We start from the raw sequence: 144179 nt of genomic DNA, 5'->3' as shown, positions 1-144179 counted from the left end.
ACTTTTTTAATATAATTTACTATGTTCTTACCTTAACTTAGACTAATAATACATACCCGTTCTTTTTTTCACTGCGTGTACTTTATCTTTGTACACGCGTCATGAATGTGTTAGCATTTAGCCTAGCCCCATTCATTACTTAAGATCCAAACAGGGATAAATTTAGAAGCCACCAAACACTTTCATGTTTTCCCTATTTAAAGACTGTTACATGAGTAGTAAGTATGGTGGCACAAAATAAAACATGGCGATTTTTTTAAGCGGATAAAAAATGAGAACTATATTGTATGGCGAAAGAGCATTTTGCAGCATTTCAAAGCACTTTAATGGTTATTTAATTCTTACTCTTTTAATTTATTCCGTGTGATTTCCATCTCACCGTCATCTTCCTCCAACTCTTGTAATCTGTAACAGGGATGCACGTCAGTATCGCAAGGTTTTGGATGTGTAGCGACATATGGGTCCAATATGGGTCAATAAACTGTAAATGAATTACTCTTGATCAACATCTTCAGGCTCTTCCACAATGGTCTGAATGCCAAGCCTGGCTTGTGCCAGCTCTCTGACCGCCATCTCTGCTGTCTGCCTGGCGACTTCCTCTGCCATGCGAGTCATCTCCAAACGTTCCTGCATCAACCTACACCAGACAACAGCACATTTACATTTATGCATTTGGCAGATGCTTTTATGCAAAGTGACTTACAGTGCAATATATTTTATTAGCTTGTGTGTTCCCTGAGGATAAAACCCATTACATACGCAAAATCTACAAATTAAGCAATAGAAGCACATACAGTACTAAATATGTACTAAATCTGTATTTAAGTTTTAGTATCACATCAGTAGAGAGATCAGAAGCAGAAAGATTGACCTCAGTCACCAATCACCTTCATTATATCTTTAAACTGTTAATGGTGACCGAGCCTGTCAGTCCATAATAACCAACATCTTTTGTAATCCATGAATGAAAAAGTAATGCGGTCTTATAATGACATAGGGGTACGTAAAATAAACAAAAATGTAAAAAATAATGTTAAAGTTGTTTGTATGTGGTTTCCTATCGTACCATTCCTCCATAATATGTATGGCTGTATCCTCTGCCTCTCTCTTGATACTCTCGATCATGGGCGTCCATCGTGCTGTTTGGGTCTCAGCATCTTCCAGCTCTGTCTGTGTTTGTGAGGGTGCTGTGACACTCAGTTGAAGGGATTGTTCTGGTGATACGGGTATCTGTGGTTGGCACCCAGCTTTTGGAAATGGAAGTAAATCAGCTGCTGTTTTTGCTGGCTGCTCAGAGAAAGCTTCCTTCGGTTGAGCCTCATCTTCAGAGTCAACCTCTTCAAGGATAAGGTCCGCAGGAACTGAATTTACACTACCTGCTAAACATATACAGTCATTTTACAGGCCTCATTTATTTAGATGTCACTATGATATGGTAAATGTTTAAATATTTGATTTTCATTTTTGTCTTTTTAAAAAGACATGCCATTAAAAAATATTTCAGCTTAAGGGTTTATATACCGTAAATAACATATATGTTTACAGAAGTGTACTTGCAATGAAAGTCTATGGAGCAACTCATATGTAGGCCTACTGCTTAACCCAACTGCATAACTATCAACATATCTCTGGTTTCCTGTCATTTTTACATTACAAATAAAGGAAAAAATAATTTTGTTACTTAAGTGTGCGCACAAAACGAAATCAAAAGTCATTTTTTTAGAGTAAAAATATTTGCATGTTTTTAAGAAGCCTGAAAACGTTTTGTACATAGAGGCATGACCCACTCCACATAAGTTCAAACATGAATTTTATTAATCCAACAGATTAAAATAAATAAAATATATTAAATATTAATATAATATGTCTAAAAGATTAAATAATAACAAATCAAAATATATGTTACATATCTTAAAGAGCACCTATCTTATTGCTTTAAAACAACGTTATTTTGTGTATTTGATATAATACAATGGGCCCTATCTTGCACCCAGCGCAATTGACTTTGTCAGTGACGCATGTATCATTCGTATTTTGCACCGGCGCACAGCGGGTTTTTCCCTCCACAAACGCACGTCGGCAAACTAGGGAATGAACTTGCGCTCCCTGGGCGGTTCAGCGCAAAAAAGGAGGCGTGTTCCGGCACAAACCATCCCTGATGCTATTTTCCAGTCTCAAAAAACAATTGCGCCACTGACCAAAACAAGCTAGTCTAAAGTCAGTGGCACGTTGCGCGTTGTTCATTATGCTATTTTAAGGGCGCATGCTTGACCATCATGTATAGCGTGCACACACGCACACACTTTGCTTATCTAATCTACACAGATGCAACAGTTATTTTTGTCCTCTGCTGGCGTCAGGTTCTGTGAAGAGGCAGATCCACGTCCCGTTACACGGCGTGCCCGATTTATGCTGGCAAGCTTGGGATTCCCCCGTCTCCTGACATCATTGTAGCGCTTGGCGCAACGTCCTGGGGATGCCAGCTGATGAGACAATTGTGGCTATTTCCTCTCACGCCTGTTTGACCGACGCTGATTTGGGCAGGTTTCTCCCATCCCCATACAAAACAACTTCTCTGTCTTTGACTGCTCTTACAAGAACGTGGGTCTCCTCGGCTGTGAACCGCTCCTGGCGTGCGCCTGGTAATTCCGTCATAATAATAGCAACCTGCCATGGAACTTGCGCCCTTGCGTTTAAAGGGAATGTTGGTTAGCGTTCTGATTGGTTTATTTGAGGTTACGCCCAAACCACACCTATGAATAATGAACCTACTTCAGACCAACCCATTATTGATTTGCGCCTGGCGCAAGAGTTATTTCTCCCGCCGGGAAAATAGCAACAGTGCCCAAGATCCGCCCACAAAGTCACTTGTGTTTTGTGCTTCACACTTGCGTTTCAGATTGTTAAAATAGGGCTCAATGTGTTTGTGTGGTTTATGGTTTAAAAAACACATTATTTTCCACATACTATACCGTTTTTAGCTCCAGATTTGAGTCTCTTCCTGTTACGCATGGATTTGAAAAGCGCTGTGTCCCTGATTGGTCAGCTAATCTGTACATTGTGATTAGCCTGAATACCTCTGACGTCAGCCGGAAATGTGACTCTCCTTACCATGTTTGAAAGATTTTGCGCACAACGCAATGCTAACAGGAGTTAACTTAAAGGCTGTGAGTAAAAGCTGTGCCTACAATCCGTGTGTTTCTTGTAGTCCAAGAAAAGAGTTTGACGTTGGAGACGATAACTCGCGTCATTGTTTACTTTGGGGTTTGTTCCGTTTGCATATCATTAACATGTACCCTACTAATATACACTTACAGCCCAAAGGAAATGTAAAAGTGTGAATCGGACAATAGGTGCTCTTTAAATTTGTGAGTTGAATGAAGGCAATACATATTTTTGCTTATATGTGACTCTGTCTGTACAGTCCTGTTTTAAATCTTATAATCTAATTATGAGATCAATAGCATCAATGTTTAATTTCACATTGATTTCAATTTTTTCCAAGACATTTCACAGTCAATATTAAAGATATCTTCACATATCTTTCACAGATCGTTCTTTATAGATTTATGTATAGAAAATCACAAAAATTACTTTAACATGCAGGGTCACATTTAAGTCTGAGTACCTGAGAAAACACACGGTAAAAACACAGTAATGCCAACTACTTGTCAGGAGGATCATAAATGCTTCAAGACATCTACAGCCATAAAGATCACTGCAGTATAAAAAAACATCCATAAGAGCTGCCAGCTATTCATATATATCAAGAGTCTTTAAATTAAACAACAATGTAAAAAATAATTTGTTGTTTAATTGTTATACATTAGTTTAGAGTACTTTCAATGGATTTGCATAGCTGCCTGGTCATTCAAGAGAGTTACAAAGTAACTTCTCTTTATCTTCCACTGTCCATTTGTCTGTGACTTTGTGTAATGCTGTTGTCTGTCTCTTTCTCTCTCTCTCCTTTTGTTTAAGGGGTTCTCAGTGTCCTCCCCCCTGTAACAAAAGGAGAAGATGGACTGAATTATGAGTTTGTCCTAAACTTACTGGCCCTAATGTTCATAAAGGCAACTGTCTGGTCTAGATTGGATCAATTTGTTATCCATGCAATGATCTTTGTGTCTTTTTCATAGTCAACTAAATAGTTTTTCTAGGAAACTGGGTTTGTTATGTAACATGGAATGTCTTGCTTACCATTTTGCACAATCTCCCTGTCCTCCTGATGGAAAGATATGGAGTCAGCCCGGACTCACAACTAAATGAAACTATGAAATCATAAGTATGAATGTAAAACAATCACTTCTCACTCACCATGTTACCCTCCTTGTTTTTTAGCACAGGCTGCGGCATCGAAAGGCCCAAACCTTGAACAATCCGACCCACCATACTGAGAACAAGATGAGTAGAAAAAAACACCAGAAATAAACATCTATACCATAAATATCTTTGGACTCCTGTAATTTTTTAAAATTAAACAAATTAAAAAATAATAATTTCATTTTGTAACAATAAAAGTGAAAATATGAGGAGAGACAGGCATGCAGGTATATTCAGTAGGCCTGCCATTACTAAATATAAATTTAATCTCACCTGGTAGTTTTCAAATCAACCTCTGTAACGCTGGTAATCGACTCTGGAGGAGGTGAAAAAACTGTTGGACCAACAAATATTTGAAAAGGTTAACCAAGAATGAAACTAGATGTAGCCAGTGTAGCTTTCGAAACACCTCGGGTACCTTTGTTGGAGCACTGTGATGATCTTGGTGAAGAATCGTTGGAGTTATTTGGGGGTCTGACAACATGTTGAGGCAGAGCGTTTTGAAAACCACTCTTTATCCAATTCATTATTCTATATACACAAAAAAAGAAATCGAAATTATTTACTAGCAGACTATACTGCCCTACAAAGCGAAAGCGCAGTAACTACACATTTGGTCAAAATTGAGTTAAGGGTTAAAATGGGCTTTGTGAGATCTGTTGTGTCTTGTGACAAAGTCTCCTAGTTAAATTTTGTCCCATTTCAGAGAAATGTGTGTGCCAAAATTGCAGTAACATGTTTGACTGGCTGGTGTAAAAAACTTTAAAGCCATTTTTCTCAGTTTCAGTGTTTGCGTAGATACTGCACTTAGCCTTTGGAGGGCAGTATATTTGGCTTTTCATAGTTCTTAGCTTTGTATGAAAATGTAAAAACTTGTGGGGAGAGTAAAACAGTGTTGGGGTGTGATATCATGTAATTATCCTATACCTAATTTTACTGCTTGTGTTTACTGTATGTCAGGTTACTCACTTTGGAGGGAACTGAGGAGTATCCGCCTCAGATGCTTCATCCTCCGACACCATCTCTACTACTGGGATGTGTGGCAAGGGCTCGTAATCTGGTGTAAGAGATACACAGCACATCCAATCTTTATTATTACTAAACCCACCACAAAGCTTTTACTCTTTCCTAAACTACAAATCTATACCCACCAGGAAGTTCCTTGACATCATAGACCTAAAATGTTCAAAAACAGATTATAAATGGTAGTTGTTACATAATATTTCATGTATATTTGAAGAGTTTCGTTGCAAAACAAGATTAATCAGTTTTTAACATAATGTTATCATGTTGTTTTATGGTGCTACTTAGCTGTATTTTTTAAGTTGTGAAATTTTAAATCAAAACAAACCAACTGCAGTTGAATTGATATTAATTGGAATGCATAACCAAAAAAACGAGATTTCTGAAAAATAAAAAAAAACAGAGTTATCTCGTTTTGCAACGAAACTTCATTTATATGTATATGTATATAATCATACTGTATAGTTTACAAACCTCTGTGACTTCTTGACATTCTGGAGTCTCTCCCTTTCTGTATTTCTCATCAGGCTGAGGGACGACCTTTCCAATTCCCTGGGAGATCCAATTTATAACACCAGTCCTGGCAAACAGAGAGCAAAGTGTCCTATGCGGTTAAAAACTTCTCATGCACAATGCACAGACTTTGTTCTTGCTCATGATTGTTGTTTACCTGTCTGCAGAACCTTCCTCATGCATTGACTGCAAGATAATAGAAAAATGAATTTCCAAATGTCTTATACTGTTATGTATACTAAATGGCTTCTCTTTAGAACTTTTGTTAGGGTAAAATTGTTAACTTCTAAGAAACATTTACTTCAGCATCAGAGTTGGCCCTGGAGAGAAGACGACTTCCTGCAGGTTGAGGCAATGCACTTGAGAAACCATTGGAGAGCCAGTTTATCATTCCATTTTGAACACTAAAACATAGAAGACAGAAGACAGAATTATTTAACATTTGCTATTAAATGACTGTAGATTTAAACATTTACTACATATAACTTTTTCCTACATTGTGCAAAAGAAACTTATTACCTGCCCTGTGACGTTTGAGATGTTTGATCTTCCTCCCTTATTGATTTGGATGACTTCAATTTGACTGCATTACATTGAGAGAGAGATAGGGGACATGTCAGTGTCTATTGATTGTACAGTACTGCTTACAATAAACCTAGCATTAAACACATAAACTTCTGGTTTCATAGACAAGGCTTAATGCAAGTCCTAGACTAAGTCACGTTTTAGGTTTCCCAAATGAAAATAACTTGCACTGACAGATCCTAAAATGTGCCAGTGCCATTGATTTGTCTTAATATACAAATCAGTAAGGTCATTAATCTTCTAAGGCATGCTCATTAAAGATGCTTAATTTAAACTAAGACCTGTCCTGTGAAACCAGGCCTACAACATGTTTTATCAGTTAATGTACCTCGATTTGATGCTTTCCCATTCTTTGGAGAAAAGCAAAGGGGATGACAGAAAGTGTATAAAAATGCATTACTACACCAAAAAACATCTATAGATCAGTAATACAGTATATTAGCCTCATTGTAATAGTTCTTTATTTACATGAAGGGAGTAAGACAAATTTATATGTTTTTATTTTTTGGTATTGTATAGTAAAGAAGGAAAACAAGAAATTATTGAGCAATGGGATGATGCGCATCAGATAAAGGCACTGCAGCTCAACATAACAACATAAGACCAGTGCACTTGTAGATCATAGATTAGTTTGAAATTAGTCATGGATATTTGTTGTACATAACAATGTTTTTACATTAACTGCTTTTAAGAGGAGTTTACCACAGTGGCTGGTGCTTCTTCAAGACTATCCTGTCCATCAGGGGGATGTGGCACTACCTTTACCACCCAGTTAAACATCCTGAGAGAAGAACAAAAGTGTATCAACTCTTTCATACATATACTGCATCTATTATGCTGACATTGAAGGTTGAGTTCTTGTTACAGAGCATTTACTCTCATTGGTTGAGTACACACAGGACTCTCAAAGATTTTTTTTAAACTTGCTCTTTACCCCAGAGTTAAATTTACTTAATTTGTAAGGCAACCAGTTTACTAAAAATTTTTAAGTAATGTGAACTAAAACAAGAGTGCATTTAATTTAATTTTTAGTAATTCCAACTAAATTTTGCAAGTTCAGTAAAATTAATTTTACATGGATTTAACTTTGTAGTTAACTTTCAGTAACTTGTAAAACCAATTGCTCTGTTCAACATCTCCACTTAGTTAAATGGGTTCTAAGAATTTATTTTTAATTAATTTTTATTACTTTTGGTTATAAATGGTATTGTAACACAAAATTCATGACAGTATCATGAAAAGAAAATGTGCTGAACAGGGTTCATAAGTAAACACTGATCACCTGAATGGTGACTTCACAAAATTATAATTTACCACAAAACAACATCAATACTAAGAGCTTAAACCTTTATTTTATTAACAAATATTTAAGTTAAAATTCATATTAGTTTTTTCTGTAATAAAGTATTAATAATCGAAATATTCAGACACAAATGGATTATGGGTATTTCTAACTTTTTAACTTCATTACACTTGCATGTTTTATTCATTAATTTTTTCATGTTTTTTTAATGAATTTTGTATGTTTAAATGTTAAATGAATTTGAATTTTTAAGTATAGGTTAAAACCCAAAATATTAAGTGTTGTTTACTTCATTGTTTAAGTAAAGACAATATCTAAGAGTTACGGGGACTTCATTGACCTCTTAGTTTTACTTAAGAGGAAAAATACAGATACAAATAGATTTGTTTCAAGGAAAATAATTTAAATCTTGGGAAAGTCCAATGACGTTTCAACTTCTATAACATTTTAATGTTCACAACCATCAGGGTTTGCTTCCCAAACTGTTTCAAAAACAGAATGATGTCAACTTTTTACCACATACTTTAACAATTAAAGGAGGTTTGATGCTTACTGGAGAACAATAACAATGTGTGCAGACCACATATAGGGAAGAATACATTCCTTAAACGGACGAAAGCCATTAAGATGATGTAAGGGACTCAATCTTATGGCAATTTGGACATATTACAAAGTGTCTATTCGTATGAATTCCTACGACCAAATTTGTGCATTTTTGTCTCTGATTTGCTTTCGCCCATAGTGTTGGTTTTGGGGCGAGGTGTATTGTAGACCTACACTATTCCAACAAATTCATACAAATTAGCCAACTCCAAAATAGGCTACAAAATCCTATGAGATCAGATTGGATGGACAATTCAGATGTAATGAGTCAGGCATTAAAACCATTAGTAGTTGGCAGCTAGGCAGTGCAATACGTGATCAACAAAAGCCTGTTAAAACAACATCCCTTTACAAGATATCTTGCTTTGTGTAATACAGAAATAAATAAAATTGTGGAGCCTTTTTTATCATCTATTATCTGTATATTTTATACATTTTACGTAGGCAAAAATACCTTGCAATTTGCAATTCATCTTGTTCACACTGACATTTAAATGCATCACCTACCGCTTTTATGCAAACTGTCCACTTGAACTCTTATTTAGATCACCATGTACCTTCATCATAGTCTACTACATTTGCTAAAAGCAAATTTCTTATTCTAATAAAATTTCTTACCTGGATTTTCAGCAAAGTTTAAGCATTTCCCGAGGATTGAGAACATCCAAAGCAGACTTCAGCAATCTGTGAGGATTAGGATTGAGGCAGGACTGGGCTAACTGGATTAAATCTTGAAGGACAGTGCTACCCCTCATTAGATTATGTCTATATTAGGGGCTAACGTGAAGCAAATGGGTTATATGCTAAACTTGCCAGCCTTCAGTCTGTGTATAATTTACATTTTTCGAAATCATAGTTCTGGATCATATTAGATTGCTTGGCAGTGGAGACCAAGAACAAACTGAAGACCAGAATAAAACCTCAATATACATTTTGCAATAAATAATATATTAATATATGCATTTAATCAAATTAGATTTTACTCACCAACACAATGCTCGTAACACAATGTGTGTTGTGCCGCTAAACTAGTAGAGCATTGCGTTATCAACGTAAAAGTCAAGGGTTTGATCCCAGAAAACACATAAATCGATAAATGTATAGTTTCATTGCACTTTAGATAAAAAAAGGTTTTTTTCCAACGCAGTTGCTACGCTGTTCCACACAGTGTAGTTGTTTTGGGTGGTTACTCACTGGCCAAAATCAAAAAGCCCAGCCTCAAATCTGGCCCCTGGATAACATCAACATTTGGCAATCCCATGGTTTGAAAGTCTTGCCTTGGAAAGTACCACTAATATTATATTATTGGATATCATTTCTCAAGGGTTATATAAACTGCACATGCAGTAGATGGGCTCCATACAGTGTTGTTGATGAAAGTGTGTGATACCAAACATAACTGCAGCTAGATGGGATTTAAACACAATGATGCACGTCATCAGTTCCCTTTCCTGAGATTATCCCTGGATATTTCCTCCAAGATAAGATACAGAAAAAAGTGATGACACGAAAAGAGAAACACGTCCTCACACCTAACCAGTAAGAATTGCGTGGCATGTATTTAACTAACCACAAGTAACATGAGAAATTAGAGAAGAGGAGCATGCAGATAGATGTTTTTCCATCTAATTATAGTTCTTTATGTCATGCAGCTAAAATTGATTTATTCAAGAATTTTAATACTTTACAGTGATTCCTTGACTTTTAAAGGAGATCCCATCTAACCTGTTGCTTTCAGAAGCCAGTAGATAAGCGTTGGTGATCCGATAATGAGATAAAGGCAAGAGAAGATCTGTATCAGCAAACGGCCGACACAACTGATCAAGGGCAAGCCACTCCCATACAAGTGCAAACTGTAAGCATTTTAAGCAATAATACACTGATCTCAGGTAAGCCCCTAAAGTGTATAACGTATCGGCACCCTAAGGCAGGTCTCATGACAGCGTCCCTGAATGTGATTGGACGAATTGCAAAAGTGTGTTAATCTTATCCTTTAACAGGATACTGGGGGAGAGAGTAAAATAGGGGGGTGCAGTGAGTGTATTTGAGGACTAAAATAAGAAAATACTTATTTTGTTAATATAATCAGAGACTTGGACTAAATGTAGTCTATGTGTAAATTCAACATACAAATACTTTAATGTTGTTATTAAATATTAAATGCACCATATGGATACAAAGCATCTTGCTTCATTGACTGTGATTCAGAGATACGATTATGATTTTTTTGAAAGCAACCTATAGACGGTTTCATCGGACACACCTGTGGTGGCGCGATGCGTGTCTGGTCCGAACTTTACTTCTGGTTTCTGTTTGTTTAATGGACTAGTTGCTAAACTGAACTCTTGAACAAATACCTCGCCGAAACTAACTAATTTTGGTTTCCTAGATAATCTATTTGTTGTTTATTTTGTTTGTAATATAAATAAACTACTTTAAAAGGACTTTGTTGTTATTTTTTCTTAGCGTAGTTTACTGGAAGTTACGTGTTGACCACGAAAGCCGTTATGTTGTTACTGCTGAAACCGTTTATGAAAGGTCCAATCTTTTGAAGGGTTAAACTGTCAGGGAAAAATTTCTTCATTTTACGTTTTCGATTAGGGGTTTGATAGTGTACACTATGCTTCTTTTGTGTCATCAACCAATCGGTAGTGACATGACATAATTTTCCTGCCCCTCCATTTTAATTTTGACTCAAGCAATTGGTTCAGAAACAATGAACACAAAACTGTGGGACAAAGCCTATGTGCAAAAGCCCATTTTAAACATCACATCTGAGGTTCCTGTGCCATCTAAGTGACTCTATAAGAGCATAAAGCATTCACCAATTCATGTAATGCTTCAATACTTTTCTGTCATTACTAAAAATGTATGTTGGCATCAATTACGCATTATTGCTTACAAGGAAATTAATTATGATGCATTATAATATCAATGCATGTAACATCTACACCATATGGCAAGAGTGCATTACACATCCACCCAACCATCATCTTCAGAATATATTAAAGGGGAAATTCCACAAGACGTCAAATAAATCTTTGATGTCCCCAGAGTAGGTATGCAAATTATTACCTCAAAATACCATATAGAAAATGTTAAAACTTTATAGGTGTGAGCAAAAATGTGTCATGTTTGGGTGTGTCCTTTTAAATGCAAATGAGCTGATTTCTGCACTAAATGTCAGTGCTGTGGTTGGATAGTGCAGATTAAGGGGCTGTATTACCCCTTCTGACATCACAAGGGGAGCCAAATTTCAATGACCTATTTTTTCACATGCTTGCAGAGTACGGTTTACCAAAACTTAGTTACTGGGTTGATCTTTTTCACATTTTCTATGTTGATACAAGCACTGGGGACCCAATATTAGCACTTAAATATGGAAAAAGTCAGATTTTCATGATATGTCCCCTTTAATAAATTCAGCACAATAACAGGAAAAGCCTGGTTTTTGTCACTACCTTAAGTGATATTGCTTAGAATAGATCCACAAGCTATGAATTAAAACTGTTATTGTTCTCAATCACAAAAGGAAGTGCAAATTCAGCAGAGGAAGTACAAAAAATAAAAGGGACAACTTACATCTGTATACGCATCTGTATTTTATTGAGCAAGCTACATACCAGATAATATTGGTGGACAAAAGCAATACATGCCCTGCATGATTTACTCAACTGTTAATATAAAATGTCTAAAATCAAATAAAACACAAAATTGTCATGTGAGAGTTTCTTAACTCCCAAGGGCTACATTAATAAAACACCTGAACTAGATAAAAAAACACATTCATATTGACAATACAAAAGACACAGGTTTGATACGTTAAAACAAATTAGTTCACCCAAAATCGAACTTGGCATTTTATCTTCTTTTCTTTCAAAACCTGACTATATTTCTTTTATGGAAAATGCAATAATGTTGATTTGAAATGACATGCAGAGTTAATAACAAAGGGTGAACTATCCCTTCAAAGGCAACTTGTAAAACTTCAGAAAAAAATTGTAAGCCAATTGTATCTGAACGTTTGTGGAACTGCAAGGTAATCCTTAGGCTCATGGTCAGTAAAAACAAAGCAGGGCATTTCCAAAACTGTTCAGCGGTGATAATCTGCACTATTAAGGCACAGATGGACAGAATCCCGAATCCTGGAATGACTCTCATAAACAAAGACTTTAGGGTTGGGGGAGATGTCTTGGAGCCGGGCGAAGAAACCCATAGTGGAGTCCCATAGGAAAAGAAACTTTTCTTTGAAGGGGGAGAAAGCATGAGGGGTAAACGAATGTAGGTCACGGTGACAGTAAAGTCACGCCTTCGTTTTATTCTCCTCCTCTTTCTCTTTGGCACGTTCAATGGAAATCAAGCAGAGGAAATGCTGGCTGGCTCAAGCCTCCATCCCCCTCTTATTCCTCCTTTACATAAAGTCCAAAATCAGCAACATCTGTGTAATGCAAGCCAGGCCGGGCTCCACGGGGAACAGATCATAAACCCTCTTAAATGTGTGCGAGGCAACTTATTAAACATCGCTTTCGTTTAACCCTCTGCTGTCTGCAAGACCTTGAAGCAGATTTTGTGGTTTCCTCCGTCATTTACAGAGGATAAGAAAAAAATTTCCTGATCTAAGCTTTTTATACATCCAAAAACGTCCGGGCTCAACAGGAAAACACACACAGAGAAGAACCACAACATGAAATGACCATAAAAAGTGCAAATTTTCAAAAGGTTTGATTGGACAAGCACCATAAAAGAACAAACAAAGTGTATCTCTTATAAAAAGCACATCTGCATACTTATCATCTATAGGGCAGTGAAAGTAGCTCTGTTTTAAAGACTAGTAAGTGACCTTGCTATATGCTGCCTTCATAGGGATCTACATTTAAGTTAGTTTAAGTCTAAACCAAGTGCTTTAGTTTTGGGCAAATAAATCTTTAAAAGCAACGTGGCATTTATATTTGCCGTCTCTATAGGCAGCTCACTACGTTCTGAAACAGAGCTAATGTGTGTTAGTCTATCAGACCCATTGCTGCAGGGACCTTTTGCAGTGAACAAACATTTTAGGTGTCTCTTTCTTCTGAAGCGTTGTGATGATGACATAGATAACTCCCAGAATGCAGAGCACCAGCACTAGCGGCACTGTCACCAAGATGAGCGTCATGATGTGCTCATCGGTCTCATTCACCCTCAGAACAACGTCTACCTTTTTCTCATCATCATCGTCACTTCCATCACGATCCTCAACAACATCCTCATTATTTTTGGAGTCATCTTGATCTTTGTTTGTAGTCTCTGGCTGCCTGTGGTCAGGCTTTACGTCTGTTTCTGGATCAAAGTGCACTCGGCAGCCCATGAAATCGTTCAAGATAGATCTGGGATATCCAGCATCTACTTTCATTCGCCTGTTGTCAAATCTCCAGTATTTAGTGTCTTTGTAGAAGTAAGTGAAGACTATGGGGAAAAGAGTTGGATATGATGTATGTTAGTAGTATTATAAGATGTTGGGCATTAAGAATTAATGTTAAATGTTAAAGGTTCCCCGTTTTTGTAAAATGTTACCGGTGTTGTTCAATATAACAAACAAATACACAAGTGAATAATCTGTCCTTCCAGAAAAACAAGTTTTTTGGTGATTGTTGCGGGCAAAAATCCTTGATCTTGCGGCACGTTTTCGTAAAAAATGCGATAGAATATGCGGGATATTTATGCAATTTTATGCGATGAAATTGCGCAAACTTGCAAAAACTGTGCAAACTTGCAAAAACTGCGCGACTGCGCATAAGCCGCGCGACCTTGCAAAAGCTTGCAAAAACTGCTCGACTGCGCAACCCTGCAAAAACTGCTCGACTGCGCAACCCTGCAAAACTGCTCGACTGCGCAACCCTGCAAAAACTGCTCGACTGCGCAACCCTGCAAAAACTGCTCGACTGCGCAACCCTGCAAAAACTGCTCGACTGCGGAACTTGCAAAAACTGCTCGACTGCGGAACTTGCAAAAACTGCTCGACTGCGGAACCCTGCAAAAACTGCTCGACTGCGCAACCCTGCAAAAACTGCTCGACTGCGGAACTTGCAAAAACTGCGCGAACTTGCAAAAAATGCGAACGCGCGAACTTGCAAAAAATGCGCAAACTTGGCTGATTATGTGTTAAATCATGCGATCGCATAATCACGTTTTTCTGAAGGGACTTAATACAACATAAACGTATCCCACTGATTCCAACCAAGTTAATGGATCTGGAAATTTCTGCATGTTGGAATCATCATCAAACATTTAGTTACAGGAGATTTTAGCCAATCAGCACATTTTCAGGTCAAATGTCTTGCTGCGCCCCAGTTTTTAAGCAATGAGGTCACATTTTCCCACTTAGCTCTAGATTAATGTATTTCTTCCCTCTTTTTTTTCGAATTTAGCCATGACATTTTTCTGGGCACCCGTCCCTTTAGCCTACAGTAACTCACCTCCATCATCGCTGAGAAAAACCCCCTTTGGGGAGCTAGGGACAGCCCCCCAAACGCTCACTGGTTTAGGGTACTCTTTATCCACGGCACGAGATTCTTCATTAAACCGCCAATATCTACAAAAGAAAGCAAAATTTGCTTTCACAAATCGGATATTTGAAAGAATCGTATACCAGAAAGTAAAATAAGATCTTGCATCGTATACAACGTGATGATGAATAGATTACATTTTTGTTTTTTTGGTGTACTATCCCCTCAACAGAAATGCAAACTCGAACTGAAAACCACAGAGTTTGCTACATTTTTATCACTACACACATCAGGCCTTTTCCCAAGGGTCAAACGTTTACCTGTCTCCTTTAAAGAAGTAGGTAAATCCAGATGGTTCCCACCACACAGCCGTGTCCACTCTGTCAGGCATTCCCTGACCATAACGAAACAAGTCCTGAGGGTATCCAGGCTCCACGTCCGCTTCTCTAAAAAGCCAGTATTTACTTCCTGCAAGAATGACACGAAACAAAGAAAGGATGAACAAAACCCACATTAACGGAGAAGCATAACAGGAGGGGTTGCATGACTTGGAGATGATATCATAGAGATTGCACAGAAGATTACATTGTGTGACATAAAAACAATGTTCAAAAATGAAATCGGGATTTTGAGCAACATGAAGTCTTGAAATGTTTTTTGGGCAGTCACACAATACACTGCCAATTTTCCAGGTTTCTTTTCTTAAAATGAAACTAGATCAGTAAGCATTTGGAGCTGATGCAATGCAGGCTGCGCAAGTCTTGCGTCGCCGCCAAATTCTCCTTCCCCCCTTTTCAAGTGACATAATTCGACTTCAAGATGTGGTTAGAGCAATGAAAGCAGATGTATATAAAGAAGACATAGATTGATATCTGGGAAATATTAAATGATTTTTGCCTTCTTGTTATTATGTCACACTCATGTTATTTGATTATAAGAAGATTTATATTTCTATGAACACTGCTGACAGTTCTGGAATTATTTTAGGCGCGGACCTTTAAAGAATACAAATTTCCCATCGTGACGTTCATATGCAGCATCTATGTCCTCAGGAAGCCCCATCCAGAAGAAGGAGATAGGCATTGGATAATTATCCAAAACGCGGTTTCTCCTAACCCTCCAGAACCACCGACCCTACAAAAGAAAAACAACTTTATCTAACTTTGTCACAAGAGGACCTTTGAGACGCATGATCCAAATGATTACCATAAACAAAGATGTACATGAAAACTAAGCAAATTAGGGACATTACAATTGGTAAGGATATTACAATAAAGTAAACTAAGGGGCGGCACAGTGCCTCAGTGGGTATCAATGTTGCCTAACAGCAAGAAGGCCCCGGCTAGGTCAGGTGGCCTTGTGGTGTTTGTGTGTTATTCCTGTGTCAGCGTTAGTTTACTCCGAATACGACGGTTTCCTCCCCAGGCCAAAAACATGTGGGTTAGGTGAATAATGCCAAATTGCCCCTCCTTCAACATGTGTGTGAATTGTAGTACACTTAACTATGTTTGCATGGTTTTTAAACGGCTTTTAAATAGCAAGCTCTAGCCAAAAGTCTTATATTTTGTTAATCTCTAGATATGGTGCTAATCCCTCTTTCAATGAAAGTCTATGAGGTTTTAATATTAAGTTTAATTTGAACATTAACATGCGCATTTTAAGGGTATCACTTACAACTGTAGCAGAAAGGCTTCAATATTATAATACTAACTAAGGATTACGAGTAATAGTTGCTTACCTTAGCAAAAACTAATAATAACCAAATAGCATTTACTAAAAATAACTCTCTCTCACCTTAAAGACAAACATCTCCCCTCTAAGCATGGTGACCGTGTCAAAGCCCCCCTCGCATATGTCAGGTGGATCCTGATCTGATTGCTGTGTCGGCCGGGGTCTGTAGGTCCTCCTGGTGGGATTAACCGGAGGCACCCAAGGTTTGGTGGGTCGCAGCGAAGGCCTGGTTGTTCTCGGATGGGCCACCGTGGTGGTGGGATCTGGATTAGGAGTGGTTGATGGCAGGACTGTGGTGGTCATTGCTTGAGTGGTGATTATCTCTGGAGGCCCTGAATATACAAAAACATTATATTTTTCACACTTACTGTAGCTAATAATTCATACATACACTGCAGATAGAGAGCATGTTAAAGTTTATCCATCCAACACCAGCTGTGGAATAAAGACCATGTGATTTATTTAGTGAATGATTCAGTCCAGCAGTGGACAACTTTTTTAAATGGAGAAAACAGATTCGAGTGTATGTGTCTTTGGTTAATTCATCCACTGGGGAAAAACTCAATACAAATGGACTGAAAACAAGTTCAATATAAGTAGCTACAGTGCATCATCTGTCAGCAACTCAACAAGTTTGTTGTTGCAAATCGATATGTGTGAATGCTCCTTAATTCTTATTGTATTAAGGCTACTGAAAATGATATTTTGTTTGTTTTCATAGTCATTAAATGCAATATTGACCTGACAATGATTTCAGCTTATCAACAGCTAAATTTGGATTGGATATAAAGCTACATGCAAAATTATCATTTAAAGTGAGCTCACCATAAATCTGGTGAATGCCTTTGATGTCATCCTCAGCCAATGAGAAGTGTTTAGTGTCCAACCACTGGTAGAACGGCGCCATAATGGCGGAGGGGTCATTGGAGTGCTCCAACCCCAGCGCGTGACCCAACTCATGAACCGCAACCAGAAACAAGTCAACTCCTAAAACCATAAGCAAAAAACAAATTACACAACCAGCAAAAAAAGTATATTTTGCTTGACTGAATAGCATTTTAAGATAAAAAGTCAATATTAACGTTACTAGATTCTTTGTGAGAAACTCAACAAATACCCACTTTGAATTAGGACACAAAGCCTCACTAATAGTTCACACCTGAGCCCTCCCGTTGGTTTAGGGTCCACGGTTCGTCTACGTCGAAATGTGTGTCTCCCCCCATTCCGGGACCGGGGAAAAAAGCATGTGCCAGAGAACCTCCTTCCCCATCGAATAGAGACATATCACCGTGATATCCAGAAGCGAACAGCAGTATTATGTCAGGACCTTCACTTCCATTTTTTATCTCGTGGTACGGGACCTCCTCAAACCGCAGAGGCGTAACCTCCTGCCAAACCTGAAAGGCTCTGCGAATAGCCTCGTACGTCTGCTCCTGGCCAACCTTTGGTGAGTGGTTCTGGATACTAAAAAGGCAAAGAGCAAACAAAAATACGTTTTCTAGTTGGCACAATTCATGATAATCTTTACGATCTATTATGTGTCAAGGTATAATTCACCTGTAGGTGAGCTTTTCCTGGTCCCACTTGTGACCAGTAACGGCAAAACGTTTGCGTCGTGAGACTCCTTCAGTTGACTCCTCAAAACGATCAGGCACCCCACACCGAGGTCTTCGCATGGCTCTGAAAAACAGGAAGTTACAATCAGGGAACTCTAAATGTTAAAAGCTTCTAAATGAGAAAACCAATTAACCAATGTTAATCTTACTGTTAACTCTAAATACAGTTATAAATCCAAACAACCTGAGCCCTTTTTGTTTTTAATAAAGAGGGTATCACAATAAAATCATACTTGAGAGTATCCATGTCCATCAGTCCGGTAACCTCCAAGCCATAGAAGCGTTGCATATCTTTAATAGCACTAGAAAGGATCTGCGCTGACTGCATGGTGGACATCTGTCGGCTCGCCTGGGACAGGTAGCCATAGGTCCTTAGCCAGGACTTAAAGAAACAGACACAACATTTTAAGAAACTCAAAGTAGGCAACGTTCTGAAACTGTGAGTAGTATAGAAAAGGGAGGACTTTTGGACACTTATATTGACTCTACTTTGCTATAGGCACTTTCTGTATCATACTATAGAATGCAAATAGCGTTTAGACATGTTATATCCAAAAATACTTTATAGACTGTTACACGTTTAAAGTATTTGGATTCAGGTTTTATAAACAGAAATCAGCAGAATATAGTTAGTTTGATGGTCAGCCTGTTAGTACAGTTTTTTATGCTGCATACGATGCTGTGATATGACACATGGATGTATTTACCAGATGTATAGGTAGACAATGGGAAAAATAAGGCACTCTTTGTGGTACACTAAATGTTCCCTTAAAGTAAAACACCACTGTTTTTCAATATTTTACTATGTTCTTACCTTAACTTAAATGAATGAATACATACATATCTTTTTTCAATGCGTGCACTTTTATTCTTTGTACAGCGCTTTGTGAATGTGTTAGCATTTAGCCTAGCCCCATTCATTCCTATGGCTCCAAACAAAAGTTTTATTTTGTGCCACCATTCTTACTCGTTTCCCTCATCATGTAAGTGTCTTTAAATAGGGAAAACATGGAAGTGTTTGGTGGCTTCTAAATTCATCCACCTGTCCCGGTGGTGTTTTCCTACTGGCCAGCACCTGGGAAAAGTAACAATTCATAATCTAATATAAACTGCCATTTAAAAGTTGTGTCAATTACTTGCTTATTTTTCACATTTAGGATAATAGTAAACCTATCAAAACTATGGAATAACACAAATGTCACTTGGGAAATTACCTTGTGACTAAAAAAATCTTATATTAAACATAGAATTTGCAAAAGTTTACTTTTGGCATTGTATCAAGCATCTCACCCCAACACTTATGAAGGAGATCTGTGCTGGGCTCCTAATGGCAATTTATTTATTATTTAGCCCAAGTCATATATGAAAAACATTCTTATTAAATCAATTTGTAATGAAAGAAACCATTATTTTGCAAAACTATATTGTGTTCTACTAAACTTAACATTAAGATAAAAATGACTGGGGCTCAAGAGAAACATTTAAGTCAAATAAAACATTTGAACAGCAGTATATTTATTATACATATTTTTTATTATACTTCATTACACTATACTTATTTACATCACTTTTTTTATTTACATACTTAAATTAATAATTCCTCGTAAAACCGTAAAAAATTACAAAAATACAAATTACCACTGCCACACTCTGACCCTAGCATAAAATTGTAGTAAAACAATGGTAATACAAATATGCTTAAGTTAGCTACATTTTATTATAATAAAATCATAACTGATTCTGCTAAGGGGTGTATTATAGATCATTCAAACCTCAGCGTTGAATTCATCATCTTCAGCAGCTGCTCCGGCAATGTTGACAAACAGCAGGAGAAAAATCGTCCTGAGTGACCGACAAGAGCTGCTGCTCCTGCGGGCTGACATCTCTCGCTCTCTGCGCCCGACCGGGACAACCGCACAACTTAGAAATACAGTACAGACACGCTTCTTCCACCAGAAATGTATGCTAAATCACAACCTGATATGTCAAAACACGATCATTTCCCTCCTCGGACCCACAAATTGACCAACTTGATTTCTCTTAATCAGTTACATAGTTACGCGTAAAATCACAGTTGTCCTCGACACTTTATAAATCCAGTCAAAGTGTGTCGCATTCAAAAACGCGATTGTTCACTTGAAATCGTCTCCAGTGGCTTGTACACTCCGTCGTTCAAAACTATACTGTATTGTTGGCCTGAACTGGCTATCTAAGCGCTATATTGTAGAAAAACAATACTTGATAGTTGGCTGCATCGTATTGATGTGTCACCCGGTTAAATCCATCTGGAAGTAGTGAGGACCAGAGTCGTATAATAACAGAGTTACGAAACGCTTTGATCTCGCCGCCGCGCGGTCACGTGATTTATGTAACGTTCTACAGTTCCAAACCAAGCAGGGCTGTCAATCTGTTTGCATAGGTTTTCAGCTATTTTAGGTAAATATTAGCTTGTAATGGGAATTGATCACTATACTTACTGTGTTTATAACGGTTTTTTTTACTAGGGAGTGATGGAAATACAGTAAATCAGTTAATAAAGATAAACAGTTAATTGTGACCCAAATATAACTGTGATTATCTATACCAACTACAGCAACACAGTTTATCTTTTATTTTTGTAGCAAAATATGGCTATATAAATAGGTATCAATCTGCTAAAAACTTAATTCCTACACTTTTACTATATTAAAATCACAAAAAAGATCGCCAACGCGGTTATTTGTAACAGTGAAGCATAACAGAAACACACTAAATTCATATTTTAAATTCACATTAAATGTTAATATAATCATACATGATTTTCGAGGATACATCACTCGTATTACTTACCAAACACAATGAAACGCATAGCAGCATTGTGAAGCAGTGTGACTTTCTTATAAGGCATTTAGCTTGTCGCTGTTGCCCCCTAGTGTTACTCGTAATATATAAATAAGAAAAGTATAAAGTAGATGGCCACCAGTAATAACATATTAAACCATTAAATCTATATTATTCACACATTATACACAACTCATTAAAATATAAAAAATTTACTAGTTATTATTAACGATAATCATTACCTACAGCAGAGTTCATAAAATATCACTGTTGACTATATTAATGAAATGTCCGAAAATGTAAAGAGAAACGCTAATTTCATCGATTTACCAGCAGGTGCCATTGAAATGAATGGGCTTCAGTGCTGCGTTTGGAACTATGCGTCACTACCGGTCGCTACATGAAACGCTGTTACTTCCGCATTCCATTCTTACAACGGACGTCTATGTGAGTGTCGTAACTCTATTATTATACGACTCTGGTGAGGACCAGGCCGGCGTGTACCCGATTAAAGAGATATGGTCCTCAATATTTTGCAGGACACCAAATATGAGCATGAGACCTCATGAGGGTCTCGTGCTGATCTGCAGCACGCGGCCGCACCCGCTAACCTGACCACTATTATTATTACTACTGTACATGACACATATCATTTTATAAAATTAGCACTAATACAAGTTACTTAAAACGAGTCAAAAAGAGAATTGCATTGAAATAGGTTTATTTACAGAAGCAAAACAGTTTATAAGCAAAATGTTGTTACAGTTTTAGAGCTCACTGCCACCTGTTGTTTACATTGAGTACTGTAGACAGTAGTATTTATGTTTCTGCTTGATAGATCAATCTCAGGACACCACTTTCAAGTTGATTTGTAAATTAAATTTGCTTATTTAAACACATACAGTGCTCATTTAGGGCCGTTCATTGAGCCCTCCAACATGGTGAGGTGAGCTTGACTTGCTTGCTTATATTGTACCCAAACCACTATGTGTTGGGGGGAAACAGGGTAAATATTTTAACTATTTGTCATGTGTCGCCTGTTTCCAGCTTTAGCAATGCTGATCAAGATGAGAAGGAAGATGCCCAAAACCCAGATCAGACCCAATGGAACAAGCAATGGCAGGAGATCTAAAGATGAATTAATGCACGGAGTTAAAACATGAATTGGAGAGAAACAGACAGACTTGCACGCCATTATAAAACTTACTTGTGGTAGGTCTGTCTGGTACCTCCCGTTTGATTGGTCCATATGATAGAAGGCCTTCCGGTTGTTCATCCATGACAACCTCTCTTTTGGCTATAGATTTACACTCCTAAACAACAGTGATCACGTTAACAAAACATCAAAACTAGCAAAAAAAATCAAATAGGATGCATAGGCAACCGGTGGGTAATATGCTTACAGGAATACAAGATGCTCCATCTTCTTGTGTACAGAGGTGCACAGTGCAGTGCAGGTAGAAACTGTGGGGCTCGTTCACAAAACGAAACATATCAAAGAAGAAGCGGACAACTGATCCCTCACCGTTTTTCCCTGCAAAGTAGTCTGTGCGATTTACAAATGATGTCGTTTTGTCATTTGCACACCTTGGAGATGTTAAAAGCAAAAAAGTCAAATATTTGAAAATGCAAATGTTTCATTAAATATTTGATAAAATTTTACAGAAATTAAAAGTTCACTTTAAATTGAAAATTCTGTCATCATTTACTCCTCCTCATGTTGTTCTAAACCTGTATGAATTTCTTTTTTCTGATATACACAAAAGATATTTTGAGAAATGATGGTAAACACACAGCAGTAAGTGACCATAGACTTCCATAGTAGGAATAAAACAATATGATGGAATTTAATGGATACCGTCAACTGTGTGCTTAATATCATTTATCAAAAATATTTTCTTCATTTATCACAATACTTCCAAAATATCTTTTCCCTACTGTGGAAGTCTATGGTCACTTACTGCCGTGTGTGTTTACCATCATTTCTCAAAATATCTTATTTTGTGTTCATCAGAAAAAAGAAATTCATACAGGTTTACAACAACATGAAGATGAGTAAATGACAGAATTTTCATTTTAAAGTGAACGATCCCTTTAAAGCAATCAACTCACCCATTTATTAGCAGTGTATGGGTAAAGCCTGACCTATTATTAGGCTGAGCAGACTGAGTGGCCCAGCAGTCATTCACTTTCAGATTGAAGAAATCTTCTGGATCGGTGACTTTAATCTGGATGAAGACCTGATCCCCAAGCTTAATAGTAGGTGCGCTGGCGAAGGACTCTTTAAATGTGTGATCTTTGAACAAACTCATCTCCACTTTGGCATCAACCTCATCGACTTTAAACATTTTCTCACTTAAAACCAACAGATAAAACATACAATGTAGCAAGTGTTTGAAGTTGTTTTTTAAGAGAAATGTCCAGAAAGTCATCCCATAAGCATACCTATTAAACAGAAACCGATAGTATACTTTTGTTTTACTATAGTAAACTGTAGTAAAACTCCAAGATTCTATTGCATTTAAACATGTACATTAAAAGTGTAGCAATTAATATAATATACTACAGTTTACTATTGTAAATATTAACATTTTTACATTTTTAATGTGAGAAAACAAGCAAATGTTTTAGCATCAATCGCCATATCTGTTCGCAACAAATTATTTTTTCTTTTTTTATTGCAAAGAACGTTCGCAACATAAAATTGCAGATTATCTTCACGTGTTGACGTCAAACAGACGTTTCCCGCGAAATCATACATGCGGCGCAGCGAGAAAAAAATACATGCGGCGCAGCAAGAACTGACAGCTGAATGACGTCAAAGTACCGCGAGAGCGATTCGAGAAATCATACAGAGAACTCTACTTATAAATCTCTCTCGCGGAACTTTGACGTCATCCCGCCGTCGGTTCTTGCGGACCGAGATGAAGTCGAACAAGCCTATTATAAGCTTACTATTGAGAATCGGAACAAGATGGGATCTTTGACAAATTTTTAAGCGTATTTAATACCGGATTAATTTTTAACAAAAAGTTGCGCAGACACTTTTCTTCAGCTTCAACATCGCGGTTACCTGGAAAAATGAAAAACGGGAAATGCCAGGCTGAGTCTACGGATGTACGGATAGACACACTTGTACTCGATCTTTACAACTGGATCTCTCACAATTTTCCCGTAAGTAGGTGGTTCAGACATCAGGGTTAATGAGTATGCAACGTGAGTTATATTCTTCTGTTAGGAGAGAAAACCAAGATTTATCTTATCGGACAGGTATGCTTGAAGAGAAAATAATAAAGATGGGACATAGTCACGCTCACCTCCAGAGGTTTGCCTCCACATGCAGTGTACTGATCCATTGGTGTACGCACTATAAAGTAAGCTGATCCAGAGATGACCTCTCTATGTGCACGGCAGCTGCTGTTAGGTAAGTGAACACAATCTACTCCCACATTATAGTACTTGAAGAACTCTTCATCCACAAGTATGGTCATGTGTTCTTTCTCACACGTTACATTTACTGTTGCGACTTAAAAAAAAGAAGATTTTCAGCGTTTAAACAAAAGTTATATTAGAGAGATAATTAGTACTAGATTCTGCATTACCCTGTTCACAGAAATCTCCAAAGTAGCCAAATGCACATTTGCATTTTCCATGCGACAAAACGCAGGTATTCGGGTCTGTACATCGCGAGACATCACATTCACCTGTTTGAAGTTAGCAAAACTGTAGCAAAAATGTTTTAGTTAACGTTAGTTGACTGAAATAACACATCCTTACCAGAAACCCATCCAAAAGCGACCAGTAAAGTTAGAAGAAGCAGAAACGCCTGTGTGGGAGTAAAATAGCTTATTTTAAAATATAAAATCGTATTGTCTGTGTTTAATCCATAGTAATGTTAGGGTTCACACCTTTGAATTGTGATAGTGTGCCATTTGTGTTGTCATGGCCTTTTTGCGGACACTTAGTTATTTATTCTAATTTCAGTCAGTAGAAAACTGCAAACGTTAGTGTATGTTATATGCAGCCTTCGCGTGAAAGGATTAAGGAGTAAGTAAATATTGATTAAATACTTCAGTGGGGAGAGGCTAAATTAATTTGATTAGTGACACCTGCTGACAGAAAACAAGCCTTTACAACCAACCAACATTTCTGGGAGTGAAATAATTTCAAGTACTTAATTATATTTTATTTTTTTCCACAGATGTCACTTCACTAATTATATTTCGTTGTTCTCCTGTAGTTATGGTGAATTTAAATGAATGAGACGCTGCGCAGACTGATTGGCCTATAGCAGTAAAGTACCGCGAGAGCACAAGACTTTGTTCAGTAATGCTTTCGCATCTCGCGATACTTAGGTGTCATAGGTCAATCAGTCTGCGCATGGCCTTATGAAGTCGAACACACCGCCTTTTCTTCTTCTTTTTTTTTTTTTTTTGAAAAACATGTGACTCGGATGACGCGATCAAAACAAATCCATTGATAGGCGCTCGATTTTCCAGGCATACACTGATGTTTGTAGGAAGTCATGTGAGCCGGGGACATATGGCGGCTTCAACCCATTACTTTCGTTAAAAACACTGCTATGTGGTAGTGTCATCATTCTGGAGGAAATATCGCGACTAATATTGCTATCTTCTGATGTCATCTCGTTTCACTGGATCGTTTACTTTGAGTGATTTAATTACAGAGACGTGTTGAACTAAGGAGTGTTATTTTACATTGCCTCTCATCCACTGACATCGCTGTCTCAGTTTAATATCGCAAACAAGCAGGTCCAGTTATTTTATAAGTGATGCATATCATGAAAGTCCGGCGTTTATGTTGATGTCGAAAAAGATTTAGTATCGCCGTCTCGTCTGTTATAAACAAAACGAGTGAATGATGATCCAAAACTCGCGGATGAAAAATTGATACATTTATTCTTCGATACATTAGTAAGTAAGTGTCATCTAATAATTAAACTGTTCCTCTTCATTGGAAAATTCGCTTATTAGTTTTCAAAGACCATCTTTAGTTATTGATTTACTGATCTATGCGTGATAGTTAGAAAAATGAATACAGAAAAGGATTTTTCTCCCTTGACTCCAAACATTGTGCGAGCCCTCAACGACAAGCTGTACGAGAAGAGGAAGGTGGCAGCACTTGAAATCGAAAAGTGAGTCATTATCCATTATTATTTAGGGCAAATATCAATGATCATGTATTTTTAAACCACACAAATATAATATTGAGAGTTGTATTAAGTTGCTGTCACACTAATTTGGTCCCATCCCACATTTAAAAATATTGTATTATTTATTAGTAAACGGTAGTCAAATTCCTTGATGCTATATTGTTTATGAACTTTACAGTAGTAAACAATAAAGTATACCAAAGTATTTTTTGTTTTGGGATGTTATGCCACTGACAGGCATTTGTATACAATTGATAATTTAACACATTTAATAAGTTATTAGGGATAGGGTTTGGTATTTGTTACTTTACTGTAAAGGCTGGCAGATCATCTGACAGGCCATGTGATCTCCTTATTCAATTTATGATCAACAGTCCATAGTTCAGTGATCTCCAAACATCACTTAAATCTATTACATGCATATAAGTGCATTAATTAAATATAAAATATTATACTTTTATGCTTATTTACTTATATAGCTGTAAAATTTCTCTCTCACTGTTTCACCAGGCTTGTACGGGAATTTGTAGCCCAGAACAACTCTGCTCAGATCCGACATGTCATTCAGATTTTGGCCGCAGAGTTCGCGCTTTCCCAGCACCCTCACAGCAGGAAAGGGGGTCTCATTGGTTTGGCCGCATGCTCTATTGCCTTGGGAAAAGTATGGGAACTTTATATTCGATATGTGCAGATTTTAAGGTCCTTGATTCAATGGTGCCCTTTGTGAGAGCTATCTTGTTTGTTTATCTTATCTTTCATGTTGTGTTTTTTAGGATTCTGGATTGTACCTAAAGGAACTCATTGATCCGGTTCTTACGTGTTTCAATGACTCTGACAGCCGTCTCCGGTACTACGCCTGTGAGGCACTGTACAATATAGTGAAGGTTGCAAGGGGGGCGGTGCTGCCCCACTTTAATGTGCTGTTTGATGGACTTAGCAAGGTAAACATCATTCGTTTGCTTATGTAATGAAAGTGACCATTAAAATGTCTGTATGTGAGTGTATTGATATTTTGTAGATCAGCTCTTTTCCATCACCATTCGTTTAAAATTCCTTTATAAAGGGACCCAAATGCTCTTCAATTTAATATTCATACTGCTCTCTACAGCTTGCTGCCGATCCAGACCCGAATGTAAAGAGTGGGTCAGAGCTCCTGGACCGGCTTCTTAAGGCGAGTATAAAATGTTGCATACGTTCCAGGCTAAGCAATTCTTATAGGTACATGACATGATGATAACAAAAATACGTCTACTTAGTATTTGCTTGTCTTTGTTTTATTTTCAGGACATTGTAACTGAAAGCAACAAATTTGACCTTGTGGCTTTTGTCCCACTGTTGCGTGAAAGGATTTACTCAAACAACCAATATGCCCGCCAATTCATTATCTCATGGGTAAATTGAGCACCCTAACACGTTGCCTGCCATAATCACAAGTAATTTTTAAGAACAAATGCAACTTAATGCAATGTTTGTTTGAATCAGATCCATGTGTTGGAGTCTGTTCCCGATATCAACCTTTTGGACTATTTGCCAGAAATCCTAGACGGACTCTTTCAGATCCTTGGAGACAGCAGCAAAGAGATCCGGCGAATGTATGTCTCATATTTTCAATCATTTCTGCATCTTCCCCCTTTCCTGTGTTTGTTCCTTTTTCGTTTAATAAAATATTAACAAAGGCCGTTCATTAGGTGCGAGGTGGTTTTGGGAGAATTCCTGAAAGAAATTAAGAAGAATCCATCCAGTGTCAAGTTTGCAGAAATGGCCAACATCTTAGTTATCCACTGTCAAGTGTCTGATGAAACAAAATCCAGTAAGTCAAATGTTATCACTTTTAGGCTAACTAGAACCTATACTAATATTTGTTTTTAATTCTGACTTTTTCCAGCTAATGATCTCATCCAGTTGACGGCTATGACATGGATGAGAGAATTTATCCAGCTTGCAGGAAGAGTAGTTTTGCCTTATTCCTCTGGAATACTGACAGCCGTGTTGCCCTGCCTTTCCTATGATGATCGGAAAAAGAGTATGATTCATGTTATATACCTGATATTTATGCGTTGAGGCTAAAATGGTTCAATTATATATGTTAAATGTGATATTTTCCTTAATATGCCAGGTACAAAAGAGGTCGCCAGTGCATGTAATCATAGCTTGATGAAGCTTGTGACGCCTGAGGATGATGAAGATGATGAAGAATCACAGACCAAATCTTCCCCTCCTAGTGATGATGTGTCATCTAAAAAAGAGGGAGATCTAAATGGTAAGTTTTTATTGTTTATTCGTTTTATAAAAATTAGAGTTTTATGCTTTGTGGTGGTGGTTATTATATAAGCTTGTGAGAAGAATGAAAAGTTTGGATGCATTGGCCGGGAATCGAACCCGGGCCTCCCGCGTGGCAGGCGAGAATTCTACCACTGAACCACCAATGCTTTCCTGTTATATGCATGTCGCCCCCTGGCTTTCAATGAAGAAAGAAAAAAAAACTGGGTGGGCCATAAATGTGTTTTTATTTTGGACACCAGGGGGCGATGGTTAGCTTTCAGAAAAAGCTCAGAAATCTCCCTCCTAGTGATGTCAGACGGTAAGTGCACCATACGAAGCCAGGGGGCGATGATAAGTATTCGGGAAAGCATTGGTGGTTCAGTGGTAGAATTCTCGCCTGCCACGCGGGAGGCCCGGGTTCGATTCCCGGCCAATGCATCCACATTTTTCTTTTTGCACAACTACTCATTCTCAATTTTTAATGTGTAATATGTTTAAATTTAAGCAAACTAAATAAAAAATTATTTTATTTAGCGCATTTTATTAAATGCTAATTACTGTCTATTTTAGATTCCCTGAATGAGTCTCAGGAGTCTGGGGGCTTCAGCAACATCTCTTTCTTCACACCAGCAAGGTATGCATTGACAATTACAGATTTGTTTTGTAATTAAAGACGCAAATAATAATTAAAACAAATTAAAGGCGGGGTGCGTGATTTTTGTAAAACACACTTGTAGCCAATCATTGCCTGGGTTGCGTATGTGTGGGGCGCGTCTATCACAAGAAGGTCCAGATTCTATCGGGTAAATGCGTGTTTGTTCAGGTGATTTCAGATGTCAACATTGGCTTTCAGAGGTCATGTACCCCGCCTTTAACTAAATGTAAATATTTGGAAAAACATTTAGAGTAAATGTAACAGATTGTCCATTTATAAAATGATGATTATTTTGATCAGATGCATTTAACATACATTTTTAAAGTTCTGACAGGTCTGCAGTAACTCTGGATTTGGATGGCATAGTTCAGGTACTGGACAGACATTTGCACGATTCGTCCACTGGGATGATGACTCGCATTGCTGTGTTGAAGTGGCTTTACCATCTTTACATCAAGACCCCTCGCAAGGTAATCCGGATGTATTACTTTAAAAATATTTTCAGAAAACACACCTGTTCGTGTGATGCTCATTTGAACGTGTCTCCCCAACAGATGTTCAAGCACACAGATAGTTTGTTCCCCATGTTACTAAAGACTCTCTCAGATGAGTCGGATGAAGTAAGTAGTTGGCATTAAATGTGATCAGTCTCTGTGCTAATAAAACAGGCAAAATATAAAGATCCATATAAACTCTTACAGGTGATATTAAAAGACTTGGAGGTTTTAGCCGAGATTGCATCATCACCAGCTGGACAGACGGACCCCTCTGGATCATGTGACACCTCGGATAGCAAATCAGAGCTTCATATTCCAGAAGGGGTCAGAGATCCGATGGTGGTCGGTGAGTATGATTTCTATTTTCTACATAAAATCATCCTAAATATTATAAAGAACATTCTGTATAAATATAATCTCGATATCTTTAATATTAACTTTGATGCTCCTAATCCCATAAATAGAAACTGGATTTTAAAGCAGGATCACATCTCATAAACGCTTTATTTGACAGGTGCTAAGATGGCAGACTTATCTCCATCGACCCCGAGCATGAATTCATACTTCTACAAGTTCATGATTAATTTGCTCAAACGCTTCAGTATAGAAAGGAAACTTCTAGAAATGAGGGGGGTCTTCATTATCAGGTAAACCGCCCTATAAAATTCCCACAAAAATTGTAATCACTGTAATTTTGAGCATGCAACTCATTTACTAAACAAGCGCTGATAAGATTTGTCTCTTACAGGCAGTTATGTCTCCTCCTCCATGCGGAAAACATATTTCACTCCATGGCGGACATCTTGCTAAAGGAGGAAGACCTAAAGTTCGCCTCCACCATGGTGCAGACACTTAACACTATTCTGCTTACTTCTGCTGAACTTTTTCAGCTTAGGAACCAGCTCAAAGACCTGCGCACACAGGTAACACAACGTTTGAAGGATGCTTGCCAGAAAAGACCTAGTCGAAAAGTTGATCTAAACTGTAACTATTGTTTCCTCCTTCAGGAAAGCTGTGAGCTCTTTTGTTGCCTGTATCGCTCTTGGTGTCACAATCCGGTGGCCACTGTGTCCCTCTGCTTTCTCACGCAGAATTATCACCATGCCTATGACCTCATCCAAAAATTGTATCCTTTGTCTGCAAATGTATTATTGTTGCATATGGACTAAAATATTGGACTCTGTTTGCTAGTCTTAAGCAATGAAATTTGGCAAGAGTTTCACAGTAAACCCCTTGACCTGAACGGATCAGCGGAGATCTTGAGGTGACTGTGGATTTCCTCATGGAGGTGGATAAACTTGTGCAGTTAATTGAAAGCCCCATATTCACCTGTAAGTCCTGGGGCCGTATTCACAAAGAATTTTAAGGCTAAAAGTAGCTCCTAACTGGCGAATTTAGAAGCAACTCCTAAAAATAATAGGCGTGTCACTCCTAAATTTAGGACTCCTAATTTTTTCACTAAGAGTAATTCACAAAGCATTTTAGCCCTAAAAGTAGCACCTAAGTCTGGGACAGCTTAAAAGAAGTCGAGAGGACTCCTAACTCACTAAGATCTATTCACAAAGGATCTTAAAATGTCTTAGGTGCTGATCCTCCTTAACATGGACAGTTTCACCAACTCAAAAGCATTGCACATACTTAAAAGCACACTTTAATGTAAGCATATTGTTTATGACATTTGTTTCATAATTCATTACATTCATGACAAGCAGGAAGTTTTTTAGAATTACATGAAACAATAATGATATTAAATATTTAATATTATAGGCATACCTGTTGCCATGCTAGTCTGTTTAAAGGCTGCAATCTCAACCCTCTACTGCGATTGTAATGCATACGCATATACCACCGCCTCTCGCATTCGTCCGGGGTCCGCGACATAAGCGGGAATGTTGCATTGATCTGCAACAAATCCTCTCCCCAGTGATGCGCGGGTTGATCGGAAATGAGCGGATGCATGTGGTCACCCGCGGTCACGAGTCATCCAAAAATATTTTTTATGATATTCGGGTCGCGTTCGGTCGGGTCGTTTGAAATAAAGATGGCAATTAACTATTAAACAATTACTACTTAAAAAAAATGCTGGCCAGGGAGCGGGTCGGGTACACTATTTATTTTTTATTTTTTGCGGTCCGAGTTGCGGGCGGGTTAGTTGAAAACGTTGGTCGGGTGCCAGTTGTTTTGTACATTGACCCGCGCATCACTTTCTCGCATGTCTCACGCTTAGTTTTGCTTGATATCTCAGTGCCGAATTTCCCTTTTATTACGTTTCTTTTTTCCAGCACCAACTGGGCCAGCAGCAGTAACTGATCCTGCATCCATTTGGGCTTTCTTTTGGCGAGTTCCACCATCATTTATTTATTACATTAGGCAGGCTTCTTTAATATGGGCAACATTTCCTTGCTTTAAGTAGTCTACTTAGACTAATAGGATGTACATTAATCAAGCAAGTAATGCAAAGTCGTTTTATTATTAGGCAATTGGCGGTTTTCATTTGTATTAGGCTTGATTTAATTTAATTTAATTCATGACTTTTCTTTAATATATGCATTTTGATGGCATTACTATTATTATTTTGTATAGGACACAGACATATTTCGATATTGTAATTCCATGATTTGGTGCGTCTGTGTTATGTTACGCATGACAGCCCTGTCATCTAACAACCAATCACCGTGGTCATTGCGAGGCAGCTCGTGCATGAGAATTGACGTCATCCGTAGCAACGAAGACTCACTCTTAGTTTAGGAGTTATCATTTTTCCTTACTAAAAGTAGGTCTGAAAGGCGTTGTGAATAACTTTTAAGAGAAAACTCCTAGCTAAAATCTTTTAGTGCGATTTAGGAGTACTCTTAGTGATAAGATAAAATGCTTTGTGAATACGGCCCCAGATCATTAAACCAAAGTAAAACATTTCTGATATTAAGCATCACACTTACACTCGTACCTTTACAGACCTCCGTCTTCAGTTACTTGACGTAGAGCACAACCCCTATCTGATCAAAGCTCTGTATGGACTGCTAATGCTGCTTCCTCAGAGTCAGGCATTTCAGCTGCTGTCGCATCGGCTTAGCTGCGTGCCAAACCCTGAACTTATGAGGACCGTGTAAGTACCAGCATCCCACTGACAAACTAGACAATCTCCATAGTTCTTACCATTACCAAAATCTAGAAGGGGGCGTCCACATACAGTATTTGTATAAAGATGCACTGTGTCATAGCATCACTTTTATTTTACAGAGAAGATAAAAAGGTACCTGTCAAAGAGAAACGACCAGCTCAGCCTCATATAGACTACAGTGATCTGCTCCAACACTTTGACCGAGTCCAAAGCAAACACTTGGAAGCGAGACATCAGAGGACGGGCCGATCTGAGCACCCTGACAGGAAGCTGATGCTGTAAGGCTTGCAGGCACGAGAAAGCTACGTTGGCTTTGTCCACCGTACAGACAAAGAGAGCTGGTGCATCTTAAAGAACCTGTAGTGGGCATACATAAAATTGTTGAATATATTCAAACTAGTGTAGGCATGAGAGACTTTATTGTGTCTTATTTTTGATACATAAAGTGCTTTATGTTCAAGTGCTGTGGAGCTGATTTAGTTCATGCGCTCACTTGAACACGATTACAAATTGTGTATCGGATGTTATATCATTCCTAGTTGACTGATTTAATTTAATCTAGTCTGGATTATTTGTACAGAACATCTTGCATGTGCCCCTAGATGTTCAGTAGGAGCATCTAAATCTGCATATAACATTTACTGTAAAAAGTCAGTTGGATGAATTTGTCTTTTTGTATTGCAGTCTACTCATTGATTTTTTTTCAGCATTCATGTGTGTGTGCTTATGTTTTTAGCATTTTCATCAGAATTTGATTTTCTACATCATCCTAAATTTACCCTTGGCCTTACTGTGTATGCAAACCTTGGTAATTTCTCTGTAGTGTTGAGACAAAGTTATAATAAAGTGGACCATGTATAATGTTTTTCCTACGATATCTTTATTATGAGAACTCAATTATTTTCTTAAACACTACAGCAGATGGCGCAAGTGTTTTACTTTCGTGAAGAATAATAGCTCAACATTAGACCGTGGGGAAACTCGCAGTTTGAATGTAAAGTAAATATTTTTTTAAGCAATCTTTGATTGACAGATAAATATTATAACATCTAAAATCTGAATTTGTAAGGCCAAAAATAGAAACCATCAGATTAGTTGCGGGTAAATATCGCACGATATTTAACCGCGCCACGATGTAAGCATCCCCACTCCTCGTTAGTATAGTGGTGAGTATCCCCGCCTGTCACGCGGGAGACCGGGGTTCGATTCCCCGACGGGGAGAAAATAATTTTTCCCTCACTTTTTCTGCCCCCCCCCCAAAATGTATTTGTCTATACATAAACACAAATAATTCAAGTTTACATGTAAATGTGTTATTTTTATGCCCCAATTTTGTACCTGATATACAAAGAATTAGTATTTAGTACTTCTTACTTCAATAAACTAAAGAACATCTAACGTTAACTGTACTCCGCTATGCTATTTTTAAATACCATTTATTTTAATATACTAAAAATCTGTTTAAGGATTATTGAAATGTAGGGGTTCGCTGTAATGTTAAATCTGAGGGGTGTGAAACAAAGTAGGCATGGGTTTCGTTAATGTCTGATTTATTGAAGACTGTTTGGGTATGCATATGTGTGTGTGGTTTTTGAAATTAATTAAATAATAAACTTAGTGAGATAAATATAAAAATGTTTCATAATAAACATTAAAACTAAATAACACACAATATAAACATAACAAAAACATTAATAAAGCATGGGTGCTTATGCTCGAATGCTCGCAAGAGGGCGACACAAATCCGTGAATACGACATGAAGTCAACTTAACATGTCTGGACATATACTAAATGCATGATTCCAACGTGCAATAAGACTCATCGCACCCGTCATAATAAATACTAAATTGCAATAATATCAATGTACAATATATAATTTCTGAATATCTTACAACAATGACATCATCCGTGAATACACTGAATCGAGCAGGTAGAACACAGAGTGATATGCATAAAATAACTAATAATCACTTAACGAATCAAATATATATAAGTACATATATAAAACGATCACCACTTACTGCATATGTAAGCACATTGTAACCCAGAATAACTCTAATTCGATGTCTTGCAACACTTTAACTAAATAAATAAAGATGCTGAACTCTCAATCTTCTCACGTGCACTGTCCCTCTTCCCGATCTGCGACTTAGCTCCTCCTTCCGTGGTGAGCTTGAACACTCAACTGAGGATTTTGTGCAATTATTGGTATTTAGTATATTTTTTTTAAACTACTATTAGAACAACCCTTTTAATTAGTATATTTGTAGTGTATAACTTTTATACTTTTATTTAGCTCAAAATAACCATGTACTACAAATTTACTGGTAACACTTTACAAAAAGGTTCATTAGTTAACATTAGTTAATGTATTAACTAACTTGAACAAACCATGAGCAATACATTTGTTACATTATTTATTCATCTTTGTTATTGTTAATTAATAAAAATGTAAGCTTTAATTGTTTGTTCATGTTAGTTCAGAGTGCATTAACTAATCCAATTGATCCATATATATAAATATATATATATATACCAGAGAAATTTACCTGGGAAATTACTTTTACTTAAATAGTTTAATATATATATTTATGTATAGGCTACACTAAAATCATTAAGGCTAAATTTAATTTATCTCTGATGGACCAAAAAGGTCTAGAATAGAGAATAAATGAAAAAAGGAAGGGAAATTTAGCTTAACTTTCTCAGCTGGACGTAGGTTCGATTCACAATGATGAAAGGTTTATTTTCAACTATGAAAGGTTTTGTTTTCAACTGTGTAATGCTCTGAAAATAAATAAATAAATAACACAATTCCACTGATCTACATCTGCATACTTCTTGGTTTCATGGGACGCACTCGCGTGCTGCGGTGACGCGATTGGACGAAAATTTACTTCCGGTCTGTGCTTGTTTAACGTTATCGGTCTGGCTAGTGATTAAAATGACCTCTGGAACAAATACCTTGTGGAAAATAAAAATGTTTCAGTAAGGATGGATCAACAGTGTGCTGAGAGATTTGGCAGTCAGGTAAGAATTTAATAGCTAACACCATACATTAATTTTACACAGTTACGTTACCTCAGTGTAACTTATAGTTGATACGCTTTAGCAATGAATTGAACTATAGTAATTTACTGTTTATTCATTTTACTTGTTATCAAAAACAATCTACTCTAAACTTCACACAGTTGTTTACATTTACGCATTAAGCGATTTACCAATAGGCACGTGTGCTCGCTAGGATCGAACCAATGCCATCGCGATCAAAACTAAAACAACTAGGTTTTCAAATGAATGCATGCTTGCACTAGCAGCATGATATTGTGAACGACGAACTGGCCTGTTTGTCTGAAGTGGACATGAAGATCCAGCCCATCTGCTTTTGAAACTGTTCCTCACATCTCGTTCCTTTGATCAGTGATTCTTTTGAGCGCCCCCCCCCCCCCCCCTCCACACAAAACATCAAACCTTACCATTAAACATGACACTTGTTCTTACAGATCTGTCAGGAACACTGTTAGACTGAAAGATCCACACAATTGTAAAAATAAGATACAGTATTTCCCTACAGAGCTATCATAATTTTATCCGTTACCGTCTGTCTATATGACACCTAACTTAGATCAAATATAATTTCATGTAAAACACAAACAGACTTCTATCCTCTATGAAGGTTTCCAATGAAATTCAAAAGATGTTTTCAAGTCCAAAGTTATAAGCTGCATACAACATTTAATCACACCTAATGTTTCATTTTTTTGCTTTTTACTTTGTATTCAACCCCCCCCCCCCAAAAAAAAAACCTTTTGATGTTTAAATGACTTGATGGATGCACATGAACACATATTATGCTGTATTAAAGAGTTTCAATCTCATAAAAAAACTTATAAGAAGAACTTGGACATACCGTCCAGGTCTCATGATTTGTAGACCGCATAAACACCTCAAGGGCACGTAGGCCATATTGCTTTCTTCAGGCTTTCAGGGGTCATTAAATTGTCCCTATGCTGTAACTATGTGACATAAAACAAGGTCAGCTTTTCTACGAGCTTCACTATATTCTACTCAGATGTGTTGAAAGGTAAAAGTAAGAAAAAAACTGTACTTCACTCACTGTCACATGTCTTTAACAGATCATACGATTATATATACATTATATATAATATTTGTTTAATTTCCTCAGATATTTTGACTTAAATTTTTTTTTGCTCAGTCTAGACAGCGTTTGTAAATAGTAAAAAGTGCTGCACTAGTGAGATTAAAAGTGTAAATTATTTGATAAATCATTCATAAGTTTACTAAGGTCCCGCACATGTAAAATGTTACACATGCTGTTATGTTTTTGACTCTGTAAAGTCTAATTGGCTTACCAGGGGTTCCACTCGAACCTAATTCTCTCTAAAACATTGTATGAAATGAATAATAGATAACAGGCCAGAGATGGTCTTTCATACGCCGGGTGCAACTGTTCTTTGTGTGTCCCTTTGCTCGGTTCAGATTGCCTCAGAGGGTTGTTGTTCAAGCTGTGCAGAAAACTTTTGATATTCATCATTTCCCATTCCAAAGTCTGGCCTCATGTTGTCAGAGACATGTTGTTGAGTTTTTGCAACCCTCTGCACAGATTGCATTTAATTGAATCTGCTTGTTTAAAGACTGCACTATAGAGGATGAATGGTGCATTTATCTACCCAGCTTTTCTTAACTCTTTCCCCACCATTGACGTGTTATCTTATCAATTAAGAGAAAACATTTGCATAAAAACGTGTTCCTGATGAATTTTATGTTAATATGGAATACCGCGATTATCCACTAGATGGCACTTACCCAATTTATAAAAAAAATTAAATTAAATTTTATTTATATAGCGCTTTTCACAATTGGTAATTGCTTCACAGCAGCTTTACATTAATAGAGGCAGTGAAAAGCACAGAAAATCGACAGATAGCATAACATAATACAGATAGCATAAGCAGCTAAATTTGCTGCGGCTATGAATCAACATTATAAGCAAACGTATTACTAATGTAACGTAAAGAAGAGGGTGCTAAGTTAAGCCAATGAAGGCTCCCTCCCCGGGTGGAAAAACCCCCTAGGAGAAAATACCCCCGGACCTTTTAGCCGGGGAAAAAAGTCCTAGGAGGAAAAAAACCATTGGGAGATATATATGCCGGTGGTCGTTGGTCAGGTATCAGCTGGGTATCATGTTGAAGGACGGCCAGTAGATCAGAAGTGTGCCGACCTTCAAATTTACCGGAACTGGGTCTGTTTGTCTCATTGTCCTCTGGGTCGAGGACGAGACAGGGAGAGAGAAACAAAATCCTATTAGTGTAGGGGTCGTTCACATGTAATGCAAGTGTCACACAGTGATGTGGTTTAAATTAGCTTGGTCACAGACAGGCTAACTATTGTGGCATAAGTATGTTACACACAGTTGAGGATTTAGCAAATTGGGGGCCCAAGGCGAAGGTCTCTATGGGTCCCCATCCGATCTTTAAAAGAAAATGAAACATGCCGACCCGTTTGACTAAGGCCAGAAGCCCCACTGTCGTTGTTAATGCAGGTTCAGTGGCAAACGGGTCTGTATGGCATCCACAAGAATACGCCAAAATCGCAACCCGACCATACGTGCCAACGTATGAAACCAATGAAACCAAAAAGTTATTTACTAATTTTAAACTCTGTGTATGTTTTGATAATCATTCTGAATCTGATTTCTAGCAAAATTCCTTCACAAAAATGCAATTATTCCTGATTTTTGCTAAAAAAAATACTTTTAAAGGAAAATAATAATATTTATAAGCAGAGAAAAACTATAGATAAGATGAAAAGTTTTTTCCCGTTTTGTTTGTTTGTTTATTGTTTGTGTAAAAGCAGAGTGTCTGTTCTTTCATTTGATATATTTGTATGTTTATATATTTTTAGAAATGTTTTTTCCTGGAAGGCATTTTGTGAAACTTTTTTGAAAATCACAAAAAATGCTGGCGGGCAACTTTTCAAAAAATGGCTGGCAGGGAATGAGTTAAAAGAATAGCACAGGAATGAAAACTAACAAAATAAAAGTTTTATAGAGAGTCTTCTGAAGTCATATTGTGATATAAACTGACTTAAAAGTATTTTATTCATCCATTAGTTAAATAGTATCTTAATAGTAAGAGTAAAAAAAACTAAATTTTCATGTTACCTATTCTTAAAAACGTTATGAACCTGTTCCTTAAAGCTTAGTGTCTCCCTCATACAAGCTCATAGGTTCTTGAGGTGAAATTGTTCAGCTATAAAATGAGTGCAGGAAGTCATGACCCACTTCCTCTTTGGCCCATAAAGAAGCTGATGATAGGAGACATGCTCAGAGGTAGGCCACTGTTCTCTGTCCAAGCTTTCAATGATTTATAGTCGGCGGTCTCCAGCTTTGTGTGAATGTGATTCGGTCTAAATTGGTTTCCCGGATGCTCTCTCTGTAAGTCTCTCACATATATATTTGTGTGTCTCAGTCTGAAGGTCCTCTGGGTGCTTTGCTGAAAGATGACGAATGACCCGGTGGCCAGATCCCAATTTCCTTGCTATACTCTGAGGCAAGTGGTTTGCTTTTTTGGAGTTATGCAATGTCTGTTGAAGTGCACTACAATACTATCTATATAGTGCTATATATATATATCTATCTATCTATCTATCTATCTATATATATATATATATATATATATATATATATATATATATATATATATATATATATATATATATATATATATATATATATATATGTGTGTGTATATGTTCAAATGATCAATAAATAGTTATTTGCATAGATGCCGGTAAATACATTCGCTGCAAATCTGCAGATGGATCTATCGGTTCTTGACATTCCCAACAGGAGTATCTAAGAATTCATGATCGTGGTTTGGAAAACGTCTCTTTCCAAAATGTTCCCCTCGCAGTGGTGGGCACTCTGTTATTTTCAACAAACACATTGTCATTTGTTTGGCTTGCAATCTTAAGTTTGCTTTCAGTGGAGACAAATGATTGTGTTCTTTCTTCTGACAAGGAGTCAATACCTCATTTCATTACATTTACAGGAGCTCCACTAGGATGTGCAAGCTCTGCAGTGTTTTGCCTTAAATCTTATACATTAATTCCATATAGTCATCATTTATAAAGGCTGAGGGTTTTTTGAAATATAAAATGTCTCAGACTAGCATGGCCAAACAAAGATTAGATGTAGACCCCTGAAGCGCTCTTGCATGTTGCATGTTTAATGAAGTTAGACAACATTCTGGCATCGTTTATCCCCATATGTCATCCCAAACCTGTTTGACTTTTATTTGCGGAAGTACTGTAGATTTTTAATGAATTTTCCTTTAAAGTTATCTTTGATTTTTTGAGGATATATTGGTATATTTTTTTATAAATTATTTATCTTTTATATATTATTTATCACTTCATTATTATTATTATTATTATTATTTTCATTTTGTATCGTGCATCCCTAATATAAAAAATAAAAAGTAACCAAGGATTCAAGATTCAGGTCTTCACAGTCTTTCTATGATCACATAAGAGCTGCGCCTGGCCTCTGTGACACCAGACTGAAATACAAAACTCTGAGCCCCATACTGTGACAGTCGGTGGATTTCTGGGAGTTTCATTTCCACATACAAGCAATTCAACCCTGTAACCACATTCAATCCCCACAATGCTGTGTTCTCTACAGAGAGATGTAAATAGGAATAGTGACATAAGTCCCTGGTGCAGATGCATTAGATAATGAAATGGAGAAAATGCCCTTGAAAACAGATTATAAAGAAAACAAAAACCTTTTGTTCCCGTATTCAGGTGAGTCTTGTCTATGTTGCTGGAGGAAATAGTATTCGTATATCTTTGCGGGCACAACTACATTTCTAGGCTTGATTAAATTAGAAATCTCATCATGACAGTAACTTATCTGTATGTAAACTATTGCTTGAAGGTTAAAAAGAGATTTTAAAGTCATTTTGCAAGGAATGGTAACGTAAAGGTGCATTGTGTAACTTTTCGAAGGATCTCTTGACTGAAATGCAATATAAAATACATTACTTTATTATCAATGGTGTATGAAGACCTTGCATAATGGACTGTATTGTTTTTATTACCTTAGAATGAGTCGTTTTTATACACCGCGGGTCCCCCACATGAAAGTCGCCGTCAAGTTTCTACAGTAGCCCTAAATGGACAAACTGTTCAACAGAACACGTTTTGTCTCTACGTTGTCTTAGACGATGACATGTTTGTCCTGTGGTGGCTACCGTAGCTTCACTTTGCATTTCAAAAGGGAGGGGTGAGCTGTGGACTGAGCCGTTGTTTGGAAGTCTCATCACTAAATGCAGCTAAAAATCTACACACTGGACCTTTAAAGGAATTGCTCACCCAAAAAATGAAAATTAACCCTTTATTGGAAGTGTATATGACTTCCTTTCTTCATCTGAGCACATTCAGAGTTATATTAAATTAGCGTTGTGATGGCATTGGATAGTGGCTGCTTGTTTTAAAGCCCATAGTAATCAATATGTCAGTGGCCGGTGACTTCTTTTTTCTAGGGCGCTCGATGCGAAGTTCGTCACAACATGTACTGTTGTAGCCCTTCATGTGTGTGCTTCGTAATTTCAAAATATGTGTTCGGTGTGTCAAGTGATCCTGTGTGCATCACGTGTCTTGTCAAAATAAGTGCCTGCTGCAGACGCGTCAAAATGATTTATGATAAAAAGACGCTCGCGTTTGTCAGATACTCGCATAATGTCATGCGTAATCAGAGTTTACTGTTAAGGGAGTGTCTTGCGTTTATTTTGTGAACGTGAGCGTCTTTTTTATCATTAACGGTTTTGACGCATGTGCAGCAGGCGCTTATTTTGACAAAACACGTGATGCACATGGTTCACATGACGCAACAAACACATATTTTGAAAACGAGAGCGACACACATGACACTCCGAACACTTATTTTGAATTTGCGCCCCTCGGGAGAGCAGTTACAAGCTGCCACTGCGATATATCACCTTTGATTGTAAACACATCTAGATCTAAAATGGCGACATTATGTTATTTAATATAACTCTAAATGTGTTTAGCTGAAAAAAAAAAACGAAGTCATACTGTACACCTAGGATGATTAAATTATAGGCAACTTTTTATTTTGGGGTGAATTATTCCTTTAAGACATAAATTATATTTAAATTCTCCATGAACAGTATTTTGCAATCAAATTTACTATGGTATTGTGGCATATTTCTGAGTGAAATGAGAAAAATAGCATGTGTGGCTTGTGTTTACTATTGATATAAGCTGTGTCCCAATTCGAAGGCTGGATCCGAAGGCTTTGAGGACCCTGTCTTCAAAGGACGCAGCCTCCAAAGTCCACAAACTGAAAAACTGATATGAAGAACAAAGAACTAAAATTATACAGCCTATCCTATGGAGGATCCGTATAATATGTGTGTCACCTCCTGCTCCCCCCACCGTGCCATTATTGGGCCACATCAGAGATGTCTCTGACTAAAATAAATCTGGAACCAGATATAAAATATTTAAAAAATTCTTCCAGAATCTGCACAGAAAATCATTTGCTTACTATCGTTCTATGACAAATATTCCCTTTATCTTCTATCTGAATTCAATCTTAGGTGTTTCTTCCAGGTTGCAAACATGCACCTGCAGTAAAGTAAAGGACCATGTTTGTTCTGTATAAACAGACATGTTTTTCCTCGGTGGCAAGTTAAGAGGATAACTGGGGCTTGCTGAAAGTCAAACAGAAAAGTTTCTAGGAAAACACTTTGGCTGTGAATCAACCAGGTGCATTAAAGTGTGAGAGAGCAGCCCCCTTGTCTCAGCTTTCCTGTCATATGAGTCAGCAATGAAATCGCAAAAACAGAAACCCTCTTAAAGAAAAGTAATGAACACTATTACTGTGTTCCAACTTAGTGAACTTGGCTATTGATATAATACGCTAAGCTTTAAATGAAACGCAAAGTGGGGGGTCAAGGAGAGAAAAATGTTGTTTATAGATATATATTTAAATCAATACAGCATAAGTCAGATAGTCTGAAATCATTATTTGTTTTATTGCTGTCAAGTTTTGGAACAGATCCCAACATCATTTCAATTTTACCATGTACCCACTGCAACAGGAATAATGGATTACAGTAGTAACAACATCTAGTAACTGTTTCATCATGGTGCATTTTTGATAAGTGATTATTTGAATTTTTGGGTACTAATATCAAACCGAATTCTTAGTCTGATTTATTTAATGCAAATTACATTCGCAGTGTATTGCAAGTTATAAAAACTTGGTGGGTTTGCACATTTTTTGACTTGATACTGTCTTCAGTCTCCTCCAAAAATTTTATTACTTTAAATGAGGCATAAACGAAAGGTTATGAATTCGAAATTTTCACCCTATCAGAAAGATGAGCTCTGATGTGATGTTTCTATCTTAAAACAGAAATTGGATTTTAGAGCAGCCCTGACCTCAAACGGAGAATTATTTAATGCATTACTTTACTTTCTATACATCTGTCATTCATGCACCCCTACGCATTAGTAGCACTGACAAGCTCAGCTGAAAATGCTACCTTAGCTTTACCGGTGTTATGCAGATCTAACCGTTTCAGGTCTATGTTTACTTAAGCTACACATTCTGAACCAAACACACAAGCTGTTTATCTTCATTAAGGAAGTGAATTAAGGGAAATTGACTTGTCAAAAATGATTTAGTGCACAGGCACTTCATTTCATTGCATTTTGGCACAACAACAAGGGCAAAACAGAGAAGCCACAATACAAAAGTATATATATTTTAATTCTAATCATTCATGACATATTTATCAGTTCGGTTGTAGGAACATACACTAGACTTATTTAAACCTATTACACCAAATAAGACGGCAAGAGAAATTTAAACCATGCATGCACTTTATATAAGAGGTACTTACCCTTTTAAATTGTACATTAGATACTTTTAAACTAAAGAGAGAATAAACCTCATTATTTACACAGTGGCACCTGAAAGCCTGTTTTTAAAACAATCAAAGGTATTGATGCAAACAATTTTGAAATGCATCAACCTGATTTTACTGGAAATCATACTTGATTTGGATAATTAGAACAAAAGGGAATCTAATGTATGGTGATTAGGTAAAAACAATGATTCCCCATCCCTAAACCTTATGTCACAGGGGCAAAAGCGTATCGTACAAAAACGTACACAGTTGGTTATACAAATGTATATGTACGTACAAATTACCATGAGATTGTGTTGAATATATTCACCTTGAAATTTAAAGTCACCCTGTAGTTGATAATTTTATCATGCTTTAAATGGCTTGAATGTAACTCTACACCCTTGCCTCATTTGGTATACGCAGATCTATGAATATGCAAATTAATCCCCACCTTTACTGAATCGCAGCATCTTGGACTATAGATAAGAATATGTGAATTAGTCCCCGCCTCCACTCTGTCGCTCCAGCTCAGATCACAAAAATACATGTACGTAGATGCTACATTCTGCAGTCCAGACCGGTTGTGCCTCGTACATTTGAAAAGTGAAGCCGCTGGCTCTTTGATCACCCCCTGGTGGCTGGCTCCAGTGCAAGTCATAAACCCCGCCCTCTCCATGCAAACAAACATGACTCGGCTCTAAATAAAATAATCATTACCGCAACGTGATATTACATTAAATATATGCATTTACAAACTCATGTTTCGGTAATGAGAAATAAAAAGTTGTCTATGTACTACTATGAACTGCTTACCTGGTAGTCATCTTGAGGGTCAAAGTCAATTATGTCCCTTCCAACTATTTGTTTTTTTTTAAATGTTAGTTCCTTGAGGGCTTAAACAATAATTGAAAGGATGAGAAAATTGGTCTTGGACACATTTATAGTCCTTATTATTATACCAAATATGTTTCTTTATTGTTTATAATTTAACATGCACTGAAGCTTTTTAATTTGTTTTAGTTTTTTTTTATTATAAAAATTTCCATGTCAAAGAACCCAAATCCAATCATGGACACGTTGCGGTAATAAAAATGTTTACCCTTAAATGTAGAAAAAACAACAAAATTGGTTTGTATGATGTCATTTGAAATCATCTGCAAAATAGTACATGAAGATATGTTTCTAACTGTATGCTTCTTATTTTGATACTCTTACTTCGCATTTACTTTTTTCAAAATGTTTCATGACACCTCATGAGTTTAATTTTGCAAGAATCACCCATATAAACATAATGGCGGCTTGATTTTCACCACAGGGAGATTTTAAGCGTGAAATTATTTATTGGAAAACATGTAGGTTACTTTATGGTTTCATCATACTGAATATGTCAAAATAAGAAACTCTTATTATTAAATTAATTATTTCTAATTTTTTAAAACATGCAGAATCCTTTTTATCTGGCAAGTATATGAGGCTGACATCTACATATGAACACACAAACAGGGCTAATTTTTTCCAGGCTGTTGTTTGCCTCTGGCTATTTCTCGCTCGTTAAATCAGTTATGTTCTCTTTAAACCAATGAAATCACTCATGCATAGCTACATAATGAATATTTGACAGAGAAAAACAGTGGCAGTGTAAGTTAAGTGGCATTTACCACACAGAGATAAGTAATAATGTATACTGGAATAACATATTGATTATAGAAATAACTGTGTATCTTTCTTAAAGGAGACATATCATGCTAAATCTACTTTCTTAGCTCTTAAATGCATTTTGTTGTATATTTGAAGTGTTTAGAAGTACATAAAAGTTGAAATTAGTCTCTTCAGGTGCTTTGTTGATATCTTTATATTCTGTTTTGGTCATATTTTCCAACCTGTTCTGATTTTTCTATGATCTATTACGTTTTTTGAACAATTACGTCACAGCATTTGCAGCGGAACTGCCAAATAAGGACATCGACTTCCAGCCCAACACTACGAGCAATCCGCCATTTTCAATTTCTCGCTGCGATATTGTAGTCCAAGCTCAAGGATGCAGAAGTTACGAGAGAGTAAATCAAAATGTTCGGTTGTTGAACCTGTGCCTGGTTGAGTTTTATTTTTCACAGAAATGTCATTTTTTAGTGCGCGAAGCACTTCAAGGATAACTATTTCACCAACCTCCACCAGTATAAAGTAGGATTTGCCGATAGACTTCGTCTGATTGAGGGGTCAATTACTTCTATCTTTGGAGACGACGAGCAGAGCACTTCGGTAAGCTGGAAATAACTTTAAAAACAGTAAAGTACACGGTTGTCATGGTTTAGCAGTGCTGTTTCTCAATCCGAAGGCTGCAGCCTGCGGATGTCGCATTTGGTCATCAACCCGGGATTAAGTTATAGCATATTACAACAACTTACAATTAACTAAGAATGATAGTCAACTATATAATTGTTAATATTCTGAAATAAGACAGCCGGCATTAACACACCATTGCGATACCTCCATATGAAGACGTTGTTCTGCAGGTTCGTCGTCTTCATTTTCATCTCGCTCCATTTCCGACTATGGCGCGAACATATAAGGCTGGATGGACAAGTCTTCCGTTGTTGACATTTTGTGAATAACGAGTGAATAAAAAGTTTCTGTGCCGCTAGATAATCGTATATCTGCTATAAAACTACAAAAATGGCCGAACGGGGTGGAGTTTAACCGAGTGTCACCTCTGCAACCTGGAGAGGGGGTAGGGTATGACGTGCATTTAAAAAGACAGTACCAAAACGAGTTGCTGTCAGATGCACATCAGAAAAGGGGTAGAAAGGGGGCCTGTGGAGCTATAATAATGAGGAATTCAGACCCAAGCATTGCAGTTTCGCTTTATATAGACCACAAATAGATGATTTATATGTAAAAAGGACAGATTTAAAAGCATGATATGTCTGCTTTAATAAATCCGTCAATAACAGCAAAGGGTTAAGCAACTGAACTAATGTTAAAGCTAAGTATTCCTTCAGCAATAGCATCACAAATACCAATTTCACAAATAATGGATGTTTATAAACACCACATTGAAGAAAACATGGAGTCCCGGCCCAATGTTACTGCATTGGGCTGTGTGTTGGACAGCGTTCTGCTTACTGAATGTTAATAACTTGTCCGTGACCCTCATGCCACTCAGACTGTGACCTTAGTGACTGCAAACTAATGAGTTTGGTGTGCTACCAATTTCTGAATGTGATTTAGCAACTGGGCTAAACTTCAAGACATATCAAGGGCTTCTTCTTTGCTAGAAACAGTGTTGACGTCTTGTGATTAATGCTCATTTCATTTGCATCCCGGGCCATGTGTCTCAAACAATATTTCGCTGCATATTTCTTGTGTGAATATAAAGCATCACAAAAAGAATAATGGAATATTAAATGCGAAACGCTCATGAATAATATGTATAGTCTGCATCTCTATGCAGTACTAGGTAATAATCAGGCCCTGGGCATCCAATAGAGAAAGCCAAATTTATTTCTCTGCTCTCTCATTTGCACACAAGAGTTATCTGGAAAGGGTTTGGAGTCCTGGTGACATTTGTGACCCAGGACACTATGATCTTTTGATCTGACCCTGTGCAGGGCATTTTCGATTGTAATTTATAATTCACAATGATCTTGATTTCTCAAATAGTTTAATAGCGCAACTCTAAATGACAAGATTGTTCATCATCTGGTCTTTTTCCCAGTTTTTCCCCTTTTTTGTTTAAATCCATTCATCCCCTCCCTGGGGACTGAGAAAACAGAATGATTCACACTGGTTTGATGTGTGGCACAGTAACAGACCTTAAATAAATATGAAACTGTGATGCATTGGCAGCCATTAAACTGCATCAAATGAGGAAAGCATTGCGCTCAGGATGATGGGGGCAGAATGCGAAACCCCCAAATACATCAGAATAGTTTAATAACATTGCCTTATGCAGAGAAATTCTTCAGACAATTTGTCACAATTCTTCACTTTCATATAAAGATTTGTATTACTGCAAGAGACACTAGATACATTGCCAAGCGGTTGCTATGCTGTCTTAGAGGAATAGTCCATTTTCTTAAAAGAAAAATCCAGATAATTTACTCACCACCATGCCATCCAAAATGTTGATGTCTTTCTTTGTTCAGTCGAGAAGAAATTATGTGCGTTATACGATCACGAAAAAATGCGGACATTCGTGATAATATAGCCTAACGAAAAAAGAATAAAAAAATGTACGTGACTATATAACGAACCTAGCACATTTTGTAGCACATACGCAACCCAGGCAACGATGTCGGTTAGTAGACACGCCTCTTACTGCTGATTGGCTACAAGTGTGTTTCGGTACTCGGTTGACTCCCTTTTCCACAGCGTTTTTAAAAAATTGTGCACCTCGCCTTTAAACGACTTTAAAGTTTTAAAACTAAGGTGACTTTGCTTAAGAACTAATAGCATTGTTACCTGAATTTATTGGCTATCATAATGAATTAGACAAGCTTTCTGAACATATTTCTGCATTCTCATAAGCCTAATATATCACTTTGTCAGTCTTTCTCTTTTATTCGCTCTATCTATGGGATGTTGATCACCTCTCTCCGTAAACATACAGCAATCATTATCCATCATAAGCATCAAAAGCTGTCAGGACTCAGCAAGCTGCATTACACAGAGAGAGAGAGAAAGAGAGAGAGAGTGTGTGTGCAGATGATTTGTTGGTACTCCCTCTGTGCCAGGTATTGGTAAAAACAGCAGCAAATCACAAACAATAAGCATCATTTTTCAAATTGTCTTATTACATGAAACTTTAATATGTAGTTTCATCTTTCCGAGGTGGCGGTATAGATTCGAAAGTTATGAATTGCAGCCTTAGGGACTGCGCAAACCATCATTTTGGCGTTAAATAACAACTGTCGGGATATACTAAAGCTGTGCATTGAATAATTAGCGCTGGAAAGGTTTAGTTATTTTTGCGACTGACCTTATTGCATACAGTATGTATGAGCAGTCACGAGCCGCCACTGCTTGCGACCCTGAACTAGTTGCGCTGCTCTTAGTAGATTGCATTGGTCATTATGGAAATCAGCTTTTGCGCCTGTGTTATTTCTTTTGCGCATTTTTAGTAAATAACCTGCAGATATTACGACTCGCATTTGTAATTTTTTTTTTCGCATTTACAATTTCGCTAATTTGCCCGTTTTCAAGCTATTTTTTGGTTAAAAACATAAACATAAGTACAAAACTTTACATGTTAAAAGGGGTTATTATAGTGCGTACGTCCTACAGCGTAGCCATGACGGCGTAGGCTATGCACCAGTGTTCATTCTCCTGCGTCGTTGCAGTTTGAGTTAAATCACTCCTCACGTTTGCCCATTTTACCATTGCAAACGGAAATACCTGTTAGGGCTGGGTATTGATTCAGATGTTCCAGATCGATTCGATTTCGATTCACAAAATATCAAATCGATTCGATTTCGATTCACAAAATATCGAATCGATTCAATTTCGATTCTCGGTTCGATTTATGATTCCGATTCTCTTGGCGGTTTTTATGCACGATTCTCGATTCAACTCAATGAATATAGATTTAATACAAATACTATATTTATAAAAAAGAACAGTGAACATAAGTTTACAAGTGGGTAATTAATCAAGAGAAATTAATAGCCACAAACCTGTATATTAAACTCTTTTATTTTATGTACACTTGGGTACATCTCTAATTTTTAAATGCATACAATTATGTTAAATACAAAACAATTTTGATGCAAGATGAAAAATGTATGCTGAAAAAAGTCAGAACAGTCGCATTCCTTGATCAAACAGGGTCAGGTTATTAAATTTTTTTTTTTAAATCGATTCGTGGTCTTTGAGAATTGATATTGAATCGACCACATTAAAAAACAACGATTAATCTGAAAAATTATTTTTTTGCCCAGCCCTTATACCTATGACGCAGTTTTTTTTATCTGTTGGGAGGGGTTCTAGTTGACCAATCAGAGCACTCTTTTACACTGTCTCAATATTTTCTTGTGCATACGCTGTTGTACACGTACTATTCGCTTGGTCTCACATTTTGGGCTTCATGCGGACGGTCCTGATGACGATGATGATCATGAAAAATGCAATGGACCTCATAATTATTAAGTAGCACAACCTCTATCACCACCAGAATAGACAGAATAGAGTATTTGTGCCATTCACCATGGTTGTCATCTTTAAAAACTGAAAGCCCAGGTTTAGGAGGTAAATGTATAATGGCCGTTTCACACGGTACGCGGTAAGCGGCAAAATCGCCGCGCGGCTTCAGCTTTTCTCTTGAATTGGAAGCATTTTGTGCAGCATTTAGTGCAAATTTGTTTATCTTCAATGGCGCCTGTCATGAAGTACCATGTCCGGAGAAGGAATAGGATTTTGGGTGCACGAGCAAGGCGTGTGGACCAACTCCGCTTCACCTCTGTAACCGCCCCCGTTTTGCCGCTTTCCGCACGTCTCCTATTGAAGAAGAACTAAACACTCGCGGTTGCCGCGTACCGTGTGAAACGGCCTTAATTGTGAATCTCACAGTAAAATGAAAATGTATTATACTGCAAATACCTTAAAATAATAATTAAACTAAATCTACTTTAACCCAAAAATGTAATTAAAAAAACCCAGAAAGGTATGCATATACAACAGCAGCATAAAAGTGTCTTAATATAGTATGGCTGTGTGACAATATGCTTTATTTCTATTTATAAAACAGTTCCAGTCCTTGATTCTGATTGGTCAATACAGTAGTTGTACTTTACTTTACTTTGCGTTGTGCCTAATACAGCCTCTCGTACCTTACTGCTTACTTGGATATCTTTGTTTTACACATTATTAGTATCAGGGGGTCCCTTCTCCATGCCTTTCTCATCTAAGGGGTCCCTGCCCCGAAAAACGTTGAAGAACCCAGTGTTAATGGATGACGTAATGAAATACTTTTTAACCATTGCGTTATAATGTAAGTCGACAGATTAGCTTGCTATTTTACGAGGTGGCCAATTCATTCACGTGATTTCATACAATTAATTTTGTACGTTTTTGTACAATTTCTTTTCACCCCAGTAACATTGGTTTAGGGGCGTGGTTAGGGATAGAGAATCGGTTTCTTTCTAAAAATGTAACTTTTTCTGTGTTTGCGGGTGGTCGGTCACACACTTACATTGATTGAAGTACAGAAGAGAGGCTCTCCACATGCATTCAATCAAACTGCAATACAGCAAAAGTGCCTTTGAGGACAATTAATCAACTTACTGTGAAAGGACATATGGAGGATACAGGGTGACATATGTCTTTATTCACTTTTCATTTTCAACAATAAATGTGTCATGGCCACCACTCAGAAAGAGGAAAAAAGCGTGTTGTTCTGTTGTTTACATGTGCAATGTATAGCTGTGTGTAAGTGTGGGTTTGGAGACAGCTTTTCCTCTCCCCGGGTCTCTGAAATAGTCCTCAAGTTCTCGAGGCGCCTAATGATTTGAATTTACAGCCCATTGCCTCCCATTTCGGCGTGCAGCACATAATCTCTTTGTAGAGATGATAATTATGGCTTCATAGAGCTTAGAGCTCCTTTCTTAAGCAGTGCCTTGCTGTCTCATATAGGGGTAATGAGAGAGGCAGAACTGAGTTAATCTGTCCTGAGGACTTGTTGCCCTCTGTTTTGTGTATTGCGGTCACTGGCAGCTGTGAAATCAGGTAATAAGATACAAAACACAAAATCTTAATCTCCATTGCTTCTTTTATTATACGTGATGAAATTCGAATGGCCACAGGGATCAGTCTAATCACTAAAAACATAAGTAAATAATACAAATGACAACCATAACTGGAAGTGAATCTGATAAGGGGTAAAGAATAGATTTGTCATGCTCATTTTGAATAATCTAATCTATATACTATATCGTATATCTTTCTATATGTTGAAATATTTAAAGGAAAACGCCACAGTTTTTATATTTTACTATGTTCTTACCTCAACTTAGATGAATTAATACATGCCTATCTTTTTTCAATACGTGCACTTTTAATCTTTGTACAGCGCTTATTGAATGTGTTAGCATTTAGCCTAGCCCCATTCATTCCTATGGCTCCAAACTAAAGTTTTATTTTGTGCCACCATATTGGCTCGTGTAACTACTCATGTAAGAGTCTTTAAATAGGAAAAACATGGAAGTGTTTGGTGGATTCTAAATTCATCCCTGTTTGGAGCCATAGGAATGAATGGGGTTAGGCTAAATGCTAACACATTCACAAGGTGCTGTACAAAGATTAAAAGGGTGGATTTTTTATTGTAGGGTGGTTGTTAGAGGTCTTTAGAGAAGACCCGAACTCTTTTGTGTGTGTGCGTCAATGTCCTTTTCAAACCTCTCATCTGTTTGCCAAGAGTGCTTGCGACATTGTGTGGCTGGCGGTATGTTAATTTTCGTTAAAAAAAAAACCATGTCAGTCAATTTTAAATGTACATTTTAGCGCTTACCTTGGTGTAGTCGTCAGATAACAAAGTAAAACAAATGGAGCAGCTCGCCGAATTTTGGTTGCGAGGCCACCAGAGTTTCTTTCGGTCTGACTATTGCGCGTGGGTCTGCACGTCAGTGCTGTTTGCTCTCGGGTCCAGTCGGGTTAAATAAATTTGCCACTAGTTCGGGTCGGACTCGGGTCTAATTTTCTTGGGTTTGTATCAGGTGGGTTCTTGCTTTAAAAAAAAGTTATTTATGCACGTCGGGTTTGGGTATAAAGTGATTCGGGTCATTTCGGGTGGGGTACATTTCTTGGGACTCGAGAAGACCTCTAATGGTTGTGTTTAAAGAGCACCAATTATGCTAATAAATTGGCACGTTAGCACGTTATTGTAATATCCCATAGTACATACATGTTATTAAAACTTGAACTAATGCACTGTGAGTCTTATAAATTGCTTACATACCTCACCGATTTCTGCATGTCTGGAAGACGCTCGGATTTAGTTCCTGTCTCCGCCTCCCAAAATGTCTAGTGTATTCGGATTGGTCAGATGACTACTCAACTGTTATTGGTCAACTGGGTTCGGCGTGTGTTTGAAAGGTTACGCCCCTGACTACGCGTGGGTTTTCCGGTTCTGACTGAGAGTCACAGGCAACGTAAACAAGCGCTATATTTCTCTATAAACGATGGTGTCTGTACTGCCTTACCACTTCAAGCTCGATCCAGAGAGTTCAGACGGCCGTTACGATATAAACGATCTCCGTCAATGAACGCGATTGGATTTAACTTTTTTAGGTGTCCTTAGCTCTGCCAGAATGCTAAACGAAGACGAAAATGTGTTGCAAAGACATCCAAAAGGTAATTATAACGTACTACATTACTTTGCAAACTATATGGAAACACCACATGTAGCACATAGAAAGTATTTTTTGAAATGATTATAAAACTATTTCACTTATTAACATTATTTTACTATAGTAAACTTTATTATAAAAGCCTGCTTACATACTATATTACTGTGCAAACTATATGGAAACACCAAATGTAGCACATAGAAAGTATTTGTTGAAATGATTATAAAACTATTTCATTTGTTAACATTATTTTACTATAGTAAACTTTATTATAAAAGACTGTTACATACTATATCACTGTGCAAACTATATGGAAACACCAAATGTAGCACATAGAAAGTATTTTTTGAAATGATTATAAAACTATTTCACTTATTAACATTATTTTACTATAGTAAACTTTATTATAAAAGCCTGCTTACATACTATATTACTGTGCAAACTATATGGAAACACCAAATGTAGCACATAGAAAGTATTTGTTGAAATGATTATAAAACTATTTCATTTGTTAACATTATTTTACTATAGTAAACTTTATTATAAAAGCCTGCTTACATACTATATTACTGTGCAAACTATATGGAAACACCAAATGTAGCACATAGAAAGTATTTGTTGAAATGATTATAAAACTATTTCATTTGTTAACATTATTTTACTATAGTAAACTTTATTATAAAAGACTGTTACATACTATATCACTGTGCAAACTATATGGAAACACCAAATGTAGCACATAGAAAGTATTTTTTGAAATGATTATAAAACTATTTCACTTATTAACATTATTTTACTATAGTAAACTTTATTATAAAAGCCTGCTTACATACTATATTACTGTGCAAACTATATGGAAACACCAAATGTAGCACATAGAAAGTATTTGTTGAAATGATTATAAAACTATTTCATTTGTTAACATTATTTTACTATAGTAAACTTTATTATAAAAGCCTGCTTACATACTATATTACTGTGCAAACTATATGGAAACACCAAATGTAGCACATAGAAAGTATTTGTTGAAATGATTATAAAACTATTTCATTTGTTAACATTATTTTACTATAGTAAACTTTATTATAAAAGCCTGCTTACATACTATATCACTGTGCAAACTATATGGAAACACCAAATGTAGCACAAAGAAAGTATTAATTGAAATGAATGTTCTACATTATTTCACTATGGTAAACTTTTTTTATGAAAGACTGCTTACTTATAAGTGCTATGTTTTTACTTATTAGGTTTTAAGGAGAATGCAACAGGTTCCAGGGCCTCTTACCTGCGTGATTCATCATCCAGGTTTTGCACAAATTGTCTAAATCCCTACACACAGAACATTTATTGTACCGACTATAAGCCTTTGAGGTGCAGGACTAGAGTAAGTTTTATTACATTTTTAAACCAATAACACTAAAGTATCATTATAGTAACAAAGTACCCAAAAGAACAAAAGATGCAACTTTAAAGAAAATATAATAGTCAGTCAAAAGTTTTTTTTTATTTATTACAAATATATATTTAAATGTTAAACAATATACAAATAAACATACTTTAGTAACCATATTGTGCTCTTGTTTCAAAAATTGTTCAATTCATTTCTTACAGCTATCTATTCAGATAAATGGCATATCAAAGCTTTGTCAGCTGGTGCTATTTAAGACGACACTATAAGGTTATCATCCTGTCGTGTGTTGTTCTCCAGATACGCTTGGAGCTTCCTGATCAGATCGGTCACAATTTTGGCTTTCGACGACCCCTGCACTGAAGATGGCATGCAATCACGTCCTCCTTTGAAGGTCTCTCAAACTGTGATGCCAGGTCCATTGGAATCGGGGTTTCCTTCAGCTTATCTTCAAATACCTCAGCAAACACAAGCCTGATCACATCATCCACATAACTGTAGAAATATTGCGGTCAATAAATCTTTTGTTTTGATCATTTATTTCCCTGCTTCATACATTAAGTTTTTAATTATGAATGTATTTGAAATAAAACATTACTGCTTACGGTATGTCACTTGTGTGTTTTGGGAACATAGCCTTGTACTTTTCCTCTCCTGCTTTTGTTACGGCTTGGTGACATTGTAATGGATGGCTGCAAGGTACAAATACCTGTAAAATATAAACAAGCAATTAATTTATTGTAAAAGTAAATACTACTTTATTTAACACAGTTACTAAAATACTTAAATACCTGCACAGCATTCCAATAAATGAGAAAATCAAATTTTTTTTGCTGCAAATCTGAAATCTCAGGCTACGGACGGCAAAGGCATCCACTGATGATGGTGATGGAAACATTGTGAAAAGATGCTACTGCCTGGGTTCCTATTATTATGCAGAGAAAAAAAACTTTGTCATCATCAGTTATACATTTAAGACTGGTAGTGGTTTCACTAGCTAAATACATAATATGTGTTAAACACCTTTGCTCCTCATATGCCAGTCTGACTCCTTGTACTGTGTGTAATGATGTTGCATGTTTGCATACAGTGTAGAAGGATGTGTACAGCTGCGAATCTAAGATATAGACAAATAAAACAAACATGTATTCAGTCAAAAAGACATATTATAACAATAGAGTACAACGACTATAAATCGTTAGACTATTCATTAAAACGTTAATGTATTACATATTACATGACCCAACATTAGCAACACACATTACGTGTTTACTTCGTTTCAAAATCTAAGAAAGCTTCAAGTAAATACAACAGTAAAATACATATAACTTTAAACAAATCATCTGTACTTAGAGTTTCTTGAGTTTGATCATGAGAACAAATTTTACTGGTAACAGTTTAGCTGGTAACTTAGCAAGTTTGTAAACATGTCTAAATCAACATCGATAAAAAAAACGATAGTCTGCATAATTCAACATACACGTGTGTAAATATGGTACGTTGTTTATGAAATACAGTATTACAACACATTATGTTAATCTCCGGTTACCGGTTACGTAACGTACAGTAAAAGGCAAATAATAAACGTGAATACTTACAGTCTGTGATCCAGAAGTGCACAGTAATCCAACTTTCAAGAGGAGACGTCGTGCAAATCCAGCTTCGGTTCATGAGAAGCAGTTATTGTGAAAACTCCGTGAACAACTTCTGACTGGATTTTTCCGGAACCGTATTAAACATGATGTCCTCTGTGGAAGTCCATAAAGTGCTATTTTGCCCTCGCATCTAAAGAGACAGCGTCTACTCGAGAGATTTAATCGCTTAAACAATGAAACAAGAGTTTGCAAACAGAGTCAAAGCAGGGACTCACAACCTCCGCCATTTTAGCTCTCTTCTGACTCGGCGCTCCCCACCCTCGTCTTTGAGGGCGTACCCAAGCAAAGCAGAGAGGGCTGAACTATGATAATGTTGGTCTTATCTACGTCACTAATCCCAGGAAGTAAACTGTTGCCTACAATCCGTGTTTTTTGTAGTCCTCGAACGTTAGAGACGATAACTCGCTTCATCGTTTTCTTTGAGGTATGTACTTTTTGAATATCGCTAGCATGTACTAATGCACACTTACACACAAAAGGATGTTTAAAAACGTGTATCCCATAATAGGTGCTCTTTAAAACCCCTTGTGAAAGTGGATTTTACATAATATGTGCCCTTTAACAACAAAAACATTACCATGTTGGGTAACTTCAACATCAGGCACAACACAGATATCTGCTAGTGCAGCACATAATGTAACTGCAACTATTGCAATAACAAGGCGACTACAGGTGCAGGAAACCAAAGTCTGTCATGCTCACTGACTCTCAAAGCAGATTACCAAGATTATGAATTCCTTTTGTGACTCTGTAAAATTGCTTTGTGGTTCGGCAGAATATTTTTTCTCCATTATGGATGAATTTGTCTAGAAAAGGCTTACGACATCAAAACATAGTAAAATGCCAAATAGAGCTTGTAGCAAGGAAATTGATATTTTTCTTGCTCTCATTAGAACTGACATATTTTGCCAACCCTGTTGTTTTAAAACTTCTACAATTTATGAAAAACGGTACTGGCTTACTTTTTACATTTACATTTGCTTGAAAAACATGATTTGAAACTGTTAAAATGTGATTTTAAATAGGTTTTTGAAACTCTTCCAAAATAAGTTTGAATTATTTTCTCTCTGTCTCGCTCTCTCTCTAACACACAAACACACGCACGAACACATGCACACTAAAACCAGATGCTGAACAATTATGACACATGGCCCTGCGACACATTATGAAGTGATGCGCTGAAAGGATTCAATAAAGTCTTCCAGCTGGCACTGAGCGTGATGCAAAATGGCTTCTGAATTTTTTATTAAGTGGCGATGTGGCTTTTAAAGTGCATGTGTTGAGTGGATCCACCTGGACTTATGTATTTTAAAGTTAGGGGCTTTGAAATACAGTATGTGTCCATAATTAGCATACAGCACACTGAATTGTCATCATTACTGTGATGATAGATTATTGCAATATTTTATATACTGTAAATTAGATACAGTAAATATACAGTACAAACCACTGAGATAGGGAATAGGAATCTCTTTGGTAATCTTTGTAATCAAATTGAATTTTAATATATTTAAAGATTCTGAATATGGTTGGTAAACTGTTTAAAAGAATGCTTTCAGAGGATATGAATGAATTATGACAAGAAATAGCTGTTGCCTTACTGTATCTGTAGCAGAATTATCTTCAGTATACGTGTGCATGTTAAACATTTTTTAAGAGAATTTGGGATAAATAACATTTAGGGGTGGTTTCCTGGACAGGGATTAGCTTAAGCCAGGACTAGGCCTAGGAAATATAAGTAGTTTTAACAAACATGCCTTACTAAAACCATTACTTTTGTGCATTTTGAGGCAAAACAAATGGCATCGATGTATTTTAAGATATGTCAGTGCAAGATGTTTTCAGTTTGAGCTCTTACATTTATTTTAGTCTAGGACTAGTCTGATCCCTGTCTGGGAAACCACCCATAGTTTTTAACATTTTAAAATTGGCTACTAAAGCTGCCTTTCACTTTCTGAATTATAATATATGACAGAAAAAGGCATATGAATCAAGCAAACTTTAAATATTGCAAGTGAAGCGAGAGCTGCCCTTTCACTAAAGATTAGTGACGCATGGTTTAATATAGAAAAAGCCTTCAAATAATTCAATTTGTTTTTATCGGATTCACTTATTCATACTGAATGTGCCAGAACATAATTTTTGCAAGCTACAATTTTACTCGTTTTTATTTAAATTTTAACCCACTACCCTCTCTTGTTAAAGGCATTAGTTATTCTGTACACTTACTGTGTGGTAAATTGTCATGACGTAGATGGTGAGTTTCTTATCCAAAGAAAGAACAATATCTGTTGAATACCAATATTTAGGCTTTGGACCAAATTAACTTGTAAAAAATGCATTTACTTCAATACATTTTGGGCAAACCCAATAAGCAAATAAAAGAAAAGGACTATCAATCTACAGCGGTGTCTCCCAACCATTTTTTGGAGACAAGGTTGCCAGTTTTGTGAAAATATGTGGTAAACCTAAGCAGAGATTATTATTATTATTATATAATAACAGCTCTGTACATGGTAATGGCAAATCATGAGCCACAAACAGGATTGTTTCCTCCTTCTTATGTAAACCCTGTGCATGCAAAAGACACGCCAACCTCAACATAACACCGAGATGTGCCACCCAACATTAAATTACACATTAAGTCATTGTTGTTACAGTGCTTAAAACAAAGTTGTCACGACTGATGTGGCGCTATATGCTAGTTAATGCTATATGTGTTTAGGATGAAGTTTTACTATTGACATTACAGTTATGTTTTGCAGGTCCATACTGAAAATAAACCCACAAAGATACCAATCAGAAACGTCCATTAACAACCTCCAAACAATTGATTATTCATCAAATTATCTATCTTTGTCTGATACAGGCTAAAACACAAGGTTAGTTTACACACACAGAGCTACTGAAAGGAGCTGCTATGTGAAACAGCCAATTAGAGCAGAGCTCAACATTTTTATTCATGACCCTTTCAAATAAGGTAATAATAGAGCATTTGATTCTTAAGGCAAATCATAGGGTTGTAAATGGACAAAACCGTATTTGGATCATTTTTGCACTTAACTCTTTCGCCGCCAGCATTTTTCATAATTTTCACAAAAGTTTAATGCCTTCCAGAAAATGCTCCTTTTTAAATATATAAACATACAATATATGAAATAAAAGAACAGACCCTCTGCTTTCAAAAAAAATCTGTTTCATCCTACCTTCATGTGATCTGTTTTTATCACCTCTCAAATATGTGTAGGTTTCATCAAAAACACCAAATTTTGAGCAAAACGCTGAGATAATTCCATTTTTGTGAAGGACTTTTGATAGAGATCAGATGCAGAGCGATCTTTAAAACATACACGGACATACAGCTGTTTGCCCTAGGGCAATACTTCCGGGTTTTATAAATTGCGGAAGAGCGCCACCTGGTGGATAATAGCGATATTGCAGATTGACGAGATAACTTGTCAATGGCAGGGAAAGAGTTAATAAAGCACATACCTTGATATCAGAGAACAATTTAACATATTATTTCAATGCATTCTTTGGCACCTTTAACATTATTACATTGAATAACATATTCAGCAAGGAGTTATTTCTTTTTGTTTAAATTGCGGATATCTCAGATAACCGGTGGTGTACCTCAAGGTTCAGTCTTGGGCCCTATTTTGTTTATCATGTATTTATTGCCTTTGGGTCTAAATAGCGCAAAGACTAAAAGTGGTACTAAAGCAAAACTGCGTAATTGTGAAAGCAATTACTATTGATAACTCTTTTATTTTTCCTTCTTCTCAAATAAGAGTCTGGGTTTCGTCCTTGATAGTACTCTGTCCTTTTAGATACCGTATCCAGTTCAAGATTTTACTTTTTACCTATAAGGCTTCTTATGATCTAGCACCTTCATATTTGAGTGAACTTCTTCATGTGCATGTACCTTCCTGATCTCTCAGGTCTTCTGCTTCAGTGAGTCTTGCAGTACCAGCTGTGTGTTTGACTACGATGGGAGGTAGAGCCTTTAGTTGTATTGCTCCGACGATTTGGAATATTTTACCACAAGATATACGTAATAGTTTTAGTCTCTCAATTTTTAAATCACGCCTTAAAACTCACTTTTTTTAGACGTGCCTATCCTGATTGATTTAGTATTGTTAGTGGGTATTGATTTTATTGATTTCATGAATTTACTGTTTCTTGTGTTGTTGGTTTTTCCATTGTTTATTTATGTATTTTATTATTGTAAGGTGTCATTGAGTGTCCTGAAAGGCGCCAACAAATAAAATGAATTATTATTATTTTTATTTAACAAGTTGCCTGAGCTTGATCTTGGCCACTATCAAGCTTTTCCAACACATGTCCCCAATAGTTTCTCAATGCTGCCGCACACTTTGTTTACCCAGACTTGCTGCCAACATCCGCTAGATTCAATTTAAACCCTGGATTAGACCCTCCTCAACCTCCAGACCTTCATCAATTTCACAGCTCTCCTGGGTTAATATAACAAACCTCTTTTGGTCACCCACCTCCCTTATTTCTCCATATAAAGTATAGTGGCTGGGCTTTTTCAGGTCCAGAAGTTTCCCCATCCTCACTCTTGATTGGTGGAATAGTCTCCCAGTAACAGACGATTCTCCAGGCAGCATGCAAAAACGCATCTAGTATTTCATGCCTTGCAACATTAGATAATTGCCTGGATATAGTTTTGCAGTTTTCCACTTTTACTTTGAAGAAACTGCTAGGAAGATAAAAAAATACATTTAGGCAAGGGTTGGGGTACAAATGTCTGTAATCTTTAGTCCTTTGTATGCTTTCAGAGTAGAGCTATTACAGTAATTGTGTAGACGAATTCAGAATTGTTAGAGAAAGAGTCACAATGCATCTGTAAATCATATTTCCTTACATAATCAGTGGCATTTTCAGCTATCAAGTGCTCTAGCCACACAATAGCATACCTTCAAGTTTCTCCTTGCAGACTGTCCCTGAATGGTGCATTGGTACCATTTTTCTTAGGGAAGATGCAGTTATATAGAAAGGCTGATGAGAGTCTGTCTCCTGACAACATAATCAGAGTGTTTGAATGATGGTGAAAACCGGACCCTCCGTGTTAAATGGATTCTGAGGAAATGCGATTCTCTCAGGCAAGAACTTCTGACATTTCCTTATCTTAAAGCTGGCAGGAACATGCAAACCAGGCACTCTGGTTTTTATATCAGATAATTCTCAAGACAAAGCTTCTTTTGACATTCATGAAATTATGAGATCATAATTGAGGTTAACTGTTGTAACTGCTATAGTATATGGGCAATGTTGTAGCTGCCATAGTATATGGGCAGTGGTTCTCAAACTGGGGGACGAGAGACCAGGTGCCAGGGGGTCCCAGTTTTATGACATTTTATAAAATACATTAATACTTTGTGAAGTCTCTTCTATTCAGACCTTTAAAACTGCTCTCAAAACACATTTATTCAATTTATTTTTGTTAATAGATTGTCTGTCTTTTCCAGCTCTATGCTTGTTTTTGTAAGTTTGATATAGATTTCTTTGTCTGTTCCATCTGGTTGATTACATGTTGTATACTGACTGTATACTTATGTGTTCATGTTATATGGCAACTTCATGTAAAGCTTCATTAAGATCTTGAAAGGCGCGAAATAAATAAAACATTATTATTATTATTATTATTTATTATTATTACTTATTTTATTATTATTATTATTATTATATATTTTTTAATAATAATAATTTATCATAAATGCTGTGTAATTAAGCCTCAATGTAATTAATGAAACTACCAAACAGCAATACATAGTATCATTTAATATGTTTTGTTTAGTTCAAATTTTAAGTTTAAGATTGTTTTATGTCTTGAATTGTCATGGGGGGGGTGCGTACACTATCTGGCACCCCAGTAATCACTGGTATATGGTATTTCTGTCAAAATACCATCATTATTTCTTGGAAATGATATACAAAAATACTTTAGGTGATTTATATAAATACCATATCTTGTCTTCCCTGAAACAGAGCATCAGTTTCTATTGTTATCTGAGTATAGACAATCTCTCATGGTGAAATTAATCCAGTTGCCTTTTGAATTGATCTGACCACATGCTAATTCTGTAAAAAATGCCCCACTATTATTATCCTCCATTGATTTTGTGATTTGAAGAAAACATTGATATCTACAGTAAGCCACATACACACCAAGTTTCTAATAACCGTTGGTTTCCTACCCAAATAAATCACCTCTTAATCTTCTGCATGTAATGTTTTTATTCAATAATAACATCTGTTCATATATACATATGTGAAGTTTCAAAATAGCATATCGATAATTTATTACAGCATGTTAAAATTGCCACTTTGTAAGCGTGTGCCGGGTGTGTCCTTTAAAATGCAAATGAGCTGATGAAATGCAAACACTGATTGCAATGATGGTGGTTTGTTGAAATTGAAACTCTATTGTGCTGTCAATTTCTCTCTCCATCTAACTCTCTTTCTCTCTGTCTGTCTGTTTGCACTAAATGGCAGTGCCATGGTTGGATACTGCAGATTAAGGGGGAGTATATCAGATGATCCCCTTATGACATCACAAGGGGAGCCACATTTCAATGACCTAATTTTTCACATGCTTGCAGTAAATGGTTTACCAGAAGTCACCGAGTTGTTCTTTTTTACATTTTCTAGGATGATAGAAGCAATGGGAACCCAATTGTAGCACTTAAACATGAAAAAAGGCAGATTGTCATGATATGTCCCATTTAAACAAAGATTTTTAAACAAACAACCAGTAAACAGCTAGTGGATTTATATTACCATAATCCACTCCACCAAGTAGGTCAACTACATACTCATCATTCCATGTTAGATTGTCATGAAAAGCAATCAGATTAATGCACCATCTGACAAACGTCTGACACGATGCATTAGAATCCAGGTATTCTGATTAAGTAAATTTCACATAGCTCTGTTGGCTAGATCCCCATTGCTATTGATATTCCATGCAGTCTCTCTCCTTCTGTTACATAGCCGATATAACCTAGACCTCTCAGTTTAAATTACAGCCCAATAATATCTCACTGCAGTAAAGGCTGTTAAAGATAGAACCGAGTGTGTTCTGTATCATTGATCTTATGCATATAGCTTAGTCATATGGTCCATATGAATGCTACATGCTCATTATTGATGTTTTTATGTGTTGCTTAAAATTGGGTAACTCAATCTGTTTCAAAGTAATATTTGTGAAGATGTTTTAAATAAGCAGATTTGTTAGGAATGATGACATTTTTGTTTACATTTGTAAGATTTTGGAATACCACTGGTTTGCACTACAATATTTTAAACTAGTTCATTTATCTCTTCTTTATGAAATCAACCATGTACCGAGTGTAATGTTTTGTGCTTTCCTCAGAAATCACAGTCCTTCATTCACAAGTCTTAACCTTTTAATCGTGACTTCATTAAATTTAAAACAAACTCTGACATTTTCTCTTTTAAGATCACTCATTCATAGACCTTTAGGTTGGATCCCCCAAATTTTAATTTCCCCAAAAATAATTGCAGATCTTTTAATATTTCAGCATCCCATCAAAATTCATCCATCATTTCACACTGCCGTGGCTCGTATGGGTCTCTGTGTACATTTTGGACTAATCAGGTAAAGGAGTGAATTAAAGAAATGCCAAGTCAAAGATAAAGATCAAAGCCAATGCCTCTGGGTAGTTTTCTCTCGATTCCAGCTGTTAACAGGATGTTTATCTGATGTGTTTTCTCTTGGCTTGATCTCCCTGAAAGCTTTTAATAAAGCAGAAAGGGTGATGAATCATCTGTTAAACTGTTTCGACTCCGTGCTTATACACTTGAGTTACAACCTGACCCTTTAAGATCATACAGAAAGTGAATTAAGCTTTCCATCCATCCATCCATCCATTAACAAACATTAACGGTTATGTTTTATTGTAGTTCATGTAACCTGCAGTAATGCACTTTTTATGTTAAAATTCATTACTAATGTTAATGAGTGAGATATTATTGTTAAGTGTACTATTATATTATAGTAATGACTACAATTTGTTAATCTATACTGTAATACTCTGCAGTATAGCCTATAAACTATAGTCAATTGATAAACTAGCAAATACTGTAGTATACTTTATTGTAGGTTTAAAACATTCAAAAGTGTCTAGGAATTTTATTCCAGTTTACTTTAATAAATTGCCATTTTTTTATCTAGGCTATTATAAAAATTGAATAACATAAATGACATTGGTCGTATGGCACTGCATTTTAAGGTATTTCTGCGAGGAAACTTCATTGGCTGTCACAGCCGCGCGCGTGGCAGTATGCTGCTCGTGTCTTTCCAGCTCTATGACGCCGTCAATCCGTGCGCGCGTGTGGAGCTGCGTTGCCATACAAACCCGCTCTCCAACAGTGCGGGCAGGCGCGAGTGACTTGATGCGCGTTTACCGTGACCGCACCGATCCGTTTTGACATTTTAACAGCCGCAGCTGTTGCTGTTATAAGATGTGTTGGCGACGCAAAGGCGAAACGTAAAGCGACCGCTATATGGAAAAATCACCAAACGCGTACAAGATTTGCGTCTGTTTCTGCCCGCGTCCCGCACGTGGGGATGTCGCGATGGCGTGCGCGAGGAGAACCAAAACTTTGGTCTCCACGTGCGTGATTTTAAGCGGCATGACCAACGTTTTGTGTCTGCTGTACGTCGGGTGGATCACCAATTATGTGTCTGATAACGGGAACGTGAAAGTTGCGGAGAGGACGGGCGAGAAAAAGTTTGACGAGGAGAACAGAGGCGAAACGTTACGGATTATTGAGAGACTTGACAGGTTGGAGAGTGTTGTTAACCAGCACATTCAAGGTATGCTGTTTTATTATGGCAACGTGTGTGTAACAGTTGGTCATACTTCTTGCTTCCCTTGGGATATTCACCCGTCTTTTATTATAGTAAATTTGAAGTAACCATGAGTTTTGCCATTGATTACCATTTGTATTAGTTAATTTTTAATACATATGATATGATGTTTAAACGTTCATGTAGTGTGCCTACAGTGGTTACACTGCAAATTAAAGTAAACAACTAAGGTTACTCGTTAAACCATGGTTCGTTTTACTAAGGGTTTACATTTACAGGACTGCTGTTTATAGACCTGCAGAAGACATGAAGATCAGTGAGAGTTTAAAGGGGCTTTGATATAGATGTTAATAAGATCACTGAAGCATGTTATTACAGTTTTTCTCAGTCGCTTTGGAGCATTTCTTGAATCATTCTTAAAATTGGCAAAATAATGTGTGCATTTCTCATATTTTTTTTTTTAAATTGCACAACATCATGGATTTCCTGCAAAAGCATGTAGCTTGTTCAAAATCCTTAGTTCATATCTCAAAAGTACATTTTATTGTCAAGTAATGTGTCAGTCTTTTCAAAATGGCATATCAGTGTGTCCAGGAGCATGTTTAGCCATGTTGTTAAAATACTAAAATCACTACAGGTGCAACTAGAAACTAGAAAATGACAGTCAGAATGTATAAATAAACTGAACCACAGATTGGGGGGGGAGGTGTGATCCACCATCATTTCAGATGCCGTCATTCATCCAAATCATCTTCCGTGCAAATAGAGGACTTTGCTGAAAAATCGATGTGCTGTTTAGCGAATATGTTATTTAACTGTGATTTTAAAGCGACACTCCAATTTTTTTGAAAATAGGCTCATTTTCCAGCTCCCCTAGAGTTAAACATTTGATTTCTACCATTTTGGAATTCATTTATCCAATTTCCGGGTTTTTAGCATTGCTTAGCATTATCCATTGAATCCGATTAGACCATTAGCATCATGCTTAAATTATATTTACGCAGTGCCTGAAAATAGAAAGAAACCAAGGGACCTATTTTCGGGCGCTGCGTAATATCATTGCGCCTGCAGCCATGGTACGGCAGCAAAGTCCTTGATTATTACGCCAGAATGAGAGTATAGTTCCTAGCCATAGCGGCCTTAAAAATCGCAACTTTTAATTTTCTGTCGGCCTTAGTACACGATGTAACTACAGAGTCAAGTTTTAAATAGGAAAAAATTGAAACTCTTTTGTTATTTTTGAGGGCGATGCTAATGGTCTAATCAGATTCTATGGATTGTGCTAAGCTATGCTAAAAGTGGTACCGCCAGACTCGGAGATCAGCTGAATGGTTTCCAAAACGGTAAGAATCAAATGTTTAACTCTGCGAGAGTTGGAAAATGAGCATATTTTCCCAAAAAGTGGATTGTCCCTTTAAAGTATCATCATATCACATATCGAAAGTGTCCTCAAAACCCTATCTGGTCTCAATATTGTAAAGCTCTACCACCTAGTGGTTCGACTTTCCTAAAGGGACTTTGATTTATTCTGGGACCAGGTTTACACCCTGTCTGGAAAATCATCCCATAGAGTATTTCTGTTTTTTATGTCTTGTGGAGCTTCACAGAACGACTGTTGTATCAGCAACAGTTACATAACAACATTTCTACTTTTGGGAAATAAAATATAAGCATACAGACGTGAGGGAAAGTAAATAATGTCATAATTTTGGGTGAACTGTCCCTTTAACATGGATTTCTGTGAGATTCATCGAGCTGATGCAGTCAGTGTAAACCCAGGTTTATTGCAATTAGAGAAGGACATAAATTTAACACTTGGCAATGCGCGAACATCAGTCTCATGTATGGTGCCAAGTTACTCTGTTGGACTCAGACAGCATCCCATTTGTACACCTGGGAATGATGATAACCTGCAAGAGTTTGATCAGCTTTTCTCATCCTGCACCATTAATCACCATTGTGTGCTGTTGTAAACTCTTGATGTAAATCCTGTTGATTAATGTCAAACGAAATGGTCTTGGAATAAAGTTGGAGGCATCGCCTTCAAAACAAACTCCCATTTGTGCTCTAACAGGTTTTATGTGAGATAGTTTAAGTGAGAAATCGTATTTAGACCCATTTCGGTACATTATTAATGCATGCATTAATCTTGTTGAAAAACCTGATCTGTACTATTCGTACATCTCCACTGCTGACTTCAAGGTCTTGAAACTTGCTTCTCATCCAGAAGAGTCGTAAAGAAGCTGTAAATGTCAATCAAAAAATACACGGCACACCTACACTGTCAGGCAGTTACAGAGATTGACCGTGTTGTGCCTAAAACACCTTATACACTATATTTTAAGACACTTTTTGTGTTCTTTATCTCACTTATCATTCAGTGCATTTTTATTTAAACCCAGCATATATAAATTACTTCACTGCACTTTCAGAGCAGAAATCACTTTTATACAGCACAACTGGATTTTAGGTTTGAGTGTGAATGTGTCCCTTTTAATTGTGTGATTAAATTTGGGTTGATGTATGTTGTATAAATGAAACCACAAAACATTAACATATTATTGACATGCAGATATTCTTTGTGATCGGAATAAAACAACACAAAAATGTAGCCAGCCACCTAATGTGACATTTTTTATGTTTGCACCTTGATGTTACTATCCAGAATTTCTCACGTGATATCAATATATCATAATATACACCTATCAGCCATAACATTATGACCGCCTGCCCAGGCCCGGTACTAGGCTTGCTGGACTGGGGGGGCAGTCAGGATTTTTGGGTGGGCAGCCATTTCTCGACTAAAATGATTCATACACTAAAATTATGGATGTTTCAATCCAGTATTATTTTGCATATGTCTTATAATAAAAGGCCATTTATATGTCATTTTGCACATTCAAATTTTAAAAGTAGATGCAATTAGATTAATGATTTATAATGTTATAATGATTACACTAGTTTGACACATTTAGTCACAATTAATGAAATCAGGCAAGCAGGTGATATGAATACAAAGCTGTACATATAGCTATATTTTATTAATGTTTACACTGCATTTAATCTATTATTTCACTTATAGATAAATTAAAGCCATTCTTATACCTACCCTACCCAACATATGCCTTTATTCTAAATAAACACTTGTTAGGAACTTTATTTCCACTTCTCAAACATTTTCTTCATTTAAAATAATGTATTTTCAATGTGATATATGTGATAAGCTGTATTGTCATTAATTCCTGACCCTATCATACATGCTGCTGCAGCAACCTCAAATATCACAACAAAGCACAACGCTTTAAATAATATATTTTGAAACATCATGCAATTTGACATGCATGACAAATTCGTCAAAGGTTATCCTGTTTGCCTATAACAGCACCAGACAAAAGCACAAGCCCTAAAATACTGTAAGTGTGATTCGCGACGAGACCAAAGATAAATCACACTGCTTTGTTTATAACACAGCAAATTAGATATTATAATACAACGCAACATTATAAAATACAACGTTTTACCTTACGATGACCTTGCGGAGTGAAAGCTCCTCTTGAACTTAAAAGTCTGTAGATTTTTGCGTGTGAAGTTTTCCTCAAACGCGAGCTGAATGAGCTGATGAATGACGATGAGAAAACCGCTAAAATTTGAATTTAAAACTGCACGCGATGCTCAGCTGTTACAATACTGTATATTTACTGTATAACCATCTTATATCATTTATATCTACTATATAGTATGCCACAACCAAACTGCATATTCTAATTTTAATAAACAGAACTACGTCTAAAACAAACACATTAAATGCTGCTGGAGACTTGCCATTGGCTGTTGTATTTGAATGAATAAATAATGAGGTGAGTCCAAGAAAGGATAAGGGGATATTTTGGGCATGTTTTACTGTTTTAAGTTTTAAATTAATATGTGTTGGGTTATTACGTTTATGTAATACTAAATTGCATTGTTTCTGATATATATTTTATAGATGTGTTTTTTTTTAGTTACCGTCATAGAGAACAGTAGTGCTTTTCCTGTGACTTAAATACTGCTGAAAAGACTGCAAAAGTTTGAATATGATAATTAGATGAGGGTGGGCGGGAGCTGTAAACGCTAGCGCTTGGCTAAAGATGACATTTTTGTTTAAAGACACTCCGTTATTTTAAGGTTGGCTGGACATTTTAGGGGGGGCAGAAGGAAAATCTGTGGGGGCAATGCCCCCCCCAGCCCCCCCGTAGACCCGGCCCTGCGCCTGCCTTATATTGTGTAGGTCTCCTATTTGCCACCAAAACAGCCCTGACCCGTCGAGGCATGGACTATTTCTATGAGAACCACCATTCACCTTTTCATATATTTCAGCTGGCTCGTCTGTTGGTTCGGACCACACAGGCCAGCCTTGGCTCCCCATGTGCATCAGCCTTGGCTGCCCATGACCAACTTTGATCAAGTGTAGTTGATGTGTTAGAAGCAGGAACTGACATGATTGACATGACAGCTTAATATTCATGACATTACACGTTTAACGAACATGAAGGAGATTTTATGCACCTTTATGACAACTGTCATTAAGTGTCATTTGTTCAATTATTTCATATTTATAATGCAAAGATGACATTGTTTGAGATGTCTTTGTTATGACAACTTGACATAAAACAATACATCATAACTTTTCATAAAGTTGTCATAAACATGACATAGCAGAATAATTATCAAACTTAAGAAACTACCTAGCTTTATGGGTTAATATTACACTAAACTGTCATTTAAATGTCATTAAAGGGACACTTCACCTATTTGCATAAAGCTTTATATAGTTAGAACCCCAGTCATGTTTTTGAATGGTCATGCATAATTTCCTCAGTTGCCGCTGAGACAGAAGAAATACAGATTTCAGTGTTGCACTTCCTTCTTTCAATGATGTAAAAATCATCATTTTGCATCATTGAAAGAAGGAAGTGCAATATCTTTGTTGAGGGGGTGAGACTACAAACACCCCTTTTCTCGGTCAAATAGGCACCAAATTCTAAATGTATGTTACATTTCGACTACAAATATGACACACTTTCAATAAAGGTCAATGTTTCTACAGGTGAAATGCCCCTTTAAGTGTTAATACTCTGTCAAATTGTTTTATAACACATCATGAATATTTTTCTTGACCTCAACTACAGTATTAAAAAGTTAACTTGTCATTAAAATGTCAATACATTTTAATGTTATTTCAAATAATTTTAAATACCTTAACAAAATGCAAAAGACATGTCAAAAGATTATACTTGATTTTTATTTTTACATATACACAATACATAATTTTTTTTACTTATTATTGTAATTAACTGTTTTTGCTGGGGGGGTTTTGTGCAAACTTTTTAAGGGATATGGACCCAATGCTGCATGGCTTAACCCATTATTGTACGGTTTTCATTTAATTTTGGGTGAATCGGTCTCTAAATGCAATAAAATACAATTTTGTCAATTTTAATTATTATTATTGGATTAGCTATTGATTTTATTTTTCTTACACCTGGAGGAAACGTAAAAAATCTTCATGACGCTGTTATAAAACAATTTGACAGAGTATTAACACTTAATGACATTTTAATGACTAATTTATTTGTATGACTAATAAAAACTGGTCAGTTATGTTGTCTTGGTTTATGTCAATTTGTCATAACAAAGACATCTCCAACAATGTTATCTTTGGATTAAAAATTACATAATTGAACAAATGACACTTAATGACAGTTGTCAAAAACGTAATGTTCATGGCATATGTCATGTCATGATTATAAAGGTGTCATGTTAGTCTTATGAACACCCCTTCAAGTAAAGTGTTACTAAAATGGGCAAGCATAAGGATCTGAGGGACTTTGACAAGGGCCAAAATACAGAGATGTATAAAGTACTAGCGACCCAGACTTGAGTAAAAGTACAAGTGCTCTATCAAAAAAGTGACTTGAGTAGAAGTTGAAGTGCTCTTTAAGCACAGCACTTAAGTGGAAGTACTAAAGTATTAAACATGCTTTGTACTTAAGTATTGCAAGTAGTTTATTTTAAAATATACTACTCAAGTACTGAAAGTAAAAGTACAAGTATTGTGTAATGTAGTTATTAAAGGAAACAGTCAACAGTTTGAATATAATATTGTTTATATTATTTCAAATGTTTAAGCTAAAGGACACTTACAATTCCTTTGGCTGTAGCAGGAGTACAAGGACATGAATGTTCAGATAATTCAGATTAATTTAACTGATATGGCGATAGAGAATTCAGAATTAATGAAATATTAGTCGATAAAATGGTAATAGGTAAAGGTACAAGGTGTTTCATTGAATTTAGGTTTCCTTCTTTCGCGCACACTCGCCCTTTCTTGCGCATTCTCTCTCTCTCTCTGTCTGGCTACGTTCATACTGCAGTCTGAAACGACCCAATTCCGATTTTTTTGCCCCTATGCGACCTGTATCTGATCTTTTCATGACAGTCTGAACGACACAGATCCGATCTTTTCAAATGTGACCCAGGCCACTTGGGTATGTGGTCCTGAATCCGATACGTATCCGATCTTTTGAAATGCGACCTTCGTCTGAACGGCCAGGCCACATGGATCCGACCCGTACGTCACTGATACGCTACAAACGTCATAATTCTGCATTGAAGTAGGCAAGAACGATAAGATAAACAACAACCATGGGCGACACTGCTCCACATCATTAAATTTTGGCCGTATGGGTGCACACGTTATATGATTTCACATATAACAGCGTTCTCCAAATATATTAATATAGCATATTATTATAATGCTGCGAATAATATGTGAAGTAGCAGCTTTCAATAAATATTTTTAAAATGCGTTTATAAATCCAACAACCCCTGTGACCGGTCGACACGTCCATAAGAGGTTTCTATGTTTATAAACCATTGCCTCTTTGTTTCTACATTTAAAAGACAAAGCTGGCAATTCTGGCTATACTTTCGTTCTTTTAATAATTTCTTTATTTTATTTATAAATCACTCTGGGTTATTTGATTTATCTATTTGGCTTGTGTTTTGTTTCCGTGCACTTGAGGCATTTTGCACATTTGTTCTGCACTTTGTTACTTCTAACCTTATTTTATAAAAAAATTGTATTTATAGTAAACGTAAATTCTGATCTAATTTAAGTCTGTAAATTTTGGATTGCGTTTCGTTGTACTGTATCGATGTTGCGCTATTGCGTGCTGGCCATGCTTGCGCATGCAATTTAGCCGAACGTGCTAGGTGCTCTTCGTCTCATATTTAGGAGTTCATCAAACTAAACATTAAAAAACGGATGTTTTTCGACGGGTATAAGTTTTTAAAATGTATTTAAAACAAACTGGTTATTTTGTCAAAAGTTAAACTACAAAACAGGTAAGCCGTTTATTTAAATTTCGGTGCTGAAACGGAAAATATCTGCACCAAACCTATATTTATGCCTGACACGACTGTCTTCGTGTGTTCACTTTCAAATGATAGCAAAGAGATTCCTGAAATAAATAATTTCATCAGGTCTTTCTGTATCTAAAGTGAATACAGAGATGATCAAAGTCAAAGCAAGCAGGTATTTCTATGCTAAATAATAACGCGTAGTGTCTATAAAATCATTAATTTCAGTGTTTTTCTTGTTATAAATTAACGTTTAATGAATTGTATGTATATAAAGCTTAGTTTTTATCATTTACAGTAACAAACACAAATTATTTTTCATTTCTCATTGTCGTTTTTTTTGTCATGACTGCTTTGACGCGCTAAATCTCCAAATTATATAAAAACACTGAATTGTAGCCGGAGTTTCCAAGGCAGGATCTCCTTTATTTTTTTTAGGTGTAGTTATCAAAATGTTTTTTGTGTGATGTTCTGTAGATCGTGGCTTTAAAATGATACGAGGAATAATTAAACAAATGTTACCTTACATTTTACATAAAAAAACAGAAGATTGTAATTGTGCTGGCTCCGTTGGGAAAATAACTTTAATATTGCAAAAAGAGCTCCACTGTTGACTACACCGTTGTTGACATCCATGTTTAACGTTAGCTTACAAGTGATGTCCTTGACCGTGGAGTACTCTTATGCGCATGCGGGTCACTTCTGGGTCATTTCACGTTCACACAGGAGATCACAAAAGGTCGCATTTTATTGGAAATGTGAACGGCCTTGCAAAAAAATCTAATTTTTTCAAAAAATCGGAATTGAGCATTAAGCCCTGCAGTATGAACGAAGCCTCTTTCTCGCGCACTTTGGTTCTCTCTTCGCTTCACATTTGTCAACAACCCTGGCTCATATTTGTGAGTGAGAGGTTGGGAGGGGTCGCGCTTTACTATCTCCAATTGGTTCAGACCACCATGTGACCATGATTCGTAACATTTGAGAGTAACGAGTAACTATGCAGCACATAAAAAATGTATTGGAGTAAAAGTATTAAACTCAAAGAAAAAATGTACTGAAGTAAAAGTGGAAGTAGGAGAAAAAAATAATACTTCAGTAGAGTACAGATACTGTCTTTTAGTACTTAAGTACAGTAGTGAAGTAGTTCTACTTCGTTACTATACATCTCTGCCAAAATATGATGGCTAGATGACTGGGTCAGATCATCTCCAAAACAGCAGCTTTTGTGGGGTGTTCCTGTTCTGCAGTGGTCAGAACCTATCAAAAGTGGTCAAAGGAAGGAAAAGCGGTGAACTGGCGACAGGGTCATGGGTGGCCAAGGCTTATTGATGCTACTGTAGCTGAAATTGCTGAAAAAGTGAATGCTGGTGCTTATAGAAAGGTCTAGTGGAGTCCATGCCTCGGCTGGTCAGGGCTGTTTTGGTTGCAAAAGGGGGACCTGCACAATATTATGCAGGTGGATATAAAGTTATGGTTGATTGGCTGAAGTTATGGTGATAAATTAATATATAATCAGGAAACCTATTTACTTACATAAGCACCTATGATAATTCCACCTAAGGTTTGCTTTCAATCTCAGCCAGTTTTACATTAACAGAGTCAGTGGCTCCTGCCTGAGTCTTATTTCCCAGAGATCTATTAAAAGTAAAGTGTCCGGTTTTCACCCCCATGTGAACCATTTGATTGTATTGTCATTGGATGAAACTAACACCGGACCTCCAGTTAGAATTGGCAATTTGGAAGCCAGTTATTCTCCTGTAACAGTTTCAATTTAGCAAATATAAACTATGGTTAGTAGAAGGTCATTTTGGAAATGGCATGGCTATCGTGCATTGCTTATTGAGTGATGTGATCTGGTGTTGTGGCATTTGAAATGCAGATTGTGCAAGGTGAAGGTATTTCTAAACACTAGAGAAAGCATTTTGTAAGGGTAGAAATCTGTTTACCCAGTGACAGACGGGCAGAGTTTGGGCAGTCTGTTTGAAGACTGTTATTATCGTTGTAATCTTATTCTTGGATACAATTTCTGCAGTCTGTTTGCTTAATGTCTTATGCGTGTAACAACACACAAATTGGAAATGCTGTTATTCTAGTATGCACTAACCTGATTGGCTGACTTTCTGGAACTTCGGCTAGAAACGTGTTTATTTAATACAGTATATACACAATACTACGCAGTCTAAAGTCTTTTTTTTTGTGATTCATTGTTTTTACATAAAATCATCCTATGTAATGTACCTAAAGAACATTCTGTAAAGACAACCTTGATATTTTTCATATTGACCGAGTAAGGTCAAGTCAAAGATTGAAACTAAAGTGAAATCGATGAGTGAAATAAAACTTTATTGCTCCTCAGAATTAGATTATGATACTTAAGCCTGGATTTTACAGACAGGGTCACATATCAGCTATCATTTCAATGTGTCTTTAATGCTGTGATTGACCATTCTTCCTGTATAAAGGTACAGATACATGACAACAGTGTATAAAAAAAATTCTCTTTTGCTTTTTTGAGAAGTTTTGTATTTTTGAAAAGCGTTTTTGTATTTTACATAGTTAAATGATCATGTTGTGATTTTCGAAAAACGTTATTTCATATAATATATTAAAAATATTTTTTGTTTGTTTTTCTTTAAATAAAATGAACATAAATAAATAAATAAATAAATGAACATTTAAAGATTATTATCTACTAGGGAAGTTTAACGATTAATCGCGATTCATCTATAGCAGAATAAAAGTTTTTGTTTATATCATATATGTGTGTGAACTGTGTATAATAACTTTGTATAAATAAATGCACACACATTCATGTATATATTTAAGAAATGTTTACATGTGTATATACATTTGTATATTTATGTATAATTTATATTATATATAAATTAGGGATGCTAAACAATTAATCGTGATTAATCGTTAGCAGAATAAAAGTTTTTGTTTACATCACATATGTGTGTAAACTGTGTATAATAAATATGTATATATATAAATATGAACACATTCATGTATAGTTTTAAGAAAAAAAATGTATATATTAAGTATTTATATTTATAAATAATATAAATTATACATAAATATACAAATGTTTATACACATGTAACATTTCTAAAACATATACATGAATGTGTGTACATTTATTTATACAAAGTTATTATACACAGTTCACACACACATATGATGTAAACAAAAACTTTTATTCTGCTATAGATTAATCGCGATTAAGATTAATCGTTAAGCATCCCTATTATCTACACATTGTCTACAGCTGAAATTTTTGCACCTTTAAAAACAAGAAAGTGTGGGTTAAGTGTGCATTAATGCACCATGTCAGTTTTAAGACCTGGGACAGTTTTGCGCACTATACTTCCTGTCATGTGCACGCGCTCTTCAGTGGCCAAGATCGCAAGTGCGGGTATTTGGACTAGGTTTGGTCCGATCCGATAGTCTGTGTCGATATTAATCCGATATTGGAGCGAATGGCCAGATTGAATATTGTAGAAATGAGGGAGTACAATCCGATCCGATACCAACACGGTCCTTTACTGTCATGGCAACTTGGCGTAAAACGCCACTTGCTGAGAAACATGAATTTGAACAAAGTTGCACTTTAAATTGTCCAAAGTTACACCTTAAATATAATTTAAAATTTTTGTGCTGACTAACTAAAACTTTTGCTACTATTCTTTTTGAAACATTTAAATAAAAATGAAGCAGCAGTATTGCACAATGTATCATTGAGTCTTGAATTTGTCATTTATTACACAGTCCCTCCAGAAAACGCGATTATGCGATAGCATGATTTAACGCATTATCAGCCAAAGTCTGCATAGTTATGCGGGGGACGCATTTTTCAAATATGGCGCACTTTTGCAGCATAAATTGCAGATTTCCATGCGCAAAATATGCAGGGCTTGCATGATTTTATAATCCCCGCATTTTCGTAGCAAAACTCACAAATATCTTAGCAGAAAGTTGAAAAATGCTGCATTTACCTCACACAAGCGCAGCCATGTCCCCTGTTGCCATGGGAACATTATGAAGTGACGTGATTTTATGATGTAAACATCACTGAAAAGCTGCAAAAGCTGAAAACAGTTTTTGCAAGTTACTGCAGTGTTTGCAACATGGTATTGGATCGGTATTGACAGATACTCAAGGTTGGGGCATCGGTATCAGACATAAAAAAGTGGTATCGGCCCAGCCCTAATTTGGACTCAGCCTAAGACAACGTAGTGACAAAACACGCCCTATAGAGCAGCATGGCTACTCTAGAAACATGACAGCAACTTCCATGTAAGGCAGGGGTCACCAAACTTTTTTCTCTGGGGGCCACATTATCGTTCCTGACTGTGATGGGGGGCCGGGTCAGCTATATAACATAGAATTGTATGGCCCAGACCAAAAGTGCACTCATCCAAAAATTATGAAGCACCAAAACTACGATGTATAAGTTAATAGATATATTTTATTAAAAATTAAACACCACAACTGGGCTTTACACATCCTTTGGTCAGGATTTGAAATTTGGTCCTTTTTTGCTTAGATTCCTTAAAATCGCTTAAAATGTGTGGATTCTGCCACCAACGCCGTTTTACCTGTAACCTCCGCTTCAAAGTATTTACAGTAAACACAGTAACATCGAGCCATTTTCGTAGCAGAGCCACTCGCAATCTTTAAGCCACTCTCTCCGAAAGGTTAAACGTTAAGCCTTATTTTCCCGTGGTGAAGCTGCATTTAAATCCGGACCGTCGTTATGAATTAATACAGTAGTAACATTGGCTGTAGTCGGCTCGTTCTCTTCATGTTTGCGGACGCGGTTTGTCACATTTTCGCGCTTTACGCACCAATGACAACATAGCACAGCAACAAGGAATGATTGACATTCATATTAGCCAATCTGCGGTCTTCATTAAACGCAAGAACATAATGGTGAAATGTGATTGGTTATGTAATGTTGGAGAGAACACTGAACCTGGAACAGCACACAGCATACACAATCTAAATCAAGTCACACCACAACAAAATAGGCAGTCGCAAAAATGCTCCCAAATATATTTTAAGGTCGCACAGATTAAATTTCGGTCACATATGCGACCAAAACTGTCGCAATTTCGAGCCCTGCTCAAAGGGCCGGTTCAAGTAGTGGGGGACAGAGAGGCTGGGGGGCCAGTCAAAGGGGGGTGGCGGGCCTGAGTCGGCCCGCGGGCCTTAGTTTGGTGACCCATGATGTAAGGGGACCCAGTGGTGTATGTAGATAAAAACAGCTCATTCTAAAGTAATAAACAAATTTTTTAAGGTCTTTATGCACCACTGATAATATAGTTATGTATCTTATATTGCATTTATGTAAAGAGATCCTTCTTAAAGTTACACAGTAGACCTTTAATGGCCAAAACACATAAAAATGTTATGTTTTTAGTGCAAACACCTCTAAGATGGATGGTTCTTGGCCACTTTATACTGCAAAAGCACCAGACCTTTTGCCGCAGTCAAGATATGCATTACAAGAGATAATTGCTGCAGTTTCATTTGATGGAGAAATTACACATTTTAATGTTTCTATAATGTAGCTTATATCAAAAGAAATTGCAGAATCACACCAGCTCTGGAAATGCTATACCTTCTGAAACTATAGCTGTACTCTGATTTTATGCCCCTGTTTAATTAAACTACCCTCTTTGAAGCTTTTGTAGGTGTAATCTGCTGATGTTTTAACAAGATCCAGTGTACGGAAAGTGCAGCAGAGCCTTTGATTCATGGGCTCATTGAACAGTGGTGTAGAAACAGCTGCTGTTTTGCTCTGTGTCCAGCAGTGATGTACCGAGCGAGGATAACTTATTCAATCTCTTCTCATTTTCTTGCAGCTCTGCACTTGAGATCAGCTGGGTGCCTGTGTGGTATAACAATTCCATTTTTCTTTTCTCTCCCATTCACAAGTTCATAAGTGCACAAGTCACACTTTCGAGCAGAGCGTCACCCCCTAATTTATTTCAGGCCATTTCATTACAGGCACCTTCATGACAATTCGTTCGGGAAGTTTTGTGCACACCTCTCTCGGGCATGAGTTGTCATCTCGAGCCATTACTGTTAAAGGCCACCTGAGATTTTTATCATTATCCAAGGCGTTTTTGTCAGCTGTTCTCTCATTATAAGATAGGACATACAAAGGTTCTTGTTTTACCGTCGCGCTTTGCTTGCTGATGGAAGTGGAGGTAAATGAGCAGAGTTTACTGTAAAACATGGGTCACAACGCAACAAAAATCTTCTTCACACTCTGCGAACGTCTTCATTGGCTCTTTTAAATGAGTTGTAGTTAATTAAAAGTGGGTAATTGCAAGATACCCATCAGATTTTGCTAATCAAATGAGTTCTCTCTGTGAGCGCTCAGTCTAGACGACAAAATTGAATTAATCTGAAGCTTTGCTATGAAGAAGGAGACACATTTTACTTGTTTTTGTGTGATGAATGATTATAGACCCACAGAAGTGTCTTGAAATTCAAAGCTGGGGCAAAATTTCCACTGAGATGGTACATACTGGTGGCATGGGATGAGGGGACATCCTCCCCCTTTTAAAATAACCAAAAGTTCCTTTCACACATACAGTCTTCCTGGTAATTTACTGGTAAACTGCAGTTAACAGGTCATGTGTGAACAGAACCTTTCCGGTAAATCAGTGCCGCCAATTTACCGGTAAGAGAGGTTGTAAGATTACCAGTAATTTATCGGTAAGCCTTATGTGTAAACAAAAAATATAGATTACCGGCATTTAAAATGGACAACGTCAGACCGTGCTGACAGCTTCGGGCCAATCATAAAGTTTTAATACAGATGACGCATTTACTTCTGCACTGTTTACGGACGTTTCCACACATACGCTGCTCAAAAGTCGAGCACACCTCAAGTTAAAGTCCACATTTCTTCACCAAAGTTGTTTAAAACAGCTTACCATCTATTTGCCAGATCGCAGACATCCTTAGCACACCCTAGGTGAAGCCTTATGTGCAAACAGTAACACTGAAAAAAATTATTCATTTGAATTTAATACATTTTTTTAAGGTAAGTGGTTGCAATCAATTTATTTAAGCTACATTTAAACAAAAGTTTTATATTTTATTTTACTAATCTTTTGTGTTTAAATTTAGCTTAAATAAATTGATTGCAACCACTTACCTTTTGTTTGACGTCACCTAATGCAATGTTGTTTGGTCACGAGCAACTTCGCAACCGTCAGTGTTAACCACAGACGTGAAAACAACAAAATACGGACCTTGGATAAATTAATTCTGGTAAATTCCTGGTAATTTACCGGAATTACTGTGTGAAAGAGGCTAATAACATTTAGCTCACATCCTGGAACGTGATTAGAACCTGAAGTGCAGAATGATGTCATAAAAGGGTCAGATTAAAACAATTTGGCAAGATAAGAAATTCATAAATCTTTTTAAAAAACTTGTTTTAAAAGCATGCATTAGGTTTATTTCAATGCACATAGTGTATTTATGTTTATTTTGTGCAATAAAAAATACATTTGCACTATTTTTTATAAAAGTTTAGATTGAATGGACCTGAACATATCAAATGGTATAACCGCCAATTGCGCCAAAGAATGAGAAATATTAAATATTTTATCCACCTTGACGGCATGTAAGCATAATCATAAAATGATAATAATAATAATAATAATAATTTTTAAATATAATTTTATTAGTTATTTCTACACTTAAATTTAATGTGTTTTTTGTAATAGTTATCCTGACATATACGGAAAACAGCAATTTTTTCTAAATAATCTTTGACAAATGATGTAAAAATGTATGTTAAAAAAATCATATTACACTAAACTAGATGATTATATTTTATTCCACAATTTTTTAAGAATATATTTATATTTTTATATAAAAAAATACTAGTTACACCAATTGACACAGACCGGTTACACCACATTGACAATTTTGCAATTATCCCCCAAATATTCTTTCAAAACGAGATATGATGTAGTTCACCTAACTCAATTTACTGAGTTATGTCAACTTACACCAAAAAGTTGAACCAACTTAAACTGATTAGGTAATAAGCAAATTTCTATGTTTACTCAACTAGTGACTAAGTTGGGTAAAGAGTAATTTAGCATATCCAAATTTAACTATGTTTTGGACTGTTGGAGTGTACACAGAAAGGTCTCATAAACAAAGTCTTTGTCTGACTTAAACCAGATACGTTTTTGCTGTGAGGCAACAATGATGCGCGATAACTCATTGTGCTGTCCTCTACACTGAACACACACTTCTCAATCATGGTAACAATGAAAAAACATAATTCTTTAAAAATTACTCTAATTACAACATATAACTAACATTAACAACATAACAACATAAAAAAATCCAGCAAACATTAAAACAGTCATCTTTTTTAGTAAATATTAACTTAAAGAAGTGAACATGTCGCAATGCATGCTGGGTACCATTCCGACCATTGTTTTTTTTTAAATTGCTTGTTCAGATTACTCAGTTTGGCAAGTTTGGTGAACGAATTGGACAAAAACGTATACATCGAAGTCCAGTCAACAAAATAATATTTGTTAGCTGAATGTTTATGCTCTTTTCATTCAGTTAACACAAAATAATCAACTGACGCCCTTCAACAAAGAAATCTTTGTTCAAGTTACTTAATGTTCTTTGTTGAATGAACATTTTAAAGTTGGATTTTTTACAGTGTATATCAAGGCTAACATAATTCCTACAAAAGATCAAGTTTGATTTCATGTGGAATTTAAAGTTAAGCATGCGGCTGCATGTGAGCTACTTTTTTAAGGTCTTGCGTGTCATGAAGTCAGCCGCTGATAAACACTTTTCTCCCTCTGTCGGTGGATTTCATTTAGATTGCATTCCGATTCACTGATTTGTCAGTCTGACAGATGTCTGATGTCCGGAGAGCAGCCTGTAATCAAGCAGGAGTCTCTGTAATCACATGAGGACCGGCTTTAATGAAGGCCAAATGATTTCTGAACTTTATCGTCCAATCAAAAAGTAGTAAGGTTTGTATCATGCTTGATACAATTGTGATATGATGTACAGTATTTGCATAATTTCTGACCAATTCAATCCATGTTTCAGACCACTGACTTCTTGATCATTTGATTTTTACAAGTTTGTCAAGTATGCAATGCATACTCAAAATATAACCTTTGAATTTAACTGATCCCAGTGAGTAGTGAACACATACACTTCAAGTCAGCTGGCAGCTCGTAGTCGTACACAATCGAGCAAGACCTAATATTGTGACGTCTGTTTGAATGAGCGGCTTTGAATGTCCCAGGAAACTTTTGAGCATGTCAAAAATAAAGGTACAAAGCTGTCACTGGGGCAGTACCCTTTAAAAAAGGTTCTAATATGTTCCATTTAGGTACAATTTTTTTTTTTTGAAGTAATAATATGACAACTTTTATACCTTTATTTCTAAGGGCCCTATTTTAACGATCTGAAACGCAAGTGCAACGCGCAACGCGCAAGGGAGTTTGTGGGCGGATCTTGGGCGCTGTTGCTATTTTCCCGGCGTGAAAAATAACTCTTGCGCTGGGCGCAAATCAATAAGGGGTTGGTCTGAAGTAGGTTTGGTGGTTTGGGCGTAACGTCAAATAAACCAATCAGAACGCTATCCAACATTCCCTTTAAACGCAAGGGCGCAAGTTCCATGGCGGGTTGCTATTATTATGACGGATTTACCAGGCGCACGCCAGGAGCGGTTCACAGCCGAGGAGACCGACGTCCTTGTACGGGGGAATCCCACGCTTGCCAGCATAAATCGGGCACGCCGTGTAACGGGAGGTGGATCTGCCTCAGGACTTGACGCCAGCAGAGGACATCGCTGCGTCCACCCTCACCGCTGAAAGGGTTTGGGGGCTTTGAAATCGGACCCAAGAAACGCAAGCAAGGTCCAACCCCAAAGTACTCTTACAAATCAAGTTCATATACATTAAGGTTTCTTATTAAAACATTTTAATTATTAGTTACATAAAATAAACGTAATACAGCCACACAACAAAGTTATGAAAATATTTTAATCGTTATTTGCATGAGAATAAATAAAAACTATCACCACAATGCTCACCACTATGATTCCCCTTATCTCGTGTATTAATATTTTTAAGTGTAACAATTTATGATTTGCAAAAATAACTGTTGCATCTGTGTAGATTAGATAAGCAAAGTGTATGCGCGTTGTGCACCCTATACATTATGGTCAAGCATGCGCCCTTAAAATAGCATAATGAACAACGCGCCACTGACTTTAAACTTTTTTTTTCTGGTCAGTGGCGCAATTGTTTTTTGAAACTGCAAAATAGCATCAGGGATGGTTTGCGCCGGAACACGCCTCTTTTTTTGCGCTGAACCACCCAGGGAGCGCAAGTTCATTCCCTAGTTTGCCGACGTGCTTCTGTGACGGGAAAAACCCGCTGTGCGCCGGGGCAAAATACGAATGATACATGCGTCACGGACAAAGTCAATTGCGCTGGGTGCAAGATAGAGCCCTAAGAGCGTATAGGCTAAAACAAAACATAAAATTAAACCATGCACACATCTCGCTGTGACAGTTTTGTTTGTTGTAAGAAACTAAGTGGATTATCCGAACTACCTTCATATGAGATATTGTGTCATTAACATATCCATTGAGTTTTAATACATTTTTATTGTATAGTTCCTCCCAGCAAACTTTGTTTTAGTACAGTCTCTCTAAAATAAGCTTGCCATTGGCATTTCTCTCTCAAATTGCATTTTTATTCTGTCTATATTCAGCTTCGCTAACAGAACCTGAGAGAATTGATTGGCTTGATTATGTTTTTTACCAGCACCACTGTCAATCAAACAGACAGAATATCAATGCTAATTGTGCTTTACATTGATAACCTTTATATGTGCTATTGTATAAATCCCCATAGAGGCTGATTTGTGACCCTGTCTGTGAAAACCAGGCTTAAGAATCAAAATGAAATTTTTGATAAGCTTTAAAGTTTGATTTCAGCTCATTTCATTATGATTTCAATCTTTAACATGACTTTACTCATTCAATATTAAAGAGATCAAGGTTATATTTTCACAGAATGTTCTTTACATTATGTAGCATAATTTTATGTAGAAAACAGTGAATCACAAAAAAATGACTTTAGCTGGGATTTTTTCGTGTCAGGGTCACATTTATGCACTTAAAAAGGAGTTTCACATCAAATAGATATAAATACAGCCATGCATATTTTTTGTAAATGTATTTAAAGGTGTCATGTGTCATTACTTGGCATAGGTAGCACAGAGCACATTTAAACCCCACCATATACACTAACCTAAAGGATTATTAGGAACACCTGTTCAATTTCTCAATAATGCAATTATCTAATCAACCAATCACATGGCAGTTGCTTCAATGCATTTAGGGGTGTGGTCCTGGTCAAGACAATCTCCTGAACTCCAAACTGAATGTCAGATTGGGAAAAAAAGGTGATTTAAGCTACTTTGAGCGTGGCATGGTTGTTGGTGCCAGACGTGCCGGTCTAAGTATTTCACAATCTGCTCAGTTACTGGGATTTTCACGCACAACCATTTCCAGGGTTTACAAAGAATGGTGTAAAAAGGGAAAAACATCCAGTAAGCGGCAGTCCTGTAGGCGAAAATGCCTTGTTGATGCTAGAAGACAGAGGAGAATGGACCGACTGATTCAAGCTGATAGAAGAGCAACTTTGAATGAAATAATCACTTATCACAACCGATACGATTTTGCATATGCAGCAAAGCATTTGTGAAGCCACAACACGCACAACCTTAAAGCCGAAAGTATACTAGGGACGTCCGCGTATGCGCGCCGTCCACATGACGTCATTTTCGTCATTGAGAGGGTCCGCGGCCGGCCGCGCGGACCGTCCGCGTGCAGCCCAAAATTTGAGACCGCGCGGACAGTGCGCGTACAGTCCGCGTACAACAGCGCATGCGCGTGAAAATATTTAGACAGTGCATTCCACTATAAACAATTATACAAAGGAAACAGACAGCATTTGCGCACACACTATGGTTTTTCTTCTTTAACTTTTACTTCTTCAAAGAACAGAAAGCTCTGGAGCATGTTTGTTTGATTCCTGTTCTTTGTTGTCTTGTTGTTTGTTCTAAACTGTGTTTGCAATGGTGAATGAGTTACTTTTCTTCTCCTATCCTAATGTTTTAATGTACTGTAAATGTTGCCAAATCAGTGCTGCCCTGACAGCCTGTTAGACTAATAATTTGAATAAGAAATCATTTGTATTGCGTATAGTGTCGAACGCGGCCATGCGCGTGTAGCCGCGGGGAGTATACTCGAAAAGCTGCGCGGACGCGTGCGCGCGCGAGCCGGACGCGGACGCGGAAAAAAAGTATACCGCGGCCTTAAGACGGATGGGCTACAACAGCAGAAGACCCCACCGGGTACCACTCATCTCCACTAAAAATAGGAAAAAGAGGCTACAATTTGCATGAGCTCACCAAAGTTGGACAGTTGAAGACTGGAAAAATGTTGTCTGGTCTGATGAGTCTCGATTTCTGTTGAGACTTTCAGATGGTAGAGTCAGAATTTGACGTAAACAGAATGAGAACATGGATACATCATGCCTTGTTATCACTGTGCAGGCTGCTGGTGGTGGTGGTGTAATGGTGTGGGGGATGTTTTCTTCGCACACTTTAGGCCCCTTAGTGCCAATTGAACATCGTTTAAATGCCATGGCCTACCTGAGCATTGTTTCTGACCATGTCCATCCCTTTATGACCACCACGTACTCATCCTCTGATGGCTACTTCCAGAAGGATAATGCACCATGTCACAAAGCTTGAATAATTTTAAATTGGTTTCTTGAACATGATAATGAGTTCACTGTACTAAAATGGCTCCCACAGTCACCAGATCTCAACCCAATAGAGCATTTTTGGGATGTGGTGGAATGGGAGCTTCGTGCCCTGGATGTGCATCCCACAAATCTCCATCAACTGCAAGATGCTATCCTATAAATATGGGCCAACCTTTCTAAAGAATGCTTTCAGCACGTTGTTAAATCAATGCCACATAGGATTAAGGCAGTTCTGAAGGCGAAAGGGAGTCAAACACAGTATTAGTATGGTGTTCCTAATAATCCTTTAAGTGAGTATCAATAATGTAAAGCACTAGTGATCGAAAATGTGCTGGAGAAAACATTACTACTCTTGCTTTTCAACACTGACAAACATAACAACCATGGAGAAAAGCATCAAAATAATCAACAATTGTAGCCAGTTATTTTATCGTAAGCACAACACCTCACTGTTCTGATGTGACCAGCATGCGACCCCCTCAAATTAGTTTTAGTCACATTTGGAACTCTTGTGTTGTGTGACATTATATAAGTCAGTTTTTTGTTCAAATAATGAAGAGCACAAGAGAATCACAGATGGTGAAGTCATAACTTGTTTTTCAATGCGTGTAAGAGGGAGCTGAAAAGCGGCATCACACCTGACATTCTCTGCGTTAGCCCACCTGTTAATGAACCGGGTGAGAAAGAGAGAGAGAGAGACAGAGAGAGCGTGTACACAAGATGCAATACATTTACATTGTCATTGACTAGCTACTTATGACCAAGTGTTTCTCTGAGGGGTATTTGATTTATCTTCTCTTTGATTTTGAGTGCACTTGGTGTTTGCACGTCCTTATTTGCGAGGTCACTGATGCAGTGGAGTCTAGAAGTCCTTGACTGATTTCAATAGCGTTTCTTTTCTCAGCCGAATAAGGCCGTAATTATCATCTGTTCTCCAGGATTGTGTTTTGCATGCAGAAATTAAAAGCAATGAGCTGTAACGTTTGATTTATGCAGTCAAAGGAAATCAACAGGAGTCTGTTTTAGAGGCAGTAAGAAAACATGATCTTTCCTTGATGCAACGGCTGTTATATCACGGTTCGGATAAAGATTTAAGATTTCGAGACTACGTATTAATGCATCTTATCACCTGAAGGACACTTGCTACCATGTTTTATGGTGCTCTTAAAATTAATATGGGAATCCATGGCTGCTCATGCATTTATATTCACATAAACATTTTGTGGTCTGGAACATTGAGGTGACTTCTAGTTCACCTAATAATTCAATAACCAGCATAGCTCACGGCTGTCTAAAGGACATGAATTAAGTAGTTTGAGTTCAAGGCTAGACTTTCTGCATATTTTACGTTGTTAATCCTTTAATTTTATAAGACGTCTAATACCATCCGGAAAATGTTATCAGTGTGTCAAAAAGTCATATAAAACTTAAAGGAATATTCCATTTTCTTAAAAGAAAAATCCAGATAATTTACTCACCACCATGTCATCTGAAATGTTGATGTCTTTCTTTGTTCAGTCGAGAAGAAATTATGTTTTTTGAGGAAAACATTGCAGGATTTTTCTCATTTTAATGGACTTTAATAGAGCCCACCACTTAACACTTAACTCAACACATAACAGTTTTTTTCAACGGAGTTTCAAAGGACTCTAAATGATCCCAAACGAGGCATAAGGGTCTTATCTAGCAAAACGATTGTCATTTTTGACAAGAAAAATAACAAATATACACTTTTAAAGCACAACTTCTCGTTTAAATCCGGTCGTGACGCGCCAACGTGACCCCACGCAATACGTCATGACGTCAAGAGGTCACAGAGGACGAACGCGAAACTCCGCCCCAGTGTTTACAAGTGTGTTGAAAGAGGGCCGTTCCTACGTTGTTGTATGTCAACTGATACTAATTAATGTCTTTGTGTCAGTTTATTGTTTACAATGGTCCGCAAATGTGCATTTTATATATGTAACACGTGACCTCCCCACGTCACTACGCATTTACGTTAGGTCGCGCTGGACCGGATTTAGACGAGAAGTTGTGGTTTAAAAGTGTATATTTGTTATTTTTCTTGTCTAAAATGACAATCGTTTTGCTAGATAAGACCCTTATGCCTCGTTTGGGATCATTTATAGTCTTTTGAAACTCCGTTGAAAAAAAACTGTTAAGTGTTGAGTTAAGTGTTAAGTGGTGGGCTCTATTAAAGTCCATTAAAATGAGAAAAATCCTCAAAAAACATAATTTCTTCTCGACTGAACAAAGAAAGACATCAACATTTTGGATGACATGGTGGTGAGTAAATTATCTGGATTTTTCTTTTAAGAAAATTGAATATTCCTTTAAAAGTGAGCTTTTGTTGCCAGAGATATGAGATGCAGTAAATTCACCGTGCTTGTGACAGCACATTTCCGTGTGGGCTCCCAAGCCCTCCAGGGTCTCAATTAGTATGGCCATAGAGGTCTATGCAAGAAATCCTATTTTTATTTGCTGTTTGGATGAGGCACAAACTAATTACTTTGTGCACGTATTTCAGGTTTGTTTTATATTCGAAAGTCCTGTTATTTCACTGATAATTAAATTTTTTTCTTCTCTCTGATTTAGTGAGAAAATGTTTTCATGGATAGTAATTTAGCTCTATGTGGTGCACATAATGGCCTTACGTTTCAAGCTATATTTCACACGGCAACAAAATCCTCATTAACTTCAAGAGAAGGAAAGCATTTCACGTATGTATGATTATGTAGTGTAAGCTAGCAGCACTTCACTTGAAGCTCATTTGACAAAGTGAGAGTCAAATTGAAGTCTCACCAGTGGCTCAAATGACTCACACTGTTTCAATTGCCCAGAATAACTGATAATTGTGAGACGTGCCTTCATTTCACACTCGGCGGGTTGCGTGGATCTCCAGCGGCGAGTCATTTGGCATTTGTCAGCTTGACGCTGAAAGACCGGCAGCATGCCATAGTCATAGAGACTAATGGACATTACAACATGTACTTGTGCTTTACACATACCATGTTATATTTTATACAGTAGGTATGACTGATGTTTTGGTCCAAATAGTTTTTAATATGATGTTTTTGTTTTATTTACAGTTCCTTACAAATGGTATCACTTACATTTCTTAGGCTTTCTGAAAAAGTGGAGTTATTTTTAATGGTGTTGATTTTTAAAGGGGACATATCATGAAAATCTGACTTTTTTCATGTTTAAGTGAACGAACACCACAAACCACTCGGTGAGTAGCACAGTTTTGAAAATGAACGTTAAGTGTTGTTTTAATGACATGTTTGTGCATGGTCATGACTTCCATTCTAAAGCAGTCAAGAGACGCTTCTAAACGAGTCAAAAACTCAAGACACGACCCATTGTCAAAATTTCTGTGTCCATCACTGTAGTTCATCCAAAACAAACCAGAAATGAGACTCAAAGTGTTAAATACCGGAATTATCCTTTAAAGGTCGTCGCTGTCTTAACTTTTTGCTCTACCAGTTGACGTAACACGCAACAACCAATAAGGTAGGAGAAACATCATGACATAGCTGATAAGTTAACATTCGCAACGCTTAAAATGTGTTTAGATGGTTACATTGCATAAGAATGCATATAGACAAACGGCCACAGGCAGAAAATATATTTTAGTGACTGAGGGCGAAGCACTGGCCTGATCGGGCAAGTGATAATATGGTTTACTGGCCCAAATGGCTCTCACACTGGCCCCGGGCCACCGGGCAGTCCTTTATGTTGAGCCCTGTCATTGATACAAATGTTATTTGCCTTAGCGCTTCACTGTCCCTTTAAATGAAGCAACAGGATCCATCAAGTTGAATGCGCTTCTGCTGGTGTCATGGTGTCCATGGGACATTTTAACCCAGCAGATGCTTACATAACAGTTTCTAATGAGAAAAGCAGCCAAGATAAAATGCATCACTTAGCTGCTTGGTCATTTCCTATGTTGTGAATATAACACCTCTCAGCTGTTAGGAGTGACCCGAGTCGAGTTGACATTTAGAGTGATAGACATTTGGATTGAATTAATTAAAGGGATGGGATGGTGTCTCTATACTGAATGCTTCAAATGGGGTCATGTTAACGCACAACTTTTTGCTTTCTCTCCTTTACGTTTGTGAAAGACTTCTTTTAGAGTTTGCATTATTTAAGCTGTAATGGACATTTATAATTAATAATTTTGATGTATATTTTAGAGCACCTTCAAGCTATTTATGTGGACTCGATTGGGATTCGGTTTGTTTGCTTGGTGAGAAAGTGTTTCTGAACTAAGTGCAGACAAGCACACCAATAAAAATTGTTGTCTGTTCTCATTCCTTTAAAAGCAGGCAAACTATTCTTTTTTTTGTTGGTAACATAAATCCAACAAAAAATGATTTGGCTTTAATGATACTCAAAAAAAAAACTTAATTTTCACATGTAATTTAACATTTTTAAAAAAATGCGGCCGTATTTATCATAGTACAGTATGATGCATTTCTCATAACTGCTTGTATCTAAATATATATTGGAGAGCAGCTTGCTTTCTTCACATCTCTTGCGATGCACCTGCGTCAGACAAATGCAAGTGCCGTTCTGCGTGCTTAAAGATTTGGTGTAAATCCAACACAGTAAATCCGACCTCTTTTCCACACAAGTACCTATTTGTCTACAAGGGTAAACAGCTGCCAGAGGTCCTCATAGTGGTACTTAAATTAATGAAGCAAACACACTGTGGTTCAGACTCCACTTAAAACAGACAAACAGAGATTTGCAGATTGAATCGAAGTCTGGTTCGGACCACACAATGAAAGTAAACGGATACTAACATTCTGCTTAATATATCTTTTGGTTTTAATGTGGGTTTGGAAGAACTACCGAGCGTGTGAGGTGACAAAATTTGTGAACTATCCCTTCAAACTTCAGAATGGCTTACATCAACCTTTATTTTCTCTGGCAGGGTACTAAAAAGTGGCCTATTTTCTGTCTCTCTTGCGGTTAAACAGATGGCCAGTCTGGGCGGCCGATCACGCTCCATCCCATGTACCAACTCTTGACTTCAGGCTAAGCCCCAAATCGGCAAATATAGCCTTACTTTCTCTTTTGTCATCATCCCTGGAGGGTCTTAGAAAGTGGATCAAATATATTTCCTAAGTTTGCCAGCAAGCTGTCGTTTCCCATAAGCTACTCCGAGCAAGATGTGTGAGCAAATGGAGCGTTCGGATGGGCAGGACACGCACCTTCTGTCACTGTAGCTTCGGGTTGCCCAGCTTCAGGTCACAATATTGTTTAATTACTGTGGTTTGAAAATAAGCACTGCTGGGTTCATTGGAAAGCTGAACAAGCTTAAATTTCCCTCACAAACAAAAAAACACACTTTTCTGGTGATGTTGATTTCGAGTGAGCTTTTGGTTGGTGTGTGCGTGCCCTATTCTGGGTGAAGTGCCCATATAAGGACTTCCACTGTACTTCCGGCACTGAATTTGCCCATAAAAGAAATAAGTATGAATCTTTCATGTTCAAAAAAAGCTTTTCAAAACTTGTTCGAACCCTTCAAAATGCATTCGCCTTTTTGACACTTTGCCTATGTTTAGCATGAGGAATCCAACTCTTAAACAGTGTTAATAAGTCAAAGGGGCTGTTTACACTTGGTATTAAGATGTGTTTTTATCGATCGGATCAGAAGTGGACGAGAGAGACACATTACGTTTACACCTGGTATTTAAATCCGTCTTTTTTGTCCACTTTCGACCACTTCTGTGCTGAATACTGTGAGGGGTTGGTCTGTGAGACGGTGAGCGAGTCTCTTTGCTGTCATTCAAACGCGAGCGGGAGTAATGATGAGTTTATATGCACGCAAACTAATATTATGTCGGAGTCCACTGCTTGTTTAGCAAGTAAACATGCAGAGTTTTTTTACATGTGCATGTAAGAGCTTTCTCAGAATTTTCAGCGCAATTGATGAAACAGGATCGCGCAACTTTCACACGCTTTCAAAACAAAACTACGGAGATCAGCCGCTTTAGATTTATCAATGAAAGGCTAAAAATAGCGCTGTTCACCGTATGTTCATGCCAGAAGTCAAAAAAAGACATAAAACTTGTGTTTAATACCTCAGATTAGATAAATGGGCGGAGAGAAGGCGGTCGCGTGTGGCTGTTCGAACACATTCAACCACATGTGCGTTACACAGCTCCAAAGCGATCCGATCGAAAGTGGTTTCGACTACCTTTGGATGTGGATGTGTGAAAGTGGTCGAAAGTGGACGAGCTCAAAACGTTTTGAACACCGTTTACACCTGGCATTAACGTTGTCCACTTGTGATCCGATCGACAAAAACGCATGTTAATGCCAAGTGTAAACAGCCTCAAAATGCATGAAAAGCTTTAGACCCCTCTTTTAACTCTTTCCCTGCCAGCATTTCTTTTTTAAAGTTGCCAGCCAGAGCCAGCATTTTTCATGATTTTCTCAAAAGTTGAATGCCTTCCAGAATTTTTTTTTTTAAATATATAAACATACAATATATTAAATAAAGAACAAACAAAACAAAAAAATGTTTCATCCTATCTTGATTAGTTCTCTTTTTTTACAGCTGTTTGCCCTAGGACGATACTTTCATTGCAGAAGCATGCCACCTGTTGGATAATAGTGGTATTATGGATTGCCGGAAATACTCGTCATTGGCAGAGAAGCGTTTTGTCTTAATTGACGAGTTAACTCATCAATGGCGGGGAAAGATTTAACTGTTTGGACGAAAGTAACAAATAAGCATCTTTCTCTGACACTTTAAAATGCTTTCACACTGCCAAACATGTGTTGTATTTATAAAGCAAGTGTGCCTCTCACTTTGCGCTGGTTGCTATTTGATCACATCATCACAAATTAACAAGTTTATTAAATGTATTCAGGGTTTTTTTACTTATTCGACCGAACACCAATAAAGCCTTTTTGACTAGCCGAATAGTTTTGGTTGCCAAATATTCGGTGCATCCTTTATGGCAACATTCACTCAAAGACAATGCCTACAAAGTTGCTATCCAAGCTACAAAAATTAGTTTTTTATAGATTTAAATTTCTAGTTTTTGTGTAGCCCAACAGCTGCAATCTATAATGCAAAATATACAAACTACTTTCAATGCAGAGTTGTTTTCCAAACATGATTGCTGGATGATTTTGTTCTAGTTTCCATGATCTTGCGTGCATTTTTAAGACCAGTGAATATTTAATTTACTCTTTAACTTTTCTTCTGGCGACTCAAGAATTTCAGTTGACCTGCGACACTGCTGCATTTGCCGGTGTATTATTAGATTTTATTGCTTTTGCACATACAGAGAGGACACATTTTTCAATGACCGTTATGTTTCCAGCTTAAGAAATCACCAATTAAATCTTATTTGCCGTTGCTATGGAAAAGGCACAAGTTATTACAAATGCATCTGAATCATAAACTAGCTTTGAATTAAACTGTGCAAGTCCCTGAATATACAGAAGATGAAATCTGTAGGACACTTCAGGTTGAAAGACTTTGCAATCAATCATGTTTGCTAAGAGGCATTCCATTAAAAAAATTCCCTCATTGATTTACTATGATTGTGTGGTATTTTATTTCTTTCACGAGCGTAATCTGTTTCTATTTGCTGACATTAAGGCTTGTTTGAACTACTAACTTCAGAGGAATGACTAATATTTGATATGTGATTTTAGTAAGTGCTATGGGAATAAGATTGGCCTGGCCTATATCAGTATAATTAGTCTACTTTGAAAACTGTAATAAAAAAGCAGAGAAGATAACAAAAGTTGTAGGTAATGTGAATGCCCAGAATGAATCTGCAGTTTTAACCCACATAATAAATGCACTTAAACACGATAACTGTGTTACAAGAGCTGCTCGCTATTTCTAGGTAAAAGCATAATTAAATTAGTTGCAATATTTAGTAAACAAACATGCAAGAGCTAGTGCAAATTGTTCGGTGCAGATTTATTGTAAGCCTACCTGTTTGTGTGCACACATTAGCAGCAATAAAGTAAAAAAGCTTATGAATATAATGGCTTGCATTATAAGGTCACGGCCCTTTCTGTTCTGAAAACATTGGGCATCTCTCTGTTTACAACATGGCTTTATTTTATTTAAAGGAATATTCCATTTTCTTAAAAGAAAAATCCATATAATTTACTCACCATGTCATCCAAAATGTTGATGTCTTTCTTTGTTCAGTCGAGAAGAAATTATGTTTTTTGATGAAAACATTGCAGGATTTTTCTCATTTTAATGGACTTTAATAGAGCCCAACATTTAATACTTAACTCAACACTTAACAGTTTTTTTCAACGGAGTTTCAAAGGACTCTAAACGATCCCAAACGAGGCATAAGGGTCTTATCTAGCAAAACGATTGTCATTTTAGACAAAAAAAAATGCACTTTTAAACCACAACTTTTCGTCTAGGTCCGGTCCAGCGCGACCTAACGTAAATGCGTAGTGACGTAGGGAGGTCACGTGTTACATGTATAAAACGCACATTTGCGGACCATTGTAAACAATAAACTGACACAAAGACATTAATTAGTATCATTCCACATACAACAACGTAGGAACGGTCCTCTTTCAACAGACTTGTAAACACTGGGGCGGAGTTTCGCGTTCGTCCTCTGTGACCTCTTGATGTCATGACGTATTGTGTGGGGTCACGCTGGCGCATCACGACTGGACCTAGACGAGAAGTTGTGGTTTAAAAGTGCATTTTTTTTTTTCTTGTCAAAAATGACAATCATTTTGCTAGATAAGACCCTTATGCCTTGTTTGGGATCGTTTATATTCCTTTGAAACTCTGTTGAAAAAAACTGTTATGTTTTGAGTTAAGTATTAAATGTTGGGCTCTATTAAAGTCCATTAAAATGAGAAAAATCCTGCAATGTTTTCCTCAAAAAACATAATTTCTTCTCGACTGAACAAAGAAAGACATCAACATTTTGGATGACATGGTGGTGAGTAAATTATCTGGATTTTTCTTTTAAGAAAATGGACTATTCCTTTAAAGGGGCCATTTCACAAGACTTTTTTAAGATGTAAACTAAATCCTTGGTGTCCCCAGAGCACATATGTGAAGTTTTAGCTCAAAATACCATAGAGATAATGAATTAAAGCATCTTAAAATTGCCACTTTGTAGGCGTGTGCAAAATGTGCCATTTTGAGTGGGTCTTTTAATATGCAAATGAGCGGATGAAGTTCAAACACTAATGATGGTGGTTTGATGCAATTCAAACTTAATTGTGCTGTCAATTTTTTTTCTCTCTTTCTGTCTCTCTGCACTAAATGGCTGTGCTGTGGTTGGATAGTGCAGATTATGAGGTGGTATTATTATTAGTGATGCACCGAAATGAAAATTCTTGGCCGAAACCGAAAACCGAAAAAAGGAAACCAAGGCCGAAAAACCGAAACCGAAACACCGAAATAAATTATTATGCCAATTTTTAGTACAATTGCATTTAACCCATTACTGGGTGTGTGACGAAAAAAAAACCTCACAGTTCGGATCACATTACAGTTTTTGAGGCACAGATCAGATTATTTTTCGGATCAGCAAAAAGCAGGTGGGAAAAATCTAATAAAAAATAAAGACATTGCAAACATTTATAAAAGAGAACAATGTTGTACATTAATAAGGTCTGAAATTAGCATTAGGTACAGAAATCAAATTAAATGAATCATAACACAATCAATTAAATATATAATTATTTTTTAGAGCTATTTGTCTCTTTGTCATGGGTTGTTTGATTAACATTAATGACACAGACTTAAGTAGGTTAATCTGACTGTAATCTATACATACTCTTAAGACATAAACAAATGTTTTTATTAGAAAAAGAATACTGTGGAGAGAATTTTGTTTATATGTGCCCTGTCAATAACAGCGAGATTTTATGTTTGCTTGTTTTTTTTTAAACGCGTTTCTCTCGTATGTGCACTACCGAGGGCACTTAAACGCATGCACATACAGAGACCGAGGGTGAATCCCAAACAGCGCAACAGTCGCTCCACATAAAAACGTTACGTTGTGTTTCATTGCTTTATTCGCCAAATGTATGTTAATGGATTACAGTATGAGACACATTAGCGCGACTCTCTCTAAAGTTTACACATCAAGACATGCTTAATCTTTGCAGACGCGTGCAAACAGCTCGACCGTGAGTGAAACCTGCTTGAGCACGAAGGGGAGGAGTGGGAGACGACTGATCACCGTGAGTGAAACCCAAGCGCTAGCGCACAGATGGGAGGGGTGCGGTTCACATTCATTTTCGGTTTACATTTTCGGCTGGATTTTTTATTTCGGCCCGAAACCGATAATGCCATTTTCGGCCGAAATTTTTGGCGGCCGAAATTTCGGTGCACTCCTAATTATTATAATCAGAGCTCCTTATGACATCATAAGGAGAGCCTAATTTCAATGACCTATTTTTCTCATGCATGAAAATGGATTACTATAACTAAGTTATTGAGTTGATCTTTTTCACATTTTCTAGGTTGATAGAAGCACTGGGGACCAAATTATAGCACTTAAACATGGAAAAAGTCAGTTTTCATGCCATGGCCCCTTTAAAGTAGAGATCGACCAATACTCATTTTTTTAAACCGATGCCGATAACAAATATTTGGATGCTTATGTGCCCGATAACCAATATGCTGAACCGATTTTTACTTACTGTTATACTTTTGTCTTTGACATAATTACTACAACATGACTGAACTGAACAAACCCTTATAATAATCATCATCATCACAATCACTCCCTCTTTGCATACAAAGTCATAAACAGAGGGGTCTGAAAGAGTGAAGAATAATATTAATTTAATGAATAATGTAGAAACTATATTACCAATACATGGACTATTCCAAACACCCCTATCATTTCGTCAGAAATGGACTGATCCAAAGTTCGCGCTCCGGTTGCCAGGTTACGGAGCGGGAGAGAGAGAAAAGCAGAGTCGTATAATAATAGAGTTACGACACTCACATAGACGTCCGTTGTAAGAATGGAATGCGGAAGTAACAGCGTTTCATGTAGTGACCGGTAGTGACGCATAGTTCCAAACGCAGCACTGAAGCCCATTCATTTCAATGGCACCTGCTGGTAAATCGATGAAATTACCGTTTCTCTTTACATTTTCGGACATTTCATTAATATAGTCAACAGTGATATTTTATGAACTCTGCTGTAGGTAATGATTATCGTTAATAATAACTAGTAAAAATTTTATATTTTAATGAGTTGTGTATAATGTGTGAATAATATAGATTTAATGGTTTAATATTTTATTACTGGTGGCCATCTACTTTATACTTATCTCTTTTTATATATTACGAGTAACACTAGGGGGCAACAGCGACAAGCTAAATGCCTTATAAGAAAGTCACACTGCTTCACAATGCTGCTATGTGTTTCATTGTGTTTGGTAAGTAATACAAGTGATGTATCCTCGAAAATCATGTATGATTATATTAACATTTAATGTGAATTTAAAATATGAATTTAGTATGTTTCTGTTATGCTTCACTGTTACAAATAACCGCGTTTGCGATCTTTTTTGTGATTTTAATATATTAAAAGTGTAGGAATTATGTTTTTAGCAGATTGATAGCCATTTATATAGCCATATTTTGCTACAAAAATAAAAGATCAACTGTGTTGTTGTAGTTGGTATAGATAACCACAGTTATATTTGGATCACAATTAACTGTTTATCTTTATTAACTGATTTACTGTATTTCCATCACTCCCTAGTAAAAAAAAACGTTATAAACACAGTAAGTATAGTGATCAATTCCCATTACAAGCTAATATTTACCTAAAATAGCTGAAAACCTATGCAAACAGATTGACAGCCCTGCTTGGTTTGGAACTGTAGAACGTTACATGAATCACGTGACCGCGCGGCGGCGAGATCAAAGCGTTTCGTAACTCTGTTATTATACGACTCTGGAGAAAAGTATAGCGGAGTTGGCTGCTTATTAAACATAGTTTATAGAGTAAAACAGGTGGATTAAGTGCCTTTTTTGGGATATAATATCGTTGTTTTGACAAGCAAACTGTAGCCTTCAGCAGTCCAACAAGTAGTTAGCAAAGAGATTTTACAAATAATATCACTGACTGCAATACTACATTCAGGAAAGTAACAATCAAAACGGCTTATATATCACTGAATTTCTTAACTGGTAATGTTATTTGATGTCAGAATAATGAATATTTTGTTGTTATAGCTTATGAAATGGCTGTTGAAAGCGCTGTTTATCTATGCATTTACTCACGCATTAACTGTATCAAACTGTGACCTCTTGCGGAGGTAATAAATAATTAATTAATATCCACAGACATTTATTTATACATTTTAGCAAAATAATGTCTATCTGGGAAATGTTAATATAACTTAGGGTAAATCTTGTTAAAAAATGTGGCTGTGCTTTAGCCTTCAACCCCGGTACCTGAACAGCAATATGAACGTGATTTTACGATGCTAATGATAAGCATAAATAACAGAAAAACGAATTTAATTTAGCGTTTTTAATTCCACAAAGCATTAATTCATGGCTGTTTTATTCATGCAAAGCTACGTCGTTATTGGGACCGGATTTATGGATCAGCCAGCGTGACTCTGTGAGTTCGTCTCTATTCTTGGACAAGCTGCATACATTGCTTTTAATAAATCCACTTATTTAACATAAAATACATTAATGCACAAATAAGATGTGTTATAAATGCCTGCAAATATGCGAAGTAAGTTTACTCAAAGACCCTTTAATGAAGTCGCGTCACTCTGCCTTCATATTTTCTGTGCACGCTGCTGCTGCTGTGAGCTCCTCTCCTCAGATGCGTCCAGCGCGCAATTCTCAATTCTCTCGTTTATCGGTCAATCCGATATTACAAAACCGATATCCGGTCATCGGAAAATGCTCAAATATCGGGGAAAATATCGGAAAACAGATATATTGGTCGATCTCTACTTTAAAGGTACAGTATGGTATTTTTGGTCACATCTAGTGGTGAGATTGTGGATTGCAACAACCTCAATTTCGAAATGCAATGAGAAGCTACGGAAGCTGGCACAGGGCAAACACGCTGTTGTCTGAGACAACGTAGGGATGAAACGCATTTTGTAGAACAGTTTGTCCATTTAAGGCTACTGTAGAAACATGATGGCAACTTCCATGTAAAAAGACCTGTGGTGTATATAGATAAAAACGATAATGTAAACAATACAGTTTATTATTTAAGGTCTTTATACACCACTGATAATATGGTTATGTATATTATATTGCATTTTTTGTAAAGAGATTCTTTTAAAAGTTACACATTGCACATTTAAGCAGATATTATAGTATAGATTTATAACACTCATTAATTAGATTTGGTAAAGGATAAAATGTGAAGTATTCAGCTCACCCCGGCTAAAAAAAAACAAACAAATGCAAGGAAGATATCTGAACCTTTCCATTTGTTGTATATTTAGCTCTTACAACAGATCTTATAACAAACATTTAGTCTAATGATCAGCCTAATGACATCACTATAGCCCTCTTATCTACAATACTGCCTATTTCCGTTACCACCGTAATGGTTCATTTTCAGCAACGCCAAAATTGATTAAGCATTTCAGATTGTTATCTAGCAGGCACCATTTGTCACGGTTACAAAACACTGCTCTTGTCGTATAGCACAGCTTTGTAAAATTGCCCAGGGTGTCTGGTCATTTTGCTCTGCAGTGTGAGGCTTTTCTAGCAGCTCTTGACTGGCCAGAATGCGTAATGATGGCTTGTGTGCAAATAGATGATCCAAGCCTGGCAAAATAAGATGGAGAGAGAGGTGCTAGAGAGAGTGTCGAAAAACAAAAGCTATTTGGATGACGATGCTTTGGGTTGGATGAAAGCAATGTTATTTTCGGTAGTTTCCTTGCCAAATATTTGCACTGGTGTGAAAGATGAAATTGGTCTATGGTGATACGGATGTGTAGTGCTTTGTTTGCAGAAATGTTATGATATGAATTACATTACACTGACCTGCTTTTCGTTAACAATTCGCATGCATAATTAATGGATGCATACGCTTTCCAAGAAGATGATGTGTGTTACAGCAACAAATCTTTGATGGATATTTGGACACGCCGCACGTAGAGTTGGGCATTACAGGGCTAATTTAATCAAGCAGAGTGTCCTGTTACCTCTTTACTGTAAACATCTTAGCTCATGGTAGAGGCAATATGATAATGACATCATACCTTTAAAATTGACATCATCGTAGCATTACTGCACATCAGGAGCTTAAGGTGCAATGTGTTATGCATAATTAAAAAGTGATATTTTTGTTTACATTTACTGTATACTGGCACGGTCCATGATCTACAATACCAATATGGTTATAAACCGTATAGAAAAGTACGTGTTTTTCATATGATTTATATTAAAATATGTGGTTTTGTGTGTTTGTGTGTGTTTTGGCTTCTATAAAAGGCTTTTACCCCCACTTGGAGCCTGAAGCAAAATGCCCCCTAGTGGTTATAATGTAGCCATATGGTTAGTATGGTAGTTATGTCTATATTTGCTTTATGCATTTTATCCGAAATGACTTCTTTGAAAGTATAGTGGAGAGCGGGGCACAACCTAACACTTTTTGGTTTTGGCCCAGTCATTCAAAAAATATTTGAGTTTGATAAGTCATATTTTTATACAAGCAACACACACATCTCTGCTACAAATGAACTTTTGAAGTTTGTTTCTAGTACTTACCATTATTGGAAAATTACACCAAACGTGACAGAAGTGCAAACGTTACAACTTACCCCATAGGTGGGGTTAATTGTAACAGTCAGGGGGTTAGTTAAAACACTTGCTAAAAAATAAGTTTGCAGGCAAATATTTCAATACTATTTTGTCTATATACTTGAAGTGGGTACTGTTTATATATCTGTCTATAATAGACAAGTATCCACACTGTATTTATTCATCCAGCCCTTTAATAACAATAGTTCAATTCTAAATGAATACAAATGTCTAAATATATGCGAAAAAGCAGCACAATTATGACAAAACATTTTTTATATTTGACCCAGTCTGTAATAACCACACTACAGTTTCAAAATCAAATTCTAAGATAATGAGCATCAAAGTCTGATTTTAGACGTTCATTTCATTATGATTTCAATCTTTGACGTGACCTTATTCAGTCAATATTAAAGATATGAACAAAAATAAATTTGACAGGCGATTTTTGATAAGACGGGCACATTTATTTTGTTGGCAGCCAGCAATCATTCATGTGTAGCCTATTTAAAACAACGTCAAGAATTACGCTAAAGTTAGCGCTTATAATATTGCAAGTGCTAAGGGGTTAGTTGTAACACAGCGTTACAATTACCCCGCTGGGTCAAAATATTTTCAAGCCCACCAAAAAAGTTGCTAAGAGCTGCAGACATATTTCAAAACGATGCTATGTTTTAGTCAACAAGACACTGATTAATATGACATAGCGTTGGATTTGGTATCTTACACACCCAACTTGAAAAAATTTACTTACATGCCACCAAAACACTCGTTCATCAATAACTCTCTGGAAAAACATTATACATTTCCAATAATTTGCGGGAGATCGTCTTTTGGCAGCAAGAAAAATTACCGGAAAAACAAAACTCTCAACCTTGTGCAACAATGTAAACAGTCCGTGTTACAACTAACCCTGCATTCGGTTTTTTTTTTGCCCCACGCACCTTTACAGTTTATCAGTCATGCACTCTTTGGAAATTGAAATTATGGCTTGTGAGATGTGAGATGCTGTTTAGTCTTAAAAATGCAATATTGCATTTGCATGTCCTTTTTTTAGTGCAGTGTCTTGTTTTACTTCAGCTCTGCAGACTTGGCACAGGCAGGCAGACAGCGCACCACAGGCAGGCTCAGACATGCCATCCGTCTGCTGTGATGCCTCCCTACGGAGGGTCTTACATTTAAGACTGGAACAAGTCTGTTTTGGCATGGATCCTTCCTACAATATTGCTTTTCATCACATGAATCTGTTCAGCATGTTTGTTTTGTATGAACCCATGTGGATACAAAAAGATCTTTCATTTTAATGGAAATATTTGCTTTTGTTATGCAAAAAAGCCCAAAGCTTTGAATGTCTTTTTTTTTGGTATCTTGATTTATTTGTGGAAATAGTGAGAAGCCAGTCTTAGTAAAAAATCAGGGCTGTACTGTATGTATATGGGTTTTGCTGGGTTTTGTCTAACCAAACTTACTGCTCTGTATTGCTAAGCACAGCAGATCAAAGGATTATATAATAGATTTATAACAGCCTTGTAAAATGAGCTTCTGCTTTATGTGGGCTTGGATATAATGAAAAACCAGATAAGAAATTTTTTTAAGTTAACATGAATTTTATACTGCGTTAACTTTTCCTTTGTTCAGATTTGCAAAGTAAAAGTAAAGTTTAAAAGAGGTTGTTAATGTTATATTGAGGGGCAACCTTCCGATCTCTCTGATGAAGACAATACGGAAGTGATTTAAACTGCAATTCATCGATTGGCGCTAGAGGCTGGCTCCAAAAGGGAGTAGAAAATAATGTTTACAGCCTGGTATAAAAATAGTTTTTGGTCTGTATAGCTAATTTTGCCCTTCATGACAACTGTGAGGGAGGTGAATTTTTTTTACTTATCTTTTTAAATTACATTAAGCATTAAAGTTCTGCATAATTGAGGGCGTGGCCACTTGAGTGACGATTGAACAGCCACTGCTGTCACTAGAATCGACTTAGGCAGGCGTGGTTTCAGCAACCAATCACCTCAGCTTTACCCACGTCCCGCCTTTTTACCCATTTTCGGATATCTGCGAGTGATGCGCGGTGACTCGCGGCCAAGATGGCGACGGCAGGCACTGTCTACTTTAAGCTGCAAAAACGATCTTCAGAAACCTATGGGTGACGTCACGGACACAACCTCTTGTCTGAAAAAACAGCATAGACCAGCATGATTGCCATGCTGGTTTGGTGCTGGTTTAGCTGGTGGTCACCAGCATACCAGCACCAAAACACAACAAATCCAGCGTATGTGTTATATGCATTTTTGGAGGATTCAGTTTTATAAATATTGCCGTTAAACTGTTGCTATTTCGTTTAAAACAAACTTTTTACTTTTGTTTATTTGAAACAAATAGAAAAATGTAATTGAAACAAATTAGTAAAATTAGAAATTAGATTTAAATGAGTGGCAAATTGAGTTGTTTCCACAATGAGTAAACAGATTGTGCCTATTAGCCTGATATATTTAGCTTGTTGCTAAGCACCTCTGCATGTTATTTAACAACTACTATTAATAGAAACGATGAAATGACACACTTCACTTCAGCTTTGAACTTCATGATTTTTGTAATATTAAACATATTTATTGGAACATTGTTTAACCTTTCTCGTTGGTTGAGCAAAAAGATAACATGTAATACACATAAAACACTGTTGAAAGCATGTATACTACATGTATATGTGCTTACTTACTTACTGTAATACATTCGGATTGAATTTGAGGAATATTTTTCTTAGATAAAAATATACACCACCTTTAAAGCATTAAACCAGAACAATCAACCCTTTGTTAACATGATGATAGATTCAGTTTTTCATCATGTTTTATTCACTTCTGCCAGCTTTGTGGTTTCTATTTACTTAAAATTTGTCTTTTCTTGCCTTGAATTTGAAACAACAGTGTCAGTCATTTATTTGATCATCTTCTAAATCTTCATTGCAAGAACAACAACATCCAGTAGGACCAGAGAGTATACTGTATAATTTATAGAGGTCTTATCTGTATTACACAGTAAATGTAACTTTTAAACAGAGGGTATGTAGAGGTTAAGTACTGTTATTCCTCATGCTGTGAGAAGCAATGTGGCTCCACATTAATGTCGGTTATTATACTGAATGAAGAAGTGTACACAAGGATTTAGCTGGTTCGGTTTGCATAGGCCTCGCTGGTACAGTAGATGCTAGAGGTGTGAATCTTCACTGGTTCCTCGATTCGATTAGATTCCGATTATTAAGTTAACGATTCGATTCAATTCGATGTTACGATGCATCATGATGCATCACGATGCATTGCATACTTTTTTTATTACTGCACATTGCTACATTTATTTTGATGAATGAAAGAAGTCAGATACAGTATGTGAACTCATTCTTATTTTGTTTTCTTCAAGAAGTATACTAAAGTATACCACTTAATAGGAAACAAGACAAACTTGTTCTGTAAACAGCAGACAACAACAGCATTTAAAACTAAAACATTAGGAAAAACGAAAAGTGCATAAAACTGTCAATTAAAGCATTATCAACACTTGCATCCTTTAGCAGCTCGGGGTGAAAACGGTTAACGTGGTTTCTTAAATTATTTGTGCATGGCAGGCTTTACACACAGTGTGTGTCTTGTCCAGTTCGTGCTTACCAGCATGTTCATAGATGCCAAAATGAGACCAGACATCGGCTTTTAAAATCCCCGGTGCATTTTTTATCAATCGTGTCTCACAACCCTCCGCCATTTTTTCTACCGCCACATACCTGTACGCGACGAATGACGTCAGCAGGCTATAATCGATTATGGGTTATTACTGCATCGATGCAGAATCCTCTACCCCCGCATCGCGATGCATCGCACAATCGATTAATTGTGACACCCCTAGTAGATGCCATAAAAAGACTTGCTAGTTTGAAGGCCTTTGAGAAATACTAAAGATGATTTAAAGGGACAGGAGCCTGAACCGGTTTGAATTTGCTTACCTGTAAACGGCGGTTCTTTAAAGGATTTTTCTAATCCATGAAAGCCTTGCGTTCTGTTGTGAAGTTTGGTTCATGCTGCCATATCTGCTGTGGCAGAGATGAATTATTCTCCTCGGGCCAGCGCTGTTCAGTGACTGTAATTAAATAACCTCTGCTGTTCATTAGCATTCCTTAATTACCTGCACTGGCCTTTCATCATTCAGTGAACATTGCCAGGTCAGTCTCTCTCTCTCTCTCTCTCTCTCTCTCTCTCTCTCTCTCTCTCTCTCTCTCTCTCTCTCTCTCTCTCTCTCTCTCTCTCTCTCTCTCTCTCTCTCTCTCATCTCTCTCTCTCTCTCTCTCTCTCTCTCTCTCTCTCTCCCTGTTCTGCCAGCACACTCAGCATTCATACATCTGCACTCTGTCATATATTTCTTAGTATTTCAATTGGAAGTAGTAGGAGGTAGATATTGCTGTTTTGCTGTTTTGGTTTCCTAAAGACGGGGGGAGAGGCGATCATGGATCCATGGATCACCGTTGTGGGAGGTTTGGCAGCTGATCTGTAGTTAACATTGTTTACACATTTTACACAGTAACATTAGTTCAGTGTATTTTTTGATACACACTTTGCAATGATTTGGACTAAGGAGATCTACTTGTTGTTTATATTTCTTGTTATCAATAATACTACAAAATACTCTAAAAAGACTTTGCTGTTATTGATTCTTTGCGAGAATCAATAACAACAAAGCCGATTGTTTATGTTAGTACTGCTGAAACAACAATGTAACATCGCTACATAGTAGAATAAACTTAGGCAAAGTGTCAAAGAAGGACACTTTAGCAGGATTCGTTCGAGTTTCCAAAGGTTTTTTTCGAACATGAAAGATTCATATCTAACAATCTTGCTTTATTACTTTTTTGGGCAATTCAGTGCTGGAAGTACAGTGGAAGTCCTTATATGGTCACTTCACCCGGAATAGGGCACGCACACACCAACCAAGAGCTGACACAAAATCAGCGTCACTAAAGAAGTGTGTTGTTGTTTGTGAGGGAAATTTAAGCTTGTTTAGCTTTCCAATGGATATAGTTTGTTTATCTGGGGTATCTGCGGAGTTGTGCGTGTGTGTTAGTTTAACACTGGATTTTGTTGAAATGGGGCGGTCCCTATCGGGTAATAAGTCACAGATGGTAAGTTAAACTTCAAATATGTGTGTTTTGTTGGCAAGTGGATATAATTTAAATTACCCAAACGTGTAGTGAATCATAATTTATCCAGAGATAGTGGGATAATGTTTTGTGTGTGTTGCTTGTTCGTGACTCGCTCCACCCGTGGTACGCCTCGAGGGGTTCAGGTTTATTCAGAATCAGTATAGCTGATCTGTCTTTTATAAACTTAAAGACTTTTTGGATATATGAAGGATGTAATACTACTCTATAGATAATCAAAATTAACATGAGATAAGCAAAATGGCATGTTATGTGAGCTTTAAAGGATAATTCCGGTATTTAACACTTTGAGTCTCATTTCTGGTTTGTTTTGGATGAACTACAGTGATGGACACAGAAATTTTGACAATGGGTCGTGTCTTGACGTTTTGACTCGTTTAGAAGCATCTCTTGACTGCTTCAGAATGGAAGTCAATGACCATGCACAAACATGTCATTAAAACAACACTTAACGTTCATTTTCAAAACTGTGCTACTCACCGAGTGGTTCGTGGTGTTCGTTGATGATTAAAAACAAGTTGTGTAGCGAAATACAGTTTCTGTCGTGTTTTATTTGGCATTTTGTAAAATTCCATTGACTTCTCTTGGAAGACTCATTGCTCGCTGATATATCACTCCGCCGCCAGGAAACGGAAAAGGGGTCTGTTTACATGTGGTTGTAGTTTTTTCGCTTGGTTTCTCTCAGAATAAATTTTTTCCATATTTGATGGCTCAGTGACCAGCTTAAGGTTTGAAGTTGAGCTCGATTGTGACTGTCTATACGTTAGACACCGAGCGTACTTGTATGGCAAAGTGGTTGTCGCCATCAAGTGGTCGGGAGTGTGCTAACGCTTCAGACTCAAATATAGAGCGGAAGTATATACGCGGTTGTGAGGTATCTGAAAAAATAGTTCCACTATTGCAAATAACACGGATTGAAATCATACATTGCGCCAATATATTTGTTTTTAATCATCAACGAGCACCACGAACCACTCGGTGAGTAGTACAGTTTTGAAAATGAACGTTAAGTGTTGTTTTAATGTCATTGACTTCCATTCTGAAGCAGTCAAGAGACGCTTCTAAACAAGTCAAAAAGTCAAGACACGACCCATTGTCAAAATTTCTGTGTCCTTCACTGTAGTTCATCCAAAACAAACCAGAAATGAGACTCAAAGTGTTAAATACGGAATAATCCTTTAATGTAAGTAATTGTGCAGGTAACTTTTTTGGCATTGGACTAGATTTGAAAAGAGATGATTTTCTACATTGTTTTCAGGAAGTCATGCAGTTCAAAAGCTGCTGCAATTGCAAAAGTTTGCGACACTACTGTGAAAGAACAACAACATTTCTTCTTTTTCTTCTTGTTTGCAATCTTGATAGTTAGAAGGTGGAATAAAAATGTCCCATTTTGTCCAGATCAATAAAGTGAACAAAACATTGTGCCTGTTAAACTTGGCCCTGGCAGGTTTATTGATAACAATGCAAGTTTTGATTAGATTCAACTTTATGGTCATTCTGCAGAGTACAGAGTCAATGAAATCCTGTTAGTATCTAACCAAAAGTGCAAATAGCAATAAATGTTGCATTGTTCTGAGGTAGAGAATCAGAGACCGGCTCAATGCAAATATCTTTGAATACAATACAAGGTGCAAACGTATTGTATAAACACAGAATTGGTGCGTTGTGCATTGTTTATGTGGCCGGGGGAAAATGTAAAACGGGGAAAAATATAAGACGGCAAAAGAAACTGGGTTATTGTACAGTGCAGGTTTTTTGATGTAGTGTTCAATGCCTAGGGTTAGGTAGGCTGCTGGTGTGACAACAAAGGCTCCTATAAAGTCTCCTAGACGGGAGAGAAGTAAACAGTCTATGGTTGAGCAAAGAGGTATTTCTGTGATTAAGCTAATTTGTGGTGAATGATAGGGGGTCGGTAAACACCAGTGGTGTATTGAGCGGTTTACCCACTTGTAAACACCCTACCTTTAGGAGGGTGTTGCACAATAATGCTGTTCACAGGAACACAGTGTTAGTAAAAAGTAAAGACAACCCCTCGGTTTTCTTGTTGTTCTTCCAGAAAAACCTCTGAAGGACGGGGACGACACGGCTGACCTGTCTCTCTCAGACTCTCTTTTTGCCCACTGGGGTCGCGACCTCGGACCGGAGAGCCGTAAAGTAGCCCTGAAGAAGTTCCAGTACTACGGGTACAACGCTTACCTCAGCGACAGGCTGTCTCTGGACAGAGTGATTCCTGACCTCAGGCCTGATGGGTAAATGAATTATTCGGCACTCTAAATCTTTCTCTTTCTTCTTCGCTCACATCTTATCCATGACTAATATCTGCACGCAGTGTTATTTTAAAGATATTGATTTTCTTTCATCACTATGCTTGTTATAGTGAACAGAAATATTCGATTGGAGATGTGGAGATGGCATTCAAAATTTTCTTTACAAATTATCATTCCGATTTTTCTAATTAACGCAGAATTCAAGATTTTTGGAATGGTGCCCGGGAAGCTTTTATAGACAGCTGTTAGCACAAATGTGATGCTTTTCTCATCCCCTAGCAATAGTAACATCTCATAGAAATGTGTAATAAACTGAACTTCCTATTTTATTAAAATATTCCTATTTAATAGAATAACCTACAATAACTTCAACAGAAATGCTATGCATCATTCCTTTAGGATTATAACTATAGGTGATTCTCGCTAAATTAGACTTGCTAGGTGTCTTGAAACATTTTGTTAATAAAAGTAAATGCTATCAAAATAAGAAGCATACAGTTATAAACATCTCTTCATGTACTATTTTGCACATGATTTCAAATGACATCATAAAACCAATTTTGTTGTTTTTTCCACATTTAAGGGGAAAATTTTCATTACCGCAACGTGTCCATGACTGGATTTGGGTTCTTTGACATGGAAATATTTATAATTAAACAATCTAAAAAATAAAAAGCTTCAGTGCATGTTATACTATAAACATTTACAGTAAAGAAACATGTGGTATTTGGTGATCACTGTTAAATGTAGACAATATAAAAAGGAATATAAATGTGTCCACGACCAATTTTCTCATCCTCCGCAACAATTTTCAATCATTGTTTAAGCCCTCAAGGAACTAACATTTAAAATAAAAAATGTTGGAAGGGACATAATTGACTGTGACACACAAGATGGCTACCAAGTAAGCAGTTCTTATTTTTTCTTTCCAGATAAAAGTTGAAATTTTGTTTGTCATAGTACCTAGACAACTTTTAAGTTATCATTACCGAAACATAATGCATTTATTTAATGTAATATAATGTTGCGGTAATGATAATTTTTTATAATGATAAATCTAAAAAATGAAAATAATTCTATAGAAAATATTTTTAAAATCCTCTAAAAATAATGATTATAGTAAGTTCATAAGAAGAAATTGGATGGATTTCGTGAGAATCACCCATATGTGATAAGTGACTCTGTTTATGGTTCTTCCGCCTCCAGGTGCAGAAACATCTCGTACCCCTCCAATCTACCGCAAGTCAGCATCATCTTCATCTTTGTGAACGAAGCGTTGTCCGTCATTCTACGTTCCGTTCATTCCGCCATCCATCGGACGCCTCCCCATCTGCTGAAGGAGATCATCCTCGTCGATGACAACAGCAACAACGGTGAGATGATGTTTCCGTCCCAGCGCTGTTTTTTATTTCATAAGGACGTATGGGAGCTCCTTCAGTGGGGATTGATGCTTTATGACACTTAAATATGAATAATACATGTGAATGTGGATTTGTGTGGAAGTTCGTCCTGAGGCCCTGTAGCATAATAACACAGGGGATTGTGGGAAGCAGATATGCATGCGGTATGCAGTAATGTTTTATGTGGTTCAGCTTATGCAAGGTATTCAGTTTGTCACTGTGTGTTTCCGGGGATTGAACCCACAACCGTTTGGACTGCTTACACAAAAAATTACCATTGAGCTACATGAACACTCATTTGCCAAAAAATTGGAAAGATTTAATCTGTGTAAAAGAGATTATTGGCCAAAACTGAGCTGCAGGCATGTACTATATTTGCTTTGCTTTGTGAAGTACATGGCCCAAATGTAAGTTATGCATGTGTCAAATCTATTAGTATAAATAAAGATTAATTTAATGCATTCATGATTAAGCACGTTAGTCATTTTAAATCACCAAGTAAAGCTGTTTATTTGTTCTCAGTCTTTGGTTTTCTAAAATAAGGACTTCATAGTGGTTATAATGCTGCTGTGACCTTTCCACTGTGTGTGCTGTAGTGGGGGGTTTAATGTAAGGTAGAAAGGTCCAGACATTTAATTCTCCAACAGATTGACATTGCCCTCACGTCACATCATCCCGTTGCCATGGTGAGACAGGGTGATGACTTTCTATCTAATAAAAACTAACAACACAGGAGGCAGATGGGTGAAGAGTAAACCAGCAAACAGGAAAGGGACTTCAAATATCATAGACTGCTGAAAGAAATAAGAGTCTGTAAAATTGGTGCATTTCCCATAGATCACGAGGTCACGAATTTTGATTGCAATGTAATAAAAGTCCGGCACGCATCCCACTGGGGTCTTCACACATCATTTCTGTTGAGTACAGAAACTTCCCAGAGGTCACAAAGGTTATGTTGCCACAGCAGGTATGAGGTGTGAATTGATGTGTTGTTTGAAGAAACTGATCGACTGATCTCTCTTTCCCATTGTGTCCACTCAAAGCCGAGCTTAGAGAAAACCTCCAGAGATTCGTGGAGGAAAGCAACCAGCAGCGGCCGGACTTCATTAAAGTGGTCCGGCATGACAAACAGGAGGGTTTGATTCGCTCTCGTGTCAGCGGCTGGAGGGTGGCCACCGCCCCCATCGTCGCCCTGTTTGATGCCCATGTGGAGTTCAGCGTAGGATGGTAAGAAGGACAGTTGGGTGGACAGTTGGATTTCCTTTAGAGCTTATTCTGTTATATGAAATAGGGATGAAGTCGAATAAAATTAAAACTCAGCCAAATACCGTATTCATTACTCTGCCTTAAAGGGGACATATCATGCAAATCAGACTTTTTCCATGTTTAAGTGCTATAATTGGGTCCCCGGTGCTTCTATCAACCTAGAAAATATGAAAAAGATCAACCCAGTAACTTAGTTTTGGTAAACCATTCTCTGCAAGCATGTGAAAAAATAGGTCATTGAAATCTGGCTTCCCTTGTGATGTCAGAAGGTGATAATTTCGCCCCTTAATATACACTATTCAAACCCTGGCACTGCCATTTAGTGCAGAGATCAGCTCATTTGCATTTTAAAGGACACACCCAAAAACGGCACATTTTAGCTAACACTTACAAAGTGGCAATTTTAACATGCAATAATAAATAATTTATATGGTATGTTTGAGCTAGAAGTTCACATATGTACTCTGGGGACACCAAAGATTTATTTTACATCTAAAAAAGTCTTGTAAATTGTTTCCTTTAAGAAACTTGCAACGACGCTTATATATGGCACTGTATGGCGGCCAGATTGACAGGAGATGACAAGGCGGACAGGAAAAGGTGCTCAATAAAGCGGTCTAACCAAAAGTTTTTGTTAATAAAGTTTCATTTCTTGTTTAATATAAGCGTTATTTTCATTGTAGGACTTTATTGGTTTTAGGAAGTTTTTATTACATACTGCTGACGCTATTCGTCATTCTATGACATGAGATAAATAGATAAAGTCTCTCTTGTTCTCCGTGCTTGTGCATTCAGCAGATACCCAGGATCACCACCGTGTCTTTCTCATATGCTGCATGGTGTTGGATGCCTTGACTTTAAATGATAAAAAGACTTGTAGTGCTGTATGTTTTCGCGTCTTTCTCAGACACTTTAAAATGCTTTTACCAATATGTTTGCTGCTTTTGCGCGTCTCCCACCCTGCACTGGTTAATTTGATTGCGTCATCAAATACCTCATAGTTCTGCAAAATGTATTCAGTCTTTTCACTTGTTCGGCCGAACATCGGAAATTAGTTTTTTGCCATTTTTTGCAGAATCATTTTGATTGTCGAACATTCGGTGCATCCCTAATATGAAAAGTTAAACTGCCTCTTAAGTAAGATTAGGGGTTCACAGATATATCGCTGATGATGCTTGCTATGCTTCTCAATGAATTACGGTGAAATGTCGCCAGAGGGCGCTCTTGTGCAGAAACTCAATATGCGCTGCAGATGAAGAACCATACGCAGACAGCTATGACATGCAGCTCCAGGAAATGACTTATATTGCTGTTCTTCAAATCTTTTCAGGTATTTTCATGATAATAAAGAATATATATAATAATTATGTTTGACGAGTGTTGCTTTTTTAAATGCATGTTATAAACGACTCAAACTATCAGTGATTTCAGATCGATAAAGACATACTGATCAAAAGCCGTAGTACATGAAATAGCTATGAATAATATCGGCTGTGCGATTCAGAATAATTATCGGCCACCTATTTTGTATATCGGTATTTATTGGTGCACCGCTAAGTAAAATCACAGATAAGAAGTCTTTAATATTTATCATAGACATTATGACATTAAGTGGTTAGCAACAGGAAACTTTTGCTTCTTCGTCTCAGATATTTCTTCAGAGAAAAAGACAGAAATCTCACAAAGAGATCTCAAACTGAGCTCAGATTTGCCAAGTCTGAAATTAAAAGTCAATATTATTGAAAATTTTAATACGAACTCAAACATTTCTCATCACATTTACTCCAGATTATTTTATCTATACAGTCTACATAAATTAACAGCAGTGTATTTCAAATATTAAATGTTTATATCTTTCAAACAATTTTAGGAAAGCATCTGAGACTAAGTTGATATTGAAATAAAAAACATCTGAGAATTTGCTCTGAAAGAACAAGAGCAATAACACTTAACTCTTGGGCCGTTCCATGCTTAAAGTGCATTGCATCTTATTGAAAATGCAAAGCGTATAGAGAAGTTCATTATATTTGTTATGAAACAGAATGTTGCTCATGTTGAATCAAGAAATTAAATTAAATGCAACACACATACACACAAACATATATATTTGAGTCTCATAATATGGATGGATTCTTTGAAATAATAGCCCATTTTTCCTATAGACTTTAATTTCATGTGCTTGTTAGTGCAGAAGTAGCTTTCTACTGTAATTAATGTATCCTGTGTAGCTGTCAAATCAGATACCTGTTAATTATTCTCTGTATAACATACTGAACCCCCACAACTCTAAAGGGCTTGGAGAGCATCCAGAGTGTCTCTTATACCTGCTTAATATTCAAATACTGTACCATCAGTTCATGGACACATGCTGAAGTTTTACTTCAGAGCACTGGGAACACTGTGGCTTATACAGATTTTATGAAAAGGATCGTAAACCTTTAGCTTGCCTGGGGATATTTGTTGAGTTCAAAATGTTTGTTAATGTTCACATAACTTTAGATATGGCTATCCACTTTTTTGAAAATATGCTAATTTTTCAGCTCCACTAGTAAACATTTGATTTTTACAGTTTTGGAATCCATTCAGCCGATCTCGGAGTCTGGCGGTACCACTTTTAGCATAGCTTAGCACAATCCATTGAATCTGATTAGACCATTAGCATCACGCTAAAAAATAACCAAAGAGTTTCGATATTTTTCTAATTTAAAACTTGACTCTTCTGTAGTTACATCATGTACTAAGGCTGACAGAAAATTAAAAGTTGCGAGTTGCGATATGGCTAGGAACTATACTCTCATTCTGCCGTAATAATCAAGGACTTTGCTGCTGTAGAATGGCTGCATGAGGCGCAATGATATTAGGCAGTGCCTAAAAATAGTCCCCTACTTTTGAAAGTGAGACTGGGGTCTCTGCAGAACAAACAGAGCAATTTCCCAATTTTGGGACGTTTCAAACTGAAACATCTTTTAAAAAATAATGATGTATGGCTTTTCTGGGCTTCCATACATTTTTAATTGGATGGTTAAAAACGCCTAATCCAAGTTTGAAAACACCCCAAAATTGGGAAATGCCACTTTTTTGTTGCGCAGAGACCTATAATTCTTGAAAGTAACCGAGGGGACTTTTTCGGGCAGTGCGTAATATCACTACGCCTCCTGCAGCCATGTTACAGCAGCAACGTCCTTGATTATTACGCCGGAATGAGAGTATAGTTCCTAGCCATATCTGCCTAGAAAATCACAACTTTTAATTTTTTGTCGGTCTTAGTACACCGTGTAACTACAGAAGAGTTAAGTTTTAAATAGGAAAAATATTGAAACTCTTTGCTTATTTTTTTGCGCAATGCTAATGGTCTAATCAGATTTAATGGATTATGCTAAGCTATGCTAAAAGTGGTACCGCCAGACCTGGAAATCAACTAAATGGATTCCAAAACGGTAAAAATTTAATGTTTTAACTTTTTTTATTTTCAAAAAAGTGGAGTGTCTCTTTAAAGCACTTGACATTTAATTTTTGATCATTGAATTCTGAATGGAAGTCTGTAAAAAAACTATGATCTGGTTTAATAAGCAATTGTTTTACAACATGTTTCCTCTATATTGATTTAAGGGCTGAACCAATCCTTCACAGAATTAAAGAAGACAGAACCAGAGTCATCTCTCCTTCATTCGACAACATCAAATATGACACGTTTGAGATTGAAGAGTATCCTCTCTCTGCTCAAGGCTTTGACTGGGAACTCTGGTGTAGATACCTGAACCCTCCCAAATCCTGGTGGACACAGAAGAATCAAACTGCACCGATCAGGTATTCAAGCAAAATACAGTAGCCAGTGCTAAAAAGTTATACTAAATCTGTACTGTAATGTTTTGTTTGAAGATGTAAAAATGTTTTCTTCTTCTTCAACTTTTTTAGAATCAAAGTGACCAACAGACTTAAAAGTACATTAGGAAAAAGTTGAGAAAAGTTTTACTTTATGCAAATGAGCATAAAGGGAACATTTACTAGCATCAACAGTACAGTAACTACCAGTGATAAAATAAAAATGAGCATAACTTTACTGCCTTACTGTTTACGTTCCTATGTTACTGTAGCATAGTTGGTAAAGCATTGCATTAACACTGCAAACGTTAGGGGTTCGAATTAAACAAAAATACCATGAATAAAAAAATTTATAAAGCTTTGGATAAACTCATCTACCAAATGCATAAATGTAATGTGTTGCAATCCCCGTGTATCTCTTCTGTTTTATTAGAAGCCCTGCCCTGATTGGATGCTTTGTAGTGGATAGGAAGTATTTTGAGGAAATTGGTCTCCTGGATGAAGGAATGGAAGTATATGGAGGGGAAAACGTGGAACTGGGAATCAGGGTAAGAAATGTCAACATTACCTAAGAGGTTTTTTAAAGTAGTGCAGAGCTGCAGAAGGTAAAATATCTATCGATACTGTAGGCATGCATCATTGATAACAAAGCTTTGACATATGGTATAAAGTCCAATTTCAGTTGCTAACCCCATCACAGATAGACCTGTGTGTGTGTGTTATTACCAAGAAAATGGGTCTCTAAAGCTTGCTAATAATAACCTGCCAAACAGGCATCTCACTTAACGGTAGGGTCCCAACCTCTGACTATTAAAGTTGTACGGAGACCCATTAAGACCTCTGTCGTCTCTCATCACACCCACAGGCACTGTAATTAGACTCCAACAACATGAATCCAAGCGCACGTCCCCCATCTAGCCCCTGTGATGGGTTCACCTTGACAATACCAAGTAGATGAAATACACAAAACACGGAGGCATGCATTGTGATTTGTTCCCCACTAAAGGTCAGAAAAAATTAAGAAGTCTTACAATGTGGCAGGGTCCATATGTGCAGCGAGATTTAATACTGCAAGGAGCTAATGGCTGTTAACATCTGTTCGTACAGCTTCATGTCTTCAGCTCTCTTATCCTATGAGCTCCTCCGAGGTTCGAAATGCAACATTGCACAAATGTTGCAGCCCTGCAGTTCAGTGATCTCAAAGTGTGACAGAATAAAACCCAATGTTTGCATGGAGTTTTTTGTAAATCTATAGGTTTGTATGGGTGTTTAACCAAAGCAAATCAAACCCTGATGCATCATTCATTGTTTTGGCATTTATATTGATAGTTGGACAGGGAGGTCACACTTGAACTCAGGTCTTCCACAAGCTCAACACATCAGATCACATAATCAGACCACAAGGCCACTGCTCTGTCTATAGACCTCACTATGTGATATCACAGTGTCAGTCAAACACAAGCCAGAGGCAGAGAAGCAGAAGAAAATGTGTAATTTTGTTCACCCCATTGACATTGTGTTGACTGGAGGTATTTTTTCACTTTAACAGGGTTCATGCTCACCGAAAGGTCAAAGCATCTGTGCACATCTATTCTTAGACTTTGCTAAAGGGGTTTATATATCAAAAAATCTCTGTCGATCATGTCAGATGTCATCATGGATTTATTCACCATCTATTGCCGCAGAAAGTCAGGTTTGTTTAGGTTAAAGCCGATGGCTTTGTCAGTAATGGCCCTTTGGGGACAAGAGCATCTTGTTCTCCTATTAAACATACTTAAAGGGGACCTATTATGGAAAATATGGAAAAGTTTGGACATAAATGTGTGTTTTCAACACAATGAAAAATCACATAAAAAAAAAGTTTAATGCCTTCCAGAAAATGTTCTTCCTTAAATATATAAACATACAATATACCAAATGAAAGAACAGACCCTCTGCTTTCAAAAAAAAAAAAAAAACGTTTCATCCTACCTTCAGTGGTTCTTTTGTAATCAGCTTTTGAATATGGGTAGGTTTCTGCAAAAACACCACATTTTGAGCAAAAAGCAGAGATAATTCAATTTCTGTGACGGACTTTTCATAGAGATCCCATTCAGAGCGATCTTTAAAACAGACACGGACATGCAGCCGCTTGCCATAGGGCAATACTTCCGGGTTTAAAAAGTTGCGGATAATAGCGGTATTGTGGAAAGACGGAAAATCTCGTCATTGGCGGGGAAGCGTTTTCTCTTAATTGACGAGATATCTCGTCAATGGCAGTGAAAGAGTTAATGTGATGTCACACTGATAAAGCCCACGGCCACTTACTGACAGTTCTGCATTACCACAGTTTCCGCCCTCAGTGACACTGTCTGACGTTTTTCAAAAGTTAGATACAATTGTCTCAGATTGTATTCACAGGAATATGATCAGATTTTTTACCTTAAAATGCTCACTGTCTCTTTCGGTAAGGTAGGTAGGACGCGTTTTTGCTCCCACCCAAGTAGAAGCATTTTGAACATGCTATAATAAATGATCTGTGGGGTATTTTGAGCTGAAACGTCACAGACACATTCTGGACACACCTGGGACTAATATTACATTTTGTAAAAATGGCCATAATAGGTGCCCTTTAAAACTATAGATGAGTAGTTATATGGAAAAACAAGACAATTTTTTACACCCTATTGGCATTCAAATAAGCCTTAATATCTTACTCAAATTTGCTTCTCTTTCACAAAGTAGTTGTATAGGAAAGTTGTATAGGAAAACAAGACAAATATACTGATTAACATCATTTCTGCGGTGCCATATTACCTGGATAATTTAAATCACCCTTGGCAGTATTATTGGAAAGAGACCAAGTCGTAAATTGTCCCGTAGACAATATAATGCGAGTTTGATTCTCATTTCATGCTTGCAGAATTTTCCTCAGCGGGACAGATTAGGGTCTGAATATCTCCTGCAGGTATTGTATGCAAATGCAAGAAATTATTTTTTTAATGCTTCAGGAGAACAGACAGCTCCGTCATGGATCATTGGGATTGTTGTCAATGATTATGCAAATTAGTCATTCTACTGGCAAATAGGAGCAGTGGCACATCTGTCCACTTCCTGTTGAATTTCCCCCAACTAGTCATGGCGGTTAAAGCCAGCCAGACGTGAATGATCAAACTAAATGTGATTTCTACCATGTTTGTTTCTAATGAATAACCGAGTTACTTGTTGAAATATGGCTCTAAATGTATACATTTGATGATCATAAGATGTATACATGCGCCTTTGAGGCTGTTTACACTTGGCATTAACATGCGTTTTCGTCGATCGGATCACAAGTGGACGACGTTAATGCCAGGTGTAAACGGTGTTCAAAACGTTTTGAACGCGTCCACTTTCGACAACTTTCAACCACATCCAGAGGTAGTCGAAACCACTTTCGATCGGATCGCTTTGGAGTTGCGGAACGCAAATGTGGTTGAATGTGTTCGAACAGACACACGCTACTGCATTCTCTCCGCCCATTTATCTAATCTGAGGTATTAAACACAAGTTTTACGTCTTTTTTTGACTTCTGGTGTGAACATACGGTGAACAGCGCTATTTTTAGCCTTTCATTGATAAAACTACTGCGGGTGTTCTCCGTAGTTTCGTTTTGAAAGCATGAAAGTTGCACGATCCTATTTCATCAATTGCGCTGAAAATTCAGAGAAAGCTCCAACATATAAACGTACAAAACACTGTGCAGCATGTATACTTGCTAAACAAGCAGCGGACTCCGACATAATATTAGTTTGCATCCATATAAACTCATAATTACTCCCGCTGGCGTTTGAATGACAGCAGAGAGACTCGCCCACCGTCTCACAGACCACCCCCTCACAGTATTCAGGACAGAAGCGGTCGAAAGTGGACAAAAGAGACAGATTTAAATACCAGGTGTAAACGTAATGTGTCTCTCTCATCCACTTGTGATCCGATCGATGAAAACACATCTTAATACCAAGTGTAAACAGCCCCTTAGTTCCAGCACCTTGATCAAGGCTGTGGAGGCCGCTGTCATGTAAACGTTGCCATGTTGCAACAAAATGACTAAAGAGCACCTTTAACCTGATAAGGAACACTGTGCCGTACACGGCACACCCCCTCCCTTGCACGTGAGGCTGCATTACGTCATTGTAACTTTGAAGCATTAAATCTTCAAAATATACGGTCATGCGGCACATCGTTGTAAAGCTTAGACTTTCGGGATGCCATTAAGCGCACACAGAAAGCATAATATGATTTTTAGCAGTCATAAAACTGTAATCTAGTTGTTAGTTACCTGAACCGGGCGGCGCCGATTTAGGATATTTACTTACCTTCAAAATCTTTCCTTTATCCGCTTCGGTGAAATTGTCCAAAACAAATTGTTCATAAATCCCCAAAAGTCCAAGGAAATGGAATATCCAAGCCTTTTAATCCAAAACGATTTGTTCATCTCACAATCTTGACGTTTCTGACCGAATTACGATATAAATAGTGTATACAATAAGTTCACTAACAGACATTCGTTCGAATCTCACTTTTCATTCACGATTTATAATGAATATATTCGGATGTCATGTTTATTGTGCAACGTCTGAGGAACAAATGCGCCCCCTTGTGGAATTTCAGCCGTTCCATAAGAGGCTACGGTCTTATTCACTTATTTACATTTCCTTTGGTGTGTAAGTGTGTATTAGTACATGTTAACGATATGCAAAAGGTACAAACCCAAAAATAAACAATGACGCGAGTTATCATCTTTTACGTAAATCTCTTTTCTTGGACTATAACAAAAACACAGATTGTAGGCAACAGTTTATTTCCTGGGCACTTAAGGGCGCACTCACATTATCCCAACCAAACCAAACCATGCCTGGGCGCGATTGCCACCCCTCCCTACTCCCCCAGGTGCACGCACTCACACTGTACTTCTTATCGATCCGATTTCGGGCGCGCTTTCGTCATTAAGATGCAATTGTTTTGAAAAAGCAGGAAGTAAAGCGCTCTCTTAACACTGGAACCCACCGTAATGATAAGTCTGTGTTTTTTTTATTCGGAGTCGTTTGGTACGCGATTACAGACAGCCCTCTCACATGTCATCATATTGCTTAGTTGATCTGTCACGTGCGCAGCTCGGACATTCACGTAACCCCGCTGCACACAGCAAAAGGTTTTTACGGAGGCAGATGAAGGTGAGTGGTCGCGCAACTGACGTCTTCACCTTTTGAATCGCGCTCAGGCGCGATTGCGCTCACACCACAGCCTTCCGCGCCTGAGCCCAAGTGAACCGCGCTCCGGCCCACCTCTGCAACCCGGCCGCGGCGCGATTAAACAATCCGCGCCCGGAACGAAGCGATCACACTAGTCAAACAAACCAGGCTTTGGGGGTCAAACGCGCCCGAGCGCGGTTTGGTTTGGATAATGTGAGTGCGCCCTAAGACTCACAGCTTGTAAGAGAACTCCTGTTATACACCACTGATAGTTATGTATATTATATTGCATTTCTGTCTAAATATACACACTGCACCTTTAAATCTAAATGTAACTTAATGTAAATAAAATGTTATGCAGTGAAATAAGAAATTCCTTTTCCAACTAGATGATTGTCATACTTTCCCAAACCGGAATAAAAATACTTCTAAGCCGGGTGTGAATGTTTGAATGAAGCTTATCCTGCTGACATTTGTCCTACATATTCCCAATGTGAAGATTTATTAGATAGATTTACAAAGCACGTCCCGGAGTGAGCGAGATAGCGATCGAGCAAGTGTGTGTATTTTTGTGTGTGTTTAAAAAGCTATGCTGGAGCACAGTGGGTGGATAAACCCATGGAATCAAACCCACACATACACAAAAACTGGCACGCTTCATTCTGAACATATACTAATTCAGAGGAAATCATTGAATGACCGTGTAATCCATAAAAGCTCTTCAGGAAAACTGCATTTTTGATCCTCTCTTCTTTTTACTAACACACCAGGCGGTGCTCGAGCTGTTAAATTGCTCATAATGTCAGCCGCATATCAGGGAATTATGTTGAATCGATTTAAATGATCCATTTACGATTTCAAATAGGTTTTTTGATATTTTGTTTATCGAGTGGTGTAAAAGGCCTCTACATTGTTTAGTAAAAAGAGAACAGTGATTTTCAAACCAAAGAGTTTAGTAACTCTGAAGATGGTTGTGGGAAATGTGTCCTTGATTTTAAGTGTTGCTTGTTTTCCACAAAGCATTTTTCATACAACAAAAAGCTATTCATTGCAACAGTATTTTAAGAGCTTGCTTTTTATGTTCTGTATGTTTTTTTTACAATAAACTTACATAAGCATCTTCAGGATATTTGTTTTTGTAGACTACTTGACATTTAAAGAACATTTAGACTTGTTTTGTCAATGTTTCCAGTGTTGGGAAGTTATTAAAAGAAGCAGAGCTACTAAAATCAAATAAACACATTGTAGCAACATATTGATATCAGGTATTAGAAACACAACATCCAGGAACCTAATAAATACATATTTTAAACCTTTTGTAACCAGGTATGGCTTTGTGGAGGAAGCGTGGAGGTGATGCCCTGTTCCAGAATAGCTCACATCGAGCGCGCCCACAAGCCATACACAGAGGATCTGGCAACTCATGTACGCAGGAACGCGCTAAGAGTGGCGGAGGTGTGGATGGATGACTTCAAGGACCATGTTTACATGGCCTGGAATGTTCCAGTACAGGTACCCAATCTTAAATGAGACAAAACAGATTAAAAAAGTTCCCCTAGTCAATAATGTTATGCCTTAAAGGGACACTCCACTTTTTTTTGAAAATATGCTCCCCTAGAGTTAAACATTTGATTTTTACCATTTTGGAATCCATTCAACCGATCTCTGGGTCTGGCGGTAACACTTTTAGCATAGCTTAGCATAGTCAATTGAATCTGATTAGACCATTAGCATCGCGCTCAAAAATGACCATGGCTGCAGGAGGTGCAATAATATTACGCAGCCGAAAATAGTCCTCTTAGTAACTTTCAATAGCAGGGGCACTGCGTAATATCATTGCGCCTCTTGCAGCCATGTTACGGCAGCAAAGTCTTTGATTATTACGCCAGTTTGAGAGTATAGCTCCTAGCCTTATCTGCCTAGAAAATCGCAACTTTAAATTTTACGTCTGCCTTAGTACATGATGTAACTACAGAAGAGTCAAGTTTTAAATAGGAAAAATATAAAAAATCTTTGGTTATTTTTTAGAGTGATGCTAATGGTCTAATCAGATTCAATGGATTATGCTAAGCTATGCTAAAAGTGGTAACGCTTGTGGCACCATACTTACTGGTATAAATCCTCATGTAACAGTCTTTAAATAGGGAAAACACGGAAATGTTTGGTGGCTTCCCTGTTTGTTACCATAGGAATGAATGGGGCTAGGCTAAATGCTAACACATTCACGACGCGCTGTACAGTGCACGCATTGAAAAAAGATAGATATCTATTAATTCGTCTAAGTTGAGGTAATAACATAGGTTAATATGGCAAAAGGGTAGACTATTCCTTTAATGTTTGTCTTTTCAGGTGTTGAGATGCTGAAAATATCTCTGTCTTACTATGCGTAGGCTGGTCAATAAACCTTTAATGAGTTCTTACTTTCATCCGTACAGTACATAGCCTACTCTTACCATGACAGCTTAAAATAGCAATTTCACTGCTGCGTATAGCATCACTTCACTGTTAAAGCTTGACCCTGAAAGACTGAGATAGATTTATACTGACACAAATAATCCTTCCTCATTCTGAAAAGAATTTTCGTGTACGCTGCAGGACTCCAGGATCGATATCGGTGATATCACAGAGAGGAAGGCACTGAGAGAGAGACTCCAATGTAAACCCTTTAGCTGGTTCCTGAGGAATATTTATTCAGAAATGAGAACCTACACAGATACAGTCGCTTACGGTGTAGTAAGTATCCTCATCTTGTCTCACAGCAATTTTATATTTAAAGCAATAGGAGAGGAAGGGGTAAGATGTGTCACCTCGTTCATTTACTGTAACCTATGCATGCAAATCTATGCACAATATTTTTATCTGACCAGATATGTGATAAATGATTGTTAAATGATAAAACTAAACTTAAATATTACTAGTTCTTTTGTTGAGGGTAAAATTGAAAATCGTTTTTTCTTACTCTGTGTCAGTTATATATATAAAGAGCCTTTGTTAGTTCATTTATCACAGTTTAAACCCAGCAGAGCGGTTTTCCTAATTGGCATTCCTTTGTGGAATAGGATAATTAACAGCTTAAATGTGAAAACAAAGGAAAGCTCAGCTCCAGGGCATTTTCAGACATATTGGCTATTAGCAGACAGAGCAAAAGAGATTCATTAATTTTTTTCTGTGTTTTAGCAGTTTGAGACAGGCCTAATGTTTTGGTTCATATTGTTTGTGTGTGTGTGTATAGTTGAGAAACAGCCTGAGGCCAGATCTGTGTGTGGATCAAGGTCCTGACTCTGACAACATTCCCATTATGTACATTTGCCACGGATTGACGCCTCAGGTGAGTGTCCAGTTCACTGTGATGTATTTTCTATCCTTTTTAAATTAGTATACCCCAGAGTGTGTTTAACTCAATTAAATTTCATTTTGCTCGTGATATTCTGTCTCCTGTTATCTTTTGCCATGTGTCTCATTGGATCTGAATGGCTATGTTTTGTCTGAATTTAATCCAGTTGCATGGAACGACGATACCGTTTACATGTACCCTAAACATTGCAATCAAATTAAAATGTTCATTTACATGTACATTCTATATTTTTCGAACCAGGGTTGCCAGATTTGCGTATTAAAACCAGACATTACAAACTAAACCATAAGCATCCCAGTGACTATTCACAGCTCAAATACCAATAACTAATTAAACAATTCCCTTCATATTTTAAGGGGACAGAGAATGAAAAAGCATTTTTACTTTGTCTTTGTTGAATAATGGTAGTCTACCCGCATTCACAAACATACAAAAAGTGCTAGACATGCTAAACATCTCAGTCTCATAGAAATTCCTCTTTTAGAAATGTCAGCCAGAAAACGGCCCAATCTGAAAAACTGATGCTTATGACATCACAGGCATCTAACTGCCCCTCTACTTTAAAATAATTGGCTACATTTTTTAAGTGCCAGCAAAGTCAGCCAATCAGTAATGAGATTGCAAGTTAAGCCAGTAGGGGGAACCAAATAGGTGCAAAACCACTTGTTTAAAATCCCCCACCCTAATTGAGCTATCTGAGAAAGGTTTTTAGGAAGCTTCTAAGGCATTACAGACCCAAACAAAAAATTTTGTCTACATGTCACATCAAAGAACAAGGATAAATACCCCGTTCAATCATTCTATGTCACCTTTAACCCGCAGAAAAAATCAACTCACTAAAACAGTTTAAAAGTAGCTCTGTCAAAAAGCAGAGTACTTGGCAACGCAGCGCACAGCATCTCTCGTCGATTTCACGCTTTATCTCTAGATAAATGTATAAAGTCAAAGTTGAGTTGGAGAAAGTTGTTCTTAAGAAGTTTTCAGATATAGGCAAAGAAAACACACTTTGACCCCATTACCTTAAAGGCAGAGTGCATGATCTCTGAAAGCGAATGTTGATATTTGAAATCACCTAAACAAACACGCCCCTACCCCAATAGAATCTGGACCTTCTTTTGATAGACCCGCCCCACACATACGCAACCCAGGCAACGATGTCGGTTAGTAGACACCATGTAAAGATAACCTTGATATCTTTAATATTGACTAAGGCCATGTCAAATAGATGAGCTATATAGAAAATATGATCACAATATTTAAAAAATACAAATATATTTTTTACCCAGCTCATCTCTTATCCAAAAACTACAGTTGTTTCATTTATAGTACATATAATGTACCATAAAAAGATGAGTTAAAATACATCTTTTGACTTCTTTATAACAATCTTTCTTATCTTAAACTTCAGATGCCATATCCCCCCATATACGCTTGACTTGCGTTTCTTCCATCTTCACGTCCCAATTGATATCAGTGTTTCAGCTGTCGATTTCTGCAAGCCATAAAACTGTCATTGCATTGCATAAAACATTCTTCATTATTTTGTGCTGAGACCCGAAAAATGAATTTTGGAAAAGTGGGGCTGCTCGAGGCAATTCAACCTTTTCTCCTCCACCGAGTGTATTTCACCACGAGCTTCCACAACAAACGAAACACTGCAAAAATAGCAAGTCCTCTCCATATTCACGCTCTCTGGGGAGCGTAGGATTTAGATAGATTCTAGTGCTATAGACGCGGTAATGAATCTCAATAAAACACAGTGACTCAGAACACAGACAGGGAGGGTTGTTTTGTCTCCACTGGTGCATCATTTAGATGAGGACGGATGTGAGTATGTGTCAGAGATATATGTAAATGAAAGAGTGAGATAGAACCGCAGTTTCAGCGTGATTTTAACTACTTGGATGGCTCCCCAACACCTGCTGAATTCACATCTGCGCGTGTTTCCTAGTGTTTTATTAGAAACGACACAATGGTGCCGAGTAAAGTTTTCAGTTCTGTTCCTTCTAAATCCAACGTTTCTAAAGTCTGTTAAGAAAAATAAATTGTTGAAATGCAGAGAAGTATAAATATTGCTCTTTAATACTTCACTTAAAGGGACATTCAGCTGATCTCCGGGTCTGCTGCAGTAACATGGCCGCAGCAGGCGTAGTGATATTATGCACTGCCCGAAAATAGTCCCCTTGGTTACTTTCAATAGCAAAGGACTATTTTCAGGTGCTGCGTAATATCATTGCGCCTCCTGCAGCCATGTTACGGCAGCAAAGTCTTTGATTATTACGCCAGTTTGAAAGTATAGCTCCTAGCCATATCTGCCTTGAAAATCACAAGTTTTAATTTTCCGTCGGTCTGAGTACACGATGTAACTACAGAAGAGTCAAGTTTTAAATAGGAAAAATATTGAAACTCTTTAGTTATTTTTTAGCACGATGCTAATGGTCTAATCAGATTCAATTAATTATGCTAAGCTATGCTAAAAGTGGTACCGCCAGACCCGGAGATCAGCTGAATGGATTCCAAAATGGTAAAAATCAAATGTGTAACTCTAGGGGAGCTGAAAAATTTGCATATTTTCAAAAAAAGTCGAGTGTCCTTTTAAAGGGATAGTTCATCAAAAAAATACAAATTCTTTCATAATTTACCATCATGTTATTTAAAACAGTGTATGAGTTTATACTGTTTAACAGAAATTAAGATATTTTGATAAATGTTACTAAGCACACAGTTGATGGTACCTATTAACTTCCATAGAGACAGAGCGCGTCATAACCTGAAAACCATGCCCACCGCTTATAAAAACATATTTCAGTTTTTTTCTTGTTAGCTGTACACCTTGTAACACAGCAGCTTTTAGGAATTATTCTGTTTTTTGTAATAAAAGACAATGACAAGGAGGTGGCCTATCGCAATACAAAGTCAGTGGAGACGGTTGGATTGGTTTCTACAGAGCCCCTAAGGGGACATGGAGCAAAAATTAAATAAAGTTTAGTTTCGCGTGCTCACGTGAAACTATCGCGCGCTCACCTGAAACTATCATGCACTCACGTGAAACTATCGCGATCATGCGCTCACGTGAAACTATCGCGATAGTTTAAAAAAAACTAAGCTTTAAAAAAAATTCTGCACATGAGGGTTTCACGTGAGCAAATTTTTTTACTCCAATGTCACCTGTGTATGACACAGTCATTGAAGACTTTGATTAATTAGTGGTCAAAGAATAAGCAGTCAGTTTGAAATTGTAGGTGTATTCCTCTGGTGGTTATTTTAAGACATTTGACAGGTTAGTTGTGCGTAACAGTAAAATGATGCATACCCATGAAACATTTCTCAATCAATCAGAATAAAGCATTCAACAGCCCTGTGGTATAAAAGATGATAACATGATGGCATTTTAATATAAAATTATTTATTTGTGTTTACCTGAAGAAAGTCATTTAAATCTGGGATCGCATGAGTGTGCGTAAACGATTAATTTTTATATTTGGATGAAATATTTCTTTAAATTCCATAATCACTGCATTAAATTTCATTGTCACATCGACACATCCCGAGGCATCAGTACAGTTTTAATCTACATAAGACAAAACCTCAACTAAGAGTATGAACACTGAGGCAGCTGTTTGGGGATTAATTAGATGATGTAGAAAATGTAGCAAAAAACACCCAATCTTTTCTTCAGCATGTATCTCTTTTTTATTCAGCAGAAGGTACATTGTTCCCATACAATAGTCGTAAATCTACCAAGCAATGAAAAACATGCTTTTCCAAAAGCGGAAACAGTGGAATAGGGCTAAAAGTGTCCGTGCAAGTTGACTCTTTTTTTCTGCTCTTTTATATTATTCCCCATCCCATTTCAGCCCCCCATCCATTCTGCTGCGGTACCAGAGCTCATCAAAGCATCCTGAAGGACAGGCATTGTTTCCATCGTGAATGAATGATTAGTTGTGTTATATGTCCACAGAATACGGCTTCTTTCGTTTCCAAGTACTTCACAAAAATTGAGCTGTTTTGCAAACTTTGCCTTTCCAAAGTCAAACGATTCATCTGGCTCCTTTTGTAGTGGGCTAAGGTGTAGAGCAGTATTGTGAGAAAGAGGCTACAGACATGAATTCAGACTCGGTTAAAAGTGTGTTATCCCCACAGGGACATATCAGAATTGAACCTAAAGAGGGAAGAACGGGTGAGAGTGGCAACTTTTGCAATCGAATGGTTTCCAAAACAACTTGTACCAGAACTTTTAATGCCAAAATTGAACTAGAACCGAGTTGAATGCAATGAATCGAGACTGCACATTGGAAAAAAGTGTCCATTTGTCTAATGTGCTCAGAGATACGGTTGGAGGGCTCACGCTGTATAAGTGAAAAACACAGCCCGGATCAATACTACTGTGAGAACATCTCCAAACACAGGCTTTTGAAGTTTTGAAATTTCTCTTGCTTAAAATGACGTCTATCTGAAAGAGTTTTTTTTCTGTAAGCTGAAAGATTTTAGTATAAGGCCCAATGATTTGGAACTTTGCTTTAAAAAGTGCATTAGTTATTCAAAACAAATATATTAGTGTCTTTTTTGTCTGAGATATTTAGTTTTGCACATTATTTTGCACACTTTAGCATTATTTTGTCACTTATTGGGAGCTGTATGCTAGCTGGAGCCATTTACTTCCAGTCTTTATGCTAAGCTAGGCTAGCAGTGTGTGCGTCAGACAGAGTTACGGCACGCACGGAGATGACAGAAGTATGTATGGACCTATCTAACTTTGGGGGATACGATGAATAAGCTAAAGTCCACCCAGCAGTTTTTAAGCTTTTGTTTTATGAGGTATTAAAATTTTAGGACATGGAATTAGCTAGATGAAAGCAATTGCATAGAAACACAAACAAGATGGCACAGATGGAGAATTTAATGACACAATAGTAAAATATGTAGTGTATACATAGTATATGTCCCAACACTGGCAGACTTTTTACTAGGTACTCAAAAGTGTGTACTTTGTCATCGCCAGTTTTAAATACATAATAGAAGTATGCAAATTGGCCTGCAGCAAATAAAAGGCAATTGGTAAGAACAATGTTCCTGAAGCTCAGTAGGTAGAGAATTAGCAAAACAAAGGTCATGAGTTTGAACCTCACTGTGTATACACTAAATGCATGGACTAAAGCACCAAATGCAAATGTAAGAAAGTTGTTCCTCTCTCCCAAGCCCTATTGAGATTTAACTCGACATTGGGATTTCAAACTAAGCCATGAAGTCGTAGAGTTATCACATAAAAAGCTCAATTTCCCTTAATGAATAATTCATTTGATTGGCTGCTTAATGCAGAGAGCTTTGTAATATATACACCATCCATTCAGACCAGAAGCAGTCAGTCACAATTTTCAATCAGTGAATAGAACAAGGACAAAAATATATTTGGGCTTAAATTAAGAGTGTCTCATCTTCTTGTCATTTCAGAATGTGTACTACACAAATTCCCAGCGGTTTCATGTTGGGGGTTTGAGTCCAACCATTGACGATGATGACAACAAGTGCCTGGTGGATGTGAACGGCCGACCGCGACTACTGGAATGCAGCTACGCCAACAATAAGCATATGAAGCTCTCCTGGATCTTTACTTTGGTATGCATAGAGTCTCAGACAAAAAGAGTGCAGTTCATTTGAAATGACAATGCACCCCATAAAGAAACTCTTATGTTATGCATTTCTTTCGTCAAAGTTGAATTTTTTAAGAAAATCTTTGTTTCCCATATATCAGAAGTGAATGGTGGATAGGACTGACTAGCAAAGCAAAGTGGTGCCATAAACGTAGCCGTAACTAACAAGTTATATTATGACCTACAGTTACGCCATGAAAAGCCATTCAAGTTTTTCAAAAGTTTTTTGACATCTACCTCACGTTTATTACAAATGATTCATCTGAATCAAATCTTACCAATGAATCAGGTGATCCAGTTCACTGAACTGATTCACAAATTTAATCAGGGCTCATTTGTCTGAGCAGTAAATGGACCACTGAGTCTGGAAGATTAAAGTTTTTTAATATTATCCAGACACCTGCATTTAAAAATGGTCTAACTGCATTCATTTACCAACCCAATCTCATGGAAAATTGTGTTATAGTGACAAAATATTTGATTAATTTATTTGTGTTATTGATACGATTTTCCACTTTTTTTCATGCCACTCAACACAAATTTCTGTAAATAGTTTTATGAGTCTGTGGCACGACTTTTTTTGTCATGTGATATTATATTTTGTGTTCTCATAATTTTTTCCTATTTTTTTTACCATTGTCGCTTGAAGTTGGTGTTAGAATGACTTTCTGTTACATTTCAGACATCCAAACCCCAAGCGAAAATAGTTTTAAAAGCAGAAGGAGAACCAATACATAAAATTACATCCTAACCCAAACCCCAAGCGACAATGATTTAAAACTAGGAAAAAACAATGAGAAAACAAAATATAAAATGACACGATAAAGAAAGTCGTGCCACGGACACGAAATACTATTTATAGAAATTTGTGCTGAGTAATACGAAAAAGACGTTTGTGAGGAAAATCGTTTCAATAGATCAAATAAATGAATCAAATATTTTGTAACGGTTTCTTTGGACGCACGTGCGGTGACGCGATACGCACCTGGGTCAAAATTTACTTCCGGTTTCAGTTTTTTTATGGTCTGACTAGTTCCTAAACCGAACTCTTGAACAAATACCTCGTCAAAAATAACGAATGTTTTGGTTTCCTAGATAATCTACGTGTTGTTTATTTTGCTTGTTATATAAATAAACTATGTTTAAAGTACTTTGTTTAAAGTAATTTTATTCTTAGCAGAGATTACCGGAAGTTACGTGTTGACCACGAAAGCCGCTTGTTTATGTTGTTACTGCTGAAACCGTCTATAACACGACTTGCCCTGAGATAGGCTAGCATTTACACAGTTTTAGATGTATGCCAAGTTATAATCTCAAAATTTTTTCACCTTTATCTAAAGTGACTCCAAAGTATTCCAGTTGTACATTTTCTCTCTTAGCGCTATAAACTCTACCAGTGATACCAAATACTCAAAAATCCTGTCACCTATGGGCGTGCTGAAACGAGGTGTGTTCAGGTGCATTGTTGGTGCACCGACCCTTTTTCCTGTCAATAAAAGTACCCTAAGTGCCCCTGCGCCATGCGTTATGATTGACTTTCATTTGCAAAAGTAATACCGTTATGCAATTACATGGTTGTTAGGACGAGTTGAAGCATTATGTCTATGAGAATGGTATTAGAATAGCCTTTGTATGCTGTCTGGTTTATTCCTGTACAGAAAAGTGTCACTGAAAGCTTCGCCATTGCAGGCCATTACAATCCCAACTACACACAGGATCATTATACACACACCGACATCCCTCGCTGCTCAGCTCAATTTAAGTCAATGTCAAAATCTCTCATATTTCCCCAAGTAGTTTAAAACTTTCCCCTTAAAACTTTCGCCATCATTTTGCAGCATGTGTTCGTCCACGGGCTGTGTAACTCTAATAGACGTTTTCTGCATATCGAACATTAATAATAGAAAGATTTCAGTTGTGTCTTGCAAAAGCACCCTTCTGGATTATGTCATCCACATCTCCTTTAAAAGAGCAATGAATAATGTGTCACAGCGGTCTGTCATCTAAAGGCTTTAGCAGAAGAGTGAAGGAAATGTCAAAGAAGGTTATTAGAAAAGGGTAATGCTGCCCCCACCGGGAGAGATGTCGAAACAGATGAACAAACACATACACCATCATGCACAATGTAACAGTACGAGCGATATCAATTCTCACATCGGCCCTCGGGATGTGATTTTCTATCTCGGGCGAGCTCGGTGGGATAAAGGCTTTATGGCAGCCGCTTCCCTGGAGTTTCTTAAAATGGAATCGGGAGGGGAAAGGAGCCAAATCCATTGTGGCCTTTTAGATGCTAGATGTATGAATAATTGATAACAAAGCTTGTGAAAAAGTGAAACAAGTGTCAGAAACGCCTTTAATTAAGTCTTTATCGACTCACATTGTCCTCAAAGATCTGTTGCCGGTCTGGTTTTCCATCTGCATCCAGGATGCTTGGCATCTCATGAATAAATGCATCATTTAGCTCACACAGCATATGTATCCGGTTGAAACATATTATTTAGTCAGACATTTTTTATGACATTTGGCACTGGTGATATAAATACTTTAGGAAGCCTGATGTTAACAAATACTTAATTGTAGCAGATGCCTGTCGGTGACACATGTTAAATGATGCATGCCGGATTGATAGGGTTTAATTATAGGGATCCGGTTTGTTATCTACATGACCCTAAAGCTTACACTGCTTAAATATACAGTTTGCATGGACTGTGTTCACGTACTGTAGCCAGTCTTGTTTTGGGGGCGTGCACACCAAAACTTTTAAACGCATCTGAAAACGCCAGGCGGAAACCGACTGCCAGCTTCTTTTCAGCTGACTGCCAGCTTTTTTCAGCTGAGCGTTTTGTTTTTAGCACCTCTTTTACAGCAAGTTAGAAAAATAGACATTTTACTATATTATGGGCTTTTGCCTTGGTATGACCTCAGTCGTGTCACAAAGTATTAAAATAATTTAGGCAGTGTGGCAAGACGTTGGAAGAGTGTTTCATGCACACTGTGTCTGATGTGAATATCACAGTATGGCAGATGATTGGCCGAGGGCAGAACTTTACTCGCAGTGTTGAAGAAGACTTGTGATTAAACTTGAAAGAGTGAGAATCTTAAAGGCTTTTTCTTTTGAATTGAGCTTCAGGCTCGGAGTTGAAAAAGTCAGTTTCAGTGGATTCATACTGTATTTAATATTTACTCCAAACTGTGCTATTCTGAAGTTTAGGTTTATAGGCCTGAGAAATTTGGATACTTCTTATTAAAAACTTTTAGCTAAAATTGTGCATGTTTGTGACCTGTATATGAAATCTTGGTTGAAGTCTCATGATCAAATTATGAGATTTGGAACATTAAAGTAAAAATTCACATTAATTTTAATCTTTGACATGGCCTTACTCAGTCAAAATTAAAGATAGCAACCTTATATTTTCACAGAATGTTCTTTACATTATATGTAAATCACAAAAAATGACTTAAGCTGAGTTTTCACAGACAGGGTTACATATGGTGAAAAATAAATGAACATATGAGGAGTTCAGATGCAAAACCCTCTAAGTGCGTCTGACATGTTTTCTTGTAAATGAGAATTTTTATAAGGCTCTTATGTTAAGGTTCAACAATTTTTACTTTAATGAAAATGAAAAGGTTATTAGTCCGCAATTGAAATGCCTTATATTTACAAATGTCATATTAGTTATTTCATTGGTATTTAACTAATTTGTATTTGACTGTATTTAGCTGCAAAACCCTCTTATAATGCAAACTTTTTTTGCAAAAACCTCCACTTCTTAAAAAAATCCACTTATTTAGTCAAGACATAGTAAACTGTTGCAAAATTACAAAAAAATGCAGCTAGAAATATTTTAAAAATGAAAGTCAGAATCAGGGTTCCCACGGGTCCTTGAAATCCTTAAAACGTTTGTGAATCTGGGGGAAATTCAAGGCCCAGGGAAGTTTTTTAAAATACATACATAGATACAGAGGATTAAAAGTGCTTGAATCTATTTTATGCAAGAAGTTTTCTAGGAAAAAAATCCATATTATTCCCTGTGTAGTGTAGGATAGGATCATAAGATTTCTAGCCTTTTAAGCACACGTGCTAAACTGTTCGCTTATATCTTCTGTATGCAAATGTTGATTCTTCCCAAAATTCTTTTGTGCATAATTGTGTTTGACACATGAAAACGTCTCGGTTTACGTATGTAGGTGTTGTTTCTTGAGAAGGGAATGAGACGCTGCGTCTCCCTTGCCCTTCCTGCATCCCTGTAACGCCATCTTTGGCAATATTTCAGATAGCGATATACTTCCTGGCTCCCACGTCACCCTGTCTTTGTCGTTAAGCCATTGGTTGAATTTGATATACACATTCAGACGCACTTTCCCCTGGAGGCGTCCCCAAAGTGTTACCGCAGTGACTCAGGGCGACTCACAGCAAAAGGGAATTGTAACAATGTATCTTAAAAGGTTACACGATGTAACCTTGCTCTCACTTGAAATGTGTCCCCACATTTCGTCCTTGAATTTGAGGGTGTTGGACCTGGAAAGTCCTTGAAAGGTCCTTGAATTTGAAGTTAACTAAAGTGTGGGAACCCTGCAGAATGTAAAAATGAAGAAACTGAACCACACATTAGAAGGCACTGTGATCCATATCACAGCCACATTCAGGTTAAATTCAGGTCAAAGTACTCACAAGGGACACAAGTTTGAATGTGAACACAGTCGTTTTGCACGCCGTAGTTCCTCCAATTCAGCTTTCGTGCACTTGGAGGACTTTGCTGAAAAAGCGATGTGGCATTTAGCTGATTCTGCCAACAAAGCGATATTTCGGAATGGCCTGACATTGTGTTCTAACTAGACTTGACGCATATGATTCCAACGTTGGCCAATTTGTCTGTCCATACTGAATGCGACAAAGGGGCATAGCGAGTCATTCACAAAAAACAGCCAATCAGAACAGTTTTGCTCTGTGTTTGTTCTATTTTTTGCTCTCTCGCTCTGCAGCTGAGGAGCGCACACACATACACATACTCATCTTTCTGCTTTTTATGGCTTTCCTTGTGCAACTTGAAAGATTTGTTATATATTTCTGCTTTTAAACATCTATAGTCAGTCTCTTCTCGTCCATGTTTGATGATTAATATTCAGAATTCGCAGAACTTTCAATGAATGAGATTTCTGTGTAGGCAGAGCTGTCAGCTACGACTTTGAGAAATAGAAACGGGATTAAGTGGATTTAAAGGGAAGGTATTTTAAGGACATATAATACGTGCATCTCGTTCACATTTAGTGGCTTTTGCATCTGAGCTCCTCATATGTACAGTCCATTAGGTTATACCAATGAAACCCAGATCAGTTGTGCATGATATCATATGTTAATGTTTTGATGTCTATTGCTTTTTCCAGGAAGGCTCCATTCAGAACACGAAGTCAAAGCGATGTCTTGAACTGGTGGAGAGTGCAGAAGCGGAGCAGGGTCACCAGCTGACTCTTCAGAAGTGCAGCAGTCAGAAATGGACAATAACCAATCTATTGCCTGGCAAAGTCCTGTAAGAGACTAAAGTTATCACTGGATATTACAGTTTACACTGAGAAGACGTCCTATTACTGTACGTGTTGTTTAATAAGATTGAGGACTGTTTTTTTACTCTGGTATTAAACACTGTATTCACCTTGATGTCTGGTGGACCTCGAGGACTATGAAACAAATCTCCGAACTATTTATACAGTATATAATTTTGACCAAACAATTGGTTGATACAGTATAGAGAGATAGTAGTGCTTGAATGTATAATAATGGAGATTAATTTAAGGTCGCATTGGTGTCAGTATATTTAAGCACTTTTCTATTTTGCTACTGTGTAGCACAAATTTAAAATGGTTTTTATTTAGCCTTCCCTTGTTTCTCAGGTTTGTGAATGAGGGTTGTGATTATTCTATGTAAAAAAATAGAAAAGATATTTTGTATAGGATGTAATTAGTATTTCTAAAAATAATATAAAGACTTTTAATTCATCTTTCTGAAATTTTAAATCTAAAATAAACAATTTCCTGAAATGAAACGGCTAAAACCAGTGCAGTGCTGGTTTTCACCATTTTAAGTTGGTTTAAATGGTCATGGTACATTTGTGGTTTCAAATATAATTTAACGGCTCCATTATTGACCCAATGCTAGGTTGAAAATAACACAGCATTTTTTTTATTGTACACTAAAAAATATTGGTTATTTTCAACCCAGCATTGTTTCAAAAAGTGACAATCCCAGCCCATTGGGTTATAATTAAACCTATGCTGGGTTGTTTTAACCCATTGTTGGGTCAAATATCAGTGGCGGCTGGTGACTTCTTTTTTCGACTTTTCATGTGTGTGGTTCCTTTTTTCAAAATATGTGTTCAGTGCATCGAGTGAACCTATGTGCATCACGTGTCTTGTCAAAATAAATGCCTGCTGCGGATGCGTCTATGATAAAAGAGAGGGTTTATGATAAAAGAGAGGGTTTATGATAAAAGAGACGCTCGCGTTTTCTAGATACTCGCATAATCTCATGTGTAATCAGAGTTTACTGTTAAGGGAGTGTCTTGCGTGTATTTTGTGAACGTGAGCGTCTCTTTTATCAGAAACGGTTTTGACGCGTGTGCAGCAGGCACTTATTTTTACAAAACACGTGATGCACATGTTTTGAAAACGCAAGCAACACACGACACTCCGAACACTAAAAAAATATCTGGTTCATTTACTCAACAGCTGGGTTCATCCCTTTTTGACCCAATGCTGGGTTGAAAATAACCCTTTTTTTTGTATTTGGCTGGTTAGTCAGCTGGTCTATAAGTTTGATCAGCTGACTAGTGCTAAAAAACGATGTTAACAAGCAAAACACACCTGCTTGAGCAGCTTGGAGGAAAACTATTCACCTTATGCTAATTTACAGCTAAACTGGGTTTTCTTCTGGCTATATTTAAACTATGACACCAAAGAAACTCTGATGAAAATACAAAAAGAAATGTTTGACATTTCTCAACATCATAGATTCAATAGCATTAAAAACTCATTTATATTCAGGCCAGTATCTGTATTCATATAAGAAGAGTTATGGCAGAGATTCACAGCTCAGCTCACACAAAGTAATTTCTACTTTGGGCAAATCTCTTGTTTTATCCATCTCATATGTGATGAAACCGTCATTTTTATTGAAGTCGGCAACAGCTGAAATCCTTAAAGAGCTCTGAGCTGTCCAAATCCTGTAAACCTCCCAAATGCATAGCGCAAATCCTTTAACCAGGACAAACAATTTGACAAGTCATTCTGTTTGCGAGATGGAAAAACAGATTGAAAACTAAAAAAAGAAAAGATTCGACCTTTCAAAGAAATTGCAGACATGTTGGTTTTTAGCTAACCAGTATTTTGATGCTGTAGTTGTTGGTTGTGATAATGGCATAACAACTGTACTTTATGCTCATTTCAACAAAAGTGAATTGTTCCCTTTATTTAGTTACATAGATTGTTAAAACAATCTCTGTGAAAAGCAGACCATCTCACAAGATGGGAACTGGGTTTATATGAGTATATTTGACAGAACATCTCAAATATAACTGCATCCTTGTTATTGATTTAAAAAAATCAATAGCACACCAAGATATCATATGAGACCACAAACCAAAATATTTTTAACCATTTGTCATCTTCCTTTAATTTACTTCACATTTAGATCTATGATAAAGCTTCCCTCCTATTCTGACTGACATTGAGAGGGAAATTTTTTTTTATTCCAGTATTCAGGAACATTGGACAAAAAAGCAGGTTATTTTACCATGTACCTCTCTGATTCCATGCAGTTCGGTTCTTTAAACTGTGTTTTATTTGTGAGAGCACATAGGTTTTGCTATTTTTTTATCAATCACGCTTCACAAATAGCTCAGATTTGTGTATTCATTTTCAATTTATTTCATAAAAACTATTTTAAAAGTTATACCGTGTTGCAAACACCCTCAAGAGTTTCCTTAAACTCCTAAGAGTTTTTGTTTGTCTTTTTTTCAGGTTTCTTCCAGCTATTTTGGGATTAGAAAGAACATATAAATAAAACAACCAAATATTTTTCTTGGAACATGAAGCAGTGTATTTGTCCATGTTTGTGTACAACAGGATCCAGTTACATAGAAATAAGTATTATGGTGCAAACAAAAAAGTAATGTCCACGTACACTCATCTAAAGGATTATTAGGAACACCATACTAATACTGTGTTTGACCCCCTTTCGCCTTCAGAACTGCTTTAATTCTACGTGGCATTGATTCAACAAGGTGCTAAAAGCATTCTTTAGAAATGTTGGCCCATATTGATAGGATAGCATCTTGCAGTTGATGGAGATTTGTGGGATGCACATCCAGGGCTCGAAGCTCCCATTCCACCACATCCCAAAGATGCTCTATTGGGTTGAGATCTGGTGACTGTGGGGGGATTTTAGTCCAGTGAACTCATTGTCATGTTCAAGAAACCAATTTAAAATGATTCAAGCTTTGTGACATGGTGCATTATCCTGCTGGAAGTAGCCATCAGAGGATGGGTACATGGTGGTGATAAAGGGATGAACATGGTCAGAAACAATGCTCAGGTAGGCCGTGGCATTTAAACAATGCTCCAATGGGCACTGAGGGGCCTAAAGTGTGCCAAGAACACATCCCCCACACCATTACACCACCACAAGCTGCCTGCACATTGGTAACAAGGCATGATGGATCCATGTTCTCATTCTGTTTACGTCAAATTCTGATTCTACCATCTGAAAGTCTCAACAGAAATCGAGACTCATCAGACCAGGCAACATTTTTTCCAGTCTTCAACTGTCCAATTTTGGTGAGCTTATGCAAATTGTAGCCTTTTTTTCCTATTTGTAGTGGAGATGAGTAGTACACTCTAAAAAAACAAACGGTGCTATATAGCACCAAAACAGTTGCTTTGGATCGTAACGATAGAAGAACCATTTTAGTGCCATATAGCACCGGTGAAGCACCAGTGAAGCACCAGTGAAGCACCAGTGTAGAACCATATAGGGGCCATATAGCACCACATATGGTTCTACATAGCACTATATGGTTCTACACAGGTGCTTCACTGGTGCTTCACTGGTTCTTCACCGGTGCTATATGGCACTAAAAATGGTTCTTCTATCGTTACGATCCAAAGCAACTGTTTTGGTGCTATATAGCACCGTTTGTTTTTTAGAGTGTACCCGGTGGGGTCTTTTGCTGTTGTAGCCCATCTGTCTTAAGGTTGTGCGTGTTGTGGGTTCACAAATGCTTTGCTGCATACCTCGGTTGTAACGAGTGATTATTTCAGTCAAAGTTGCTCTTCTATCAGCTTGAATCAGTCGCTCCATTCTCCTCTGACCTCTAGCATCAACAAGGCATTTTCACCCACAGGACTGCTGCATACTGGATGTTTTTCCCTTTTCATACCATTCTTTGTAAACCCTAGAAATGGTTGTCCATTAAAATCCCAGTAACTGAGCAGATTGTGAAATACTCAGACCGGCCCATCTAGCACCAACAACCATGCCACGCTCAAAATTGCTTAAATCACCTTTCTTTCCCATTCTGACATTCAGTTTGGAGTTCAGGAGATTGTCTTGACCAGGACCACACCCCTAAATGCATTGAAGCAACTGCCATCTAATTGGTTGATTAGATAATTGCATTAATGAGAAATTGAACAGGTGTTCCTAATAATCCTTTAGGTGAGTGTATGTGGACATCCAGGTCTTAGGAGGTTAATATAATTTTTTATTTTTTTATAATACTTAATTAAAATCAATAAACACATGAAAGTTCACAGGAGATAAAGAGATTGTGTAAATTGTGTTATTTACTCTTATTTGTTAACCCTGTGTGGGAACAAGACTTGTGAAACAGGGATGAGGCTGCAATCCATATCAGCATCATATAGGACACTAATAAGGTCACTAACAAACCAGCAAGACCCATCTAAAGGTCGTATAACAGACATGTACATCCCCTTATACCTCTGTGTGCTACATACTTAAAGAACCACTGGGTTATTATCACACAATCTACATTGATTTCAAATAGTAGGGGGACCAACAACAAGCAGTATTGATAAGAGGTCCATAATGATTAGCTGTTAAGATAAATGTTCCCATTTCAGTTTCAGCATTAGAATGAGCACGAGAAGCTGAACGCGTTTCAAGAGGTTGTTATCAGCTCTGAATAGTGTTGGGTTAGCAGTTTTTAATCCTCATAATCCTACAGGATGAGACTTTATACTAAATGAAGTACTGTGCAAAATGAGCAGGCTATCTGGACATTGAGAGAATTTAACTATTCCAATATGATAAAAAGAAATGTTTTGATTATTACATGATTCACTCAATATCAAGTGGTAAGTTGGGGAAAACATTAAGTGAACACATCTGAAATTTTTTATAATGTAATTTAATTATCACACAACTGCAAAAAAAAAGGACAAAATGACGCATTCCTTAAAGGGAAACCTAATATGGCTTTTTACAAGATGTAATATAAGTCTCAGGTGTGCCCAGAATGTGTGAAGTTGTAGCTCAAAATACCCCACAGATCATTTATTATAGCATGTCCAAAATGCCCCTATTTGGGTGGGAGCAAAATAGCGCTGTTTTAATGTCTGTACCTTTAAATGCAAATGAGCTACAGCTCCTCACTTCCTTACAAACAGACAGTGAGCACTTAAGATAAAATAGATCTGATTAATACAGTCTGAGTCCCTCCCTGAGGGTGGAAACTATGGTAATGCAGGACTGTTAGTGGGCGGGGCTTTATCAATGTGACCTCACATTGATAAGAGAATCAAAACGGCATGTCTAATGAGCTTTGGTTTAATGGGGATTAAAAAACTTTTAATGTTCACACACTGCCAACACATATTATGTCCAAACACCTTGAAAAAGTGGATTTTGCATAATAGGTGCTCTTTGAATTATATTTCATAGTATAGGTGAAAATATTTCTTTCAAGCTGTGTGTGCTGGTCTGCTCAGACATTTCAAGAAGCACAAAGCTGCTTGTTTATTTGTTTGCTTGCTTATATGGCTGCAGGCTTCCTCCTTTGAGCATAACAGATACTATTTTACCGAAACAAAAAAGGCAAAAAAATATGAAAATCCAACAACCATGCCAATGTTGATCAGTGTTAGTGCTTGTGTTTGACTTGATTTTTCTGGCCCCATGCGTGATCTTCACAGCAGGTACACAATGTTTGCCCGGTTTAAATAAAAAGTCAGGAAAGCTCTGCCCGAGGCAAACACCCTCAGGCTTAGCCAGATTTATGCATCTGGCTTTCCACATCGCTGCTTTTTTACCCAACAAATTTCTATACCCCAGCAACCCACAAACGGAATGTGGAATGTATTTGTATACAAACCTGATAAGGTATATGTGTGCTTCTCTTTTGCTTAACTCTCTTTCACACATCACTCCAGGTTTACAATTTCTGTTTATCCAATCAGAGTATTGTTTTATTACATTTGGCATGTACTGAAAAGACATGCAAGTAAGCTTTGACTTGATTGGTGGATAAGTAAAGCAAAGACCCTACTTGTATTTCCATTCTCGCCTGTACCAAAAAAACAGATACATTTTAAAGTCCCAGACAGAGAGGCGAACAGCCTCTGAAGAATCAATCTATTTATCAAATGCCATGGCCCAACCATGAGAGACATCTGCAATGCTTCTGAGGAGTCTTGCCCTGCCTTTGGTCTGGAGCAGATCTGTTTCATATGACATGCTTGGCAGGTCTGTGTATTGAGCTCCGCTCCAGGACTTTCTTACAGCTCTCATTCTTCCTCACAGAAATCAGCTCAGATGGTAGAAAGGTACACCTGACAAGAAATTTTATTTCATGGTTGGTGGACATATTTCCCAAGAACAAATAACTCAATGTTTCACATACGGTTCACTGGAGACATCTGGTGGTGAAATGCCTTTCTGCAGTGTTTTGTTTTTTTTGCAATGCATTGCATTGCAATAGACAAGAGCACCACATAGTGGCAGTACGATAATTGGCCGCATACGTCATCAAGACTGTCTTATTTCAGAATATTGACAATTATAAAGTTGACTATTATTCTTAGTTAATCGTAAATTGTTGTAATATTCTTATAAGTTGCGAATGCAATGATCGGTTAACTTAAATAAACCTAGCTTGATACCATTTTGTTTTTTTGTATTTGTTGTAAAACCATGCTGCGGGTTGCCCCACGTTTTTCTCATCATTCACATCACACACGAATTATATAAAGTTTTTATTCATATTTTTTTATTTTACAATGACTATTTTTTACATAGGGTCCTTTGAGCTGTCTGTATTTGAACTGCACAGCTAAAGTAATGCGACATTATGGGACGCTGCGCAGCCCAATAGGCGTATGACATCAAATTACCGCGAGAGCGATTCAACCCCTGTGCTTTCGAATCGCTCTCGCGGTACTTTGATGTCATATGATCGGTCAGTGCAACACCAAATGAAGTAGTCGTCGAGTATTTGCCACCGGAACCTTTTAACAAATACAGGAATGCGGGGACCATATTTACAGACGCTCCCGGGTAAGCGCTTCTGGTTCGGCGTTGGCTCGTCAGGTTCGTTTTTCCCACTCGTATACTTTATTCGGATATGTCTCAGTGTGCATTCAGAAGACTTGTCACTGGGGTTTTAAGCGTGCAGCGATTTGAAGCCAACCGTGCGCTCTTGCGTGCTGGAAGCTCTGTGAAGACAAACAAGAGGTGTTGGTCTGATGAAGTGAAGGACAGTGAAAGGAGTCAGGCCTTTGATGTTTCTATTCTTGAGTTTCTTGTTTGTCCACTGTCCAAAAAGCCTTTGAGGTATGATTGTCTGTTAAGCATATTTAAATAATAAATATGATGTTATGATGTATTATATGCATCCAGAGACGGTTGTTATCGCAAAATAAACCCCTTAACATAATTTAACACCCACTTGTTATATATTAAAGTATGATTCAAGCATTTGATTTGATTTTTTAATAACCTTATTTATTTGTAACAAATTCAAAGCTGTCGTGTAGTGATACTGTATGTAGTACCCGGATGAGCGGTGTTTCAGACCTATGAATGTCGCGACTGACCAATCAGAATCAAGTATTTCGGAGCCGTGTAATAGTAGTTAGGAAATTGTTCCCTTTATTTAGCAGTGCTAATGTTATGTATAACGACTAATGACTTATGCAAACTACATTTATCATGGTAGTTGAAATTATTACAATAATGTACTATAAAACTTTTAATAAGTTGGTTTTGGACGTTTTCTATTGTAACATCTCATATTAATTATGATTGACTGTGATTAAATGTAATTGTATTAATAACTCATTTACTTTAGTTTTCATATTTATTTTCAAGGTACGACGAAAAGGGTAATGAATTGATCAACGAGGAGCTTGGCATTGCTTATCCCATCATTGATGGTATTCCTAACATGATCCCACAAGATGCCCGAAAGATCCAGAAAACAGAAGCAACTGAACACCCCCTCTAAATCTGAGAAATAATCATTTCCACCACAATGTTTTTCTCCTTATCCACATTGACTGTTCTTGTGCCACTAATATCCCTGACCGGACTGTTTTACTCGGCGAGCGTGGATGAAAACTTTCCCCAAGGATGCACGAGTACAAACAGCTTGTGCTTTTATAGCCTGCTGTTGCCTGTGACAATTCCCGTCTATGTTTTCTTTTACCTTTGGAAGTGGATGGGTATCAAGCTGTTCAGACACAATTAGACACAAAAAAGTTAAACACAGATAAATCCACACAACTGACTATTTAATCCGTCAGAAATGACTGTGAACAGTGCTTGCTCGTAAACAAAGCACATATTTTTTGATTTATCAAGATACACCATGAAATGTAATACAGAACATGTAACTGGAAGTAAACATTAAAACAATGCAGATGATATTAAACAAACTGCAAATAACAAATCTTTGTGTCTTTATCTAAGTGTGCACAGAACAAGAGCCACTGTATTTCAATATGTATGTTATATATTTCAACCTAATAGCATATAAGTTCCTTCAATGTAGTCCAGCTGCAAAAAACAACACTGAATGTTACTTTTTTGCTTTTTTCTCAGCACTTTCTGTTAGCTTCATGAGCGGGCACATAGGCTTTGGTGAATCGTAACCCTTTACCTTAAAAAAGAAAGACTCGTTCAGGCGAGTCTGAATGACCTTCAGTTGGGACAAGTCACTTTTGGTCTTTGGCATTATATCGCTATCCTCACTTGATGTGTCTGATATCTTTAGTGTAGGTGAATGCTTAGCTGACAGATTTTGGCCTTGCATTTGTCTTGCTCTGTTGGGCAGGCTCAGGTCCACAGGTTCCTCTGTGCTCACAGATGTTTGCTGCTGCTGCTGCTGAAACCTGAGAGAGTTGGAGAGCTCCGGGAAGGTAAAGAAGTTTTCCGTTTGAGTAGATGCTTCAGCCGTCAACCTACACGAACGGTCCGCTTGCACCGGTATGTTGGTGATCTCATTGCCGCTTGGACTGGTGGAGAGGTCTACGGGTGGATCCAAGAATGATTTCTGTGTGATAAACAAGTCTTGGCTGTTGATTTCTTCAGCTGTCGTCTGGGATTCCAAGCTGCTTTCTCCTACAAGCTGCTTCCAGTGGCTCATGTTTCCAGATGAAATTGCCCTTAGGAAGGATGTAGCAGAATTGGGAATATTTCTTGTGGGGAAGGGTTCATCCTTTGTGTTTGCAGCTTGGTTCTGCCCAGGTGGCAAATTAAAAACGACTCTCTTTTTAGTTTTTTCCTTCACTTTTTCACACTCACTCTTGCTTGAATGTTTTGGTACCTGATCAGGGGAGATACAGATCACAGAGTCAATCCGGTGCGGATCCTGTGTCGATCCTGTGTGACTGCTGCTCGACTGTTTGAGGCGTTTTTCTGATTTTGGTTTCTTAACGCATGAAAGCAGCTGAAAGTCTCCTTCCAGTTTTAATTTCTTTTTCTTTGACTTTTTCATTTTCTTACTCTGTGTTTGTGTGAGGGTGTCGGTCTCGTCACAGTCAACGTGCAACAAGATGTTAGCCGCACACTTGGTTTTACTCTTATCCTTCTTTTCTTTTTTTGATTTCTTGGATTTCTTCATAATTTTGTGTATCTTGGATGCATCGAAAAAACTGTCGTCGTCAGGGGCAATTTTATCCACCGTAAAAGAAGCCATTTGTCCTACAAAAATATCAATACAGGACATGAGACATACGACATGATACATGGATAGGTGGTTTTAAACTCATTGCTGTACTTAAAAGTGTGCATAATACTTTTTTTAATGCTGACCTTTTTATATTAAGTTAATACTGTAAGGACGAAAGATGCTGTGTCATCATATATAGTGTCCTATTTAGCAATGGTATGGCAATAATACTTAATGGTTTAATGTTTTAACATTACAGTTTTACTACGCTGGATGTGAAAACACAGCTAAAGTCTTTTTTATTTGTAAAATGTAAAAGAAAAGCAATGTTTTCTACATGAAGTCATACATATTTACATAATGTAGAGAACATTCTCCAAAAATATAACCTTGATATCATTAATACAACTAAGTTGAAATCATAGTGAAAATATAGGTTAAAATCAAACTTTGTGGGTAGTTATCTCACATTTAAATTATGAGACTTTAGCCTGGTTTTCACTGACAGGGTCACAATACTGACTATCGTTGAAAAACATGAGAACTGCACTCCTACCTGAGAACCTGTGGTTTTAGTGGGTCACCTTTTTTGTCAAACAGTTGGACCTTTAAAGAACAGACCTCCAGTTATGACAGAAAAACAAACCAAGAATCAGACTTTGGTCGATAAATTGCAAAACCCCCCAAAAATGGCAGCAAAACAAGTTATATTTGATTGTTACAAAAGTAACACTTCGTTCGCAGCGACGTCACTCTCTGCGCAACGTGCACAACTGTTAACAGTAGTAGCAATTGATTCATCCTAAATTACTAAGGGGATAAA

General features: G+C 37.1%; 5 protein-coding genes, 1 long non-coding RNA gene and 3 other non-coding genes across 10 annotated transcripts; 5 read left to right on the top strand and 4 right to left on the bottom strand.

The window, feature by feature from the left end:
- Window positions 1-11930: 11930 nt before the first annotated feature.
- Window positions 11931-20475, bottom strand: mmp15a (matrix metallopeptidase 15a). The gene is made up of 10 exons (XM_065291765.1): window positions 19949-20475; window positions 18410-18558; window positions 18118-18240; window positions 17720-18024; window positions 17386-17547; window positions 16624-16892; window positions 15825-15963; window positions 15150-15297; window positions 14800-14915; window positions 11931-13789 (listed from the first exon to the last, which is right to left on the bottom strand). Exons 1-10 carry the CDS (start codon window positions 20057-20059, stop codon window positions 13356-13358), a joined length of 1956 nt encoding a protein of 651 aa, XP_065147837.1. The 5' UTR covers window positions 20060-20475; the 3' UTR covers window positions 11931-13355.
- A 1006-nt stretch (window positions 20476-21481) lies between these two features.
- Window positions 21482-25365, bottom strand: zpd (zona pellucida glycoprotein d). 2 transcript variants are annotated; one of them, XM_065291766.2, is made up of 9 exons: window positions 24905-25365; window positions 24774-24822; window positions 24599-24700; window positions 24314-24522; window positions 24070-24227; window positions 23109-23351; window positions 22400-22583; window positions 22204-22309; window positions 21482-22124 (listed from the first exon to the last, which is right to left on the bottom strand). In XM_065291766.2, exons 1-9 carry the CDS (start codon window positions 24938-24940, stop codon window positions 22012-22014), a joined length of 1200 nt encoding a protein of 399 aa, XP_065147838.1. In that variant the 5' UTR covers window positions 24941-25365; the 3' UTR covers window positions 21482-22011. The 2 variants fall into 2 exon arrangements, with proteins under 2 accessions (XP_065147838.1, XP_065147840.1); XM_065291768.2 differs by having other exon boundaries at window positions 24070-24224.
- Window positions 25366-25518: 153 nt separating this feature from the next.
- vac14 (vac14 homolog (S. cerevisiae)) lies at window positions 25519-33569 on the top strand. Its single transcript, XM_065275578.2, has 19 exons — window positions 25519-26151; window positions 26680-26830; window positions 26943-27110; window positions 27278-27340; window positions 27454-27561; window positions 27652-27761; window positions 27858-27979; window positions 28055-28192; window positions 28286-28429; window positions 29002-29065; window positions 29412-29556; window positions 29641-29706; window positions 29788-29929; window positions 30098-30230; window positions 30332-30506; window positions 30591-30709; window positions 30835-30914; window positions 32539-32689; window positions 32824-33569. The coding sequence occupies exons 1-19, from the start codon at window positions 26048-26050 to the stop codon at window positions 32984-32986; spliced, it is 2346 nt and encodes a 781-aa protein (XP_065131650.2). The 5' UTR covers window positions 25519-26047; the 3' UTR covers window positions 32987-33569.
- On the bottom strand, window positions 28528-28598 carry trnag-gcc (transfer RNA glycine (anticodon GCC)). The gene has a single exon. It is a non-coding gene; the product is annotated as a tRNA-Gly (tRNA).
- Window positions 28799-28869, top strand: trnag-gcc (transfer RNA glycine (anticodon GCC)). Its single transcript has one exon. It is a non-coding gene; the product is annotated as a tRNA-Gly (tRNA).
- A 284-nt stretch (window positions 33570-33853) lies between the features above and the next one.
- On the top strand, window positions 33854-33925 carry trnad-guc (transfer RNA aspartic acid (anticodon GUC)). Its single transcript has one exon. It is a non-coding gene; the product is annotated as a tRNA-Asp (tRNA).
- Window positions 33926-54501: 20576 nt separating this feature from the next.
- LOC135781817 (uncharacterized) lies at window positions 54502-56428 on the bottom strand. The gene is made up of 5 exons (XR_010545265.2): window positions 56023-56428; window positions 55448-55541; window positions 55216-55349; window positions 55030-55133; window positions 54502-54919 (listed from the first exon to the last, which is right to left on the bottom strand). It is a non-coding gene; the product is annotated as an uncharacterized lncRNA (long non-coding RNA).
- An 8023-nt stretch (window positions 56429-64451) lies between these two features.
- On the top strand, window positions 64452-134609 carry galnt18a (UDP-N-acetyl-alpha-D-galactosamine:polypeptide N-acetylgalactosaminyltransferase 18a). The gene is made up of 11 exons (XM_065291769.2): window positions 64452-64945; window positions 107254-107446; window positions 108671-108837; window positions 109908-110091; window positions 113740-113937; window positions 114386-114500; window positions 120492-120677; window positions 121761-121898; window positions 122398-122493; window positions 127972-128136; window positions 133560-134609. The coding sequence occupies exons 1-11, from the start codon at window positions 64633-64635 to the stop codon at window positions 133704-133706; spliced, it is 1902 nt and encodes a 633-aa protein (XP_065147841.1). The 5' UTR covers window positions 64452-64632; the 3' UTR covers window positions 133707-134609.
- Window positions 134610-141578: 6969 nt separating this feature from the next.
- On the top strand, window positions 141579-142136 carry LOC135764927 (phosphatidylinositol N-acetylglucosaminyltransferase subunit Y). The gene has a single exon (XM_065275601.2). It carries the CDS (start codon window positions 141719-141721, stop codon window positions 141932-141934), a length of 216 nt encoding a protein of 71 aa, XP_065131673.1. The 5' UTR covers window positions 141579-141718; the 3' UTR covers window positions 141935-142136.
- Window positions 142137-144179: the final 2043 nt, after the last annotated feature.

This window comes from Paramisgurnus dabryanus, chromosome 23 (assembly GCF_030506205.2).
Source record: "Paramisgurnus dabryanus chromosome 23, PD_genome_1.1, whole genome shotgun sequence".
NCBI lineage: Eukaryota > Metazoa > Chordata > Actinopteri > Cypriniformes > Cobitidae > Paramisgurnus > Paramisgurnus dabryanus.
This window is presented reverse-complemented; position numbering and strand designations above follow the sequence as displayed.

Coding starts and splice junctions, on each gene's coding strand:
- galnt18a (XM_065291769.2), top strand. CDS start 64,633: ATGGAAAAATCACCAAACGCGTACAAGATTTGCGTCTGTTTCTGCCCG. Junction 113,938..114,385: donor AATCAAACTGCACCGATCAG/GTATTCAAGCAA, acceptor CTGTTTTATTAG/AAGCCCTGCCCTGATTGGAT. Junction 122,494..127,971: donor GCCACGGATTGACGCCTCAG/GTGAGTGTCCAG, acceptor TTGTCATTTCAG/AATGTGTACTACACAAATTC.
- LOC135764927 (XM_065275601.2), top strand. CDS start 141,719: ATGTTTTTCTCCTTATCCACATTGACTGTTCTTGTGCCACTAATATCC.
- vac14 (XM_065275578.2), top strand. CDS start 26,048: ATGAATACAGAAAAGGATTTTTCTCCCTTGACTCCAAACATTGTGCGA. Junction 29,066..29,411: donor TCTTTCTTCACACCAGCAAG/GTATGCATTGAC, acceptor ACATTTTTAAAG/TTCTGACAGGTCTGCAGTAA. Junction 30,231..30,331: donor AGGGGGGTCTTCATTATCAG/GTAAACCGCCCT, acceptor TGTCTCTTACAG/GCAGTTATGTCTCCTCCTCC.
- zpd (XM_065291766.2), bottom strand. CDS start 24,940: ATGACAACACAAATGGCACACTATCACAATTCAAAG. Junction 24,823..24,904: donor CACACTATCACAATTCAAAG/GTGTGAACCCTA, acceptor ACTCCCACACAG/GCGTTTCTGCTTCTTCTAAC. Junction 22,310..22,399: donor ATGGAGCATCTTGTATTCCT/GTAAGCATATTA, acceptor ACTGTTGTTTAG/GAGTGTAAATCTATAGCCAA.
- mmp15a (XM_065291765.1), bottom strand. CDS start 20,059: ATGTCAGCCCGCAGGAGCAGCAGCTCTTGTCGGTCACTCAGGACGATT. Junction 18,241..18,409: donor ATGGACATGGATACTCTCAA/GTATGATTTTAT, acceptor CCTGTTTTTCAG/AGCCATGCGAAGACCTCGGT. Junction 14,916..15,149: donor TACTTCTTTAAAGGAGACAG/GTAAACGTTTGA, acceptor TTTCTTTTGTAG/ATATTGGCGGTTTAATGAAG.